General features: G+C 42.7%; 2 protein-coding genes across 4 annotated transcripts; both read left to right on the top strand.

Annotated features, from left to right (window-relative positions):
* The first annotated feature begins 28,154 nt into the window (after positions 1-28,154).
* Positions 28,155-80,662, top strand: LRRC8D (leucine rich repeat containing 8 VRAC subunit D). Of its 2 annotated transcripts, none has more exons than XM_086753858.1 (3): positions 28,155-28,356; positions 39,894-40,033; positions 77,780-80,662. In XM_086753858.1, exon 3 carries the CDS (start codon positions 77,782-77,784, stop codon positions 80,350-80,352), a length of 2,571 nt encoding a protein of 856 aa, XP_086609984.1. In that variant the 5' UTR covers positions 28,155-28,356; positions 39,894-40,033; positions 77,780-77,781; the 3' UTR covers positions 80,353-80,662. The 2 variants fall into 2 exon arrangements, with proteins under 2 accessions (XP_086609984.1, XP_086609985.1); XM_086753859.1 differs by lacking the exon at positions 28,155-28,356 and adding an exon at positions 29,092-29,162.
* A 22,479-nt stretch (positions 80,663-103,141) lies between these two features.
* Positions 103,142-133,049, top strand: ZNF326 (zinc finger protein 326). Of its 2 annotated transcripts, XM_086754125.1 has the most exons (13): positions 103,142-103,282; positions 103,782-103,856; positions 109,264-109,387; positions 111,461-111,866; positions 114,501-114,699; positions 116,448-116,482; positions 117,429-117,516; positions 119,318-119,432; positions 120,474-120,621; positions 120,955-121,054; positions 122,388-122,518; positions 123,711-123,806; positions 129,217-133,049. In XM_086754125.1, exons 1-13 carry the CDS (start codon positions 103,267-103,269, stop codon positions 129,379-129,381), a joined length of 1,698 nt encoding a protein of 565 aa, XP_086610251.1. In that variant the 5' UTR covers positions 103,142-103,266; the 3' UTR covers positions 129,382-133,049. The 2 variants fall into 2 exon arrangements, with proteins under 2 accessions (XP_086610251.1, XP_086610252.1); XM_086754126.1 differs by lacking the exon at positions 103,782-103,856.
* Positions 133,050-141,694: the final 8,645 nt, after the last annotated feature.

Raw genomic sequence — 141,694 nt, 5'->3', positions numbered from 1 at the left:
TTTTAAACAGAGATTACAGGATGAGGAATAATTGTGGACTGAACTAATCAGTAGGCCCCAGGGGTAGGATGTTCAGTGGTACAATCAGGCCCCTCTGCCTTGGATCTCTCGGGTGGCACAGGCTGCTTCCTCCTCCTTCAGCTCCTTTCTAGGTCCTTTGGCTGGAGGTGGAAGGTGAATAGTAACTGTGATGTGATGCTCAACCCCAAGCAGCCAAAACGAGGTGAGAAGAGCCCTAGCCAAATGACTTACAGTCAGACGCCATCGTCCCTGGGTGTTCCAGGGTGCTTGATTCCTGCTGTCAGCTGTAATCCTCTATACAGCAGACCAGCTGAAAAATCGTAGCCAGGATTTTGGTATGGGCTGAGACGCTGTCCAAACAAAAGTGAGTGATGCCCCTCAAGTCAGTCATTAATAATGTGCGTGTGGATGTTTTCCCCTGACAGCAGCACAGTCAAGCCTTAGCCTTATCTAAATCTCATTTAGCCAGCTTTCCAAGAAAGTTTTAAAAAGTGACTGGGAACTGCATTGAAATACATCCATTTGAGCTGTAATTTCATCCAGTGCTTGTTTAGAAGAAATTATGCCCGAGAGATCTGCCTAATGTATGAGTGTGTTTTCCTCACACATTGCCTGCCTTGACATTTTCCCACTGGAGATCACTCAGCTGTTGGGGATCTGTGGTAATGATGACTTAGAAACAAGGCCAGCAAGGAATTCAGACGGAGTACAAACAAATGGCCCAAAGCTGCCTCCACCCCAAGCACACTTCCATTTTTCACACCCTTTTCTCTGCAGTGTAGAAGTCTCATAACACTCTGTAAGTACATGTTTACAGTCGCTTCAGGCCTCCAAGGGCATCCTGCATTAAACCATCTCTCATTATATAAGAAATGTTTCCAGTTTTAGGAGCCTTTAAAGTGAATCCCATTAACATCACTCTTGTACTAGTCCTGCAGCTCTCTCACTGGGTTTTGATCCCATCTTTACATGTGCCTTGGATGCTTTGGTTGCCTTCCAAGATACTGAGACTGATTCCCTGTTTTTTAATAACATGGTGTCCCCAGGCACTTTGTTTTCAGGTCTTTAATGTATTATTTGCCATGGGTACCCAGATAATGCAATAGATGCTGGATTTATTACACCTTATGGAGCATTCTGTGAATTTTTTCCCCATTGCAATCCAGATGAAGAAGTTTGTTTATTCTGCAAAACTTCAAAGCATTCAAACTTAAACATTTTGCTTTCCCTTTTATGGCTGTGGAAAAAAAGAGGTGAGACCTTAGGGTGTGAGCCTCTTCCACAGTGTCACTGATGGGCAGCAGATATTAGGGAGGCCAGGGGAAACTGGGGACACACCAAGCAAAATCTTTGGTATGGGCAAAGGGTATAAGGGTGAAGGGCAGGGCCTGAGGTGAGGAGCACACTGAGCAGGGGTGCCGTCGGAGACAGCAGGAGCCGAGAGGCCTCAGCCCTCACAGAGCAGTGGCTTGTGCGGCAGGGGATGGGTGATGATCCTTCTCCGGATTATGACCCTTTCTGGAGGGAAAAAACCAGAATTCACTAAAGATGCTGCTGGAGGCAGGCCTGGAGAAGCCTCTCTCCTTCCCTTGCTAATTAACTCACTGAGCACACATTGAGCATGATGCTGGCCATTGCCCCAGGAAGGGGGTTGTGTCTGGTCCCACATGTGGGACAGCCCTGTCCAGGGCTCCAGCTATGCATGGAAGTCAGAGCCTAGTACCCAGCATCTCACCCACTGCCCTGCGAGCAGCCACCCTATGACTCTTTGCCACCTCCATCTCCACCTTTTGCATGAGGAGGAGTGCACTTAAAGGAGTTCATCAAGCTGATGAGGGGTGATGTAAAATACACTGAGATCCTCAGGTGAAATCCACTGATAAAATAACCGGCTGTAGCTCTGTGTCTCAGCAGACTTCCCTGAAAATGTCTCTCACAACTCCATGTGCCATAATGCAGGGGTGTGTGCAGCCAGCAGCATTGGTAAGGAGGTCCTTCCACTTTTCCACATGTAACAGATCCTGATTTGATCCAGGTGACAGCTGCGTATACACCACATAGTAATTAACCTGATGTGCCATGGTAGGAAACGTAGTTCCATCCCTGATGTAATGATAATTTCTGCTCCTTCTCTACCACTTTAAACAGTGCCACCAGCACATGTCCCTCAGATGTGTCCATGCCACAGTGGCCTATCTCAGTGATGTGAGGTAGGCTCCCGCAGGTCCCCAGAGTGGTGGGGGCTGGGTTCACCAGCCAAGTCCCTCCAGGTGTTTACAGCTCAGCGAAGCTCCCATGCAGCTGGGCTGCAAAAGGGGCTGGCGGAGGCTGAGTGAAGCCGGTAGGTGACACAGGACCACAGGAGCTCTTGGCAGTGTAGATGCACCCTGTGTCAGCAACACACTGGCTTGTTTTGCTCACTTCTGGGCTCATCTCCTTTTCCCCTAGCTTCTGCTGTTGAAATCCTGGCTGTGCCCGTACCCTGGACTCGCTGTGCCCAGCTCTTCCCTGCCCCACAGAAATGTGAGGTCCCATGGGGTGGGAGGGCAGCAGCTGGTGGAGTCATAGAAAGCAGAGCTGGGCGTCGAATGGGATCCGGGGCGGCAGGGCTGTGTGGTTTTCCAGGGGGAGGGAGCCCGGGCTCCCAGCCCGTGGGGTGTGCTTGGCTGCGGGGCGTACAGCAGCCCCAGCCCCGGGGCGTGTGCCAGGGAGGGCTGCAGGGACCCCGCTGCACATGGCAGCACTGAAGGCTTGCGTGGAAGAGCAAGGAGGTTTTCCTGCTGTTCTTGGTTTCTGTTCTTTCTTCATGACTAAAATCTGATAGGTATCTAAGGGAAGCTCTTATCCTTGATACCGTTCCTCTTAAATCCCTCACTATTTCCCTTCCATTTGCTTTGAAAGGTGTTTTTGTTCCATTGCTTATTTCCCAAAGCTTCTCCTTTTCCTTGTTCCCCTGTCACTGAGGGGAAAAAGAGTCCATAAACCAAGAATAACAACACTGAATTAAATAAATAACCCACACTTACAGGAAAAGCTCGGCTATTTTTGAACTTCCTCTCCCTAAATGTATTTCTGGCTTCCTCGCTACCCAGTGTCTTCTGCCACCCACCTCTGGGCTCGGGCACGTTCAGCAGCAAAGCCGGGGGGTGCAGAGTGGGGGCCCGGGTCCCTCCCGGGGTACACCAGCCTCCCTGCCTCCTTGGCTGGTCAGGGTACCTCCCCCAGGGTGCGGGGAAAGGGAGATTTTTGCTGCTGTTAAAAAGCTAAGGAAGTTCCTCAGCTAGCCAGGAAATTCTCGTACGAACAGAGTATGTAAGCAGTAGCTCAAATGCTCACCAAATCAGAGTACCCGAAAAACTACGCCATAAAAGCAGCCCTATATCCTATCACCTGAATAGCTGCGCTGGATTCTTTTTCCTGCTTTTGGCTGCTTTTTCCTGCAAAACCAGTTTTTTAGGCAGGGTTATCAGGGCTCATCCAGTGAATGCCTCACTCCCATTTGCTTTCTGCAGCTCTTTCGTATTTGGATCCCCTGTTAATAAACAGTCGCTTCCTTTTGCCTCCCTGTGGGACTATGAGAGAGCCTGCGGGCAAAGGGGATTGAAAGCATCATCTTTCCTTCGCCGCTGAGCTGGAAGGAAAAGCCTCCTGCAAAGCTCGCGGCGGACAGTGTTTGTAAGAAACTCAGCTCAGCTGAGGCTGAGGATAGCAGAGGGATGAAACGATGCACAGAGGGACTAAGGACAAAGGTGGCTACCAGGGTTGGCTGAGGGGGATGGCTTCTCCTCCAAAAGATACTGGAGACATCTCATGCAACACTCCCCCTTCGTGCACAGAGAGGAAGAAATGTCTATCAGCTGCCAGAGGTGACTCACATAGAAGGAAGAAGGTGGATCCAAAGAGCAAACTACAAATCAGGACTAAAGGGTTGTACCTTCCTCCTCCTTTACTATGCAGAAAGAACATCAGAATTGAAAGCCAGCTTATTTTTCACGAAACAAATTGCAAATAACTGGAGGGCTTCAAGTGCCTGATCTATTTATAATAAAACCAGTGGGAGGTTTAATTTGCTTATTTTCCTAGCACTCAATAAAATATCTGGCAAACAGAAGTGAGAAAACCACTTATGTTAAAAATTTTGTGTTTTCACTTTTTCAACAAGCCTTTCACTGAAGGCTCTGCTCACCCTGGGAAGCCATCAAGGGAGACTGGAAATTTGGAGAGCTGAAAAATAAACACACAAACAAAAACTCTGTGAACAAATCTTTCATGCCTTACTTTTTGTCAACAAAAGGCAACACCCCCAGTTCTTCCAAGGTAATTTCACATTATTTTAACAAAGATTCAAAGAGAAAATAAAGGGAGAGATCTTTAAAAAGTGCAAATTCCCTTCCACTTCAGTCAGCTGAGCTGGTGCCAGCGGAGCCATTCACTGGGAGAGCTTCTATGGAGAAGTTCTGAAGTATGCTGAAACTCTGCTTGGGGAAGGAGACGTTTTTGAGGGACATCTACATTCACAGAACCCTATGAACTATTTCACAATGTCTTTGAACAAGGCTGGGAAGTGGAGGATTCAGAGAATATGTGGGGGGCAGTATGTTCCTCTTGACATTTATTCTCCAAGGCCTTCTGTAATATTTTAAAAATGCAGTTGAGGATATCTGAGAGGACCAGCCAGGCTGGCGACCTGGAAGTGCAAGACGCAGAGGACAGGGGCTTGCTTCGCAGGCAGTGGGTGGGCAGTGGGAGGGCTGCTACTGCTTGCTTGTCCTTCGGCAGCCCTGGGTCCCGCTCCAGGCAGTGGGTGGGCAGCACTGAGGAAGCTGTGCCCGCCCGATTGCTTGCTGCAGTACACAGCTCAGGGAAAATGGGACTTGAGAGAAAAAGACACGCATTTATTTACTTGCAGATATATATTTGAAATGCATGCAGGGCTTTGAGCCTTAGAAGAAAGAAGGAGGATGAGAAGGATGAGAAGAGCTATGTTTCTACTAGACACATGAGTTGTGCACGCCTTGTCCTTCCCGTATACTATACAATAAGGCTTACAAAAAATGAGGGACTTTGCATCAAAGGTGCTGAGGGCCATGGTGTTGCTTACTCTGCACTAGAGCGAGCTGCAGGACCAGCTGTGTTGATGCAGGTTAAACCAGAAGCCAGAGTGGCAGGTGTAGGGCATTGGCCTAGGATCAGTGCTGTGCTCAAATGGCTTCACTGCAGCTGGGTACCATGCTCTCTGGCATGGCATGGCGCAGTACTTGTGAATGGGAGCCTTTGTGCCTGGTGAGTGGTTTTGTGGAGGAGGTAGCTATGCTCTCAGGGTGAGCTCTGGGTCTCCATTCTGTTTTGGAGTAGGATGTCCCACATCCCTGCTGCTGAACACCCTCTTCCCCTGGCTATGGATCTGACTTCCCACTCGCAGGCTCCTTCCCACAGCCTGGCATTGCTCTCTGCAGATCCGGAGTCCCTGCCACTGGCTGCCTTGAACAGAAGGGCTTTGACCTTTATTTGATTTCCTAAAGGAAGCCAGAGCAGAACATGGAGGGTACGGTTATAAGCTTGTGTTGCTGTTGGTGGGGAGAGTTAATGTCTCCCAGGCATGGATGCTTTGTGTGTGTGTGCTGCAGTGCTGACAGGCGCTAATTAATGAAGGCGCATGTAACTGACAATGAGCAGTCCCAAAGATGGGCAGAGTATCCTACTGAGGAGGTGAGGGGAGGCTGATTGATTTTTGTGGTTTTGGTTGGTTTTTTTGTTGTTGTTGATGTGCTGTTCTCCCTTAGGATGGTATTTTCTGCTGGTCTTCCTTCAACTATTGGTTCCCACACTATTCAATGTTTTTCTAATGCAAATGAGCTCCTTCTCAATGTCTCACTTGAACTGCACAATACTTGGGAAGCTCAGAGAAATGTTAATGCCCTGAGGGCAGGGAATTTTCAAAATCTTTATGTAAGTAGCTGATGATCAAATCCCAGCAAATCGTGTGTCTATGTCCTGGTTTCTCTCATTTACCTGGCACTTACCGACACTCTCTATTGGTGTTGCAGCGGCTGAAAGAGGCATCTGGTCTGTGTCACCTTTTATCTGCCTTTTTTCTTCCTACTGTGCCTCATTACATACGCTCGCTAATTCAATTCAGATTTGAAAGGAAATATATGAGAAATGAACTGGCAAGACAGCAGCAGCTGCAGGAACTCCATGGGAGAAGAAATCCATGAACTAATGGAGTTAGTGGCAATGCAAAACCTAGACATGACTGCAAATTACTTCAGCACATGTGAGTCTGAAAACAGAGATGTTGCAAGAAACTGGAAAGGAGTCAGGAGAAAAATACTTAAGTGTCAAGGAGCTTTTATTTTCCTTGTTCCTCTCAAGGCTGTAGGTAGACTCAGAGCAAGGCATCTTGCAGAGCAGACACCAGCAGGAAGACACAGCAGGTTTCGGTACTGGGTAATGCAATGGCAAAGCGCATGTCACGGTCAGGCTTGTTCACGGTGGCACAGGAGCTGCCACCAAGACCCAGGGCATGGCACCAGCGATGCCCCACTCCCTGGAAGAGCCTGGGGCTGCATCCCAGGTGCCTGCAGCCCCCAGGACCACCTGCCTGTGCTGTGGAGAGGGGATACGGCTGTGAGGAGCTCGCCACAGCCATTCTCCATTTGGCTCCTGTGGGATGGTTGGTCCAAGTAATTACACACTTTGAGCAGCCTTACTACAGATATAGAGACAGCTCCGAAAGAGCACTCTGCCTAATTGCAGATTTGGGTGGCTGGTGACAGGACTAAAACTACAGCTGCTTCCCCAGGAAGATCCATGAGGCGGCTGTGATGCCTCCCATGGTTTGTAAAGCACAGGGGTGTTGGGGGCACTGCACGCGTCCTGTCGTAGCCGAGTGCTCCCACTGCCTTTCTTCATATTTTCTTGGTTTGATTATTTTTGTGTGGGTTTTTTTTTTTCTGTTTTTTGGTTGTTTTGTTTTGGTTTTTTTTTGTTTGTTTGATTGATTTTGAGATGTGACACAAATATTTCCCTAGCACTGGAAACCACATCTGTTTTTAAAACTAGACATCTCTTCCCTAAATGCTTAGAGCAGTTTCTTAAGAGAGCCGTGCTTACACAGAGCTCTCGCCTCTTCCCTGTAGCTGGTGCTACCAGCTGGGACTCCCAGGCTGCCCTCAAGCCAGGGGATGGACTGGGCACGTCCCACAGAGGGGTGCAGGGAGGGGGATGCCAGGGAACAGCTAGCACACAGAAAGCTCATGGCTTTATCAAGCTGCTCAAGGTTACAGCTCCCGTGCTGCAGTGACCCACAGCCCAGAAGCTCTGCAGGGAATGGAGGGAGCCTTTCAGCCAGGAGAAATGCTGTGCCCTTCCACTGGGGTTTGTGATTGGCCTAAATGGACAAAATGGGTACTCACAGGCTATAGGGATACGCTTATGCTGCCCAGAACCATGTACAAAGCACTGGCAGCGGGAGGTAAAGAGAATCTTTAAATTATTTGGCTGAAAAGCAGCCCTAGATCAGCAATTCTTGCAGTAGCTCTGCACTGTAACGCCATTGCAAATTGTTCTTTTTGTCTTGCTGATTATAAAAGCAACTGCAAAGTTTTTTTTTCCTTGGTGTGTTGTGTTTGTTTTTTTCTTTTTTCTTAGAAGAAAAAAAAAGATGGACCAGTGTTCTGCAGGCGCTGTGGAGATAAGTGGATGTCCTTGGCCACGAGATGAAATCTCTTTTGTTTTCTTTCTGGTCCCTTTTCCCAGAGCACTTGCCCAGCTGGCAAGGCTCAGCGCGGTAAGCTCCAGTTTTAACGTGTTAGACTTGCCAGGAGGCACAGCAGTGAGGGCTGAGCATGGGGAAACTTCTTTCCTGAGCAGCTTTTCCTGACTGATGTACCAAAACAGGAGTCCTGACACGGAAGCTATCGTGGCATGAGGACTGGAAACCAGCTGGCCTCCAGAGCTGGGGTGTAAAGCCACCAGCCCCACAGCTCCCAGCATGTACCCATAGTGTAAGTATGGTCCAGGACAGCCTTGCAGTTCTCTCTTCTCCCTGCAGATTTGTGGTGAGTACCTTGGGAGGATGGCAAGCGCAGAGGCAGCCAGGGGTCAATCAGGGGATGTTTTATTGACCCAAGTGTCGTGGGCAATCCCAGACCATACCAGCTGCTCTGTATCATACTGTGAACCAGAACCCAGAGAGCTGCAGAGATTTTTAGACCTCTATTGCCATCCTGACCCTTCCTCTCACCCGATGTACTGGATTCACTCATGGTACAGTGAAGGGTGCCCAAGAACCACCTCACCACAGCCCTGCAATGGCTGGGCCCTGCAGTACCAGGGCTGGCTTAGAGTTGCTCAGGGACAAGGTGCGACTCCAGAGCAACACGCTGGCCACAGGCTCTGGGAAGGAGCCTTTGGAATGAGAAAGTCATGGGAGATCGTGGGCTTTGGGCATCTATTGGGGAAGCCAATGGCTTGGCTCAAGGGGCTGGACTCCTGTTCTGCTTTATGAATGTCAAATGTGGGTTTGGGTTTTTTTTCCTTTGCCCTGTTGCTGTTGGACATTGCCTCTGGGAATTACTTTGTTCAGACCTGTTGAGCTGGCCAGCTGTAAGGAGACCAAGCACAGGAAATTCTTTATAATTAAATTTTCCAGGATACTAAAAGATTAATTTACTTTCGCTTGCAGAAAATGACTAAGCAGAAGCATACTCATCTGTAAGAAGAAAGGAGAGGCTAATAGGAATTGTCTGTAAATGCTAGGGAATAAGGTCTAAGGGGGGGTGGTTTTTTGTTTCAGGCACACTACTGCAAATCTTTAGTAGACAAAGCATAGGAAAAAAGGGTCTGTAGGATTGCCAGCACTGTGCAGTTTTCTACATCTGTTTGGTTTTTTTTTTTTTTTTAAAAAAAAAAGGTCAAATGCCTTTAATGTGATTAAAGAAAAGAAGTTGGACCTGTTTTGCAGTGACTTTGGGCTATCAAGAGAGACAGACAGACTTGGACTCCAGGTATCAATAAGAGGATACCAATAACACAGCAAGATCAGAAAAGAGATGTCCAGCAGTCTTTAAAGAATAGGAAAAAAAAGAATTTAAAACAGAATCCTTGGAATGTAACTTGAAAAACAGGCAAGTAGAAAAAATGAAACAGAAATGCAAATATTTCCAGGTTTCCAGTTCTTTAAAAATGATGATGGTTCAGATGTGTGGTGAGCAGCTACTTTCTCTGAAAAGCAAGCAAAATATTAAATCAAAGAAAAAGGAGAATGTATGTACATATGTATGCACTTTGAAAGCCTCCTGCTGAATTATAAATACCTTTGAATCATAAAATATAGAGCCTGTCAGTGGTTTCTATCGAAGTTTGAACATGCAATTTCACTTGTTCACAGCACAGCCTGTGTGTGCTATCACATTAAAACCAGAGAGAAGTAAGAAAAGACACAGAAATATCCTGTAGGTGAAAAAATAAACCACAAACCTGACTGACAGACTGAGTAATTATTAATGGGGATCTCTGCATGGATAGGTGCGTGGAGCAGACTGCTCTAGGCTCTTCCTTCCCTTGGAAATGTGGGGACATTAAAAATGTGAAGGCTCATCTACAGCAGCCAGCAGCCACCCTGGTGCAGCACAGATGCTGCGGTAGGACGCTGCTGCTGTGCTGACAGAAGCAGTGTCTTGCAAGGCTCTCCCATGGGCACCACTGAAATGAGGACTGCTAGCAATACATGAAGCTGTTATGGCATGAGAGGGACCTGACCCTGAGGAACCACCAAAGCACCCAAAAGTGGCAGGCTTGGGAGCAAGCAGACCTTCCAGTGCTTCCTCCATGCCTGGGCTACTGCTCATAGCTGGAGAAAGGGTGTGCTAGGATGGGCTGTCACAGCTGCAGGATCTCCTGCGTGGAGCCAGAGAGGTCTGTGGGGCTGGAAGATGTGGACCTTGTGAGCAGTCAGGGAGCCACAGGCAGGAAGAGCTGTGGGTGTTGTGATGCTGGCAGGGCTGGTGGCAGCAGCTGGCTCTGCCCTCCCTGTGCAGTTGGTCCTTGCTGCAGGCCAGTGAACCTTGACAAGGGAGGGGACAAACCTGGACATGCACTCATTAGCAGTGGGGTCAGGCCAGGCCTGGGGTCTCCCCAGAATCAAGCTGCTGGGCCATGGTTGAGGGTGCAGATCCTGGGAAAGGTGGTGGGGCAGGAAGGCCTCTAGTTGCACCCAGAAGCATCAGAAGGGAGGATGTAAAATCTTGGTTTGTCACATGCAACGTGTGTGAATGAGTATGTCAGATGGCTTTTCCCATCCATGCATGGAGCTCATTGATGGCTGTTGTTACTTTAGGAACCCAGGAAGGATGTTGAGGCCACTGAAGACTTCTTGCCATTGTGGAGGATGCAGGATGGGGGTCCCACAGGTCTACAAAGCCTACACTTACGGTCACAGTGAGAGCCCACCACATCACCAAGAAGGAGCCTGGTGCCTCCTGGCCTGCCCTGCTCCTTGGCTGGAGTGGTGGGATGGGTCCTGCTTGCTGGGTCCTACCCTGCCACCCCACTGAGCCCCCATGGCTCCCACTCCCCAGCCCCAGTGACATGGAGGGCCACGGAACCATGAGCAAGAGCATCTCATGAACTGCAGGCAGCAAAGAAAAATTTCTGGCAGGAATTGTATGACTGAACCTCAGGTCATGACTGTTGTCTGTCATTCAGGGAGGAAAATTGTGACAGGAGCTGGAGACTGGGTGTACAGAACAGGAGGGAGGTACCACATCTGCAGGTGCAGCCCAAGGAGCAGGGAGGTCTGCCCAGGAAGGAAGAAGAGCCGCGAGCAGCTCAGTGAAGGTGGAGGAGGAAGTAGCTCTGACAGAAATAGTGACCTGGATTCTCAAATCACTGAATTGCAGGAAGACTTGGAGCCAGAGTGAGCAGGCAGCAAAAAAAAAAAAAAAAAAAAAAAAAAAAAGTAACTCAAATTAGAGCCTGATGAGAAACTGGAAGTCCTTTACCCAGCAGCAAAGCTTTCTGAAAGCAGAAAAAGGAGGGCACTGTTTGAGAAAACACTTTGAGGTCAAGCTGGACAACAGCAGAGGCTTTCCGAAGTACTGGGAAAGGAACCTAGTTGAACCAGTAGCAAGTTTCTCAGCTGGACAATACACAGAAACAGATCCAGGATGCAAACCTCAACACATGGCCAAGGTAGGTGGAGACAGTTACACTGCCCGGGCAATGCCAGGGACAAAACTATTGTCCACTAACTCTGTGGACACTCCTACACTGCTAAGGCTGTGCAGCCTCAGTTGGCGGGAACTGGGTCATTCAGTAATTATATAGCATTATTATATGTAACCATATCATATGGGCATCTCTTATTGATTTTCATGCTGCTAAAAAGGAAGTAGGATGAGATGAAGCCATTAATACAGGGAGAGATATGGATTTCTAGCAGCAGCGCAGGCAAATCTGAACAGAGCTCTCCAAAGGAAAAACCTTCTCGCTCTGGAGGGTGAGTGTGTACTTTCGTGATGCCCGGAAGGGCCTTGAGACAAAGCGTTTGAGTGACTGGAAGGTCCACAGGAGAGGCTCATGCTGCAGTGCACCCTCAGGTCTCTGCAGTTTATTGGTGCAAACCCTCATGTAGATGCACTTGCATCGGCTAGACAGACTTGTTTAGCCTGCTTTCATGGATGTAAAGAGCAACCCAGTTAATGTTGTCTGGATTCAAGATGCATCAGGCACAGTCAGCTGGTTTAAAGCTGTACCTTGACACCATATTTCTTGCATCTCCTGCTAGCAGGATGAGCAGAGGCCTTCCACGTGGCTGTGCTGCCACCAGCCCCTGGGCAGGTTAATCTGCAAGCTGCCTTTCTTTGCACTGCCTGTGTTTCTTGCAGTGAGATAACTCGTGTTACCCCATCCTGTGTGCAGGGCAGGCCGTGCACAACCACTGCAGCCTGCCCAGAACCTGCTGTGCGTGGTGGGCACCTTCCTGCTCCATCCCTGCTCAGCACAGTCCCCTTCATATTGTCTTATACGCAGTTGACAAGCCAATTTGGGGGGAATTTGTGGGGATCTGGGGTTAGTTTCCCCAGGCTGAGTGCCTGAGCAGCAAGCAGCAGTGCCGGGGGGAGGTGGAGGGGGCTCCCGGTTATGCATATCCAGTGGAGGCTGCTCATCGTGTTCCCTTGACAGAAATCATGTGGAGATACTGAAGCTGGAGTCTTGTGCAACCCCAAGGAAGGTGTCCAGGAGTATTGAGTGATCCACCCGCTGCCATCAAGAGACAGACGGACATAGCTGAGGTGGGTGAGAGGCACAGAGTAATGCACCTGGGGAGACCTGGGCAGCAGGGGACAGCGCTAGTAACAGAACACCAGAGCAAAAAGCTGTCAGTAGGTAGCACCTCTTCATGGACTGCTCTTGCTAAGCAGGTGAGTGCTGTCTCAGATACCTCACACAGCACCAGAGAGGCTAATGCTGTTCTGTTCAGTCACAGCAAACCTGCCTTTGATAGCATGGAGCACTCAGTTTTCACCTGTCCCTTTGGAAAGCATCAGTATAGAGAGATCCCAAAGAGAGAAAGCAGAGGATCTCAGAGCTGTAGCTCACTAGAAGAGAATCACAGCGCTTGCTTGTGCTTTTTTCCTCTCCTCCCTGCTGGCTCTCTGAATTAACCATCTCTTGTTCTCCACTCCCATCTCTATGACTGCAGGTCTCCAGTACATCCTTAGGTGCTCTCTCTGCTCTCAGCTGCTGCTCCTGCGTGGAGTGGTCTCCTGAGGCCCTAGAGTGAGTAGCCCTGCTTGTCTGCAGCAGTACTGCCAGCCCCTCCTCCATTTCCTGCGGGCCCTTCCTGTCGTTGCCTTTGGCTTCCATCTAGACCTCGGTGGCATACCAAGAAGTTGCAAATGATCTCCAAACTCTCAAGTGTTTCGCTAGAGTTGTGGCTGTCAGCAGCACTCATGTTAAAGCCACAGCTGTCACAGAGAGGGCTGGCGATGCCAGGTCTGAGCACTGCATAGCTCGCTGTGACACTGAGAGCATCTCCTCCCTCTCCTCGGAAGGAAAGAGCTGGAAGGAAAGTTATCAACTAGAAAAGTGTGCTCACAGGAGAAAGAATTTTGTTTGGTTGTGGATTCAGCTGCTCAGCACAAGCGATGTTCGTTAGCACTGGCAGGTAAGGGTACAACATGGTGTCTCTTCCTTGCTTCCGCTGGTTATCCAGGGCAGGGGTCTAAATGGGATGGGTTCAGCGGAGACGAGGGAAGGAATTCCATGGCTGAGAAGTCCTTGCAACTTCCTTCATACCTCATTTTATGATAAATTTTAAGGTAAATCCATTAACTGTGTGCAGGTTTGTGTTTTTTTTCTTGTGCCTTTCCTTTTCCCTTTTCTCCCTGGTATTCTCCCTAAATGTTTAGGGGTGTAATGCTTTCCTGACCACAAAAGTCAATCAGAAAGAAAACAGAAGTTAAAAACCCGATGTCACTCTGAAGTTCATTCATGGTGTAGGTATAAAAGCAGACACAGCTTTAACGACCAAGCACACCTTCTGTGGCTGCCTCTCTTACCGGTAACAAAATGGGAACCCGCATCCTTTCTCCGGAGCGGAGCGGCACCGCGAATCCTTGCAGCAGCGGTGATGGCCCTGCAGCGCAGTGCCAGGGCGACCTTTAACGGTCCTCAGCCTCGCCTGCCCGCCGTGAAAGGGGGCTGGCTGCTGCACCCCGGGCAGGTCACCCTGGGCTGGGTGGGATGGGGGCATTTTCCTGAGTGCCTCTTCGCATCCCCACGCGTGAGCCTCGGCCTGCCCCCGGCCTCCCCGGCTGCAGCAGGGCCCGCTTAGCCCCAAACCCGGCCCGGCTCCCGCTGCCGGTCCCGCAGTGGCACCTGCTGTCGGGGCCGCCCCGCTGCACCGGAACAGCCCTTCCTCCGTACAACTCCGCCTGCCAGCGGCCGGGACAGCTTATTTCCCTCGACCCAGCAAATGTTGGTAGGATTTAGGCTGGATTGCGAAGCTAATTCCTTCGTTTCCGTGGGAGTTCGGCCGGCCTGAGAACCCGACCCGTTAACTGCAGGGTGGGATGGCTGCAGAAATGCCTTCCCACGCGTGCTCAGGGCACGGCTCGGCTACAGCTCGTCAGCGTGGTTTGCGTGGAGCCCTGACCCACATCAGAGAACAGCTGTAGCTTGAGAACAGTTTACCTTCAAAGCCTAATCATCTTTAAAGTATCTTTACGGTAAGAGATAAACACTCTTCCTCGCAATTTTAACTTATTCCAGTTGTGCTACAGGAATGGTCTCATGGAAAAAGAACACTTTCTTAGGGCTAGGATAAAGCAGTCATTTTACTACAATTATTGGAAGATACCCGTCAAAGGCTGCAGTCATCTCTGATTCATTTTGGAGTGCAACAGAAAGGCTGTTGTCTGCAAGAACAAAGGGAACTAGTAAGTCATAAATAACTGAGGCTCCCACCACGCGCAGCAGGTCCTGAGCCCACTTAGGGTCCCTTCTCCCTGCAGGGACTGGCCCCCCTCCTTCCCACCTCCTGCAAGGGAAGACGGGACACTGGGTAGGGATGGGGGGGAAGGTGGAGGGGGGGGGAGAGAACATGTTCGCAGGCATCTTCCAAAGACAGATTTCATTTGCTTTGAAGATCTGTTCTCTCTTTTCTGTTAAGGCATATGGAAACTGACTGCATCCTGTCCTGAAGCCATGTGGGTACCAGTTTTTCTGACGTGACTAAGGATTAATTAGTGTGTAGCTTCCTGTAATGTGGTCTGATAGGACATCTTCAATTTGCCACTGTAGACAAGTGCCTTTGATTACTTTGTGACTAGTGCAATTGGAAACACATTCCAAACACAATGATGGGAAGAGAGAGAGACCTACATTTCCCTTCAGTGCTCCCCATGTGATCTATCGGGGTTGTGTACCCATGCAGTTTTCTGTGGTTCTTTTGCATACAACTACCCGCTGAGTAAAGTAAGGGTCTCCCTGCTTTCTTAACATAAAAGGAGCTATTCTTTCAAAGCATGAGGTTTCCTTGGTTAGTAATAAAAGTGTCCTTGTATTTCTTAAAGGTAGAGCTTCTGCAAGTGCAGTTCGTAAACAACAGCTTCATGGGATGTTTTCAGAGCAACTCAAGGTCTGCTCCACTTCCACAGAGATCGTGAAAGTCTTGCTATTGATTTATGTCTTGCTGTTGACAACATCCTGCTTCACCTCCAGTTGTTATTCCAGCAGAAGAGAGATCCCTCGTGGTCTTGTGTCACATCTGCAGGCCCGTCTGGATATTGACTCATGTCCTTTGTGAAGCTGTGCCAGGCACTGATTTATCAGAGGCACGCGAAATGCTGCGTCTTACCTTAGAATTCCTAAAGACAGAAAACCAATTCATAAATTTTGGTCTGCAGATGTCAACATACAAATCTGCCTGTCCAGGTGGGAGAGCTTAGTCCTCTTCATCAGCTGCATTCAGGGTTTTCAAAGCACTGCACCAGCATTTTTCAAGCCTGTGCACACTTGAATCGGAACAGGAAGAGAACATCCATAAAATTCAAGTTAATTGATGGGGGCGAGGTAGGGTGGGCAGAATCTTGAAAGAGTAAAGCTGAGATCTAGCAAATGTGGGCATCTGATCCATTCTGGCTTTTCCAGGCACTACTGACACCGTCTTGGAGTATTTCTAAAGATGTTTGCACCACATCAAGTGAAGACACAGCTGTGGTGTCCAAACCAGGTGAGATCTGGCAGGTTGGCATCCCAGAGATCCATGTACCACTCCACTGCGACACACACTGCACTTCAGTGACAGATTTTGAATTAGATTTCAGACAAACTGCAAACTATATAATCCAACCATGGACTTGCTCCTGAGAACACAATGAGCTTCTCCATGGGTATGGTGACTTGTAGCTCTTTTCCAAATGATCCAACTCTGGGAAAGGAAAATGTAGAGGTCTCACATTGACATGAGTGCAATGATTTGTGGACTTTGCTGTACTTTATGGCTGTGCTGGTTGAGTTGAGGGGAAAGACCATCTCCCCTCTGCTTCTGCTCCTCCTGTTCTCTGCAAGTCCAAAAGGAGGAGGCAAGGGCACAGCCCACCTCCTGTGTGAAAGCAAGTAAGAAGGGGGGAGAGCATTGTCTCTCTTGCTTATTTCCCACGGCCCTGATACCAGTAGCATGGAGCTCGCCTTATCCTTCCTCCTTCCCAAACCCAGCAAACCAGCCAGTATTTCTGAAACATATTCTGCTCACCCAGACTTAGGAACTCCATATGGGAACAAATAATGTAAAAAGAGTGCAACAGGGCTGAATTTAAGGGATCTTCAGCTCCTCCCTCTTCCCCGTTTCTCAAGGTGGAACTTAATCCCAGATCATTACATGCTTAGCCAGGCACAGCAGAGATCACCTCTTCCTTCCTGTTCATGCACCCTGGGTAAGCTGGTTGTACTTTGTTCAAAAGAATAAACAGCAACCAGCATCACGGTCAGCTTGTTTCTACCATCATCACTGATCTCAATCTGTCAACTGCTTTTGCTGCTTCTTATTTGTTGGCAAAGACACTTAAGCCAAAGGTCCTTTGGGAGACGCGAAGACAATAGAAGGAAACATTTGCCTGATGTCTGATGTTACCGCAAAGGGCTGGCCAGTGCACATAAGAATATTGGACTTGTGATGGAAAATGTCATGGGAAAATTGCAGGGATAAAATCTGTGCTTCTAAGGACCTATCTGCTCACTCATGCGTTCTCCAATTCTGGCTGGAATCAGCCTTTCTTGGTAAACTCCCACCCCTAAAGCTGAAAGGCTTTCGGGCTCAGGCAGGGCAGGGTGCTAGTCACAGCAGCTCTCCAAGTCATTCCCTCTGTTCTATTCCCAACCCTGTCATGTCATCCAGATTTCCAAAAAGGGACAGCTGTTCCCATCTGACTGGTCCTAATGTGGAGTACAATTTAAAACCAAGGCACTGACTATCCAATCCCAGTCCTTTCCAAGCTCTTCCTTTGGTACATTTTGGCTCTCCCCTCTTGATCAGGAACATAACAGATCAGACACAAGCTGCCACTGTTCTGTGCAGCTGCTGCTTGCTATTGTGTCAGATCCTGTTGTACCAAAAGAGATCCTGTCTATGCGTGAAATGAAACCTAGTTATACAAGAAGAGAAAAATGTGGATTCCCCAGGGTTGGGGATGAGGCTGTGGGACTGTCTTAAACCCTGGGACATTAATTTCTGGTTCTGCAAAAAAGCTCTGCGTGGGAAATGTTGCCTGCTGGAGGCAGCTCCTCCCGCTAGAGCTAATGCATTGAGGCTCAGTGTACGTGAAGGTTGCGTCTCTGGGGCGTGTTGTGATGGAACACTGTCAGTGCAGGAAACCTACAAAACATTGCATGGCCAGCGGGCATAAATTGGAAAAGTCAGACTGTCTTCAGTGGATTTAGTGTAGATTCAGAAATGTTTTGTTGTTATTTTATATGTATTCAGATTCACTGATCAGTCTTCCAAGAAAAGGAGCTTGCAATGGAAGCTAATGCAGACCATCAGGTGGACAACGTCTGTGAGTACCAGCAGAGCTCATGTCCCAGCAGCACCAGGGTTACATAATTTGGAAGTGTGGGCACCTTTGTCTCACCCTCTGTTGCACTGACTTGAATTTGTTTTGCAGGGGAACACATACAGGAGAGGTCAGCATGGCTGTTTTTGAAGAGGAAAGACCGAAGAATTTGTTGCTAGCACAAAGGCAAAGGCACAAACACACCAGAAAAGGTGTGCAAGGAGAGTTTAAAGATGGGTTCAACAACAGATAGTCAGATGTGAAGAAGAAATTCTGCAGTAATCACAGGTAAGACAAGCTGGTCTTCATAGGGAAAACCTAAATAAAAATGGGAGTTGAGAGTAACGGCACAGAAAGGTACTGGTGTTGTTTTTTTTTTTTCCAGATATTTGGAACTAAAGGAGATAGATAGATTTGATACAGGGAAAACCAGGAATATAGAGCTGTCAATCTTCTCCAGGCCAGGATCACCACAAAATGGCATTTGGAAACTAGGCAGACACCAGAAGCTTTCTCAAGTACACGGAATCAGGAAAGAGGATCACAAAGCTAATTTCATGTGTATCCAGAATGCTGTTCAGACGGACAGTGAGGGTACAGAGCTGGAAGTCTGGAGTCCAAATATACGGATAACAGGACAACTCAGTGTGGAAAAAGCACCTAAAAAAAAAAAAACCCTAAAAAAACCAGCGCAAACAGGCTTAAACAAGATTTGGTAATGTACTGACCTCGTGTCCAGAGGTGTCACTACGGAATAATGAAGTGCCGTCACACTTTTGCCAACTGAGAACACACATGCAAATGACTCCAGGCTGTATTATCAAGCATGTGTGAACCTGAGACTACAGCAGTGCATAACACATGCCAAGCTAGCAGCCAAACGTGGGCTCAAGAGTCGCAGGGGGTGGGGGAAGACTTGGGAGCACATTAAACTATGAGACCTTCTTGCTGTAAAAAGATGAGCAAAATTGGGAAGCACAAGAAAAGTGTTAGCATTTTGCTGAGTTCTCAGATCTGAGCCTGCTAAATTAATGTTTTAAGTAAAATAACAAGATTTTATAGTATGTTTCCAACTAGTCATTTGACAGCTTTCCACAGATGGTCTGAAGTATGTATGAAAATGTAATACAAGTGGAAAGTTCCTTGTCTGACTTACAGCATCCTTATGTGCTCTCTCACATGCACATGTGCACACCTTCTGCAGCAACAGTCTAAACGTAATGATTTCATGACCACTGGCAGGGTGGGGGTGGTGAGACGAGACTGGAGAAGTGCTAGCAGATGAGATGGTCTCCAGAAAGTGCTGTGGGAGACATTTATGTCCTTCACATGGGAGGAAGAAGAGGGCAGAGATGCCAGAGACTTGCAGGTGGAGAGCGCAGGGCAGAGATTGTGGCAAGGAAGGATGAATGGTGTACCTGGGGTGGGGATGGAGGGAGGACACTGGGGTCCTGGTCCAAGGGGCTGTGTGGAAGGCGAGAAGGTGGCAAAGAGGAAAAGATACTCAGAAAGAAAGGAAGGAATATGACTGCAAAGGGAATTTGTAGTCAATGGCACCAAAAGCAGCAACATAGCCAGGGGATTGGGGCAGAGGAGTGAGAGGCTGTGAAAGATGACGGTGTGAGCACTGGGATAAAGGTACAGACCAGGGCTGATAGGCTGAGGGTGGAGTTGGCGTGGTGCTGGCTGGAATTTCCCATTAAGAGGGCAAGGAAGAGAAAGGTGGGTCAGGGTGGGATTTGGGGACAGTGAGAGATTACAACATACTTACCTGGCAGGGCGTAATGAAGAAGCCTGGAGGAAAGTGAGGATTCAGCAGGGTAAAGGATGGAGTAAGGCTAGAGGTGCAAGCTATTAGGAGGCAGAAGGAGATGCAGTTTCTGGGGTATTGAACAGAAAAGGGCAGCAAAGGAAAAATGCTGTTGAATGTATAAGAGCCAGGGAGAGTGCGAGAGACGAGCAAGCCTGGCTTGGTCCCAGGAGAAGCTGGTAGTGCTCTGCAGAGAAGGATTGTGTGAAAGAGCAGCCTGAGGTGGTGGGAAGGGGATTTAAGGGGAAGGAAACTGGAGAAGGACTGGGAGAGAGGGTGGAGCGAGACGCAGTAGGGAAGAGCAAAGATGTGAGGAGTAGGGAGGCAAAGAGGAAGAGGAGGGAAAGGGTACAGCAGTGCAATAAGGCTTTGTGTGGCTGAGGAGTGCAAGAGAAAAGGGGATGGGAGTCAGAGAGCAGAGCTAGCATGAAAGTGGAAGGGATGGAGAAATGGAAATGTTCCAAGGTGGGAGGGAGAGGGAGAGACAAATGAATAGGCAAATTATAACTAATGCAGTAATTAGCTGCTAGAGCAGTTAATCTGATTGTCACCCAAAAAAAGAGGATGAGGCATGGAGTTTGTGAGCGAGGGGGAGGCATGATGAGGCCGGCAGAGCAGGCAGGCGGAGGAGCAGAGGTGGGCCGAGCCCGCCTGGGCAGAGGCAGCAGCGGGGAGCAGCAGGCAGCAGATGCTGGGGCTGCAGTTCCTATGGCAACATAGGCAGGCACATGCAACAAGTGTGCAAACGTGGCGGCGTTGGCAGGGGACAGCTCAGCGCCTTTCCATGTCACACTCCTTAGGGTGGGAGCAGAGCCATGCGCTGTCCCTGGGTACCAGGGCCACAGGGTACTGCCCCTGCGGAAACCAGCACAGGTTACTGGCCTGTTTTGAGGCCGAGCCCCTCACTGCTGAGAAATTGATTTCTTGTGCTCTTTCTCCTCCATCCTAGGCAGCCCGAAGCCCAGCAAAACAAGAGCTGCTGAGCATCTTGTCAGCAGCGAGGAGCATGTGCCGCATGGCGAGGAGGCAGCTCTGCAGCCCGTGGGCGATGGGAGAGCGAGCATCCCTCCCTCCGGTTCCTCATGCCCATGCACCATGGGGCTGGGGGCTTGAATCTCCAGTGCCTGGCTCAGCATGGCCTGCTGCAGCTAGCACATACCTTCAGGTACCTACAGCGTGTAGGTGCCTTCCAACCAGGCTGTCGTAGAGTGGGGCCAGTCTGCTTCCTGCAGGCAGAAATAGCACATGTTTTTCACAGGCTGGGGCCTTATTCTTCACTCCTCAGTCATCCCAGGCAGAAATTTCCCTTCCTCTCCTGTTGTATCTCCTGTAATTAACCAGTGCTTTAGGTGCACAGCTACTCCGCAGCATCATGCTCATGTCCTACGCTGAACAGCTGGAGACAGAGCACAGAGGCCAATGTTTCTGCCCAACAAAGGGGTGTTCCCTAAAGCACTGGCGCTCCCAATGGAAAGGACATCCCTGCGGGGTGCTGAGCGAGGATGCTGCTCCGTCTGGCTTCAAGCGGCAGAAGCGAGCGCTGGCATGGCCAACCCACGCAGACCGTGCCGTCCCGGCTGCTCCCCCTTCCCCGAGCAGCCTTGCTCCCGCATGAGCTGCATCAGCGCCCCCCGCCCCAAAGCCGCGCTTGGCGATCCGGCCGGGGCCGGGCGGGTTCCGCAGCGCGGCCGCATCCGACAGCAGAGGGAGCGCTGGGAGAGGAAGAGGAGCGGGCGCAGCCGGGGGAGGAGGCGGCTGCGGGCAGCTCTGCAGCACCAGGTACGGAGCTTCTAAACAGCGTAAAGGGGTGAGGAGAAAGGGGCCTTCGAGAGGGAGAAGTGGCTGAAAAGCAACCACCATGGAAACGAAATGCCAGGGGAACTTTAGGTATAAAAAGAGATGAAAGAGGCAAGCAAAGGAAGTGTCTGGGTGCGCTTTCTCTTGTAAGATTTAAGACTTAGGCTAAGGTCAGCGTGTCTGGTGCTAAATAGCTCTAACGGGGAGGAGGGTATCTTGGTTACTCAGGGAGTCTTCTGTGTATTTACATGTTAAAAAGGTCTGGCTACATTTTTTTTTTTCCTGAGGAGAATGCTCCGCGTTGAGCACTGTTCTCAAGTCAAATTCATTTCAGAAAGTTTCAGTGACATTTTGAGAAATTCTAGTGCTATGAATTCACACCAGGATCAAAGGAAAGCGGTGAATATATTTTTGTGGCTGTGTGAATGCATCCGTTGGAAGATGATGGCTGTTTCTGCCACACGTGGGATGACAGCAATACCAGCCAGCCACATCACAGCGCCTGCAAAGCCCCAGCACGGCTATGAATCTAAGGCCACAGAGATCTGAGCAGGAAAATAAATACCTTGCTCTTTCCATCCCTCGTTCCCCGTGGTCCTGGGTGCAGCACAAGAGCAGGCCTGATTCATTCTACAGTCTCTGGGCAACCCAAGGGAAAACCGCCTGCTAATTTCAGTTTCTGATGTCAGAACGTATAATTAACCTGACAAAGCAAAACGTTATTGTGGGTTAAGGCGTGATCAGACCTTCCTTCTCCCACTGCCTTTTTCCATATGGTGATAAAATAAGTTGGAGGTGTTTGAGGCTGGGGTAGGTATATGTTTAGTTGTTTTGTGGTGGCTATACAGTGTTGGCAGTGAGTTCACTGCTGTGTGAATACATAAAAATATTGCCAGCGCTTTCTCCAGTTAATTTACATTCAACGTAAACATGGAGAAGACAGAATGTTTTGGAGATTGCAAAAACCTGCTTCCCTGCCACTGCACATATGTGCAACACTCTTCCCTTGTATATATCTTTGGAGCAGGAGATTAAGCAGGTTTTAAATGAGGAATTGCAGGAATACTTGGGATCTTTAAGGTGTGCCATGTTAGAGTGGATACTGTGATGCTGAACTGACAGTGGATATCTAATTGTAGAAGGTTTAGGGACTGGAATACTTTGGTTTATTGTCATCATATTAGAAAAAGTATTGGGAAGAGGATTTCAGAGGTGGCGTTATATCATGTTGTTTCCCCTTAGGTAAAGTCTCTAGAATGGAGCCATTGATTTTGTTTGATCTATAATATGTACATGTAATTAGCAGAAGCTGGTGCAGTTAAAGTGAAAAGATTAATCTAGGCATTTCAAGAAAAACCAGCTTCTCTTAGTGCTGTGTTGGCAAGCTTGGGTTCTGCAGGCTCCCAGGCACAAACACAGCAGCCCTGTTGCAGTTGTTGAGGTGAGAAAAGAGCTCCAGGTTCCTCTAGGTCTTGGATTAAGGATCCCCATTTTTAAACAAGCTTTCTCTACTCTCGTTTTACAGAATGACTCGTGATTTACTTGCTCCATGGGAAAACAGGAAGACAGAGAGAAGATGCAGCATGTAAGAAACAAATGATATATTGTTCCCTGACCCCTTTTTTTCTGCTGTTTTTGCCTAGTCTTCCTCAACTTTTTTTTTTTTTTTCCTAATGGTCCAGCTGGGCGAGTCCTTAATCTTCAGCCATTTGAATGACTGGAGATCAGTCATTTGCAGGCTCTGAGCATTTTGGTCCCACATATGTTCGTTCTTTTTCTCCTGCTGCTCAGAAAGCTCTGCCCAGCTGTGCACCTCATTATGCCCTCATGGCTAGGCTATTTTAAGAAGACTTCTTCTAAAAGAATAACAAAATCAGCAAGCTCTAACTACTGTAACTGTGGTATTGGGCAATTAAAGGTTAAGTGCTAGCACAGATATAGCTAAGCACTCTGAAGATAACTGGCTTGCCATTTATTTAAAGACCACCATTTTCCTAGACCCAGGTGGGGCACTTAGGTGGTTTTGTGTCATAGCATTTCCACACAGAGCCACAGACATTTCTCTGAGAAAACTAATTGAGGTCTGAAGAGAGAAGAAGTGTTTTCAGGCATGATTTAAAAAAGAAATAATAGACTGAAATGTCCCAGAGAGAGGCAGGGAAATCGTTCCAGCAAGCTGGGCTGGACAAGCTGTGACAGCTGAAAGCTTCTTTTGGTCTTGCCCTGCTAATTCTGGTTATGACAGGTCCTTAGTTTTTATCTCCTATTCAGCCTCCATGCTTAGTGATTAGTATTTGTGGAAACCAGGGTGAGCAGAAGAGGTAGAGATCATAGAAGTAGTAAAGTGCAAAATTAAGAAAATAAGAAGAGCTAAGTAGATTAAATGGACTAATTCATGCGCAGACTAACCCCCGCCTCCCAGCCCTCTGGCTCTAAAGATGTGAAGGTACTCAACATCTCAGCAGTGGTACCCGGTGTGCTGCTGAGTTGGGATCTGAGTATGAAGATGCCCTGTTACCAGTGGCTACATTTGACTGACACAAGCTCTATCTTGGGTTGACCAAGCAACACCTAACCTTATTCCTGCTTCTGCCAAATTAAAGCCCTGCTCAGGTGGAGGAGCCAGGGTGAAGGGCAGGTGATGGTGTTTGCCTGCAGCACAGCTTCCTGCCTTCCTGTCATGCCTTCCTTCCCTCTCAGATGATGCTGTGTGTTTTGTGAATTTATGGTGCTTTATTGGTAAGTACAGAATGGAACAGATTGGCCAACTGTTGGTATATCCACTGGATGAAAGGTGAAAACTAGATCTTCTGTGTAATCAGAAGCAGCCAGCAGAAGTTGTTATATCGTCCCTGCCATCACTTGAAAAACTTTGCTGAGCTGCAGTGTGACAACACACACAGTTTACCATGCACACCATCACGGCTGCTCCTCTTGTTGTTTCAGAGTACAAAGGTACTGCTAGGAATGAGGCCTCATCCCCCAAATCTCCATTCCATTTTTAGACGGCAGTATTGCTCGTGGAGTGACAGACTGTGTGTTGTCGCAAACAACATAGACGAACATTGTGGAGTTCTGGATGTAATGAGAAGGGGGAGGAAACTGCTTTTTATCTAAAACGGTCGTTCTGACGTTGTAAGGTAGACTCCGCCTTTTTTGCAGCACAAAGACAAGGTAAGGAGAGAGGGTGACTTTTTCCAGCCAGGAAGTTCAGAAGCTGGCAGAGTCGCGGTTCTGGAGCTGAACAGGCTGGCTTGCACGGCCTCCAAAGGTCACTGCGCTTTTAATGGAGAGGCTGCTGTGCCAGGTGTTTGAAGATGAGTAATAGCGAAGTGTCTTCAGAAAAACTGGTAACAAAGGTCTGGGTAATTGTTTAACATGGAGTTTTAAATCAGTAAAGAAAGTTGGTTGACAGGAATTTAAAAAAAAAAAAAGATGGAATTATAAATTAACCTAGTGTGGTAGGGATAAAGTTTTGTAATGCTTTTTATAGTGGGAAAACATGCTTCTTTGGTTCCCTTAGATATCTTTGGGATTGTCAATAAAACTGTAGCTAAAGGAGAATTGTCTGACATAATTAGTTAGACTTTCTGGAAGCTTTGTCATTGTGTCCTGGTCACAGGGCACACTGAGCTGCAGCAGCCCCGCAGTGCAGAAGCGCAGCCCTTGTGTGACAGGTTTCCCTCTGCTCTCCAGAAGAGCGGTGCCTCTCAGCCCCTCACCCCTGGGCTGGCTTTCCACGCAGCAGCCTCTCCGCAGCCAGCTGTGGGCACAAGCAAAGCAAGCCCTTGCCAACATCATCTGACTGCAGGGTAATAAAACAGCTGCCAACACATTGGCTAATTTTGCCTGGAAAGTCAGCCTCACCGCCGCTGCTGGAGGGCGCGGGGCACAGAGGTGGCACTAACGGCTGGGTGCGTGGCAAGTGGCAGATTGGGTGCCTGACTGCATCCCTAGCCCTATTTGTCTGCCCACATGTCCTGGATGCGCACCACGGACTGAACTGTTCAGCACTTAGAAACCCTTTTTCTTGGGAACGGTGGCCAGTATCCAAGTGAAGTGACTCACATGCATCATCTTCCTTATTTAAACTGAAGTCTTCCCCTTCAAGCTTTGCCCATTCCATGAAGCCAAATTGCTGTGTTTCTGGAAAAGGGAAAGCCTGCCCATATCTCTCTTCTATCTTGCCATCTGTGCTTCTTCCCAAGTAACTACCTTATCTACTACTCGCCTTCATCTTAAATTTGCCTGGGCGAAAAATTGGTCAGCCCACTCAAAGCCAGGACTGAAATATTCCCCAGTATGGATTTTCCTCACTATTTTCTGAGGAACCCCTGGCACTCACTATTTTTGGCACCATCTCTTCTTCATGTTCACCTTCTGCTGGTGTCCCTCCTGCACCTGGCTCCCTTGGACTGAGCTTGGACACCCACCAGACAATGTCAAGCAGGCACATCTGACATGCACAGGGGGGCTGTCTGAGTGAAAGAAGGAAAGAACTGGAAAAATCTCAGAATAAACTGTCAGCTCTTCAACCTGGCCAAAACCATAACTCTATTGGAGGACTGCTATTTTTCTAAAAATGTTTAATGATATGAGAATGGGGATAATGCTAAGGTGGAAAAATCTGACATCTTTTGGCTAGTCAAGGTTAGGGCATTTGAAAAATTTAAACTAAAATGCAGTTGTAAAAACAAACAGGATGAATTTATCCTGTGATGCATATGGCTGCATTGCTGTTGCTTGTTAATGTAATCACTAATTCAGTCCTCTGAGCCACAGATCAAAATAACAATATTATTTTATTTTAGTTGTAAAGGGCTAACATCAAAATTCTGCAAGTAGAAAGAAGCCATTTTTCCTCCACTGTCTCTGTCCTTCTGGCATCTCTCTTATCACATGGAGTAACTTGGAGCTGGCTCACTTGTACTTCTGCTGAAACAACCCTATAGACCATAGAGGGACAATAGAACCGCTGGGACATACATTTGTCCCCAACCGAGCTCTTTCAGGATTTTAACTCTGTCTTCTATCCGACCTCAGCATGTCCCAGGCGGCCAGAGCCAGAAACAGCAATGTGGGAAGAGCTGCCCAAAAGCACTGCGGCTTGAGCCCAGAGAAGACCAAAGCTGAGACAGTGCGAGAGGGCGCTGCTAGAGAAGCTTGAAAGGAAGGGACGTAAAGAAAATTTGAGTTACCGTTAAATACAAATCACAACAAGGGGAAAAAAACCAAACCAAGCAACGCAGCATACGTTCTGTAGGAGGTAAGTCTTTCACACTTGCGTGTCCCCCGCCAGAAAGGGACTCTAATTGGATCTAGATATATCCAGTTCCAGGTGTCTTCTGCCTCAGGTCCCCAGAGCTATTCGTTTGTTTTGCTGGTGTGCCTCCGCTTGGCAAGGTGTCTTGATTGCCAAGTGAACATGGATTCAGCTAGCTCTAACCAGCTCTGGCATTTGAAAAAAAATCCTTTTTCTTCCGCTTGAATTTCTCTGCCAGCTGCCTGCAAGTCAGGATTTCCCAGCCAGCAGCTCTTGTGATTATCTGTTTTCACTTGCCTTGATGTTTACCAGATTGGACTGCTTTTATCTCTGTTAACCCTCCATCGCTGGGGAGCCCCAGTATTACACAGCCTACGTGGCCTGGGCACTGGGTCAGAGCAAAAATAAATAAACAGAGAATAAATTCACCTTATTGAGGAAACAGTGAGGTCTAAAATACTGGCCAAAAGTAACACAAGTGTTGATGATCTCAGGGAAGAAAATAACTAAAAGGCCAACTGAAGGTATGAAAAATCAAAGCTTAAAATAAATGACAGCTCATTAGACTAAATCTGAACTCCGCTAAAATTCTCCACCAGATGAAAACGCCAGTATGAAAATAGTGCTGAACAGCTGAGAGCAGGATGAGCTGGCCTGATTTTCTCCGGTCCCAGAAGCTGTATTGCTGCTAAGAAGTGCTTTCATTTGTAACCTTAGATACATCTTACAGTTATTTAGATCAGGAGGTCTGATTAAAAATGGATCTAAAAACATAAAGGGGAGATTCTCAGTCATTAAGGGGCCATGAAGCTATTGTGAACAAGCACCTAAGAATCATTTGCCATCTCCTCCAGTTCCTAGAAATCATGGGGATGAAGCAAAATTTGGAAGACGAGCCAGTACTTTTTAAAAATTGCATTCTCGATGAAGTTCAGTATAGTTTCAAAAGTAACAGGTCACACCCAGTTCTAGTTAAAAAACCAAAGTCTCGTCACTTGTCAGGTCAGCCTGGAAGAAAGACTTAGGAATGTTGGTGCCCTTTCAGTTTAAGGAGGAAAGAAAAGTTTCTGATGGATTTTGGGATAAGGACCAGGTTCAGTTTGGCTCCTCCCGCCATCTGCCGTTTCTGGCTCTCTAAAGGGCTCGAGACAGACGCAAGAAAACGAACTTTTTTTTTTTTTTCAGATGATACTTTAATAATTAAAACACGTAATTTGAACTTGTCGCTCTTTTGTTTACCTCCCGTACTACACGTCATTCACCTGCACAACGAGAACAAGCCACGGCCGCTTCTGACAGGCGTTTCGCTCTTACCGGCGCCCCCAGACGCGCGGCGCGGTGCGGTGCGGTGCGCTGCTCGCCGCACACGCCGCTCGGGGTTGGCTCGGGTCCCCCTTACAGCCCCCTCACCCCGCTCCCGGCCGTGCCGCTGCGCCCCACGGGCGGGGCCGAGCCCGGGGGCGGAGGGGGGAGGCCGGGCGGTGCACGGCGCGCAACGGCCCGCAGGCACCTGAGCGCGGCGGCTGCGCGGGGGGCGAGCGGGCGGGCGGGGCCGGCGCGGCCCGCCCCTCACATGCGCGGCGCGGCGGGAGCCATTGGCCGCCGCGGGGGCGCCGGGCGGTGCTCTGTGCCGCGGGGCCGGCTCTCGCCGCCGGCAGCCGGTGCTGTCCGTGCGCCGAGCCATGCGGGTGCGCGCCGCATGCGGAGAGCGCGTTGCAGGGAGCTGCTAGGAGCCGAGCCCGTCCGGCCCGGCCTCCCCCTCCCGCCCAGCGCCGTCGCCCGCATGGCAGCGCCACGGGAGTGACCGTCACGGAGAAGGACTGCGTCCCCACGGCCCGGCTCAGCTCGGTTCGGCGCGGCTGGGCGGCTCTCGGGGTCCCCCAGCCCGTGGGGCCCTCCCTGAGGTGAGGCGAGCGCGGAGCCGGCGGGAGGCGGCGGAGGGGCCGCGGGGGAGGGGGCGGCACCGGCACCCCCGCGTTTCCCTCACTGCGCTTTACCGTCGCGCTTGCCTGTTTGTTCCCCCCTCCCCCCCGCCCCCCTTTTTTCTGCCTTCGGAAGGATCTGGGTTGGTTTCTTTGCGTGGCGGCCCGCGCCGGTGTGCCCCGGGGGCACCTCGCAGCCTTGGCGCGGCTGTGACTGGGCTGCGCATCCACGCGGGACGTGACCGCCTGTGCGGGGGGCGAGCGGGAGCGCGGCTGTAAGAAGCGACCCCCATTCGCGGCCGGCGGTGCCAAAGCTGCGCGGGGCCCGCCCGCCGCCCGTGTCTTTTGTACGGGGTCAGCGGTGCCTGGCGCCGCACCACGCGCAGGTTAAAGCGGTCTAAACCGGTCAATAAAACCCATCTTCGGGACAAAACCAGCTCGTGTCAGAGCATCGTCTGTGTTTGTTCGAGGCACCTCTCCGCCCTTCCCCCTGCTCCCCGAAACGTGGCGATACCGGCTGCTGCTCCTTGAGGATCCCCCAGCCTGGCACAGCGGCTCCTCTGTCTTGCAACCTCCATTCCCCGCCTCCCCCCCCCGTCCCCGTTACGGGTGCTGCCACTGCTGCGAGACAAACGCGAATTCAGGCTCGGAGAGCGTGTGACTGGGCCAGCATCCTTCGGGGAGACTGGTCCGCGGTCGGCGGGGGGATGCGGGCTGGGCGATCGCAGCATGCCCGCACCCCGTGGCAGTTTCTCCTCTGGACGCTCCCAGTGTGTCAGAGCCGTGAGGTAGGTTACTCAGACTTGAAAATGGAGGACGGTAGTGGTAACCAGGCTGTTGTTTGGTAGAAAAAGTCTCGGCAGTACTTCCTGTAATGGTGGTGCTGAAAGTGATGTTGTACTTGGCTTAGCTGCTGGTGCGGAGACCAAAACATCTTCAGTACTAGCTTTGGGGTACCTACTGCTCGTAAGCGTTGTGAGTTACAGCTTTAAAAAAAAAAAATGTAGAGAAGCATTTTGTTTTTTGCAGCATTATGTCTGTCAGCCGGGATAGGAAAGGATCGTCTTTTCTGCCTCTAAAACTGGAGGTGGGGAATGGCTATGCCCCCTTGTTTGGGAAAGAAGGCTTTAGGATGTAAGAATTTTGCAGGAACAGCGTTGAGATTCTGATCCCACAGCTCTGAGCTACCAAAAAAAGCACTCTCATCCCAGATGGGGTAGCTAAGTCTTTTTCTCTGTGTCTTCCCTCTCTTTTGTTTTTTCCTCCCCTCTTCCTGGTGGCAGAGGAAACCCCCTTTCTTCAAACTTTGGGTAAGGATTGGTAGTGTAGAAGGTTAGTGTTATTTGCTCTTGATTGCCATCTTAAAATTAATTCACCAAGCCTTGCTCAGAGGCCAGGATCCTGTTCATTCTTTGTGATTTACAAATCCCCTATAAACCTTTTATTGTGAGCTGAAACTGATTTATGAGGTCCTGACCTAGGAATATGCTACTGTGGCTGTATTTTCTGTGCTGTACACAATTTTCTCCTATGTTTCTGAGCATACAGTGCCTTTATAGTAAACTTACTTGGTGCTTTGTCTGTATCATACTTCATGTGAAGAACACTTGTCTGTTATGTCTACTGTATCTCTTTTCTTGAACATAATAAGTAGGGAATATTTAAATAGATATTGTTATTTGCAATCGAGATTACTTTATTACATGAGGTAACATGGGGAAAGAAGCAGCATTAAGTGGTAATTTATTTTGTAAGATCCAGATATGCAGAGCAGATATCTGTACCAGTCCTGACATCCTGGGGAGGGACAGTAATCTGTCCAGCGTGTTCAGACCTGGAGGAGGAATTCTGAAGCGGCAGCACCAGCAGTGGAGAAAGTCTGCGTGCTGCCGTCACAGGAAGGTAATTATTAATAGGAGCAAACCTGTATAATAACAATGCAAAGAGAGTGAAAGCACTTAAGCGCTTGCTGTGGAAAGGTTAACTGGTGTACGTTGCACTAACACGTAGCTGTGCATGTGGAATATAGTTCTTGTATTCCGGTTCTTTCTTAGCCCTGAGTTCCTGCCGCCTCAGGCAAGCCTCTTCCATAGCACTAGGTAGGTGGTGGGATGGAGATACCACAGCTGCATGTCCTGTTTATGGACAGGTTTCTTCACTACCTGTCTGGAGAGTGAGGAAAAAAGCGAATGCTGCTGGTGATACGCTTGCAATAGGTCCTGCTGGTGACAGGTGGGTAAGAAAATAGTGGAGAAAAGGGTACGTACATCCCTGTGGTCAAAAGCGCTTGCAACCATGTGTGTTATGGCTTGGTGCAGTGTTACAAGAAATTGCTGTAGTGAAATTTCCTACCTTGAAGTTCTTTTAATTTCTCCAGGTCTTCCCGCTCCTGCTGTGTATTGAGGTCCCATTCAAAGTCTGCTGAAGCCAGTGGGAGTAAGTGGATTTTGAATCAGGTCTCGTACCATTGGCTGAGTTTCTTTCCCCCCTTGCATTCTCTGATGGCACTGGCTGCTGTGTCAGTTCCTCCTTTGGCTTTGTACTGGTGGGATGGCTTGGGATGTCTTGCAGGCAGAGTGCTGACACAGCACCTCAGCCCAGAGTCTCCTTTTGCTTTCTCCTGCGCCTCTAAGAGCCAGAGTGGAGTTTTGATACAGGTACATGGACGCTGAGATCACTGAGGATGAATTAGTGTCCTGAGGCTTACAGCGTTTAGTCAGTGTGGGGCTCGTGATGACTGTTTTACTAAGAAGTAGCTTGACACACAAATGACGTCATGAGGGAACCTAGTAAACTAGTTTCTCAACTGAATGCAAACAAAAGGGAGCTCCAGAGTTAGTATTTTGCCAAATAATGCACTCTGAAGGTTTTTCCTTTCCTTTCAAAAAAGCAATCTGTCTTCCAACTAATAAAATTGCTATAGATACCTAAATATTCATAAAACACAATTAACAGTATTTATGTTTATACTCAAACGTTACTATGTAAAGTGGAAAGAACAAAATGTGTTATTTCAGTTCCAGCTGTTTAAATTTCTCCATTTCTTCCTAGTGTTAAAATGAGACCACACAGTTCTCCTTTTGTGTGTGTTTTTCCCTTTCTTTCTGTTTGATTTTATTTATTCATTTATTTATTATATCCTAGTCCCCCCAAAAAGTTATAGATATATTAAGAAAAATGGAAATAGTTTTCTTCAGAAACCTCACGTTTAGATAAAGAGTTGTCTGTGCTTTTGCATAACTGACACTTCAAACATTTTTTTCTTTTTTTTATAAGAAGCAGTGAAAAGTCTGTGGCCTTCACCATGCAAAGACTTGTGCACATGGCTAATTTTGCATGCATGTATAGTCTCTTGAGTACGCACGCGTGTGTAAGGCTCTCTGAGGTCACAGTGAAGGTACTTGATCTTGCAAGTGTTTCTTCCTGGCTGTGATGCTGAGGTGCTGTGGGCCTGCACTTGTAAGTGTTTGGCAGACAAGGGCTGAAATACAGAGAAAGATGTTTGTGAAATACAGTTTTCTAGCAACACAAGCATTGTATTTGTAAAAGTGATTGTAATTAGTGTTTCAGAGCTATTCTGTGCCTCTTACCTTGAGAAGACTTTGAGCTGTGGTTTTTTCAAAGTTTGACTTGCTTGCATTGGGGATGAGTTTGGCTCGAGATCTTTTAGTGTAAGCAAATTGAGTGCATTTGTCTTTTAACCATGTAACAAAGAATAGGTACTGATTGCTTGCCAAACAATTTTTTCCCTCAGAGATTCCAAACAAATTTAGGAAAGAACAAAGCCAGTATTTCTAGTGTTTAACTTCTTGAGAATCATCTTAGGATTTGGCATGTTAAAAAGGAAAGTGCGTCACAAGTCAAGTTGGCACTTTCTAATACCATCAGTAATACTCATTTCCACATCATTAATTTTAGCTGACACTGCTTCAATCTTTCTCTCACCACAAATTTCTTTAATTAAAATAATTGAAGCTCTTTGCACTTATTTCTATATTCTCTTTGGCTGTGTTCTTCCAGTCTTGCAAGAACAGGTTTCTGTCCTCCTTCAGGAAATGGACAGGAGGAGAAGCTCGAAAACCTTCACATAGCAGCTGCCAGAGCATTCAGGGAGATATCCTTGGAAGGAGAAAGCTTGCTTTCTTGGAATCAAGCCAGCAAAATGCCACTTTTGCCCAACACTTAAAGGCAAGCAGTAGTGTGGGAAGAGAGTATGGCTGCACCAAGGACCTGTTTGTTGGCACTGTTTTAAAAGAAATACTGTCCCTTTTCTTCTTCCTCCTCTTTAAGTATAAATCAGGATATCAAAATACGTTGCTCATGTAGTGTCAAAACTGTTGCTACCTATAATTTTCCTTCTTTCCACTTAAGCTCTTTCTTCAAAAGTGATTTGTTCTAGGACTGAAGTAGTTATGGTATTCAAGACACCAGAAAAGAATTGTGGTGTAAAGTACAGCTATCCTTAGGGGAGGAGGAAAGCTATTTGTTGATAAGACTTTTTTCTTTTCAGAGCCCCTTTTCTTGGTGAAGGTAACTCTGACGAAGAAGCAGGAAAAAAAACTAACCAGGCTGAAAGCATGTGGCAGCCAGCAGTGGGTGAGAATAGCAATCACCTTTATTCAAGATGGTCCTGCGTTTTGTATTGTCTGGTCAACAGAAAAAATACATGGTCTGTTTCTTGTGACTTGCCTTGCTCCTTCTTAGTGTTTAAAAACAAACAAAAAACAAAACAAAACAAAAAAAAAAAAACCAAACCCCACAACATCTCTGTATATGGTCTTTTTGTTAAAAGTTAGGCATCTCAGCTCTTCTGTCTTAGGAAGGTCTGCTTTGAAGACCAGGAAAAGGCAATGGAAGATTTCTCGGACCCGAGGGGCGGGCATTAACAGATAATTAAGTGTTGTTGCTACCTTTTCCTATCAAACTTATCAAACTGTTTGCTGTGCATTTAAATTTGAAAAAAAAAGATGCACAATTTTCCAACTGGAGTTTTAAAATGCCTCTCTATTCACTTGCTGAGGATTTTTCCGTCTGAGTCGTGTCTCCTGATGATTTCCCTTGTTTGTCAAGGCTGTGGGTAGGGCTGCTTAAATACAGGTGTCTGTTGCTGTTTTAGATGTCTTACCTGTGACATTCATGTGGAGCTGGTAAATACAATGAGACCTACAGCAAACAGTGTCCTGGAGCATCTTCTGGAGACCAGTGATGCTCTAGATGAGCCCTTTCCCTAGAGTCATCTAAGGAAAGATGTGTGAAGATACAGAAAGGAAAAAACAAACACGAAGGTTCTTTTTTATAGCCTGTGCAGTGAAGCAGCAAGGCAGGCTCCTACTCGCCCTCGTGTAACCTAATGGCTACAAAGCCACAGCCAAGATGCAGAACGGAGGGACTTCATTCTTTGCAAGTCAGCACTGAGGTCAATTTCTCTCTAAAAGGTGTTCCTGGTTGCCTTGGGTGCTGTGAAAGCCAGAGTTGCTGCACCTCTAGTGTTTTCAAGTCTGGCCAATGCCACAGATATCAACATGCCCGCTAAAAGCAGCATTGGTTTTTTGGGTGAATTTTGTTTGAAGCACTTTATTCTTGCCGCAGTGATTTTCCAACTTGAGATTATAGCTCTAAGGAGAAAACAAGTGCATAGGATGTGTGTATGAATATGTGTCTGTTCTTCAGCCATCGCAGGGTAGGAAGGAAAGGAAACTTAAGAGACTTTCAACTGGTGTGAGTAGTTGTATAGAGACCACCCAGGCCTGGAATAACCCTAATGCAGGCGTGCCGAAGTGTGTGTGCTGGAGACGGAGGCAGTTCTATAATCTTGCAGTACCATAAGGTCAAAAGAAAAGGAGGTAACCCCAGGGAGATCTTTCATATACCTTGATGTGCACACTTTCAATGTTGATTTTGTTATATTTTGCCAACAAAAACTATAGTTTGTTGTCTATTTGAAATACACTGATTAAAAAACCGAGCTTATACAACACTGATTTGCTAATCATTGAAAATAACCTTTCAGTTCAAAAGCTTGCCCTGTGAATATTAATATTTTATACAGAAATACTATGTAATAGACATTTTGTCGCCTTTGCAGTCCTGCAAAGAGGAACATATTGCTAAGCTGATGTCATTTGAATTGTTCAGTATAAATTTGTCCACTAAACCAATGCAAGTGTCGGTGAATGATTAAAAAAAAAGCCCATCTTGCATATTTGTACATAGTGCTTTGTGTACAGATTGTGGAAAGGGAGGATAGGAGTTACTTTAGTCTGACAGTCTCTGCGCTAAAACTTGAGTGAGAAGTGTGAAAGGCAGTGCAGTAGCTTGCTTTGTTTTCAGGCACCACTATGGCTACGAACACTTTCCACATGCATTAGCAATTGCCTTCATCAAAGATGCACGGAGGAACCAGACTTCACGCTTAATCTGACTGGTGTTTAAAAATACAAACTGAGAAGTCTATATACAAGGCTCCTCTCCATGGCCGCCATCCAGAAACTTTTATGTACTTGATTTCTGTCTAATTAAATTAAGAAATAAAGCCTAAACTACCTAGCTTAGAAGAAGAACTGACAAAAGGGAAGTGAAACTTCTCAGGCATTTGAGTTTTTTTTTAAGTAATGTTTGCTCTTTTATAACCCGTACTAAATTTCTTCACTGTTTCACCTCCTTGGCGTTGTTAGCATAAAGAAAGGGAAGACTGGCTTCATAGTTTTGCTCCTCTCCTTTCCTCTCCCTCTGACAACAAATCTGTTGGCTCTTGAAACAAGGAAGTGGAGGAATGCAGATACACTTTCTGCAGCACCAGCGAGCATTTGTGTGAGCTCGGTCACTGCTGGTGCTCCGATGGAAAGTGGGTAGGAAAATGTCTAACAGGAGAATTGTGGGAGAAGAGTGGTTCTTGGAAAAAAGAGTGGACTGAGAATGAGACAGAATTGTACTAATAGTGAATCAGGAAAACAAAAAATGCAGTGGTTTGGACAAGACTCTGTTTCCAGTGGTTAAAATTTGTGGTTACACTTTGTTTATTTTTAGCATAATTTGATTTAGGATGTACCTAGATTGAAAGGTGAATTTAAGAGTGTCCTTATTAGCATCAATCAGTTTAACCAAAGCAGATTTTAAAGAAAGAAACTACTGGGGCCAGGGTTGCAGGAGAACAGAAGTAGTAAAGCCAGAAAATTAAAAACATGAGAGGCATGCAGAAATACAAAAGAAAATACTAACAATGTGGCAAAAGAAAGGAGATAACAAAATTGTTGAGATAAGTATGGGTAAATATAAAAGAAAATCTTAAAGCATGAAGCTGTATGTACTGTTCTGCGTGTGGAAAGTGTATCAGTTCTGTTGCTTTGAGGGAGCCTCATCTCCACAAACAGGGCTTTCTCTCAGGTCACAGCTGAATGGCCAAGTTCTCCCAGTTTGCAATCAGCTTCAGAGCGTGATGCAAAGTAATACAGACCCCTGTGTGGACATATGTATTCGTTATGGCAAATTTAACAGGCGCCTATAAACTTACAGATTGAATTGGTACAAGCCTTGTTTTGGCTGAATAGTTTTGCAGCTGCCTGATTTGTGTTGTAAAATCGCGCTCTGTCCATGTGTGCGGTGGCCCAGAGCAGCCTGGTCACAACCAGCATGCAGCTGGCCAGCGCAAGAACTGAGTGCTCCTTGTCTGCTCTTTCTTTTCTGAATGAAAAGAAATTTTCTTATTGCTTGTGGATCAAACAATGGGTTACCTGTTGCACTGGGAAATCCTGCCTGCTTGCCCAGCAAGGTTTGATCTGTTAATGCCTTGGTTATATTCCTGCCTTCTGCAACAGAAGAGAGGAAGCACACAGCCCCTGTCTTGTGGAGAGGGGAACAGGAGGTGGCTGTGAAGAGAAGGGAAGAATTGCAGGGAGCTCCTGAAATAAAGTGGGTGTTGGGTGGCATGTGAAAAGCTGCAGTGAGGCCCTGGCATGGACAATGAACTCCGCAGGGAGCAGCAGCGGGATCCTGTGGGCTCCCATGGAGTAGGAGCAATGCCTAAGGTGCTTTCCGAAGAGAGCGTGGTTTCAAGACCAGCTGGAGCAAATTTGAAGCTCATGCTACTGTTGAAAGGGGAAGTCCTGCCTTCCTGCCCACCCGCCTCTGCCTTGGTGGGGCAGGACGCTGCTCCCAGGCTCACACCAGCGGAGAGGGTGGGCGAGTATCCGGGGGGGCAACCGCTCTCTTCAGCAGCAGGGTGGCCACAAATCAGCTTAGGCTGATGGCGAAACCTCCCTCAGAGATAGTGACAAAATCTGGTGTTTATCTGGTTAGGTTACATTCTGCTTTTGACAATGCTTCTACAGTAGGTTTCTGTGCTAGTTTGAGGTTTTTCTCCTCTCTTGATGGCATGACGTTTTTCCTGTGCGGTGGTTTGTTGTTTTTCTTACGCAGCAACAAGGGAGGAAGATCGTGTTTTAACCAAAGTGATTGTCAAATGTCTGATGTTGGCTGGGTACTTGGAGATAAATGTAGAACTGAGAATTATTTAGTTGTGCTGAAATTAAACCTCTAATATCTGGAACTGCTTCACTTTATTAGTTGTGGGGTTTTTTTTTTTCCCCCACTATCTCTACTTCTTCACCAAAATACTGTAATCTCCTTCCTTCTCCTTTCTTAGCAGAATTCATAATAATTTGCTCTGTATGTGCATCGTCTGTTTGGGTTTTTTTTTCCACTCTGTTAGCAATGATTGTTTCCCTGTTAAATGCAACCCCTGTTAAGTGCAACAGAAATAATGATTTCTTGAGTGGACAAGATGTTTGATCAAGTGACACTACAAATGAAAGCAGCCACATGTAGGCTACAGTGTATAGGATGTGGCATTTGGAGGTTGCACGTATTATGCCTGAAGCGCCTGGCTGTGATTCAGATAAAATTGGCAGAGAGTGATGCCAAGACCCCAGTGTAAATGGAGTATAAGTCTTTCCCTATGCTGAAGTGGCCTGAAAGAAAAGAGAACGATTAAAGGGAATGGGTGCCAGAGGGGACTAGGCTGTAAGAGAAGGGGTACATGTGCTCCTTATTTAATCTCCTTCGTACCCACTGGCCCACATACTGAGTCTATAACAGAGTGGGTGTGTGTTCTTGTATCAGAGCAGATGTTTCTGTAAGTAAGACGTTGCTTTGTTTTAATAAATTGAGATTGTCACTTCAAAAATGGGAGTCGGAGCTGAGGGAAGAAGCACAAAGAGAGAATTCTTCAAATGGGATTTGGAGCAAAATACAGGAGGATTTCTGTGGCAAAAGCTGCAGGGAGGATTCCTTCACTGGTTTTGGCTCTGCCCAAGCATCTACTTCTACTGATATGATTTACGTGAGAATTTCTGCTTTAGTATCTTTTTTTTTTTAAAAAAAAAAACCAAAACCAAAATCTTATGAATGCAGTTTTTCCATTTGTTCCCCTGCACCTCTCTTCTATGTATGTTCCAACTCCTGTGCTCATCTGTCCTGGGAAGGGGAGGGTGGTGGTGATAGACCTTAGCAGCCTTTTAGATTGTGATGGAGCTCTTGAAGACAAGCTGTCCTCCTCTTCCTTACCAAGTGTGGTGGTGGTATTTGGCCTCTGTTGACATCTTTCCATAAAAGCTGATGTATTTTCAAAAAGCACAGCCCTCCTACTTTGGAGATGGGAACTGCCTTTGCCTTCTGTTTTCAAAAACTGTGGCCCTTGGGTTGGCTGCTGAGGAGGGGTTGGAGGGCATGGCGAGCTCTGCCTAGGCCCTTCTTATGTGGGTCTCTGACCTTGTGAAAAAAGGTTACAGAAACAGCCAGGGTGAACGGCCCTGTGGCTATGAGAGTGTTTTCTGTCAGAGCTCAAGCATGATCCAAAGGTCTGTTCTGAACCCGCTTGCAATAGGTCTTCGTCAGAGCTTTTTTCCCTCTGTGTATTTAAAAAAACAACTGTCTCTGAAACCTCTGGCTTCAGGAGGGATTTACTTCTCCTGAGACCACTTGACCACCACAAACTCTTCGAAGGAGCGAAGTCTTTAAGATGTATATTTGGCCATGTGTTCCCTGTCTCCTTATCCTGGATCTCTACCACTAAGAAGAAACCTGGAGCAGCAGGTTCCTGTGACCTTTAAAATGCTCTCAGTGGAAAGCATGACACAGGGCTTGTTCCTGTGGGCTTCTGAGTGCCACCAGGTGCCAACTCTTAAAAGGCCTCGGAAAATAAATTAAGAAGTGTGTGTGTGTGTTGGTTTGGGTTTGTTTTTTTGTGTGGGGTTTTTTTTTTGTTTTTTTTTTTTTGTTTTTGTTTTTTTCCCCCTGCAGTGGCCTGGGAGCAGCTCAGATGGGTGAGTGCCCTGTGCTTGGCACTGGGCACAGACCCTTACGGCAGAGCAGTCTCTGCTGCAGCCACCGCCAATGTGGGAGCAATGGGCTGGCGGCTGACGCAGGGGGTGCAGCCGGTTGTCCTTGCCTTTGAGCCCGGGCTGTGGGGTGTTCCCTGTGCTGGGGGGCTGCCCCCGTTCCTGGTGGGTGCTGCTGCCTGCCGCGCTGGGCCTTGCCACCCTTGCAGTGAGCGTCCTGCTGTGCTGGCGTTTGCGCCCTGGCAGCGGTGGCCGGCAGTGCTGGGAAGGGCTGGGGCGCGCAGCAGCCCTGCTTGGGGCGCAGCCAGGGCAGGAGAGGCAGCGGCGGCGGGCGGCCTGCTGAGCATGCAGAGTCACGCGGAGTCACGGCTGTTGCTGAGGGACTTGTTTGGGTGATGAAGCAGCATCGATCTACATAGCAGCTTTCTCAGTGTTTGTTGATTGGAGGCAATTACTGTAAAATACTTGATTTATAATGAGGAATACTTAATAAACAGCAAACTAAAATAAATACTTAGGAATTACCTGCTGGAGTCTGGCTGTTTGTTTTGCTGAGCCGTTGCTCTCCATCTGTGGGCTCTGCCCTGCCCTGGATCCTGCGAGTTGTTGGCTGCGAAGGCAGCCGTGCTGGGGTCTTGGCTGGTGGCAGTGTTGGGCTAAAGGAGGAGGGGGAGAACCCCATTTCTTCTCCATTTTGCGTGTCCCGGGGATAGAAGTGTTTTCCAGAGGTATTCCAGGCAGCTCATTGACTCCAGGTGGGCTGCTTGCCTGGCATACTGCTGTAATGCGGCAGTTGAAGCACAGTCGATGCTGTGGTGTGGAGCATACGTGGTGTGCAGCTGCCACGTCAGTGGGGTCTCGTCTGGCTCTTATGGTGGCGTGGGGAAGTGGCAGCTTAGAAATAGCAGTGCTCTTGGTTAAGTTTGGATGAGCCGATATGTTTGAGAAAATGGGCAATTGCTAGTTTGAGGGATCTCCACTCTTCAAGGATAGGACAACTTGTTTAGAGTACTTCTGAAATTATTAAAATAGGGGTATGCTCAGCCCTCCCCAGAGATCAGGCACTGGTGGCAAAAGGATGACTCACTTTCTGCTTCTGTGTCACTGAGCAGCGTTTCACTGACACTCCGCTAGTGTCAACACTTCATTGGCCACTTTGATTTACAGCGGTTTGTTTTTATACAGGAAGAGTCTGTGGCGCTTGTCAAAATGAGAAAGTGACCATTAGCACCTGGCTTGGTATTCCCATCACCGGGGCCTCCTTGAGCGAGTGCTCAGCCCAGCTGAAGCCGGAGAAGGAAGGAGGAGAAGCACAGCCTGATCAGGTACTGAGCCGGGAGTGGGGAAAAGTTGTCTGATGCCAAGCTGCGGTGAAGTTGTGAATGACCATTGGTTATAAAAGTAGAGTTCTGTTCCTTAAAATGTCTTCTGAACTTATGTGATACGACAACCACATCATTTGCATCTTTCAAGTTGTCATACTTAAGAAGACTTAGGTTCATCTTGTTGTATGAAGACAGTCAGAGAAGTTCAAGGTTTTGGTTTACTGTATTAGATTTATTATTTTTTTTCTTATGTAACTGTACTTTCCAGTTTATGTGGAACTCCTGCTCCGAGGACCATGTTCTGAAAAGACTGCATATTTTTATGTACCTTTAGAGATTCCTTAAAAACAGGGCTGCTACTTATGTGTGCTTGTACAATGCTTGGGATGGCAGTGGCCTGCAGTTACCTTTTAGAGGGAGGCGTTCTTTGAAGAGGCACAGTGTTGTTCACCTTGAGTGATACTTTCTTTCCAGAAAAAACAAGAGTCTTTCCCTTAAACTGTCTCAATTTTAGTCACATTTTGATGTTATTTTTTAATTTATTGATCCAAGTGGAAACAGTGGGGTTTTGTTTAGATAATCTGTTAAGAAAACTATTCCTAATGTTCTAGGAATAATTTCCAGCTCTATCTGATTATATCTTTCCTTATGCAGTTAAAAAAGGGAAGTCCTTTTCCAGCATGCATTGGGAATCCTTCACTTTTTTGTCTTGGGAAATAAGAATCAGCCTTTATTTGATTTAACAACCAGCTTCCTGCTTCCCAAGGAAGAGACAGTGGCTCATTTGCCCGCAAACATCCCTCCTGTGGAGAGGCTTTGTTGGGGAGTTGGAGGAAAGCTAGCAGCTACTAGTAAAATAGCTGCATAGCAGGATGAAGAGGGATTACTGAAGTATTACTAGGAAATTCATGGCTGTGTGCAAGACCTTATGTACTCTACAGACAAGCTGACCTAAATTCGGCAGCCAGGCTTTACTGGTTTCTGTGTTGATGTGATGTGGCAGGCTGGATAACCTGCAGCAGATCTGGGTTTAAAAAAAAAAAGAGAGACAGAGAAGATGTACATTTGAATAGAAACACAGACAGGACAGTCTTTATAACTGTACTGAATCTGTCTTAAACTTTTTGGTTGTTTTCTAACCTACACTTTATTCTTAGTATTGAATACTTTTCTTGTAGCTAGGATGAGTCTGCATTATAAGGATGCTCATTAGGAAGAGTGGAGAGGTTGTTTACTCCTGGATGGGGAAATACATGGATGGTTTTACCCTTAAGAGGCTTTGACAGGTGGTTTGGAGTTGTGAGATAGGTTTTAGCAAAGAAATAGTGATATGTATCTTATCAGTAGTGAAACAGTTAACCCAACTGACACTTAATCGTCTCTTGTGGGGAATAGGATTAGTATCTACTTGGCATAAATTGAATGGCTTGCACTTAAGTTTTCAGGCAGTCTGTTTCTCAAGATTATACATTACACACAAAACATAACACAAAAATCCAAATAGAAAACAAAATACCATGTCTGTCAAAGTAAAGTTGGTCAGTCTGACCTGTGTGCAGAATTTTACTGCTGTTCCTTCTTGTAGGATTGTGACTTTGCAGTTTAGTTTCTGCTGGCAGAAACCTGGTGTGATGGCAGTTATTGCTTCCTCCTTTTTGCTGTAGACGTAGGCTAGACTGATGCAATGCTCTCCTTTGCCTTCACCCCTCCTGCTTGCATGCTTTCATTACTCAGTCTTGCCACTTCCTCCTGAGGTGCCCCTACGGCTACAAGAGGAGTCTTTACTGGTGCTTCTTAAACCAGGTCCTATGAAAGGAACAGTTTATGCAGGCAGAACTTTGCAGCCATTAGAAGGGTTTCTGCAGTAAGGTTTGTGCTGGTGTAGTTGGGAAACAAGAAAAAAAGTCTTGGCTGATACAGCTAAATCAGCAAAATGTTAAAAGTGTGGCCACGGGCTTTCCTGTGAAAGTGTTTTGCTTACTGTGATGGAGTGTGTATGTATATGTGAAATATACCTGTGTCTGGAAACCTCTTTCATGGGAGCATAAAATTTAAGCTCTTTTGAATTTTTTTTTTTAAGAGGAATTTCTGCAGCTGCAGAATCCTGAAGTGCCAGGGGAAATAGTGATATCCTCAAACATAGCTAGTTTATTTTGGATCGCATTTCACCGATGTACTTTTGATTTGTTTTAAGAACTACTTGTCTGTATAAGCTATTTGTTTACTATATGCACATAAGTGACGATTCCGATCCTCTTCTGGAAGTAGGAATGAAGGGACCCAAGGAAGGGTGGATTTACCTGATTATCTTCTTTCATTTCTTGTATCCTCCTTTACTGGCGTTTTGGCATGTAGCTCCTCTGTGCGGTGTAAGACAGTGTTTGTTCTCCAGAGGTAGGCAAATCTGACGGATTTGCTTGCTATGCATCAGCTCCCTCCATAAGTTAATTACAAAAATGTATTGATACCAGACTTAATGTTAGGAGGTAACCTGTCAGCTTGCTCTGATCCATTCATAGAGTAAGTGCCAGGTGTAGCTTCTGTGGATGGTCCTTTGTATTTCATGTGTTTGAACTGTGTGAGCTTGTGGCAAAGGATGAGACCGGGAGTAGCTTGCTTATGAAAATAAAATCAGTTTTTGACAAGATCAAAATCAATCTTTGACAGTGTCTACCAAAGGGCAGGCAAAAGATGCATGTCCTGAAGAGCTGTGTGTTTCAAAGTGTCCCTCAGCCTCTGGAGGAGGGTGTGCTGGTTCCAGACGTGTTGCAAATGGCAGACTTGCCTGGACGTTTGCCTACGAATCGAGTTCTAACTTAACACCAAGCTATGTTCCCGCCATCTTGTAGGGGCTCCCTGCAGGGCTGCCTGCTCACATAGAGAGTTTTATCGATGCTGGTATCAGCCATGATTGGCACGGTCGCGGCCGGTTCCAGCCAGCTCCCGAGCTGACACAGGGCCCCACTGTGTGCTGGGGGCCAGGAGACCCTGCAGGCACCGTGACCGGTGGAGGAAGCCCCACGTGCCGGCCTCGTTGCCTCCCTGCCGGGGCTAGGTACGGCGAGGGGATTGGAGAGTGAGGGCTGTTTCCCCTGTGTGTGTGTGTGATTGAATACCAGAAGCAGTAATTGGAAGTTTATTAATGGACAAATACATTGATTTAAATTCTCCCCAAACCAATAAACTGATTTTTTGCTTGCCACAATGTTATTGCCAAGGCTGCCTCAAGGCAGAAGTAAATTTTTTTTCTGAGGTGTAGATATAGACGTCATTTTGAATACTTCTTTGCAATGAAAAGGGCTTCTGTCTACCTCGCTCCAGTGTTACAATTTTCATGTCAGCTTATCTTTTCTTTCTTCCTATCCTCCCAGCAGAATTTTCAATCTTAACATTAGATACAGAAACTGGAAAACAGCCCTAGTTTGGTGGCTTTTCCACTGTTTTTGCTCCCATGTTTCTTTCCCTAGGCACGAGATTTGTCCATTACTGATAGCAAAAGCCAGTCCCTGTGGCCACGCATCTGCGAGCTGAGCCGCTTCCAGCCAGTTCGTTCTCCTGCAAGCCTGAGCCCAGCCTGGCCGCGGGCGCTGATACCGACTGTGGCGCAGGGGGAGGAAGGAGACGGTGCTCATGGGTGTTTGTCAGCAAGCTTGCCATAGCAGAGAAACGTCTGAGCAGGGTCAAAAGGCAGCAGTGCCCTCTTTAAACCTTCAGTGGAGTAATGTCACATTGCATGTTGTCATGTGTATAGGCCTGTTTCCTGCTGGATGTGTACCAAATTCAGTAGACTGCAGTAACCTTAGGTATGTGTTTTGACACAATATGATGTTGTTTTGAAATATTTACCTGCTCTCAGTGCTTGACTGGAAGCTCAGGAGGAACATTTTGGATAGATGGCGAGAGATTCTCAACACACAGTCACTCCCTCAAGCTTCGTTCCTTGTCTTCGGTAGATGATGCTCTCTTGAGCAAGGGAGCACCATCACAGTGTGCTTGTTCTCTTGGAGGCTGGCTGTGAACACTGGAGCATGAAATCAGCATAGTGAGGTTCAGCATCAAAGGATAAGGTATGCCCATCCTTGTCTCTATCTGATTAGGTTTGAGAAACCACAGAAGGGACTGGGCTTGGATGGGGAAAAGTTGATCTTTCCACGACCTGGTTTTCCTTGTGTAGACAGGCCTAACGCTGCCTAGTAAGGCTGTATTTGCACCTCTTGATGATGAAGTGGACATACCATGAGAAGCTGGTGACAATATTGCCTGGTGCCTTGGACAGTAAAGATGAGGGGAGGAGAGAGAGGGGAAAAATGAACAAACAGCTCTGCCCATTTATTTTAGTGCTGCTGTGGTTTAGCTGTAGTATTGTGTTACTCTGTCCACAACTTTTTATGGGCCTCTTTATTTAAATATCAATTTTTTTTCTAAAATAATACATTTCTCTAGCCTTTATTTATGATTTCAAGTGCTAGGGTGTGCTTACAATTATAACATTCCACTGCCTCTGGTGATGGAATATATAAAATCCTGGCTGTTGTTGCTGAGCGATAAACTCCCAAACTTTCCTTTTCTCTGACTTGGTATTTCATGAAGTAGCTCTTGCTCAGTGTATTATTGGAAGCTGTGGAAAGTTTTCTATGCAGAATTAGAGTTGATTTGATCAATAAGGTATCAGTCTCTTTCCCATTCCCTTAACTGCAATGTTCTGCAGCAGCTGGGCAAAAAAAAAATGTGATTTTTTTTCTGCTCATAAACTGAATCTGCTACATTTTAAAGTAAAATGTTTTTCCAAGCAGTCTGCAAAACAATTTTTACAGGCAGTTCAAATAATTACGTAAGGAACTTCATGATTGTTAACATTACTTATGTTTGAAGCATTAGGGTTAAAAAAAAAAATACCATGGAAAAAAAATTTGTGAAAAAGGAAAAACCCAGACAGCCAGTGTCCCCTGCCATGTGTTGTTTTGAAGTCCTATGGTAGTTAAGGAGAACACTGCCCAGGTTGTTTTTTTCAGTCTTTTCGACGGAGGAAGCATGGTGGTTTGGGGCTTTAGAGGCAAAGCTCTGCTTGCACCAGAGCTGGTCTGGGGTCTGGCTGTAGTTTGCAACTGGATCTGGCAGTCCCACCGCCTTGCCTCTTTAGCAGGTCATGCCGCATGGTGCCTTGCTGTCTCCCATGACGCTGGGCTGGGATGTTGGTAGGGCTGCCAGAGGTTGGGGATAGGGATCATTCCTGTGGCATGGTGGAGATGTGGAGGGCTGTGGAAATAAGGATGTTGCTTGGGATTGTCTTTAGGCACAAGAAGCATTGGGGTGTGGTAGAGCTAGACAGTCCTGTGTCAAGTTACCACCTTTCAGTTGATGAGTAACGACTGTTCTTTCCCACATCTGTGTACTCCCTGGTCCCTGGGCAGCGGCTGATTGCCTGCAGTCGAGATCCACAGCAATGCCAGTATTTCTTTTTTCAGCTGAGGGAATGTGATGGTGAGCTGTGGGGAAACTGCAGGATGGCGATGAGAGTTTGGGAAGGCAGAGGTGGGTGGTGGTGGAGCAGGGAGGTATCCGAAGGGACAGCAGCATGGGTAATGTATGGGAATGTATTGGTCCACTTCTCCTCTGGATTGTGCTGTTCTGGTATGTTTATTTGGAGTAAGACAATCTGGGGTAACTGGCTGTCAGCTTGGTAGAATAATCAGGTTGCCAAGAACTCCATCATCTTGTTAAGCATCGTTTCAGATTTATGGCATGGTTGTCCATCTTTAATGCAGCTAATTTAAGATATGCTAACGTGTTTTTTTAGCACTCTATTTGTAGTTTCTCTCCCTACAGCTCATGTAATTTTTTTTGTTTGTTTTGGTTTTGCACCCCTGCTCTGTCTCAACCAGAATTCAATCTGAAGGCAACAACTGAGAAACTCACCCTTTCACTAAAAGGGTAGGTCTAGGTTTTAGGGGATGGGAAGATGAGAGTTAGATCTCTTGTCCATAAACATTTACCAAAGCTTATTTCAAAAGCCACTTCTGTCTATGTTACAATAGCTGGAGCTATGCCAACCTAAAAAGATCCAAACCTGCTTTGCTTTGACATTTAGCTAGATCCTCACATCTTATGTGTAATATCCTAACGAGGGATAGAATTACTTCTGTTTTCCTTGTATGTTGGATAGCACTTACCTACATCGTTAGTAGAACTTGGGTGGTTTTTTTGCAGTGTCACTGAGTTTCTTCTGCTTGTGTGGGTTGCTCACATAGCTGTGTAAGTGGGAAGACAAACACTTGAAATAGAAAAATATGATGAGGTGAGGCTGTCAGGTCTTCTGCGTATATTCTATACCTTGCATACTGAGGCACTGACCTACTTCAGGCCTCTAGCTACTTCTGCAATGTAAGTTTTTAGCAATGATAAACTGCAATGTTTGGCAGAGGGATTCAGTGTGCAAGAACAACACCTGAAAAAACAGCCTTTAATCCTTTCCCTGAAATAAGCCAGTTACAAGGTTTTTATTGTTTTGGGAGAGGTTGGACAGGGTGCTTCCATTCAGTGTGTGCTGGCATGATATTCAATGGCCAGCACCTTGTTCTAATACTTATCAACAAAGTAATGTTGATTACTTTGTAATATTTCTTTCTTGTGTGTGTGCTGCAGTGATTCTTTGAGTATTTATATTATTTTTTTTTCCCCAGAAATAGTCAATATACCAGGAAGAGCCCCAGTCACCAATGACATCTGAAAAACAACAAAAAGCAGAAGATCAGAAAACCCTCAGATAGTTCCTAAGCAACAACAAAATGAGCTAAAATGTGGTCAAGGAGAGAGCTGCTCACAGCCAAGGGCACTTGCTAAGGGGGAGTCAGGTTGCGAAAACCTCACAACTGTCTTTGATTTTTGAATGAGGACAAATGTAGTTGTGTTCTCCAGCTAAATGCTCAGAGTAGCTGTGTTAGTGTTCCTTATCATGTTAATTGGCTGAATTTCACAGCTTGTCACAAAAGGCCTTGGAGCTTGTTCTTGGCTTTCTGGATAGCCTGATCACAGATGATGGAACTAGGCAGGCTAAAGGGTCATGGCATCGTAGAAAGAGATTCTCTTAAAAATAAGTGAGTGACCTTTTAGTGTTGGAGGCGTCCCTAAGATAAGCTGTTTCCGATTGATCTGAGGCCGGGAGTATGAGTGTTTCTTGCTTATTAAATGCACTAAATGTGGAGAGATGTGTATAGGGTTAAAAGGCTGTGTGGATCAGCACTGATTGAAAAAGTTTTCTCAAGTTTGAATGGGTTAAACAGTGTTGCTGATGTTTCTTCATACCTTCCTTGGAATATCATCTACCCTATTCAAAGTGTGTTTAGGGGTGGACTTGTTTTCGTTCTGTGCAACCGGAGGGCACATGAGGAATGTGCATCTTGTTTTCAGAGAAGTCATAGCCCAGTCCTCAGGAGCTGACTCACTGCTATTTTGTAAGCAGGCTTTATCTTCCTTTCATGCGGTTCTGCATTTTTCCGTTCCCTAGTCTGTGGTAATTTAGATCTTAAGTGTGCTGGTGTCAGAAAGCCTGCTTGTTAGAGTAGTATCTTATCCCCATGTGCATGGTGTGTACTCAGCCTGATTTGATACTTGTAAATGTAGTTTTTTATTGTCTTTTTTTTTTTTTTCCCTACTTGAGTCTTCATCAAATTGTGGTAGAAAGGCATTTTCCCTGCAGCTAACATGATCGTTAATAAATGATTATTAATCATTTGGGGGGTATTGTGTTTAGTCTGTTATTGTTACACTGTCTCACTTGTATGGGCTTTTTTTCAATTTTTCCTAGACAATATTTGAGACTTTCCCAAGCTTCAGATTAATTGACTTGTTCTACTTGCATTTTAACTGAGCTTCACTATTAGCATGGCATGGTAGGATGCAACTGGGAAAAATGGGCTGCTGGACAGAATTGGAGGGAAGGCCGTGGCTCTGTATAACTTGAGCATTCAAATTACAATTTCTAGTATGTAGCACACGTTGAATTATGACACTGGATTCCACTATTGACTTTCAAAATCACTTAAAGTTACTCTCACATATTAGTACCAGTTTGTTCATGGCAGGTCAGATATTTTCCTGTGATTGATAGTAATTTTTTAATTTTTTATTACTTCCTTTTACTTGGATCAATTCATTTATTGTGGTGGGTTTTTTTTTTTTTTTAACTGGCAGCTTAGGAGGAGATAAGGTGCCAGAAATCTTCAGCACTGTTGTCATTTTTATTTCTCACCTGAAAGCTTTTCTGAAAATGACTGTGTGCTTATGTATAAATCAAACTCTTCCAAGAAGTCTGCTACCTGGGGTTTTTTTTTGTTTTGGTTTGGTTTTTTGTTTTGGTTTTTTTTTTGTTTTTTGTTTGTTTGTTTGTTTGTTTGTTTGTTTTTATGGCTTTGCTAGGTTAAAGTTGTAGGATCTGATTGTTTCAACTGATGCTTTTGCAAAACTTGTGTGGCTGGAAAACTGACAAGTGTTGTACAAATTTCATGTTACTTCTGCATTATTAAAATAAAGAGCATTAATCTGCATGATTAAAATAAAAAAAATGTGGGCTGCCACTAGAAATATTCCCAGAAAAATCATACGGGAGAGAGTAGGGGAGAGATAACCCAGCACAGGCTTCTTTTTCCTATTCCTCCTATCCCACTGTAGCTCCACGGCTGAGGGGAAAAATGGAAACCATTTTCTTGCGTAAAGGGTGGAGTGATACCACTTCTCTTGATAGTAGACAAGAGGCTGTGGAAAGGGGAGAAACAATAGGAAGCTTTTCGATTCCTGGGTGGAGTTTCACATTTGACACTGATAAGTGGGAACGCGATAGGAAGGCATCGGCTGGCGGAAAGCAGCACCTTCCCTGGGAGCCGCTGGACTTCAGTCCGGGTGTTCCTGCGGGAAACCTCGCCCTCGCCCTATCTCTGTCTGGTAGGTTTTCTAAGCTTTGATGTCGTCGTCTTGTTACTGCTGGCAAAAAGTTGCCTGTGTGGGAGATATGCAAATGTGCTGTAATGTTCTGGTATAATTTTAGCGCAGGAAAAGAGCAAGCTCTTTACATAGGTATCGCCAACCGAGCTCCAGTCTTGCAGCTTAGTTTCTTTAGTAGAGCTGTTAACTCTGAAAAGAGGTTTACATGGATATGGGGTATAGGATCAAGTTCTTAATTTTGTCCGCTTAAAAAGCGACTCCTATCAAGCCATACTTCCATAAAATTAAATTCCTTTACAGACAGTAGGAACTACCTGTGTGAGTATGAAGAATTGAATCATTTAATGACATGATTATTGAGGATTTCTGGTGGGAATTCTCTCATTGCCTGCAGTGCATACTGTCCCTGGAAGAATACTGGCTTTGCTATGAATAACTGCAGTGGACTTTATCTTCTCTTGTTTCTCTCAATGTAAAAAAACACTGTTTTGCCTTATGGATTTTTGCGATTTTCTTTTCAGGTTGAATGGAAATAAGATCTTTTTGTGGGAGAGAGGAATGAACCTACTGAAATCCTTTCACGTATGCAGGGTTAAGTGTTGCAGTTAGAAAGGTAATGCTCCAGTGGAATTGCAGTCTTCTCATAACAATTTAGACTTTGGTAAAGAAAGTGGATGAGTCATTGCAGGGGTTTGATGGCTGAAAAGATTGATTAATAATTAATTTAAAAACAAGAAGCTCTTTACTTCATGTCCCAGCTTTCAGCCACTCAAAGATCATCAGGTTCTTGCATGTAGTTTAGCATTTGAGTACTGTGGACATGTTTCTTCTGATGTCTTTACCTAAACTGCAAATGTTGCTTTTTGTTTGCTTTTGCTTATACGTTATTTATAGAGATAAAAATGTCAAATTAGGTTCGAGCATTTTGATGAGGTTACAGTGCTCTGAAAGAGCCAAATGTTTCCATTATTTTGGTGTGAGGGCTAGGGTTAATTATACTTGCTTCATGACCTTGTTGAGTTGCACTGGTATGAGTAAAAGTATTCCAGTTTTCCAGTGTTTGTATGCTCTTGCACGCAGGTTCGTTTGCTTTTCCTCAATAGGCGTTTGTCAGTCAAGGCCGCCTATTTCTCCAGGTTTGTGTTTGAGCTGGATGTCTAATGGGAAGCCCTAGGTCCGTGGTGCCTTTTTGCCTTTATGCTGGAATAGTGGTAAAAGTGGAGAATGCTGCAGGCTGCAGTGTGACCCTGAAGGGGTCCTTTCTGGCCCTTTGAATTCTGTTAAATCAGTATAAATAATCTCTATTTGAGGAGTTTTTCCGCTGCAGTAGACCAAAGACAGGGGTCAATCAAAACCAGTTCATTAAAGACAGGGAAGCTTCATTGACCTTTTGAAATCCTTTAAGATGTAAATTGATACCCTTTGGGTGGGGTCCTGTCTCGGGCAGATCTTTGGTACAAGGTAAGTCTGGTGACTCTGGTCCTAGAAGAGGTAATGAACTGGATTTTGTCTTTTTATTAATTAAAACCATGCTATGTGCTTTCCTGGGCATTTTTGGTACTGATTCTGGAATGTTTTGTGCATGGTGAATATACATCAAGGCATTTGCTGACTGTACAAAAAGCCACTGTCCAACCTTTCTTTCATTTTTTATTTATTTTTAAGTGTGAAAGGTGAATGAAAATGTGTAGTAATTTTAACCTGGACTGTCTCTATTATTAATAATTTAAACCTGAAATGCTTCACACTTTCAGTTCAATGATCCCCTTGGTTATTAAATCCTGAATTACAGCTAGGCTTCTGATCAGCCTCCTCTGAAAGCCATCTCCTTGTTAGATATTTGGCACTGAGATGTAGCTGCAACCTTCTGGTGTTGGTGTTTGTGACATTGCATTTTGTCAGATATGTAGGGTGCAGCAGCTGAACCTTGCACTTCTCAAGGCCTGAGTCTGTGAAGAGTTGTCTAAATTTTACAGCTTGCAGATAGCGATACACTTTGGTCTATTTTAACCATGAACTTTAATTTCCCTTAGTCAGAAGTTAAGATTTAGTTGCACTGCTGTATAAATTCTTTATAACGTTTATCGTGTGGTGCAGAGTTACCATGGGTAGAGTTTTTAGAGTGGAAAAAGACTCTGCAGGACTGCTTTGCAAGGGTAGCATTGGAGTTAGTCTCCAGTTAGTCTGTATAAAGAGACTGTTTGACCTTTGTAATAAAACAACCATTTGCCTTGGCACAAAATATGGATGGGGAAGGTTGTTTTTTTTTCTTTAATTTGTGTTAAAAGGATTGAAAGTGGGAAATGTGAGGACGATGAAGGAATTTTAGCTGCAGGGAAGGTTATACAATTTTACTTATAAAAGCAGACCTCCTTGAATGCTTGTTTTACTCCAGTACAATGTCCCTGGGTAAATGTCATGCAGGACTGAGTGGGTGTTCACCTGCTGGGTTGTAGAAAGAGAATAACAGGAAAGTAGTTTGTTCTTGAGGGGTGCTGGGAAGAAGTGGATGACTTCTTGGCTTCAGGTATATAAAACTTGCTCTGGTGGCAGTATGGGCAGTGGAATTTGACAAGAAGTGGGAAGGGAGAAGGATATGTGTGAACAGGGTACTTCTTTGCGTTGTGGAAGGAAGAAGTAGGGTCTGGAATTCGTAGTCTGACATTTTTGCATGTGTGAAGTAAGCCAAAGGAAGTTAGTGGGTGTTGGGACAGGACTGATTTGCTCCAGTTTGTAGAGTAGGTGTGGACAGAAGGACAGCAAAAAAATCACTGGGCTCTGTTTTAGCCTAAGGCAAAAAATTGTGGAGCTGCACTAGTCAGGAAGAAATGTCCCTCGGCACCCTGTGTCCTGGTGTTTGAGCCTGGCAGTGCAGCTGTATTCAGTTTGTGACTCCAGAGCAGCTTTGCTCTGGATTCCTGCCATTGGAAACCTCCTAATGCAGAGAAGGCACTAAACAGAAGTAGTTGCAGTTACATTTGCTTTTCCTGTGGGATTACTGCAGAACCCCTGTACGGATGAGATAGGGGTCAGAGATCATTGTGTTTCCTCCAGATCTTAGTTTTTCTTACTCACAGACTTGCCTGCGGAGAGCGATGTGTGGGTTGAGCAGCGGTGCTGTGAGGGATTCCGTGGCTGTGTGGGTGGATCTGGCTGTTGAAACCTGCCCCAAGGAGCAGGGCTCACTTCGTTCGCGCTATCCAGAGCCTGTAAATCAAGAGTTAATACACACAGAACATGCGGCTAGGCAATGCTTTTGAATTAAACTTTGGTAACTTTTGAAACAGTGTATCTCCTGCTAATTACTTCAGTGCTGAATAGGTGAGAAGTGAGATTGATTGTTTTTCTTTTTTTCTTTTTTTTTTTTTTTTTAAGCTGAACTGGAAATATCCCCTAAGGTTTTCCATTTTGGCCACAAGAACATTACTTGTCGTGTGGTGTCATATCGACTGAGAAATCCTCAGACATTAAGCTTGCTTGAATTTTCTAACACTTGCCTTTCTCCTAGTCTTGTCACAATTCTTCTATCATTCAAACTGATTTCTCTTGTGTGGTTGGGTTACAGGGGTAACAAAGCCTGTGAAACATGACTATCCATGAAAAATAATACTCTGTAATATTCTTTCAGCTTTTCTAATGGGGTCATTTTTCACGTGTACATTTGCATTAATAGCAATTGGCTTCTAGTTAGTAAATACAGTGCCCTGTGAAAATACTGGCTTATTAGGATTGGATGGGTTCCTATGGTGCCCGTGGTGCTGCGGCTTTCACTAGCAAGCTGTGCCTTTGCTTGTGTGCGCAGCAGAGTTGTTTACATGTTAGGAATATGCTAGAGGCAAGGAGAAAGGAACAGCTTTAATGTGATGCAGCTTCGATGCTCTGTGGGGGAGGCCCCAGAATTGTTCATAAGAGGATCAAATGTCAATCAATGTTTCAGGAAGAATAAAATTACTGTTTATGAAAAAAAATGAAGAATAGTATATTATATGCTTTCCAGCCATCTTAAAGCCATCTATTTTAGACCCTGTCTAGGAAAATGTCCCCCTCCTCTGGTTCTTTGGAACCCTGTGGAGTATCAGTGGTGCCTAGTAGAAGCATCTATCTGGACCACTCCTGTTTGGATCCAGCTGCCTCTCTGGGCTGCCTTGGGTAAGGAAAGAAGTAAGATGCAGTCTTCTTTCAGCTCTTCCATGAAAAGCCTAGTGATCGTGGTGTTGAGGTTGCTGCTGGAACACTGTGGCTACTATTAAATTTGTTTAAAAGGCAGATCTGGGGATTTACGGGCTCCATAGAGTAAGAAAAGTTACTCTGACATCAAGCCATGAACATGACAAAATGGCTTTTCCCTTATTGCAAGATATAAAAGCTGGAATGAGATGACAAAGACAGAGGAAACAGCTAGAGAGAACCGGAGAAGAAAACAGCTGAAAACCTCCTCCTCTCCCTCCAGAGCTATTTTTTGTCTGTGACAGAACTGTGGGATGAGCAAAGCTGATCTGTATCTGCAGCAGGCCGCGGCTCCAATCTGAAAATGTATCCCCAGGAAAAAACAGTGAGAGCCTAGCTGTGGGGGAGGGAGCATCCGAAGGGGAGGCAACTCTCTGCTGGATCTGAACCTGCAATTCCTGTTCCAGGCTGCTTTGCCTTTTATTCAGGTGATGCTTGAAATCTTACAACAAGGGACTGTCAGTTATGTGTTGGACTGTGCCCCGTGTGCCTGCTGTCAGGGCGGCAGGCTGGGGTTTGGGAAAGAACAGCTGGGGGATGCAGCTTGTGGAGAAAGGCTAGGGATGGGGAAGGGGGGAATGGAGAGGAGTCTTGGAAAATTGTGTCAGAATAAGAGGCTTTTCAAACTAAGGCTAGGTGCCTGTTGGAAATGCTTCTCTAAAACAAAACGGGCAAGTACACAGTCATGAATTTATTTACCAGAATTCAAGCTGTTCTGGTTGTGGTTGCTTGCATTCTTCTTAGAATGGTTTGGTGTTGAACTAGCATCCTGATGTGTTGTGTTGTCTGGGCCTGTCCCCCGAGGGATATGTTTTGGGCAGTTACTCCAGAGTAAATCCTGTGTGGTTCTGGAGTTAAGGGCTTGTCTTCATATGCGATTAAGAAATTATTTGAGTCAGCTGAAGGTGTGAATTTAAAGTGAATTGCTTCAACTATCCTACATCTCTGAGGCAGAATAATTTAGAGTCACTCTGATTCTGGAAGAGAGCATCTGAAGAGGGTTTCAAGCAGTTTAATCAATCAATTTTTTTTAATTTGTAAGGTTTTTGTCTGTTGAGAAGTAATCCAAAGTGCCTTATGCAGACAAAGCCTCGAAGTGGATTATGTTGTAGAGGAAGGCTCTTCTTAGGGATTTGGGAGGGTTTATGTGGACACAGATGTATTGCTAGTCAGGAATAGCACTTGTATTTTAAAGTCACTCTGTACTTTCATCTGAATTTAATATTCAAGCAACTCCTTCAGACTCTGCTAACCTTAAGCAGAAATTATGAGAGGAGTGTGAACTGACTTTAGTCTTTACAATAGACCTTTGAAACACTGTTATCACATCTTAAAGCTGTCATTAATTGTCTGATGACCTAGAGTTTGAGTAGAAGCTTCTAGTTCACATGTTTGAACTTTTATAATGAATGGAATGCACTTCTTAGGTGGGTAAAGCTGCTGGTTTCTTGTGAGATTTTCTAAGCTGATGGGGAGGAAGATGAAGGAAGTTATAGGACTATGACCCCTCCCAGCAAATCTTGGACTTCCAGCCCAAACAGAGATTCTTCCCATCCTGTACAAAGCTTTTTTAGGTAAGTGCGTGAAGCAGAGAACTTCAGCAAAATCTGGGTAGTAGAAAAAGGCTGAGTATTTTGGTAGCTGAGGCTTTTGGCAGCCTGCATAGTAACATTTACCACAAACCTGAGAGGAGGGGACAGAGGAATCCAGCACAGAGAGTGTATGCTTCAGACTGAACTGTCTATGCAGACTGGTGGTTTTGAATATTTGCTGCCTAATTTAGGGGGAATTTGTAGCAGAAGGTATGGGTAGGGCTCTCCATTTTGCTTTTGAAAGTGCTGCTACAGTTTCCCCCCCCCTTCAGTTTCCTTTTTTTTTTTATTTTACTATTTTAATAAGAGGAGGAATGACTGAACTACTGTATATATTTTTCCTTATTTGTTTTCGATCATGCAAAATAAGTTGCAGTGGCTGATGTACAGCAAGAACCCAGGTTATTTCATTTTCAGCTACTGAATTTAGACTCTTGCTAAACATCATAAGGAGTTTCCACTCTAACTAAATGCATGCAAGTATGTGCTTCAGGACCCACATGGGACTCCTGATGACATGGAAAAGTCCATAACGTGTGTTGAACTGCAGAATTACATCTGTAGACTGCTACCACCATGCTTATAGGATACTTAACAGATCACTGTATGTGAATAGTTAGCATATTTGTTTAAAGTTGTGAAACTGAAAGGTTCTGAATATTTTTCTACTATTGTGGCAATTACAAAACCAAATGTTGTGGTTTTCTTGCTGAATACATTGTTTTATTGCCCTGTGAAAGATTTGATCCTAGAGGCTAAGAATTGAATCTGTACTGAAGTTTAATCAACTGCATGTGCAAATCTGGGTAAAGTGAAGATGCTTCCACCTTTGGCAGATAAGGAGAGTTGTATCTCCACTCAGAGCGCGTGTGCTTTGCACTGCCTTTCTTCTCTGCTGAGATGGCTGCGTAGCACTGCAGTTTCTGTGGTAGTGCCACTGGAATAGGACTGAGGTTAGTTCATTTTGCTTTGCTCATCAAACAAGCAGCAGATGGCTGGTAGCATGCAAAGCTCTTAACCTGGGTGAGGGTCAGACTGAGGAGGAGGAGAGGAGCCTGAATGTGTTCATTGTCCAGTCTGGTTGACTCATGAAATTGGTGACTTGGTAAATGCCTTACCTTTACAGTCAAAGCATGGGAGAAAAATTAATACAGATCCTTTTTTAAAATGCTTTTTGGAGATATCTGAAATGGCTACTCAGCAAACATACAGGTTTGTTTCCCTTTATGCATTCTGTTTTGTTTAGTTGCTTCTGAGGTGCTGATCATCCTGTTAGCATCGTGGGAGGAAGGTGTTCAGTGCCTTGGAAATTCAGCCCATTGCAGATCATTGCTGAAACAGTTGTATCAGCTCTTCAGCTGAGATAGCTACTGTGGACTTCGGTATCGCACAACTGAAAGCTGGTGGTTGCCATGGGACCATGGAGTGTGATCCAGTTACATACAGAGAGCAGCCCTGAAGAAATTATACTTAATGCTTCAAAAGAGCATATTTGTTATTATGGAGAACTTGGTGTTATGGCAGGAAGAAAAATGTGAATCGAAACCAGAGATCTCTACAAGAAGATATTAAATAGCCCAAAAACTGAAATTCTGGTTTGAAGAAAAAAGACAACTACAGTATCAGCCCTCTGGCTTCAGGACACAGCTAGAAATTTCAAAGCAAAATACTGTAATTAAGGAGACAGATAGATAGATAGATGAGAATTAGCACACATTAGAAGTTAGGAAGTAAGTCAGAGAATGAACTCTGCATATTTTCTGTAGCTGAAGTATGTAGGAAACAATTTTGGTTACTAGATTGAGATAATAAAGTAGCTCATGCAAGAAAAGTAGAAATATTTGTTAATACTATTCTGTATTTGGGAAGGTGCAGAATGTGATACCATTAATGCCATTCCAACGCAGAACTAAATTCCTCCTAATGAATAAAGATTTATTACCTTTCAGGGATAGACATATGTAAATCAGCAGTGCTATGACTTGATTGTTTTAAAGAGCTTGCTGAAAAGTCTACAGGCCTGCAGACAATTTTTAATAACTATTGATATTGAGGATCTTAAAAGTAATTGTGTCAGAGTAGACATGGGAAGAGTCAGTGACCGATTTAACCATATTCCAGCTGACTTGGCATTAATCCTCATCAAAATATTGGAAAAGTTGATGCAATATTCAGTTGATACAACATTAAATAGACTAATATCAATCTATAGCACTTCAAGGGAAATATCTTAGCAAATGTGGTGACGTGCTGGGACTAAGTTTTACTTGAGAGAGGGACCTGCATGAGATGTAGTAAAGCTATGTCCTCAAAAGGCATCTGATGCAGGGGCAGGGAGACAGTCCAACCCTTGTGGTCTCCTACCATGCCTTCGTTCCTTCCAAGTACTATCTGTAGCTCCTTTTCTGAGCCACAGAAGAGGTAGTCAGTTAGGACTCTGACATACCCCTTTGGGACTCCTGTCTCGACGCGTTAGTGCTATGTGATATTGCAAAAGTAAACTAATTAAGAACTGACTAACTGATGTTTAAAAGGTAGTCATTGGTGGTGAATCATTATCAAATGGGAATGCTTCTGGAAATTTGCTTTAATGATTGAGGTGAGGCCAGTTTCCATTGGACCTTTTCATCAAGTACCTGGAGACAAGGGCAGGATCTGTACTGATACGGCTGGCAGGCCGTGTCATGCTAGGCAGCATGGTGAGCAAGGACAAGGCAGCTTGCACAGAGTAATCTGTGTATCCTGGTGAGCTGTATCAATCAAAGGTGTATTTTAATACCGTCTGATGCAAGATTGTGGGGCCTGCAGGTGTTGTACTTCTACGTAGTAACAGGATAGGAGCTTGGGGAGAAGACCACTGCAGGGTACAGGGAATAAACAACTGGACACGACTGCCCTCTCACAGGACAGCAAAGGTGTAGAAGTTTGAGTGAGTAAGTACAAGGGCCAATGGGCAAAAGAAGGTGAATTGTGTATGATTCTGGGGTCGTGAGCAGCCTGTTGAAAACAGGAGTGAGTTCAGAAAAGGAGATATTTGAGGGCTCGGTGGTGTTCAGGTACCACAAGGAGAGACTGAAAAGCTCATTCTGTCGCTGGATCTGTTGTTTCTTGATAGATAAATGAGATGACTTGATAATTGTCAGGAAGCACCTTCTGAGAGAGAGTGCGCTGGAGGCGAAAAGGCTAACAGAAACAGGCGTGAGACAGAGCTGGCCATCAGCTGGGAGCTGAAATCAGTCAATGGGAAATAAGCCGTGCATTTTTAATGGTGAGAGAGCCTAAGCACTGGAACAAATAAATGGCAAAGGAAAGTGGTGGATTCCACGCAAAATGTTCCCAGGGCTGAAAGCTTTTCTGGAAGTGTTGTGTTAGGCAAACAAATATTTGGCTTACAGTTACACGTAGTCCTCTGGGTGAAATACAGGAATAATTGAGTATAGTGGTCTGTGGTGTCCCTCTGGCTTCAGTAATTCATATACGGGACTACACAAAGCTGCAAAACAAAATGTTCCTCATATGCTGAATAATTGAGCACAGGCTGGCCTCTCTGATAGAAATCATATAGATTGTGTGTGTACGTATGTGTACGTACATACATGTGGGGCATGTACATGGATAGTGCCTCTTGGCCTGAGATACATCGTTCCTCTGTTACATATTTTGAGAGCAACAGAAGAAATTGGAGTCCACGAGTGGTTGCCAAGAGTTTCCTAACCGTGCATTTGATTCCTCATGACTCAAACTGGGAAAATGGGTGCATTTCCACTCTGCTTATGCTGGGAAGTAATTCCTCTCTGCAGAGTGGGTAGCTTGCGTGTAGCACTCTCTGAATTCTGCTGTCCTCTCTCTGGAACTGATCTTTCTTGCATATAACCAATTTTGGAATCTTTGTGAAGCTCTTCTCTTGCAAAGTAGTAACTCAGATCTTTCTTTTCCTGTTCTTGAAGATGCTTCTAAAGAAGTGACAAGGAAAAGATAGAATGGAATGGAGTAAGTGCAGCAGGAGGCTCACAAACATGAGTTTATACGCAGTAATTTTGAGGGTTTTTTGGTGGTGGTCTTTCTTTTTTTTTTTTCATTGGACAATTAACCTCTGGAACTCATTGCTGCGTGATACCATTATGAGTAAGAATTAATATGATTCTAGGAAGGATTGAGTGTCTCAAAGGATGAAATTATTTCATTTTGTATAAATCTATAAAACCTCTTGTTATAAAACCTCTTGTTCAAGGGTTTAAAAACATTTTGTAACAATGGGGTCCAACATAGTCGGCAGATAATTCTAAAATTGTTTACTAGGAAACTTCTTTTGCTGTAACATCTGTTTCTAGCTACTTTCAACAACAGGAACTGGTGATTCAGAGGTCTGTTTCTAAATTTAATATGAGAAGGAGTGCAGTGCTGGCTGAAGGAACGCTGAGGGTGTGTGTACGAAGGAGAGGGTGATAAAGGGAGAACTCACCCTGCATGCTAAAATGTGTCATTGTGCAGGGCATGCATGCTGATCTACAAACAGAATATACATGGATCCAAGAACAAACTGGTGTGAGCATTCAGGTTTTCAGTGATCAGACTTGTACAGTGTCCCTCCATTGTATTGAAAGTAATTGATCTGCAGAGAAAATGCACAGTCTTTATTTTAGGACTGATGTCTTCAGAAGAAGACAGAGGAATGGAATGCAGCAAGGTGACTTAAGATGTGGAAGAAGGAAGGCCTAGCTGTGTGTTTGTTCAAGCAAAAGTCTCAAATTTCCTTTATTAACTACCTCCTGACACTTGTTTTGGAGAAAGTTTCTCTCTGTTCTTAAATTGAGTTACAAACATTTCAATCTTTGTTACTTTTTTTTTCCCCCTTTTCCTTTTTTTCCTCCCAAGATTACATGCAGGCGCACACATGCACACCCACAACTTTATTTGCTGTGTGGAGTTTTGGTGGCAGGAGGAGTACAGGGCTGGCCTCTGTGAGAAGCTGCTAGAAGCTTCTCCTTTGTAGAGTGGAGACCTGCCACTAGCCAAGGCCAAGCCAACGTAGTGTCTCAGCATAACGTATTTAAGAAGGGGAAAACAAAGCCGCAGCGCAGGGAGAGATGGCGGAGGTGTGGGCCTTGCCCCTGGCCTCCTGCCGGGTGGCTGTCTGTGGCACGCCAGGCCCAGCGTGGCAGTGGGGACAGAGGAGTGAGGATATGTCCGAGGAACAACTCTGCAGACACCAAGGTCAGTGAAGAAGGAGGGGGAGGAGGTGGTCCAGGTGCTGGAGCAGAGATTCTCCTACAGCCCGTGGTGCAGCCCATGGTGAAGCAGGTTGTCCCCCTGCAGCCCATGGAGGTCCACAGAGGAGCAGAGGTCCACCTGCAACCCATGCAGGACCCCATTCCAGGGCAGGTGAATGCCTGACGGAGGCTGTGGCCCTGTGGGAAGCCCACACTGGACCAGGCTCCTGGCAGGACCTGTGGAGAACTCACACTGGAGCAGTCTGTTCCTGAGAGACTGCACCTCATGTAAGAGACCCAGAGTGGAGCAGATAGTGAAGAACTGCAGCCTGTGGGAAGGACTTATGTTGGAGCAGTTCATGGAGGACTGTCGTCCATGGGAGGGGACCCCACGCTGGAGCAGGGGAAGAGTGTGAGGAGTCCTCTCCATGAGGAGGAAGGAGCAGCAGAAATAACATGTGATGAATTGACCTGTGCTGCTGGAGAGGAGGAGGTAGGGAATTCAGGAATAAAATTAAGAGGGGAGGAGTGGGAGGAGATGGTGTTAAGATCTGGTAATATTTCTCGTTGTCCTGCTCTGGTTTGATTGTTAATAAATTAAGTTAATTTTCCCCAAGTCAAGTCTGTTTTGCCTCTGGTGGTAATTGCTGAATGATCTCCCCCTGTCCTTATCTTGACTCACGAGCCTTTTGTTATATTTTTCTCTCTCCCATACCCCTGGGGAGGGGGAGCGGGCGGCCATGTGGTGCTTAGCTGCCAGCTGGGGCTAAACCACAACATTTGTGTATGACGGTAGCATCTGGTAGATACTAATAGACAGAAATCATTGGTGGGGAGGTATAGGTACAAGCGTAATAACTGTGAGGGTTGTTTCACTGCTTCTTCCCTTTCATGGTCTCCAAGCACTGGGAGTAGCTGCTCAGCCTTCTTGGTAATGTCTACCTCGATATGCTCCTGAGATGTCCCTTGAAGAGTAAAGAGCTCTTCTGTGTTTGTCACTGTGTCCGCACAGAAACACATGCGCATGGTCAAAGAAAACTAGTCTGCTCCTGGACGTGTCTTGTGACACATGTCTTTGCACTGTCCAAGAGGAAAGGTATCTGCAGAATTGCAAAAAGGGGGAAGTCTTAAAACAAGACCATCAAAAGAATGGCAATGCAATAAAACTTTTAAAACTTGAGCAAATGCAAAAGATCAAGCATTTTAGCCTCCTTGTCTTTGTAGGTGGGACTGGTTATTTTGTGGTGCCATTTGTGGCCCAAAGATGGGACCAGTGAATGGGCTTCCTTTGATTCTCTGTGCAAGGATAAAAGTAAGCTCAGTCCTACCTCCCTGGGCTGCCTGTCTAGTTTAATATAGCACTAATCTGGCAAAGCATCAAGTAGGGGTACTGGACCTTTGAACAGAGGAAAGCACAATGTTAAAGTCGTAGATACCATGAATTAGCTCTTAAGAGCTGCATCAAGAAGCACAGTTGGTAAGTGGTATTCTGTGGCTTTTGTTTGAATGCTGTGTTTTCCCTGCGTGCAAGTAATTCCAACACAAGTTAAATTCTTTGTGTTGGAAAAGGCTGAATATTTTGGAATGCTGAGTCTGAAACACAGATGATACATTGCGGTGAAAGACTCCCATGGGATTTTTTTATGAGATGGATTTTATTTGTTAAATGAGTTTTCAGTAGTTCTTCAGTACATGCTATTGTATTGCTTGTGTGATGTCTTAGAGTGTCACTGGTCTGATCTGGACTGTGATGACTGAATAAATTGCATCATTTGCTAACTGTGGAAAGATGGCTTGATCCATAAGACACATTTGTGTATATGTGCATTTTGTAATGTAATTGTAAATCATAAATTAAAGACGTTCAGTTAATGCCAAATACGAGCTGTATACGTAGCTCTTGGCGTTCTTGCCTGCCCACGGGAGTTCCAAGGGTCAGAGGGGATCACAGAGGAAACTGAAGCTGCTTTTGTACTTTGTGGGGTGGGGAGGGGGAAGTAATAAGTTATATACTCTTAAGACATCTTGAAAATGGAGACTTTTATGTGGTCTTTGGGCTTCTACCAAGGAACATGCTGCTAGCATTTTGGTTTTATGCATTAGAGGAAAGAAAACACTGGAAATCCCTTGACTTTCATCTATACAGAAATAACTGCGCTTTGCTGCTATGTTTTGGCCGTATTGGTTTTTGGCATGGTTGTAGTAATTTATAGTTTTATATCCTGTGGGTTTTCAATGACTTAAATGACTAAGAAGAAATAGTTTGTCCTGGGGTGATTGATGAGATGGTGTTACAGTTGGCAGGGGGACCTTGTCTAGGAGTTCGCAGATCAGACCTGTGGTCTGTTGCGGCTTTGACCGTGACAGCTGTCTGAGGCGGATTGGAGAAGGCTGTAGTAGCTGGCTGTGGTAATGTAATCTGGTTGATGGTTCCTTACTGACATTTGCCTTGGACTATAGAGGTGTAGGGCTCCTAATTGAAAAGCTTAAATGCAATTCAAACTTTCCAGGTTAGACTATTTCATATTAATCTGCTTATGGTTTTTCTCATTGCTAATAAACTTTCCTTTTGAGTCTGTGAGGAGGTAGAAGGACCTTTACTCAAATCTCTGTCCAAATTGCAGCTATTCACAAACAGCAACTCAGAAGCACTAAATTGTTTTATGTAACTGGATAATTTCAAGCATGCTATCATCACACTTTGATGTTGTTGTTGTTAGCTGAAGGCAATAAAGATTCCCTCATAAATAGTCACAATAGCATTATTGCTTTTATTTATATAATTTGAGATCTTGTAGTCGAAGTCTCTTGACCTTCACCTTCATGAGTGTTTTAATTTTTGGTAAGGGTTTTGTTTTTGTTTTAAAGCTACTTACTAGTTGCTCATCTTGTTTGTTTCTTAGAATCGTAGAATTGTTTAGGTTGGAAAAGACCTTTGAGGTCATGGAGTCTTGTACGTATATAGCCAGCTGTATCTTCTCCCGTTAGGGGTGGAAGTAAAGCTTTATTATAACTTGCTTCTCTTGATTTGACAAAGCAAGTGTCAGGGAATACAGCCAGCTTCAGCAAGTAAGTCTGTGCAGGGCACTAAGAAGTGTTATCCCCAGGGTTAACTGTATGTGGAAACCTCAGCTACAGTCCCTGAGGAAGAGTTCCAGTAACTGAAGGGAAATACTTTTATCTGTGGATTGTACGCCCACATGGAACTAGCAAAATTTCCTGCTAACTTATGTCCTTTAGCGATATCTTTGTTAAATTACTTTTCAGAATGGAGTGACATATTAAGGAATAATTCCAACACGCTGCTAATACTTGCAAACTTTTTTAGGATGTCTTTACTTTGTGACTTTTCCTGTGGTCAAAGTGTTGCTAAAGTAGAAGATAAAAGGAGTTTTATTCCCATATCTAGCCCATGGCATAGACTTAAAGGTTCTTGCTTTTGTAACTGGTCAAGCTCAAAACTCTACCTTCTTCAAACACTCTGCTGTATTACACAGTATGAAATCTGATGCAATTCAACAGACTTTTTGGGCTGTAATCTTTTTGAGACAGGATCACACAATGTGTAATGCAGTAAGGCTTTGATACAGAGAGGAAATTGAACCTTTTGTGCAATATAAATATCAAGTGCTAGCAGAGTATAGCTCTTTGTCCAGAAATAATCTTTGTTTTGTTTTTTTTTGTTTTTTGTTTAAATACAAAGGAGCTCTGACCAAGACCCAGGAGCTGAGCGCTACACAAGGAGCATAGAGCATACGATGCAAGTGTTGTGAAAGGCAGTGGCATCTGATGCATGGCATGATGAGATCGAGGGGATGCCCCTAGTGAGTCAGGAGCAGGGTTACTGTAATGGTCTGCCATATTAAGAATGCTTTAACCTAACAGTAGCTCTGCTACTTGTAGCAGAGCAAGCGATACAAGAAGCCATTAGCCCCACCCACTTTGGGACAAGGCTGCAACTTTCCATCAAGCCTAAAGAATTATGTCTGTCTGACTGACAGCCAGCTCTTGTACTGGCTCTTCCCTTTCTTGGCTTCAAACCCAATATGACAGCCATCTCATGCCTGCTTATGTGTGGTAAGCAAGGATCCAACTTCAATATTTCTGCAAAAATCTTGTGTTCCAAGGCTGCTTCACTGTGAATATGGAAGTGGCAGTGTCCATGTGCAGGAACTTACAGCTTTCAGCAGTAGCACATCACCTGCTTCCTTCAAGATACCATTTCAGGTCTGTCCTGCAAGATCAATTGGTGCTGTGTGTGGATGTCTCGAGCTTTGGGATGGGGGTAGAGAGCAGTCCTTCACTTTGGCTTCCTAAAGCAAGTCTGTTCTTGGGAAACTGAATCCAGTGAAGGCTTGAAGGCATAATTTAAATTTTGTTAATCCAAAGTCAGTTGGCGGTTTTATATCTAAGAGAAAGGAATTTTTATTGTTAGCCTTTGAGAAACTTGAAACAGAGATTAGAATTGCTGATTAGCCTAAAAGAGAACAAAAACTATCATAGAGTCCTGGGCCTTGATAACATTTTTCTTACTTAAAAAAAAAAAAACTGTACTTGAGGCGTAATTTGGCACGCATAGTTCTTGGTCAAAGACAGACTGTTACAAAACCTTATAATAAATTAAATGGATGGTTTCATTCATGTTTTAGTCTGGCCATGACAAATCCTAAACTCTTAACTGATGGTTTATGGGAATGTAGTCATATGTATATTACTGCTGTACACCCACATGCGCAGGCAGTAGTCCAAGTGTGCAGATGAGATAACAGGACCATATAAATAAAGCGGTTGGCTAGTTGTCCTAACATTCTTGAGTAGATCCTTGTTAAAATAGTGCCAGTCAAACTTATGAATAGATCTGGTGTATCAAAGATTACTCACATTCAGCCATGACACGATACAGGTCACTGTGTGGGCAATTTGTGGCCATTTTGTGTTTTTGTTTTGTGTTGAGTCAACAATTTAAAATGCAAACTGAGAGCTCAAGTAATCCCTGCTGCCTCCTGATAGTTGCAGGTTGGCTCCAGGCTACCCTGTTCCAAGTGAGGAGTGTTTGCAAGCCCATAGGGGCCATGCCACTTGATCACTTGCGAGTCTGAGCAGGTCTCTATGCCTGTGGGAGGGGAACACTGGATGTCCTGTCTCCTACCACCGTTGCTACTGCACTGGAACTGGTGTTTTCTGGTGCTTTACAAGATAGGAGCAACACTTGCTCCATTGTTCCTGCTTCATGTGTGTGAGTAGGTGATGCTCTGTCTGTCACACATGCCTATAGAAATAGTGCTAGAAACGATGTTAAAGAACAATTTACCGTAGGCAAGTCCTGAGTCTCCATCTTGTTCTACACGGGACACCAGGGCAGCAAGGAGCTGCGTTGTGCGTGGTGGAAGGCACAAGGAGAGCCAGGACTCTAAAATCAGTTGTGATGTACTTGGACAAGCTCAGACTTTCAATTTCCCCTGTTTTTTGAAGCCTTAGTGTGCTTGTGGAGGGGCTAGAAGATGGTTGAGAAGGAAAGGACCTTTATTCTCTCAGGCTGTTATGACGGTAGTGCTGCATCTTGAGCTTGCCTTGCTGGTAACCCACACTTGCACAGACCCTCCTGGGGACCTGACTGGGGCCTGCTGGAGGATGTGAAAATTACGTAGTTTGGCTGTGTATTGAAACAATTGCAACACCAAAACCTGACAGTTTTGTTTTTCTCCACTTAGAAGGCAACTCTTTTCTTTCTGTAGCAGCTGGGGAGTGGCTATTGTGCTGCTTTAAATGATGAGTAGCTTGCTAAAACAAATTCAAATGGTGAGCACCTGGGGTAAGGGGAAGCTGCCTGCAGAATGAGAAAAGCTGCCTCTGGACGGATTTCCCCATTTGCCATCCAGGCAGGTAGCACGTTGGCTGTAAAAGTCAGACAGACGATGACATGGTACATGACTGCGTGTCTGTGAATGCAGCTGCCAAAAACAGTATTGCGAGTGCATAGGGAAGGCTGTAGTAATCATGGCAAGGTGCTAAGTGCTGGAGCAGGAGTGGCATCTGTCTGTAGATGAGATTTGAAAAAAAAATATATAGAAAGGAGATATTTAAGGAGATATTTTATTCAATTTGAGTTGAAGTGAAGTATGTACTCGGAAAGCTTCATTGTCTGTCTTAAAACAGATTTGACTGGAAAGGAAAGCTTCACTGTCTGTTTTACTGGAAAGGTAGGTTTCAAGAGCTGTTATGTTTAGTGCTTATTTTTGAGACAGCATCATCCTCAAACCAGTGGGGTGGAGTGTGGTTAAGTATATAGGAATGCCGTAACTGTAAACGGATTTATCTGGACATAATGTTAAGCTTCTTTTAAGATAGCAGTGCATTACAATGTTAAGTTTGATTATACTTTCAATCATACTGCTATCCTACTTCTTCTGTCTTTTTCTGGAAGCCTGTTTTAGTTTTTTGCTTTGAATTTTATGGCCACAAACATGCTTGTCATTGCCTAACAAATAATCACTTTTAGATTTCAAGCCTTCGGGGACAAGAGTTGTCTGCCTGCTCCCCGCTGGAGAGCCCTCAGTGCAGAGGTTACAATTCCAGCTGGAGTGTTTGGGTCAAACAATACAAATTTAGCAATAGTAAATATTTAAATTAGAGGCTGTATGGATCTGTTGGGGCTGGTGAATGGCAGCAAGCAGCCAATTGATCCTTACTGAACCTTTTTGCAGAGCTGGAAGCTTGCTTGTTAGAGCAGGAATGCTGCAATCTCAGAGAAGACAGCAAGTCTTTTGGAACACTTCTTTCTATTCTTAAGGCAATGTTTTGAATGGAATTTTGAGAAAATACAGCATAAAAAGGAAGGTGGTGATCTGAACTCATCAGCAAAACTTCAAAACAGCCTCCAAAATGTGTTGCAGTGTAATTCCTTTTTATGCTTAAGTACTGAGGTTGAAGTACACACCCTGAACCAAACAATTATGGGACTAGATGGACTAAGTAAATACCTTACCTCTTACAAAAAGCAGCTTAAGTTTTGAAGAGGAAAAAGAAATATAGTAAACTTAAATAAATCCCTTTGAGAATAAATGCTTCAGCTGCAGGCATTTTTCCTGGTATGAAACCACTGGAGATTCGGCTACTGGAAGCTTGGCAGGAATGCGGTAACATTAATAAGTTATCCTTCATCTGTTAATCAGTTTTATATGAGAAATCATCATTGTTACCCATCTGGCAGGACATCCAAAGCACAGAGGATCTCTTTGCCTGATAAAGAGCAGGTAGTGTTAGGAGGAGGCTGTCTGTTGTCCGATGCCTGCCCATGGTTGGGGGGACAGGGTGGTGGGAGGGAGTCGGAGACTGCTTAGCAGTTATCTCGAGTGGTTTCTGTGACATGGCTTTACAGCTAGTCCTTGCCTGGAGTAAGGAAGTCTCCCCGGGGAGAGAAGAAGCTGTGTGACATTTAAGTAGGAACATAGTTTGACTTGTCCGGTAAAAAGCTGGAGAGACTGTGTTTGAAAACTGAGGATGCAGTCTATTTAATGAGCTGCAAACTTGCCTCCTTTTTTCATTGTTTTTAAATCAAGGCAGCTCTATGTTGTCATAGTGGGTAAAAGGAAAGGTGGACCTAAAGCATGCTTTTCATATCTTGATTCTTAGCTGTACTTGATGCTCCTTCCTACTGCTCTTGCCAGGGAAAAGATCTTGGCAGAAATAGATGAACTGTGATACGTGAGCAGGAGGCAGGTGATTATGTGTAGCTTCTTGTGCACTGAGAGGCTTTTGGTGGTGTTTTTGTGTGTGTGTGTGTGTTTTAATTTGTTTTTGTTGTTTTAATTTAAGTGGGACCTTTTCTAGATTGCGTTTAGCTAGTGGATGCAGTGGCAGTGTTGCTGTGGGTGCTTGAAATACAGTAGTTCATATGTGTGCAAATCTTCTGTATGAAAACTTGTGTTTAATGTGTAACCCAGTGAGAGTCGCTGTGTTTGCTGTTCTATCTGAAGAGATGAACCAGCTCGGGGTGGAGGGGAACAATGGAGCCTGTTCTTTAGTTAAAGGAACTTATTGTCTACTCTTGGCTCTAGATCTCTGTAAGGATGCTGTAAATGTTCCAGTGCAAGGTCGCTGGCATGTCCATTAAAAATAAAAAAGAATAAAAGTATTAATTGAAAATAATTTTCTTTAGTTAGTCAGTAAACTTGCTTCCATTCTGATGGGAATACAGTTTAGAAATTAAGTAAACCTAGACTTTAGTACCATGAGTTAGGGTGGAGGGGTCATTTTGCCCTTAAAGAGAGACTATTAAAACCTACAGCAACGCAAACTTCAGCAACATGTTTCTTTTTCTTTGGTAAGCTGTCTCTCCTATTCTTTAGGTATGTTTAGGGTGTGTACTTAAAGGTACTAATATATCCTGTAATAAGATTTGTATCTTTACACTCTGTGGCTTACAATCACCAAACTAGTAGCTCCATGCCAAGTTCAATTTCTTACTGCTTTTGAAGTTGCCCCAGTTCTAAGTGAATCCAGAACAAGATGAAACAGAGACTGGCGGCGTGTATGGCTGTGGATCAGTCAGGACTATTTTTCAGAGGAATTGCATGAGCTGCTGAGTGCCAGCTCTACCTGAGATCAAGCTATGTCATATAACAAACTTTGTAGCCATGTCGACTTATTTATCTAAAACCAAATTCAAATAACATCTCAGGGTCTAAGCTATTTTTAACTGTTCTGGTTTTCAGATTTCTAAATTAGAAAGGAAATATAATTTAGGGATTTTTTTTTTCCTTTTTCTCTTCCAATCCTTTTAATTACTTTTTAAAAAAATAGTATCACTGGGGTTTTTTAGTGATAAAAAGCAGCCTCTAGGGACTAGAGTTACCAGATGTGCTTTTATTTTGGTGCAGCTTGCTTTTGCATCTTGATAAATTCCCAAAGTGCTCTGGTCAGTAGAAGCACCAGATGTTTACTGTGTGTTCCTGTACTTCTGATAGCAGTTGTGAAAACACTGCAGAAACACCACTGGCTAAAAGATAGGGGAACAGCAGATTTTGAAATGGCAATGGGATTACACGTTTAACACTTGAGCACGAGCAGATGTGAGAGTTTATTGGATGGTGTAACTTTTAATTGTTTTTTATGTCCATGTCAGCACAGGTTAAATCAACTGCAGTAACTTTCGGTTGTGTCTGTACTTGAGTAAAAATGCTTCGTGTTAGGCTGTCTTTTGAAGATGACTGGTTTGGGTATATTTTAGGAATTCTGTGAAATGAAATACAAAGTGTCCACTCACTATTTTTGCTCTAGTCTGGCTAGGTAAAACAAAAAATGCTATTGGAAATGTGATCACTCAGCATTAGAGTCGGTCCTTCAATCACTGGTGATGCACTGCCTCGGATAAGAGAAGGGTGAATCGGTATTTCATAAATAACAGCGGTTGTCACAGCAATGTAAGGTTTGGAACACGTGTGCCGAGGTGCCCTGAAGCATGTTCTTTGCCTTTATCTGCAAGGTCCCTGTTGCTCTGCTGTCGGATTTCTGTTCAGGCAGTTGTGCTATGTGAGGTTCATGTTCTTCCCAAGAGAAATTGCCTGTCCAGTGCCTGTGTGTTTGTGGACTGTTGCAGATATGAAAAGCATAGGTTCAGTATTTACCCCTGTTGGGTTCTAGCTTCATTAGTCATTTCTCCTGGTTTCTTGCATATTGCCTTGTGAAGTGGTTTGTTTTATAACTGTAAAATCACATGTGGGTAATTGACTTGAATTGTAACACAGACAGTTGTGATACTGAGCTCTGTACCAGCTGCAGACTCACCCAGAGGGATGCTCAAGGACCGCTTTCCTCTCTGCTCTTGTTTCCTTCTCCCATCTCTTCTCACATGCCCTTTATGGTCTTTGCTACAAACCTGTGTAAAGTGAGAATGGAGCAGTGTTGCTAAACGTTCAGCTTAGGATCTCTGAGCTTTTCAGGATCAAAAACTGACAAGCCATATTCTGAAAGATACTGATAAATGTGAATAAAAACTGAAGCTCATACTTTCTGTCAAAGCAGTCCTCTTGTAAGAGCATTGCTCAGGAGGACTGCAGTAGGCAAAGTGGGAAGTTGCTCGTTTTCTGTGCATGTGGCAAACGCAGAGTTAATTGTGTTAATAATCTTTGGGTGCTTTGGGGAGCTGGTCAGAAGTACAGCACTAGGCTCCTGTTTTGAAACTCATCCTTACGCAGATCTCTCCAGTCATTTACAGCAAGGCAAGAATTGAGTTTATTGTTAGGGAAATTATGGCTGCTATTACTGCTTTTTAAATATCACATTGATTACAAAACCGTCTGTGTAGGAGTGGTGTATAGCACTAGACCTTCAAAGAGCTGGTAAACAAGGAAGATTCCGTGTAAACACTTAAATAGCAGGATCCAAAAGTAGGTTAGAGTGTTACACAACCTGAAAAAGCCCAGCTTTGAAGGGCAGAATTTTTAAAGATTTTTTTAAAAAGAAAAAAGGTTTTTTATAGATTTAGTTTTTGTAAATGGGTACTAATTTGACATTGATTATATAAAGCAAGACTCTTATTTTTGTCTCCAACTTACTGAAGCCTAATATTTCTGTATGCAGTCTGAGAGAAATTAGATTTTGATAATTTTTTGTTTACCAGATCACTGTCAGTCAGCTTAATGTTGTTTGTGAAAATGATGATTCCTTAGTTGGGGAAATGATTTACAGTCTGTATCAGAGAATATATATTCTCTTTAAGGGAAAGTCCAAAATTATAGCTGTGCAATTTGGGCAGTGGGATGTGGGAATTGAGGAGATGGATTTGTTGTGAGGGGTTTTGTTTGGGTTTTGTGTGTTTCTCGAATAATGTGTATGAGTGGTGCTAATAATCCTCCTTAATCATGTAAGTATGTTAACCGATAGCAGCATCATATTTTTCCATATATATTTATATCATGAGATTTAGTTATAATTAAAAGCTATTGTGGAACTCTTGTCCCTTAGTTGGAATGTTTTTCTCTGTAGGAAATCTCCTGTGAGCTTTGTGTTCATTGTTTTTCCCTTATTCAGTTATCATCCATTACACCCACGAGCGTCTTGTGGTACACCATCTCTAAAATACTACCTTCAGGGTGCCATGCAATTAATTTCAAGAAAGTCAAATCATACAGATGAATATCCCATCCCATAGAAATTTGCTTAGCCTGGAATATCAAATAGGCCAAACAAGTAATAATTTGCTCAGTCAAGGGGTAGCCAAACAAAAATAAACCAACCCAGACCTTGCAGATTTGATTTGGTAAATTTGTCATTGTCACATGTTCAGGAAAGAAATAGTGAGTGGGAATTCTTGTCATTCTAATTTGGTGGGGAAAAAAAAAACATGGATGTCTCTTTCCATGCAGGTTCTTATGTTAGGTCTGTTTCTCATCTCCCTGAGCAGTAATTGGGAAGAATCTGGTACGGTGAGCCGCGCTGTAATCCTTGCGTTCCGGTGGTACTTGAAGGTTCTGTAATACCTTCCATTGCTGAGGGGAGTAGCAAAACATTTCATATAGTAGCGAAACACTATAAAAATACTTATGTTGTATTTTATTGTGGAATGTTTCTTGAGCTTTTTCAGGCAATAGGGGCGCTCAATGTGCAAAACCATGCTTAGCTGAATTTGGGGGTTTGATTTGCAGGATGCTTGAGAAGAGAAGCTGTAGTCAGAGTTGTACCTAAAGCTGGTTTTGTAACTTGAGGCGGATCAGGTAGAGCAAAGCACAATAATCACCACGGAATAAAGCAGCAGAGTTAACTCCTCTTTTCCAAATGGGCTGCTGCTTCTCTACAGCCTTCCAGAGGCAGTGCCTCAGCCGGCATACTGGGAGCTGCAAATCCAGCTAGCAATAGTTTTACTATTCCCAGCTACAGTAGCAGGGACAACTTTCCTCTGTTACTAGATCCCAAAGCCTACTGATGTTTTGGTTAAACGCCCTTCAGTTTGTTTTAAACTTCTCTTAATCTTAGAAACTGAATAACTAGTGCAGGCAATGAATGTGTCTGTATGTTCAGACTGCATACATTCCTTCAGAGGCACTTTTCTGAATTGTCTTTATGCATTATTTTACAAGAGTTCTGGGGCTCCTTACAACTGGTTCTGTGGGGAAGAAGAAAAAAAAAGGATGGTGTCGTATTTTTGATCTTTGCAGATTGTCTGTGGAACAATTGATATTTGCAGCATCTTGGCTAAGAGGAATCTTCGTAATCCATTCTTATCGCATTAAGGTCTAATTGCCTGCCTTAATAGGATATTGCAGACATAGAAAAACAAAGGAAGTAGAAATGGTTGGTGGAAAGAGGGAGTAAAATATGCAGTGCAAATAAATTTAAGCCTATGGTCACTTGATCAAAAGCAAGCTAGCAAAGCCTTTTAGTTATGGGAAAACTTTTATTCTCCTAAATTTCCTGTGGGAAGGGAGAAAACAATTTTGTTCGTGGTAGCACTCTTTTTCTTTTCAACTGGAAATGTGGTGCGGTTTGTTTTCTTGGGTGTTTTTTTTTGTTGTTGTTGTTGTTGGTTTTTTGTTGTTTTTTTTTGTTGTTGTTGCTGTTGTTGTTGCTGTTGTTTTTTAGTAAATTTTTGACCAGTTGCGGTGACAAGGCTAATTCAAGAATCTTTTTGTTTCCCTAAACAAAGTGGGCTTGTGCAGAGTCTTGGGAACCTGAAAGTAAAATGAGAGGTTCATGTGCTACAATTCTGTTTTTATTTGTTTGTTCTAACTTTGAATTTGCTTTAACTTTAAATAGGCTTTTAAAACAGGAGGACCAGTGAATTAGAGGGGCAGACAGATGACAGTTATCAGTAAGTACAGGAAGAAGTAGGATGTAAATAAACATTAGTGACATACCAATCTGCTGCTTCCTTTTCCTCTGACTTCTGTATTTAAGCTAGAACACTTTCTTAAGAAATAATCACAATATGTCCACTTTGTATTTGAGCATTTATAGTCTGAAATATATCAGAAAAATTCACCAGCTTAATCACTTTCTGAGCTCTTTCTATTATAGCTCTTCTTAAAGATTAATGAAAGGATTATAATTGGGTAAGTGTGATTTATGAAATTAGTTGTTACCCTTGCTGATTTAATGTGGGCCTGTAACTTAGAACAATTGTATTGTCACTGTCTACTTTTTTCCTTTTATAATTTGTTTTCATTGTAACTTATGTAACAACAAAATAAACAAAGTGGTTTTAGTTCTAGAGCTCCATATCATATTAGCAATAAAAAGGGGAGATAGTACTACGCTACTTTCAGAACTTTAAGTTTTTCCACATAAAATCTTAGAAGGTAGCAAAAAACAGTTGTGCTTAGAACAGTTGCAGTTGTTTAGGTTAAGAATTTAGGTTTTGTTTTGTTTTTTTTTTTCCCGGGAGAGAGAATGCACCCTATAGACAGCTGGAGGTAATGGATGGAGCTGGGAGAGGTTAATGTTATCCTAGAGCATCATCCAGGTTACAGAACTGGACACAAAGGGTTTCAGAGGAAAAAGGATTATTTAGTAAAAGCAAAGGTCTTCCTTATTTTGTGTAGCTGTGCAGCCCTAAAGATCATACTGCAATAGGCTTGAATTAAAATCTGTGCTTATTAAAACTAGACTAAAATATAGTATTTTCAAAAGGAGCCTGTGTCCTGAAATTTGATATTGGGAATTCAAAAAATATTTCTCTTCAAGAACCGCAATTTTCTAGTTGGGTCTACATCTCAGTCTGTCAAAACCCCATGTTCTGCTAAGCCTCAAGGTCCGTTCAGTGTCTTGCAAGCCCTGAAAAGGGCTGAAGGAAATATGTTTTCACCACGAGAAATCAGACATTTTGGCTTTTCAGCTGCACAGTACTTTGTACTTCAGTTTGAGCTACCTGCTTACAGAATTTTTTGCACTGAAAGTTGTGAATGAAGCCTGCCCTTGTCTTGAGGGGAGACCACCTGTGGCAGGGAGTTGCAGGCTCTGCCTGCCAGACACAGACTGGCATTTATGTCTTTTGTTTGGTTTTTTCCTTACTTTTTTTTTTCCCCTTTTTCTTTTTTTTTCCCCTTATGCCATGCAGCTTACTGTGAAACTCCAACCCTGATCTGGCACCCTTAAAAGGAGGTGAAAATTAGTGATGAAAATACTATCTACCTACTCCAAGGAATATTCTGGACAGTAAGCTTTAAAAGCAATTTTTAAAAGCTTTAAGTAGTTTAAATTTAACTGTGGAATAAAGAAAACCCCAAAACATTACATTACTGTAGAGACCTGTTGTTCTGAATACCCAATAGTTTGATTTCTAAGCATCTGCAAAAAATAAAATAAAAGTCAACTTCTATGGTTATTAGTTTAGTGAAATCTAACACAAATGCATGTAATGACAGATTTGAGAGAAAATATAAAATTTATTTGCACCCTGTCAGTCAGAATGTGTCTTATACTGTGTGTAGGTTTATAGTTTTTTCTTTTGGTTTTTAAGACTCAGAGCATTTAAATATTTTAGACATGTGGGGACAGAAACCTGTTTTCTGCTCCTGGAATTGATTTTTGCTAGCTAGAAAAAGGTCTGCCTGTCTTTTATGAGACACAGTGTCAGACAGTAATGCCACACAGGGGTTTTTGTGTTTTATAGCTGCTAATCTCTGCCAAAACAGCAGCTCTTCTGTGAGTATCAGTAACTTGAAAGAAAAGATGTGTTGGGAGCATTGAATGTGGTCCTTCTCAATGTAAAGCTCCTGTTACACCATGCTGCCTGCAGCCTCACAAAGAGGATTACATGGGCTGTGTTGTATTTCCTAACCTTTTTTTGAAATAATTTTATATATGTGTAAGACAGAAGTCTGGTAGAGGTGATTTTTAGCTGTAGCTTTATTTATTGTTCTTTCTCAGTCTTTGGCTAGAACCACTTTGTGCTCTCTTTTTTCCATTATTTCAGTTGCTTAGAGCAGCCATGTCTGCAGTGCTTGGGTTTCAGTGCTTTATCCGTGTACTCTCATGGCAGAAGCAAAAAAAAAAAATCACCTTCATTCTGTGAGAGGAATTCTGCAGGTTGTGGCCCAAACTGCAATCACGTAACTTCCCACATAATTAGCTAGTGCAAAGTTGAGGGAAAGGCTAGCCCCAGAGGAACAAGAAGTGGCAGCTACCCATGTTTGTTACAGAGCTCATCTCATTCCTCCTTCCCATCCTGCTTGCCTCTTCCCTGCACATTGCACAGCTCTATATGCAGAGGCATGGCTGTAGTAAGCACGCATGACTTGTCCTTGCTCAGCATTGGGCTCTCTGCTGTCCTGTTGAACTGTTGCAGTAGTAACTTCGTGGACGAGAAGTTCTTGTGGTTGCCAAGGTGGGTGAGACCACAGTGAAAACAGCCTGGAGATCTGTAAGAGCATCCTTTCCAAACAGCTTCCAAGAAAGAAAAAAAAATCCATGTAGGGGAGGGGAAAAAAAACCGAAACAAACAAAAAAAACCCCACCCCACCAAAACAAAACTCTCTGCTGTTTTGTCGTTCTCCTGTCCTGGGCAGGTGGCAGTTGTGCCTTAAGAGTAAGGAAGAGTCCTTTTTATCTATTTGTTCACATTAGTACAAATGACTAATGCTGTTCTTTTTGCACAGGGCTGTTATTTAAATGTCAAAGGTAGCAATTCTTGGGCAAGCAGTCATGCTGTGACTCAGTCTAGGTAAGCTCTGGGAGATGTTAAAGAAAATGGGAGTTTGTAGCTAACCTCAAGTAAAGCACCGTGAGGTACTGTGGGGTGTGTTACTGGTCTGTGTTCCTCAGCACTTCCTATAGCAACCACAGCCCTGGGGTGGTGTGTGGAGAAAGGCTCAGGAGCCATGCTGCCTGGAGGAGGCTCCTGTGGAGCTGGGAGAACTGTAAGACACCAACAGCTTGTGTTATTGATGAGGGAGGAGTATTTGACATTAATTTGTTCACTGGAAAATAGAGAGCTAGAAGTTCCTTCTGACCATTCCTTGAGGAACTGACCCCTAACTCTTATGTTTTGGCAACTGTGCCAATGGCACCGACTGAGATGAGTACTGCAGTGAGATAAAAACCCTCTCCCCCCTGGCTGCCTTCACCAAATCGCAGGCTAGGTATGCAAAACCAGCAAAAGCTCGTGGCAGGAGCGTGTGGGAGGCCAGGGGCTGGATCCCTCCCTGTGGTGGAGGAGATGCTTTCATCATGAGCTCCATGCTGGGGTCCCTCATGGCAACTGTTGGCCTTTCCCGCAGACTGAGATCGTGGGAGCTGCTTGCGCTGGTCTGGGGAAGGACTGAGGTTAATGCATGCCTTTGACTGTATAGACAGTAGCTGATGTTTGAGTTCTGCCTACAGAAATGTCTTGTCTTTTCCTCAGAGGAACGTAGACCAGAAATAATCAAGCTGCTGTGTTGTATATTCATTGCCTGTGACACTGTCATTTAAGGTTTTTAAGGTGTGGGTCTGTATGAATTGCTATGCTACAAGTTAAAAATAATAAATCTGGTGCATCTTTATACTGCCTGCTTTGATCTCCTTGAGCTCTGCTGAGCTGCTGTTTTCCCAATCAAAGGGAGCCAGACTGTGTGATAATGTACATCCTGTCTCCTTTCCCACTCCATGTGCACTCCAAGCTGCGTATTTTACTTTAGAAATGACAAATTTATGTCACAAGTTCAGCAGTTAAAATGATGATTTTACCACATCCTGCTTGCACAGGAAGCTTAATTTTTAAAAAGCTGATCATTTGAGTCCTCTAGACTTTGTCAAAACAAAAAGCAAAGCAAGCTGTTTAGAGCTACAAAGAGGTTTGGATTCTCACATGATCAGTTTGCCACTTTGTCTGACAGTGCATACATTTCATTTAAAGTCAAAGCCTTGCTGCCTGCTCCTGTGCTACCTGGACTAACCAGCTTCCTCTATAATCACCAGGTTGTGATGATGATCTGAAAAAAATATTTTCCCTATTATGTCAAGAAGGAGTTGTGGGGTATTTTCCTTGGTTAGCTGGGTTGGATTTTTCTGAGGAAGGATTATTTCTTCATTAATTGGGGAAACAAGTTTATACAGTACCGCTTGGTCCAATGAATGGGTGATAACTGGTTTTCACTGTACAACATCCAAACACATTTAAAAATTTTGCCAAATATTAATGTAATAACTGCAAGACTTTTCCTTGTGCAGTGGTACTTAAGGGAAAGGGGCCAATCAATCTGGTAAGCAATGTGGATGCTCAATAGCAAGGAGTGGGAGACATTGACTGTTATTGTGTTAGATGGAAAAGAAATGAGAGACCTTGCTTGTAATCTAAGAGACCTAAAATCTGCTGTGCAAGTCATAAGGAAGGTGCAAAGCATTTAACAAATGTGATTTTGTTTGAATGCAAGGTACTACAAAATAATGTTTGTGCTGGATTTCACATGTTCAGACTCAAGCAGTAATTTTTTTAGAATCAGATGTGCAGTATAATCAATTGTTGCTATTCATGTTATTAATATGTATCAGCTACAGCACCTTACCTTTCAGATATTTTGGCTGCACAGAGGCAGGCCTAGGTGCTTGTACTGTGAAGTGGCAAAGATAGGTAAATATCACCTGGCCTGAAGTCAGACGACGTCTATTTTGATGCTGAAGTAATACATCTTTACATATCCTTTGAGAAAAGTGTTGAGTGGAATGCTGGACAGTGTGTGACAGGCAACAAAACAATGAAAACTGGAACCTTCTGAGGATCTGTATGTCATGGTGTGACTGTTATTAAATGTTAAAATATCCTGCTCACTAGTCAACAATACTGACTTTGTCTTTTTCTCTTGTAGGAATGTTTACCCTTGCAGAAGTTGCATCGCTCAATGACATCCAGCCAACTTACCGTATCTTGAAACCATGGTGGGATGTATTTATGGATTATCTGGCTGTTGTTATGTTAATGGTTGCCATTTTTGCTGGAACCATGCAGCTGACCAAAGACCAGGTGGTCTGCTTGCCAGTGTTGCAGTCTACTGTAAATTCAAAAGCACAACCCAGCGCGTCAGGAAAGGCTGACTTTACCACTGTTGAAACAACCACTGGTCAAGGAGAAGAAGCATCAACGAGAACGGTTTCCTGCGGAAGTGCCCCTACTGTAACACCTGACGTACCTCTGAGCAGAGCTACCTCTTCTCAGTATCAACCCCCTGAATCAGGGCAGGAGCTGAAGAAGGAGCAGAGAGATTCTTTAGGCCGTAAAACAAATTTGGATTTTCAGCAGTACGTATTTATTAACCAGATGTGCTATCATTTGGCTCTTCCTTGGTATTCAAAGTATTTTCCCTATCTTGTTCTCATCCATACTATCATTTTAATAGTCAGTAGCAATTTTTGGTTCAAGTATCCCAAGACTTGCTCAAAAATTGAGCATTTTGTGTCTATATTAGGGAAGTGCTTTGAGTCCCCTTGGACTACAAAAGCGTTGTCTGAAACCGCATGTGAGGACTCTGAGGAGAACAAACAGAGGCTAACTGGTGCGCAGTCCCTGCCCAAGTATGTTTCCACTAGCAGTGACGAAGGAAGCCCAAGTGCCAGCACTCCCATGATAACAAAGTCTGGCTTCAAATTTTCAGCTGACAAGCCGATGATCGAGGTTCCCAGTGTCACTATTTTAGATAAGAAAGACGGAGAACAAGCCAAAGCGCTGTTTGAGAAAGTCCGTAAATTCCGGGCTCATGTGGAGGACAGTGATCTGATTTACAAGCTCTATGTTGGCCAAACTGTCATCAAGACTGTCAAGTTCATATTTATTCTCTGCTATACTGCAAATTTTGTCAACACCATTAGTTTTGAACACATCTGCAACCCAAAAGTGGAGCATCTGATTGGCTACACACAGTTTGAATGTACACACAACATGGCTTACATGTTGAAGAAGCTGCTTATCAGCTATATTTCCCTTATTTGTGTCTATGGCTTTATCTGCCTCTACACGCTTTTCTGGCTGTTCCGAATACCTTTAAAAGAATATTCCTTTGAAAAGGTCAGAGAAGAGAGTAGCTTCAGTGATATCCCTGATGTCAAAAACGATTTTGCATTTCTCTTGCATATGGTAGATCAGTATGACCAGCTGTATTCTAAGCGATTTGGTGTCTTTTTGTCAGAGGTAAGTGAGAACAAACTACGGGAAATTAGTTTAAACCATGAATGGACATTTGAAAAGCTGCGGCAACATGTTTCCCGCAACGCCCAGGACAAGCAAGAGTTGCATCTCTTCATGCTGTCGGGGGTCCCCGATGCAGTGTTTGATCTGACAGATCTGGATGTGTTGAAACTGGAGCTGATTCCTGAAGCGAAAATCCCAGCAAAAATTTCCCAGATGACAAATCTTCAGGAGCTTCATCTGTGCCACTGCCCTGCGAAGGTCGAGCAGACTGCCTTCAGCTTCCTGCGGGACCACTTGAGATGCCTTCATGTGAAATTCACAGATGTTGCAGAAATTCCTGCGTGGGTGTATTTGCTCAAAAACCTCCGTGAATTGTACTTGATAGGCAACTTGAACTCTGAAAACAATAAAATGATAGGGCTTGAATCTCTCAGAGAGTTGAGACACCTTAAAATTCTCCACGTGAAGAGCAATTTGACCAAAATTCCCCCCAATATCACAGATGTGGCACCACATCTGACAAAACTAGTCATTCATAATGACGGCACTAAGCTTGTGGTACTCAATAGCCTTAAGAAAATGACTAACGTTGCGGAGTTGGAACTGCAGAACTGTGAACTGGAGAGAATTCCCCATGCCATCTTTAGCCTCTCTAACTTACAGGAACTGGATTTAAAGTCAAATAGCATACGCACAATTGAAGAAATCATCAGTTTCCAGCACTTAAAAAGATTGACTTGTTTAAAGCTGTGGCACAATAAAATAGTCAACATTCCTTCCTCCATCACCCACATAAAGAATTTGGAGTCTCTTTACCTCTCCAATAACAAACTCGAATCCTTACCAGCCGCAGTGTTCAGTTTACAGAAACTTAGGTGTTTAGATGTAAGCTACAACTCAATTGCATTGATTCCAGTGGAAATAGGTTTGCTTCAAAATCTGCAGCATTTTCACATCACAGGAAACAAAGTCGACATTTTGCCAAAACAGTTGTTTAAATGTGTTAAATTGAGGACTTTGAGTCTGGGACAAAACTGTATTACCTCAATCCCAGATAAAGTTAGCCAACTGTTGCAGCTGACTCATCTGGAACTGAAGGGAAACTGCTTGGACCGTCTGCCGGCCACGCTGGGGCAGTGTCAGCTTCTCAGGAAAAGCGGGCTCGTGGTGGAAGATCACCTCTTTGACGCTTTGCCCTCGGAAGTTAAAGAGGTGTTGAATCAAGACACAAGCATTCCCTTTGCTAATGGGATTTAGGCTGAGGTGAAATGCTCTGGTAGCTGACTTCCAAAAGGGCAAATGCTAAAAAGTATGGCAGTTGTGAGACCATGCGTTTTAGAAAGCAGAATTCCTTGGAAGGCAGGACTACTAGCAGGATTAGAAGAGATGTAACCGAGTGTTCAATGTTTGCAGTGTTTTAAAAGAGATTATTTCCAAAATTTTTGAGAGGATAAAGAACCTTTAATAATTTCAATTCTTTTTTCCTTAAATTGTTTGTAACTTGGATGCTGCCGCTTTTGAATGTTTACAAATTTGCTTGCCTGCTTAAAGTAAATGATTAAATTGATGACCTTTTCTTACTATGCAAGTTATTCCTTAAGGTCTGGATTTACTTTAGTGCGTTGCGGGGGGGAAAAGCAAGGATAAAAGTTGTATACGATATGGTTCTGACAGCACTTGAAACACATGTTGATGTGTGTTGTTAGTGTTCAGCCATCCTCAGCAAAAGAAACCCGTTTGGCTGTGCTTTGAACTGCACCAGAACCACAGTTTTCCTGCATTAAGGTATGTGGTTTGCATCAGGCCAAGTGTGTTTCCCTTCATTCTTCATCCTCAAGGCCTCATGTTGTTGGGTGAGATTTCTTCTGTGGTCCCATGTGCTGCTACTCCACACCGACAAAGACTGGTCATGTTCCTGCAGCTGGTCTTCCCCTCAGCTTCCATAACGCTCCTCAGTCCCACACAGCAAGTGGGTGGAAAAAGGGAGAACACTGCCACTTGGCTTTCAAGTTGGGGATAGTTTTGATATTCGAACTGTTTTGCAAGGTGACTTCGAAAGCCATTAAACACCGAGTGATTCTGCTGCTCATGTTTTGCTCCTCTTCTGAGTTTTAATCTGGGAAACTCAAGGCATTTTGTGAGTTGCTGACTGTCTTGTTTCATAGCCCTTGCTTAGGAACTGGGTTGCCTGCTCCATTTACTATTCTAACGACAGAGACATAAGTGTTAAAGATTTACCCAAGGTGAGTTAGCTTTATTGCCTGTTGTGGTGTGTCTTCCACATCTGGACTTCAACCATAGGACCACCCTTCTCCCCCACCCCAGCCCAAGTAATTTGATGTTTTTAAACACTTACACACTGTTAGAAAACCCTGTGTGCCAGAGCAGTCATCAAATAAAGAAAAAAGCAGACAGTAGTGAGCATGGGATTTTTTTGTTTTTTTTTGTTTTTGTTTTTTTTAACTGAGTTTGCATTGCCAGAACCATTAAAGAAATATAATCCATTAAATCTGCAAAATCATCAGTTGTAAATCTTGCCCATTTACATTCCATGTGTGCAGAAAAGAAGTACTATGCTGGGAGATGATTACATGATTACTCACGGTTTAAACACAATTCCCTATTATAGTGCAGTCAGGACTGAACTAGTCTGTAGTTCAAGGGACTGTTCTTCTCATACAGAAATCCTCATGCACAGCGATTTCTACTGTAACTTCACCAGAGCTGCCCTGACTTACACCCCTGTTCATGAGGGGATAGTTTAGGCCTAAGGGCATTGAGCAGTCAGGAACATTTCAAGCACTGCTCTTATGAATCTTGCACATTTCATTGTTAATCATTTACTGTTAGTCATGCTGGGAGGACTGTTCTCAGCTGTAGGTAGCAGTCTCTGAATACATACCTGCACTGCGTGTCTATGTATACCAGAAGAGCTATGACTCTATGAATAGTGGTTCTCCCACTTCTTTTGGGGATACAGTCTGTTTTCCACTTGCCAGCAGGTAGAAAACTTAGAATGTTGACAGTTCTGCAACACGAAGTCACAGGTTTGGCAGAATACTTGCAGTTACTGATCTGTCCTCCACTGGGAAATTTAGTGCTGATCCTCAGAATTCTTTTAAGTAGAAGTTAAGGCTGCAGTGGATGTTTTGTTTTGTTTTTTAAGAAACTCTTTCATGTGTTTATTTTTTGCACATAGATCACTTTAAAATTGCTGGACTATGGACTCTTTAGAAAAACTGTAGAATATACTATTGGTGTATGCTCTGTATTTGCTGTTGAGTGTCATTTCAGCTTCCAAGAAATTTTGTGAGTGAGGAAGATTTGGAGGATGACAACGTAACTCAAATATTTTAGAAAAATAATTCTATTTTTCATCTTTTTTTTTTCCTTATTTTAATAGCAGAGTTGCACAGAATGCAGCCATGGATTGATCCAGCTTTTAAAAGCTTTTTTTGATGTTTCCAATTCTCCTACTGTCCCTACTGATGTTCAAGAAAATAAACTTGTGTCCACTTCATATGAGTATCGTATACATAATTTAGACCACTGTTTTGACTAGTTATTAGCCAGTTGTACTTCTTTAGACAACTTCTTCCAAAGTTCATTTCAGGCTTGTGACGCTTGCTCAGCATAAACTCTGTTCTTGTTTGTAGGAGAACTTTCTCATAGTGGGGAGGAACTGCTCATCACACTCATGTGCCTCCCCCTAGTCCTTCCTCCTCTTTGTGACTGTTTAATGTTCCTGTTTCCTGTGTGTCAGCTGACACAGTCTTGCTTTAAAGTCTTGGAAGTTCATCTCTTTTCCATGTAAGGCATGTGAAATATATTTTGCATTTCTATTTGATTTAATAAATAAGATGTTTATATCTTCTTCTAATCTATTTTTTTTTAATGGGGGGGAAAGTGTGCTTGCATAGTAACAGTTCTGTGTATTTTATGCTGAACTTGTTCTGTGGTATGTATAATCCAAGAAGGAAGAGGAATGAATTGCTGCTCCTAGTAAATCTTGTATGGTTTCTAAATACAATACAGTACTTCAGGACAGATTTTTTCATATACATAATCTGAATTACCTACCTGTTCTTATTTGGCTAATGGAGTCTTGCAGAATATATGTAGGGCCCCGGAAGAAAAATTATGGTGTTCATTCAAATGAGAGGAAGTAGGAAATTGCCCATTTGCTTTGCTTCTGCCACTGTAATGCGTTTTCTGTGAAGATCTATTAGTTTTCCAATAAATTGTCATTTTAGAAGATGCCTCCTGTGATGCAAACAAAGCTATGGCTGTCCTGAGCGCGTCAGGCCTCTTGGTGTAAGGGAGGATACTGACACTCATGAAAGGCTCCCTGCGGCTAAATAAATGGCTTTGCAGTCCTGAGCCGCCCTCTGCTACCAAAGGGGGAAGCCCAGGCACTGTAAGTCATGGCTGTTTAGGGGGTATCTGCTTTGTGGACTGTATTTTTAACAAAAATCCTGCAGAAATAGCTGTTCTGTATATTGTGTTTCCATGGATGTGCACAGACATTAGTGGTGTACAGTTATGGGAAGGCAATGTGTTAGACCATGGTTCCTTTACTTAAGTCAAACAAACGAGGTGCTCCTACAGCTGTGGTGTCGACCGTCATTCTGATTTTTTGCGGGATCAGATTTTGTCTTTCAGACTTCTCTCTTCTCAAGTCAGGGAGTTGTGCATGAACCTGACAGTCCCAAGCGTAACTCTTCTGCAGCTCGTTGTGAACATGAATCGTGAGGCTTCTGTTGGGTCTGTGGGATGTGAACCCATGAGGATGCTAAAGATGAGAACAAGAGCCTTGAATTTGCTGAGGTATCCCAGTGTTGATGGCAGAGCCATAGGGCGCAGTGGTGATGGGCTGAGGGTAGCTTGTCTGGGCTGCTGTCGCCCAGTGTGATGGGATTATTGTCTGTGCAACTATTGGCCTTGAAGATAACATGGACCATGGCGCTGCTCTTCAGTCCAAAGCAAGGAGGGAGGCTAAACCTGTGACCTAAGACCTACTTTTGGTTTTGGCACAACCTTCTCACTTGGGGAAAAACAGCCATTAAAAAGATTTAAATTTCCTGTCTATAAGCTGGGGAGGTAATTCTTTAATGGAGGTAAAATGCATGAATGATTGTGAAAAACCCAAATCCTGTGGAAATGAGATCATGTAGAAAGATTAAAGAGGCGCAGGCAGTCTCATCATTAGCTGCATGGCAGAGCCCTATCAATGCGTTTCTAATGTGTCGTCCCAGAACAACTTGATGTAGACAGCAAACTATCATAGGCAGGACTAGATGGTATCTCAAGATGTTTTTAAGCCTGCCACCCTGCCTCATGCAGACATAAGGTTCTCTAACTCATTCCTGTCTGATGTCTGGCAAGATGTAGGAATGGGTTAGATAGTGATGGAGATTCCAGCCTCTCAAGGCAAGCTGTTTCCTTAACCATCATCCCCCTGAAAGAAACACAGCTAGAACCTTAGCCAGACAGCAATTGCTGATGCTCTCTTTAGGCCAAACCAAATTATTAGAAATTTGTTAACCTATTTGTTTGCAGAAGCACAGACTGAGACAGACTTCTGAGTGGATGCATTGCGTTCGAAGCAGCTTGGAAGGAGTGAAGTTTGAGATTCCTTTGAAAAGAGCTCTGAGGGACAGTGAGCATCAGTTTGGTTACAGATACAGTGCAAAAAAAGTGTCATTCTCCAATGACGGCAATGCCATCCGCAACCATGGTGCAGTGCATTTGTGGCTGCTCTGCCTCATTGTGGGCTGGTGGCTGACATCCTTGCCCTTGCAAAGCCTGGGCGGTCTCTTTGTTCAGAAAGACTTTTTGAAATGGCACTTAAATGTAATGTTTCTCAAGCAAGTTTGCTGTAGGAACATGCAAGGTGATCCTTAGGACTACCAGAATTGAAAGAATTGAGACAAATTCTGTAGTGTTTTTAACCGTGGCAATTAACCCCTTGCCTCCCACTGTGAATTGATAAAATTGCTGCACGAACTGCTGATGAGCTTACACAATTGGCAATTTTAGCACTGCAGAAGAGTTCCCAGTTCAGGCTGTCCACTTGTGCTTGTACAGTGTGTTCAGCACTTAAACCAAAGGCATCAGACACTGATGTTGCAAAACCCTGCGGGTTTATGCTGTGACCAATTTCCCAGGACAGCAAATAATTTCCCATGCTGCTCAAGGGAGGGAAAGCTGTGTTACTGAGTACAGTTGTTTCTGCAGCAAAGATGAGGCTTTAGAACTAAGCTCAGAAACAGATTTTCCAAGCTGATTATAAACATGAACCCATTCCACGATAAAAGTCATGAGAGATGTTGTTTCTGCTAGAGAGCTGCTGAAAATAGTTCCTGCAACGCAGCCAGCCATGGGTGCAGAAGTGGCAGCTCTTTAGCACTGCACATCAACACAATACAACTCAAGTGAGGAGCTTTAAAACCACAGGCACTGGAGTCTGGCCAGGCTGCATCTCTCTCCCTTCCCTGAAGAGAACAGCCCCTAAGCCCTTTTGCAATTACTACAGCCAGGACCTTTGTTCTGTCTTGCCTCCAACAGCACGTTGCCCCTTGATGCTGGAGGTAACATAGGGTTATTGGTTTAATAATAATGACTGTTTGGGAAGAATGCCATCTGAATTAACACCACAGTTGCTTGCAGGAAGTCTTCCAGCACAGAGCAGGTCTGTTTCCATAAAATGAACGTGTTGTGCCCATAAACAACAAAATCTTGAGTTGGAACTGGGTTGTGTAAACCATTAGGAATAAATGCATGGACATGTTGCTGTTCTGCTGACCAGTTCCAGGTAGTTTTGCTGCTTCAGGTGGTTTGTAAAAGTGGATTTTATGACCCTTTTCCCTAACACCATCCTGCAGTGTGTCTGGAGCCCACGTTGCTGGCCTGGGCCAGGCTGGCTTGCCCAGAGGGTGTTGCTGGAGAGCTGGGGTGGGAGAAGGCCTGGGTGTGGTGGCTGCTGCCAGCACCCTGTGGGGGCTCCCCTCTGCGGGGGCAGCCGGATTTATCTCGCTTCTCCTGAGTCATCATCGGTTGCAGATGCCAAATGAGATTGTGTCCTTAGCTACAAAATAAAGGGAATGCTGTTGAATGAGACCTATTGCCAAGCAACATGTCTGAAAGATGGGTATCATGATAATAGGAGGAAATGCAGAATAAGGAAAAAGAAAAGAGAATAAATACTCCTGAGAGGAGGTAGAGTCCTCACCCCCAGCTTGAAATTTCAGAAGTTTTAGAAGGAAGGTGTAAAATCTGGAGTGCAAGTTACAGCTGCTCCTGCCTACAGCTATGCTCAAACCCTTGGCACTTTGTGACTCTTTGCATTTTTTTTTTTTTTTTTTTTTTTCCTTCCTCCTGTTCCCCCTGACTCTCAGACAGGGCCTAGGATGCCTGTGCGGTGGCTGCTGCTTTTGTGCTCTCCTTCCTCTCCTGCTCCCGTGCAAGTTTCTATGATAAGCTCACCCCTGCAGAACTGTTATCGCTTATGCCAGTGCAGCCGTACCCAGGGCTGACCCCTGGCTGCGTGCTTGACAGTGCTCCGCAGGGAAAGCCTGGGCCACATCGAGGGCCAGGGTCTAATCTTGGAGATGCAGCTTCCCCTTATAAAGAGATTCTGTCCTCTGGCTGGCAGGTGATACCTCAGTGGGGCAGAGCCCTGCCAGCACAGGGACGCTGAAGCTCCCTCCCAGCTTCCTGCGCCAGGGCTGCTGCATAGGAGTGCTGCAGAACAGGCGATGCTGAGGCTGGTGGGGTCCTGTCCACCTCCAGATCTCACGCACCCCAGGGGACCCGAGCTCTTCCTACAGCCCTCTGAGGAAAGGGTTTCCATGACGTCCTTAAGATGGAATGTCCATAGGCATCCCCACAGCTCCTGCTGTTGAAGGTTCTGAACCAGAACATTATAGGTTCATCCCTGGAAACATTCAAGGCCAGGTTTGATGGGGCTCTGAGCAAGCTGATCTGGTTGGAGATGTCCCTGCTTCTTGCAGGGGGGTTGGACTAGATGACCCTTAAAGGTCCCTTCCAACCGAAACTATGCTGTGATTCTATTGTTCGAGTGTGCAAAGCAGTTTTGCCAACGGGCGATTGTATTACAAAGAACTGAGAATGGAAGTTGTGTGTTCTAACAGCCTCCCCTGTCTTTGTTGGAAATGGGGTCACATGTTTCTCACCCTGTTTGTAAAGGATGCACCTGATGATTGTCACAGCCCCCTCTGCAATGAGTGGTTCTTCATCACCACTTTGGTTTTTTTATCTCTGCCCTAGGTTAAACCTCTTCCATCAGTCTTTCTTCCTGTGTTGTTTGGGTGTGTTTGTTTTGTTACTCCTGTTGCTTTCTCCTTAATCCTCTCAGTTTATTGAGTTCGGTAAAATTAGCGGTGTCTGTAATGGGGTGTGGGACCTGGGCTGAGGCCTCCCAGCATAGACCTGCTGACCCCAGGGACACACAGCCAGAACAAAGCTCCCCAGGAGCGAGAGTGTTGCACTGCGTGTCTGGGTTGCCCAGCCCTCCTGCTTACCCCTCCTGAGCAGGTGGCTCCACTGAAAGCCTGGCCACACCGACTTCCCAATGTCCTCTGCAGAAATGGAATTCAGAGGCAGTTTTGCAAGGTGGCTTTGGTCTGATGGCCGCGTAGGGGAGAGTGGCAGAGTGTCGCAGAGTCTGAGAGGGCCTCTGCTTAGGGGCGGGTGACTCAGCTTCGCTCGTTTGCTGCTTGGCTTCACCAAGGTCCAGGGGCTATATCTGAAGGTGGTAGTTTGTCTCCAAGCCCTCTGGGTTCTTGTCTATCATGAGAGTTTTATTGTGGACTCCTTCCCACAGTGGGAAGGAGTGCAAGCGTGTCCGATGGATGTAAAATGGTGGGCAAGTGGAGACTCTAGGTATATACCGAGGTCTGAAGGGCTGTAACGCACAGTAGAGCTGGAAAACAGATGCCTCTCAGAACCTCAAGTTTTAACTTATTAAAATTGGGAAACGTGTTTAACAAAAGGTAAAGGCCAGCTGGGTTGCCAATTGATTGCTGTCAGTATCAATGTTTATGGGTATTTTAGACCTAAGAAAATGCCAGCATGATCTGGCCCAGGAGAATGGGCTATGTTTCTAGCTGTCTTTGTACTAAAATCTAGTTAAGTGAATTGGCTTTAAAATTGAGTGTGTTGAACAGGCATGAGGTGGCGCTGTCCCTGCGAGCCAGCACTAGTCTGGATGAATAATTCACACACTTGGGAAAGTTCCTCAAACCTTCAAAGCTATTTATGGCTGAGTGCGGGTCCCTCTCACTGTAAATTTCAGCCTTCACACAGAGCATGAGTGTTTTCCCCAGGCGCTGGTGGTCTGAAACCGCAGTGATCCAGTGCCATCTCCGCTAGACAGAGACGCTCCAGGAGTCCACACAGGCATTGCGTAAGGAGCCTTAGCACATCCTCTCTGAGCGACCGTTCTTCTCTCAGTTTAGGACCAGTAAAGCTGACAGGCTGCATTTTTAAACTAGAACTGTACAGAAGAGGCCTTAATTAAATCATTTTTTTCTGAAGTAATTAAAAGACTGCAGAATGATAATGTAGACAGCAGTGCTGGACCAAGGTTTGAAAGCTGCCTTCCTCCTCCCTGCCAGGCAGTCAAGCTAAGCTTGGCCGCGTCTTCCCCAGCGGAGCAGGTACGCTCCCAGATGGAGTGTCTCTGCAAGAGTTACCCCACAGAAGAATTACACCGAGTGAAAGGTACGTGCATCTTCAGAGGAAGACATTCCATGTTACTGTCCCAGGTAGACAAGGTCCTTTTGCCTGTGGTACTTTGTGTCAGCCTTAGCAACATCTTTAACTCTGAATATTTTTGTTTAATTAAATGCTTTTAACATTCATTACAGGGTTGCTAATTGCTGACTTCCCTAGAGGAGCTTGGCAGCAGACAGCATGGTGTGTGAAACGCCCATGAACAGCCTGTGTGGGACTCAGAGGGTCCCAAAATGAGCGTTTTAGCTTTAGAATCTGCTGCTCTCTCCTCACCGAACTGAGAAAGGGCTGGCTTGGAGGAGACCTCAGAGATCGAGCATTGCTGCAGTTTTGTTAGGCTGCAGTAAGTGCTCCTGAAAGCCTAAAGGGCTGCTGCTATCGTTAGCAAAATGTTGGCAGTGTGATTAGCTCTGTGCAATACTTAAGTGTGCAAAGAAGCTTAAAGGACAAGCAGACAGATGCAGACTGAACTTAGGTGCTGCGTGTTATAAAACTATGGCAGTCCTATGCGATGTGGAAAAAAGTGTGTAGACACTGGTTCTCCACTTGTTATCCTGCTGGCCACGGTATTTTAGACCTAAGAAAATGCCAGCATGATCTTCCAGTGCTCAGCAGCTAACAGGCCTCGGTGTGAGCTTCCAGTGCTCAGCAGCTAACAGGCCTCGGTGTGAGCTACTGCTTCTTGGTATACGAGTGGAGTGGGCCAGGGCAGCCGGGATGGATTCCCTGTGCTAGGATGTGCAGCAGGGCTGGGCAGGTTTACGAGGACTTGGGGTAAAAATGCCCTGAGCCCCAAGGCCGTTGACCCTCAGCAGCCCCAGTGCCTGCAGGGCTGGCTCTGTTCCTGTCAGTAGCTGTGAATTACACATCTTGGGAAAGAAAAACAACCCTAAACACTCGTTTAGTACAAAAGTATTTTGGTGTGGTCTTGTTTTGGAGGTTTGCAGCTGTGAAACTCCTTGCTGTGGCATAGTGGGGATGCTCTGAGAGTTCATCATCAAGAGGATGCAAAGGAAATTCATGGGAGAGAACTCCAGGGAGAATTAGCGAACACATGGAAACCACCTCTGCCATGGCATGGCCCTGGCTTTGGCCCTGATTTTCTTATTGTCTGCAGCACCTCCTTTGGCTGCTGTCAGGACAGGAGGCTCTCTGACAAAATGCCCTGGTGCAGAGCCAACAGCCACTGTGTGCTGTGGAAGCCTCCTTCCTCCCCTCGGGATGCACTGCAACCACAGCATCTGCTCACGGCCCAGAGCGCGGCAGCGCAGCTGCTAGCCACAAGCACGGCTTCCATTCCTCCATCGTGACAGCTTTATTACAGGCAGCTTGGGATAGCTTTCTGTGATAGAAAACCTAATTTCTGTGTTTCTCTGCCTTGCTTTTGTCCATCCTCTGCAGCACATACCCTTTTTGCTTTTTCCAGACCAGCCTGCAGTGTTGTCCAGGCACAGAGGCACCATCTGCTTGAAGGGAAGACTCCTTGGTGTAAGCTACAGCCTTTGATAGATACTTTTTTGGTTGCGTCACACAAACAGGCCCAGACCATGGTACATGCCCCAGCTGCTGGCTTTTGCCCTGTTTGAGGGGCTCCTTGCTTGCTGCAGCCCCTCTCCTTCCTGCCCCAAGCAAGATGTCCTATCGTTTGCTACTGCCTGAGCGGTCTGAGCTTGCACAGCCTTCAGAGGCTGGCCACGCCATGGGCTCCGGTACAGGAGAAGGGAAGGAGCTTCAGGCACTGCTGGCAGAGGATCCCTGAGTCCTGCCCGTGCTCACACTGGGGCGTGAGGGACTGGCAGATACCCCCATCCTCCCTGATTTGTGCCACTGACACCCAGAGGAGAGGAAGGGACAAAAGGTTGGTGCTTGGCTTTTGCTGATTTTTTGTGTCTCCAGAGAGAACACTGTGCTCAAAAGGATGCAGATGGGGCTCCTCCACCTTGCCTGCATGCTGGTGGCTGCTGGGGGTGTGCTGCATTTCGGGGCAAAGCGAGCTGAGCATTTGGAGCTGACTTTTAAATACGAAGGTGTTCCCAGCCTGAGAGAGTGGAGTGGCTCACTCTCTCCCAGAGCAGTCGCCACGCTGGGAGGTGCAGCTCTTGTTTCCTTTATGAGTTCTCACACAAAGGCAGCAGCTAAGTGGCTGTCAAAGGCTGGGCTGGTGGACATCTCCTGTTTCTAACATTGCAGAGTTGAAGTCAGGCACAGCTTGTGAGATTAATACGACTATTATGAGGAGTTTGGAAGTGGTCCTAACACATCACAAAAAGCAAAGAGATCCTGCAGTTCAATGTGCTGATTGTTCGCAGGGCTGTTTTGCCTCTCCACCCCTCAGCATCCAAAGCTTTGTCATATAAAGGGAAGGGTTAAATGAGCTGCAGTGAAATCATCCTCCAAAAAACCTGGGATGCTTCTCAGAGCTTGATCACTAGCTGGGGTAGAGGTGAACTGTTTCTGCCCTGACTCCTCTTAATGTAATTTTTCTGTTCCCAAAATGTTTATTCTCAATTCTTTTGGCTTCACGTTGAAAACAATTCAAAGCTTGTTTTTTCCAGATGCCCCTTTTGAGAACGGCACACTTGAGCCATTGTGCACAGCAGCTCTGATTTCAACCTGCTAAAAGTTTGACAACAATCTCTGCAGTCTTTATTTTCTCTTCCCTGTAGCTTGGGTTTTGTTTGGTTTTTGAGGGTTTTTTTTTCTGGCAGAAATTTCTTTGGCACAGTCAGGCTGACAGTGGCCTACAACATTATTGTTGGATTAAAAGACATATGGCATTTGGAGTGGTCTTTTATATGTTCCTGAATCCCAATTATTTCCCTGTAAGAAACTACAGGCTGTCCTGGAGCTGCTGAAATGAATCACTCGGGTGAACGCTTTTTCTTCTTTTTTGCTGCCAATTTAAAACAGTAAAAAGTCTGGCTAAATCCCTCCTCCCTAATAAAATCTGATGCAAAACTTCCATTCTTTTGGAGGAATCATTCTACCACAGCACCCTGTCATTATGTGGGGACCATTTTCTTCCTGAAAGGATTTTACTGAACATTTATGCTAACTTTATCAGAGAAAGGCATTGTCTAAAATTCAGGGCTGAGAACTTGGCCATTTTGGAGATGCTGCCGTCTCTGATTAACTAATTTGCTGGTTTATTGAAACCACAGACTTGTGGGGAACATTTCTGTGCCAGACCTTCACAATGGGCTGGTTGTGCAGGTAAGCGCTCAGTGCTGCAAGGGTTGCACAATACAGCCCTTCAACTGCTGTAAGAATATCCTTGTACAAGCTCTAAGATCTAGAGAAGTACCGGCGATATTTTCACTTTGATGCAGTTCTCTTTAGCAATGAAAGTCTGTGTGTACGTGATGTTTACTGGGCAAACACCACGGCTTCAAACTCCTGCAAGTGAAACTGCTCTATTTTCACTGTCCGAGGAATGCCAAGGGCAAATACAAATACAGTACAGAATGTGGATCTTCAAATGCCATTTGGGATAAATGTTTACAAGGACATGAGTAACAGGCACAGAAATTCATGGCTGAAAAATTTTCAAGCCTCATGTTGTCCCTATTTTTGCTGATCTGGTTCAGCCTGGGAAACAGCAGTGAGGGCCTGGCCAGTCAGCCCTGCCCCGGTGCCTGGATCCAGAACCGGGCAGGGAGCAGGCGTAAGGCTGAGAAGGCAGCTGGCTCCTTGTATCTGCTCTGTGCATTTTGCTGAAGCCTCAAGAGGAGAGCCAGCCAGTGATGTTCGTTCTCGTGGTGTTGAGAAGTGGACATTAGCCTGCTGGGAAAAGATCCAAGACCATCAATTCATTTTCATTTCCTATGCATCAGTTAGATGGTCAGAGTATCGATTTAATCTGAGAGCTAGTATTGACAAAGCCGTATCCATGGTTGCTGATATATAGCTTTGCTTTTCTTGTGAGGTGGAGCATCTGGGAAGTGGCTTTAAATGGACAGCTTGTGGGTCATCTTTAGGAGGGAAATGGGGAAGGTCTGTGGAGAGATAGTTGCTCTGGCACAGCCTTTGCTAGGCTGGATGGATCCTGGGCAGCTGGGACATTACCTTGGTGGTTGTGGTCAGTTTACAAACTTCTTTAATTCAGAAAATTAAAGAATCAGGCCTGACAGGGCTATAGGACTTTGTAAACAACTTTAATTTTCTTTTTCCTTATCCTCACCCAGATCCTTGGGTGAACATAATCTGAGAAGACACAAAGCTCTGACTGAAAACCCCACATCCTACAGCTGACACCCTGGCGACCCTGTCCCACATCTAACAGCAGTCTGGTTTCTGTGTTTTAAATAAATATGTGAGGATCTCTGACCTTTTCACTTGAGGTAAATGTATATGCGAAGGGAGGGTGTGATCACAGTGCAGGGTGATGTTCCAGTGCTGCCTCTCATTCAGCTGGTCTGACTAGCAGTGGCACAGATGTCAGCAAAGGGTGTAGAGACTCTCTTCTTCAAGTGTCTGTAAAAAATACCTTTCCTAATGTTGCTGGCATGGCCCTGACCATGCACACAGGAACTCCACCTTCACTCGCTAGTAGGTGGCTCTGATTCCCCATGCTTCTGGTGCCAAGGTATTTTGCAATTTCATTGTGTAACTTGGATGGAAAGTGGAAAGTGGTATTTTGTTGTTGGGGTTTTTTTTGTTGGTTTTGTTTGTTTGTTTGTTTGTTTTTTCCTCTGCTGCTTTTGCTCTCCTTCCCTTGGTATATATCTTGGACAGTTTACACATCTTAATGAAATTATGCAAAGGGGAGGTGTTGCCCAGAGGAAAGGAGAAAGTGGGAAAAAATGATACAAGCTTCCAGAAATAACATGGAAACCATTTTTTTTTTCCTGTAGTACTGAAAGCCTGTTCTAGAAAAGTAAATTAAAATTGTTTGCAGTCATACACTGGAAAGACAATGTAAGTGTATGAGGGTCTGCTAGGAAAGCCCACCTGAGTGGGACCCCCACCTGTACAAGCACTGTCACCAGAGAGTTTCGCTGGCGTAACTGGGGGTTTTTCAGGTGACAGGCACTGGGATGGCCCCTTGCAAATGCCATCTGATGAATCACGCTTTTCTGAGGCAGTTGTGGAGCAATCTTTGACTCCACATCCGAATTCCACTGAACAAGCAAAGCACACGACAAATTCCTTATACATAATACGAAGAGAAAGCTAGAGCCGGTATAGCCTGTGTCTGTTCCTGAGGCAGCCATCTCACACAGGGTCTCTGAACCACATGGAGCTGGAGCTGGCCTTCGTACGTGGCTGTGAGCTGGGCAGCGCTGAGGGCCATTTTCAGGCTTTACCCACCATGTATCCATTTCCAAACCCTGGTATTTTGTGTGCAGGAGTGCAGCAGGAGGCAAGGCAGGCCAATTGCTTTGGGGAGCACTAATTCTGGCGCTCTGAAGCTGGCCATGGGTGTCTGGGCCTAACGTTATGCTAGACGTATATGTTTGCATTTGAGTTTTGCATCTCATGGGAAAATATGTAAGCACATATCTGTCACACTGTAGCTCTCTGCTAGCTCACCTGTAGTTGCTGGAAACATCACTGGGAAAGGAGAGAGAAAAAGGAAGAGAGACATAGCCACAGGGAAGAGCTGGGTCAGAGCCCATAACAAAGCCAGTTCATCAGTGCCCACGGCTGGAGGTGACTGGGCGGGGTGGTAAATGTGGACAGGAAGAGGGAATGTATGCATATCTTTTTTTTCTTTGAATCCTGATTTGACCTTTCTGTCCCAGAATGCTTAACATAAGCCACTTAGAAGGGAAAAATACAAATCTTCATGGTTTCCTCCCACAGCTGTCTAATACACTTGTGAGCTTTGTGTGGGTGAGTCTTAGCGGTTAAGGGGGTGAATCCCTTAACCTGGTGGGAATTGAGATTATATGTCCCTTCGTAGCAAAAAATAGGTAAGAAGAACTTCCTTTGAAGCCCTCATCACCCTCCAGTGCTCACATCTGCCCTTCCTCAGGAGGTCTTTTCAGGAGAGCTGATTCAGCTGTTTCTGTGGCTGCACATAAACTGGATGAAAGGATGAGATTTTTAAAAGCCTTCAAAAAGGGGAGGTTGTGCACCTGTGCAGAAAGCCCATATTGTGCAGCTATATTAAAATTTATAATTGTGGTTAGATGAGGTTATCTGCACTTAAGGTGCTCCTGGGTTGGGACCACTGACAATGAGGCTTCCTGGAACCAGGTGCGCAGGAGGTGCATGACCCCAGAGCACAGAGCTGAGTGAAGTACACATTTCACTGGGATTTTTGAGAGGCAGCCAGCACTGGTTTCAAAGTGCTCTCAAGTATTGTGGAGGAAATATTGACAGGCGCTGCAATCCTCACACTGATGAATGTGCTCAAGCTGCGGAGGACATCTCTACATTTGTGCCAGGACTTGAGACCCAGAGTAACAAGAGCGATGTAGGAAAAGGAGGAGGATGAGGAAGCAAAAGCTGATACTGAGCAGATGCTTTCTATCGTTTTCTGGATGAGCTGCTTTGGGCTCAGCAGAAGCAGCTGTGTCCTGGTAAGGCACAGCTGCACTGTGGAGCAGAGAAGGCAGAGTTACCAGGGCAGAAGTCATTTTTCAGACCTTGGAGTGAAGCTTCCCAGGGCAGAGCTGGGGGAATGTGAGACCTCCGTCAGTGCCAAGCTGCTCGTCTCCCTGACACCCTGGGAGCTGCTGCCCTGGCTGCTGAGATGTGTGGGAGCGTGGCAGTGGGTGGCACAGCACCCACCTTTTGCAGTGAATAACCTACCCTCTGTCTCCAGATCAAGGCTCCAAAGCAGGTTTAACAGCACAATTACTGAACTAACAGAGTGTGTAATCATCAGATGTTTCATAGAAACCAGAATGCTTGGATGCGAGGCTGCTCAGTGCAGGTTCATTCGAAGCACAACAAATGGAAGGCACAGAGAAGCATTATTTTCAGCATTAAATTTTCAGATTGTACTAAACACACACTGCATGCACAAATCTGATCCAGAAATGTGCACAGCATATGCAGGGTTTATGAGCCTTGAATGGTAAAGTGTGTGCTGAAATTTCTGACATCCTTGAAGCGCGTGGGTAGTAGCACACACACAGTGTGAGAAAGGGGCTGTAGCTATTTTCTTCTCTTACACATTTTAAAGGATTCTGCATATATTTGTTGTTTTCACAAAACTATGTAGTGATTCAATAAATCAGATAAAATGTCAATAAATTCAATAAATCAGATAAAATGTCAATAACTTGGAAATACACTGTTACATGAAAGTTTGACTGTGTGCCACGGTGTACACACTATAGCATAAATCGAGCAAAATCAGATGGCAATTTTCCCTTCTGCAGACCAGCTCCTTCAGTAATACTCACCAACATAACACAATTTAAGGAAAAAAGTGCTGAGAACTCTCATGGCAGGATGTATTGGCCACATGGAAATTGCTCCTGGAATGAACTACTTTGGAAACACAGGAAAAAATATCTGAAATGTTAGGTTATGTTGACATTTTGGTGATTCTGTTACAAATCTGGTAACAGTTAGTGTTTGCTGTACACCTCTGCAGTCTGACTCAAGACAGCATGGAAACTTGAGCTTTAAATAACAATAAAAGCAATAAATTAAAAATGAAAAAAAATGTTGCTCAGAGTCACACTGAAAAGTTCAGTAAAGCCCAAGAGCAAAGGCTCAGAAAGTGGCCTGCAAGTGGAACTAAATATACCCTCAACCTTTTCTTTTTCCCCTCTTCTTTTTCTTACTTTTAAATTCACAGTAGTTTTGAGGATGGAGACACAGGAGCAGGGGCAGCCTCCTACCTCTGTGATCAGTTCCTGTGTAGGAAGCCCACATCCTAAAGTCTTCTAAGCTTACTGCAGCATGGAAGAAAAGGAGGCATGCCCTGTTCTACCCATTTCCCTACAAAAGCAGTAACTAATATCCCACTACTGTACCATGTCCCACTAACCGTACAGAGAGAGGCCAGACATCAGAGTGGACGCAGCAGCCTGCTGTGCATTTTCTTCTGCTCCTGTGGCAAGGATGTGTTTCTGTTTCTGAAGAGTGCCCTTCAAGGGGATGCCTGGAGTAGGTCCCTTCCCATCTGGGGCTCTCCTCTCCAGGCTTCTCTTTTTCTTTGTGTAGCAAGCTGATAAATTCATCTATACAAACCATAGTCACAAGGGGTACGAGAGACCAAGATCTGTGGCCTTACAAGTCCTCAGCCACTTGAGCTGTATGAAAAAAAAAATCACTCATTTATTTTTTCCCTAGAAGATGACATGCTTTTTCACATCTCTCTTGTTCAGCATTCTTGTCTTCAGTCGTAGTATCCTACATAGTGTGCGGTGAGTTAATGGTGACTTTTCTTTTAAAGGGGCATGTGTATAAACACGCCTTTAGACTCTGAGATAAGTTGTCTGACTGCTGCTGTGTGCTGCAAGTGTTATTTATCTTCACGTATTTAATCTTGGAACCTCACAGCTTCTCACACATGCTGCTTCTTTCTAAAAAGTGTTTCAAATGTATATGCACTGGCCAAACTTTCTAGGAAAACAGTGTGAATAAACCCTTGCTGTGAATGGCACATTGCTATTTCAGCTACTCTCTGTGTGTAAGAGGGGGCCTGTGCATAAAATCTGCTGAAATGCAAAGTTTATTGTGAGAGAACTGGGTTTGTGGCCTTTCTGATACATAAGTATCTATACAGAAGGGTTGAAAAATATTGGCAATGAATATGTATGTTTGTGTTGTTAGTTATATGTCTTGTCTGGCTCTTTTTTTTTTTTTTTTGGAAGGCCATGGGAGCAAATGGGCACATGTACAAATGGACACCGGTGGGCTGCTGACTGACAGTGAAAGGACAATGAGCAATGACAAGCAATGACAAGCCCAGTTCTGTCTTTGTTTAGGGCGCCTACGCAGCCCTGACTCGCCCAGTGTGGGGGCCACAGGGCAAACAGCCCAGCCAGAGTCCCGCACACCTCCAGTGGCACTTTCCTGCGAGATTAGATAATAGCTAGAGCTGGCCTCCAAGGAGTGCAAATTAAAAGTAAGTTGTAAATCTAAAAAGCAGTAAGTATACTTGCTCATAAATATTTGCATACAAGAAAATAAAGCATTTCATTGATAATTTGGCAATTACTAATAAGTTGCTCTGCAAAGATTCTTTTTCCTCTAGGGCCGTGTGATAGTGAAGCTGATACCCTCTCTCTATTCCCAACCAATTCCAGTGAGCAGTTGGAAATAATGCCAAAACCAAACCAAAGCCTGAAATGAGTTCTGCTACCCTCACTTCTGTGTTCCACTGTGACCCAAGTTATAGTAATTGCTATTTCTGGCGTGTGCCTGCTGCTGCTTGTGGGATGCTGATGGGGTTCTAGCAGGTCTGTGATATGGCGCATGTGAAAGCTTCCAGTCTTTCCTGTAAAGGAGCTCTATGAAGAAGTTTGTTAAGTTTGGTTGACTTTTAATCTATATTCTAAGTGTTTTTTTTTTTCCTGTAGGAAAAGATAAGATGATTAGGATGTTTCTGCATTAGGATGTTTCTACATTAGGATGTTTCCACTCCCTTCTGCTGAATTTGGGGGCATTTTTGATGCTTGTGTTGTACAATATATACATACAGAGGCCATAATACTTCAGCTTTGGAAATACCATATTATGGCTCTGATTTATGCTGCGATGTCAGACATAAGAGGCCACTGAAATCAGCATGGCTCTGGATGGTTGCCATGGTTCTTCTGTGAGGCTCAGATGGAAGATCTACTTATATGTTAATATCTCAAAAGAAACAAAGGGAATTAGATTTCATGTTCTAGAAAGAATCAATGCGCTTTTCATGTTCTTGCCCCACTCCCCATCATCCTAAAATGCAAAGAAAGCCACTTTCTGAAAATGTCAAGTGTCAGTGGAGATGTATGGTAAAAATTTAAATTTTTATATATCTATTCCACTGCTGTGAATGCTGTTTTAGCAGCTATGGAGAGATGTGCTGTTGGAGATATATGCTTCTGTAGATTTAGACATTATATCAATCACACCTGCTCTAAACAGAGTTAAGAGACAGAGAGCTTTCATCAAAAGCCAGAAGAAAATCCCCTCTTACCATCAATGAGATTTAGATCAACCCCACTGCAATGAAATGGAGAGGATTTGTTAGGCCTCCACAATTGCTAGTACCTGGTTGCTAGCTACTGTTAGCAGCAATTGATAGTAATTTTACAGAATTTCTTCAAGTTTTAGACAATGCTTTAAATGAAAGGGTAAAAGAAAACGCAGCACTTGGAAAGAGGAGGAGAGGGTGTGGGTAGTTACGGTACTGAACTACAGAAGAGCTGTATTTCACAATAACCATGCTGCTGTTTGTGCTTGGAGAAATCACTGATTGGTCTCTTATCCCTGTACTACACTGAAGAATTTACAAAAAAAAAAAAAACAAACCCCGAAGAAAACAAACCCAAGGAAGCAGCAGAACATGAATTCAAGAGCAGAACAGGATTGCACAGGGAGATTCTACACTGAACTGAAACATTCATGTTTTGGATCATCAAAAACTAATGAAGTACAATACTGGTCTGTTCCCTTTCTCTTCTTACGTCTCCATTTGAGAGACGTCTGAGCTTTGCTTAGCTCAGATTTTGTCCTTTGTGGAGTCCTGCAGGGAGGAAAGAAGGAGTCTTTGTTTTAAAAAGCCTGAAACCAACAGTGGCCCATTGATCACAATTAAGTCTAAAATAATACTCTTTTGATGACCTGTTTGTATTGAATCAAAAAAATTTGTATGTTATACCTGCTGGAGCCTTGGTCTGCCCCCAGATCCAGTTTCTTCTCCCTGAGCTTCTGGTTCTGGGACAATGACTTTAAAAGCCCAAATATACCTGTGTGTTTGCAGGGTTGCATGTGAAAATACCTCCTCTTCTGTCTGGTGCCTGAAGTGCTTGTTGGTATGAGAGCAAATTTTTCATAATTGAATGTTCTCTTTGTCACATACTCTCTTTTCTTTGCAAGACTGCTGTCCCCATAACAACCACCTCTGTTGTCAATAACTTCCTCAGATGGTGAAATGACACACAGGATAGCAGTAATTCTGCTAATAACACTGGGGGGTTGCATACAAATTATAAGTATCCTTGCCACGATGTGCATGGACCCAATTCAGAGCTTCCTGAAGTCTGCATGAATCTCCCTGCTGATTTCAGTGATCATTGGTTTCTTTGGGGGCTGCTTCTAACCATCTGAAGGCAGATTTTTAATAAAATGAAATATAGAGTTTTAACTCTGTGACTCTTGGTAGTCTAGTACACTCTAATGAGTTAATATGCTGATGGATTAGTCACAGAACAAAAGTGCTTTAGGAGAAAAGTGGAGAGTTTCATTAAAAAGATGCCTTTTTTTTTTTTCTTTTTTTTTTTTTTTTTTTTTTGTCATTGAGGCCTTTATCCTACAAACGGGGAGTGTTAAGTGCCTTTGTCCTGCTTCTGCCCATTCTCAGTGTGGGTCTTTACACAGACCCACATCGCACAGGCAGGCAGTGTGCGCAGCCCAATCCTGGTTCTAAGGATGCGTGGTCAGGGAAACCTCCCTTCATGTGTCTCCCCAGTACCTGTCTCCCTGATGCTCACTCGGCTCATCAGCTGGTCTGGCTTGGTGCTCACGAGCACATCACATGCACAGACACAGAACAGAGAGCAAAATCACGTGGAAAATAGTTAAAAACAGATTTAAAAAGAAGATAGGACAGGCAGTGACAATCAGTCACTGGGCTCAGCCACACAAACATACCGACCAGCAGCCTGCTCACATGCAAATGGTCCTTTTTATTTGCATTCTTCTGTCCACCTCAATCTTTTTTATTCTTCCCTGATCTACCCTTGTTTGTCCCTTCCTTGCCTTTGGCCTTTTCCTTAAACATCTCATGATAATCCTGTATCATCTTACAGTCTCCTGTTCAATCCCAGTGTTTCCCTCTCAGACATCTCATTATAAAATCTGTTCTCCTTCATGCAATAGTCTCCTTAGGTTGCACAGCCTACCAGAGAGTTTTGTTGAATCCCTCAGTAGGTTTTGCACCAGGGAAATCACCAAATCGTTCCCCTTTGATAGTCCTAGGAGAAGCTGATTCAGAAGTTTTGCACAAGGGCAACAGATAAAACATTCACCTTCGATCGTCTTAGGGGCAGCTGATTCAGATGAATCAGGTTTTCTGGATCTTTGGGTTTATTTTGAATAACCATTAGCCAAATATTCTTACAGTGATCACAAATCTATCTATTCTGCATGATTTCCTCCCTTCAGAGCTGCTTATTCAATAGCATTTTCATTAGGCATCTCATTTGGTGCAGTCAGATGCATTGGAAAGGGGTGAGAATCCACTTAATGCATTCCTCAGCAACTCATCCTGCAGCAGGCGTTGAAGTCCTCAGGCAGAGACAACCCTTGACAATTTTGACTGCTGCATGTTTCTGGCCACCTGGGAGAATCAGATTATTCCCACTACATTTGTATTGAATTGTTTTCTAGGATAGCCTTTGGATTGTCTGCATGTATATGCTATTTTTTTTTAATTCCTCACATTTGTTATTCTGCATACAGCAAAATGCACAGAGCTGTGCCCGTGCATTTTCTTGCACAGGAAAAATCTTTGTACCCCCCTGGGCTGCTCCCCCTCTGCGGGGTGCCTGCCTGGTGCTGCTCCTTCATACCGGCACAAGCAGAGGAGCACAGACGGGGCTGAGCAGCAAAAAAAAGGCTGCAGAAGAGAGGCTGCTGTGTTGCAAACATGAGCCATACAGCCCTGGACGTACAGGGAAATGCCTGTTGTACACATCTCATGTTCATGGCAAGAAACTTGTCTGGTCTGCGCGTGTAAAGGGATCAGTGCACAAACTAGTCTGCGTGAGGGCTCTTTGGACCTTGAAATCACCGCTCTGGCCAGGCATAGCGTGTCAGTGGCTGAGAAGTCAGCGGTGATACCGAAGGGATGCTTCCCTTCGGCGAGGGACGAGCATTTTCGCCGCAGGTGTTTGTGCGGCGATGCTGGGAGGGAAGGCAGCTCCGGGGGCAGAGCCGCCGGCCGCAGCCGGGTCTGCGGGCCGGGTACATTCGCGTCTGCTGCCATCCAGAGCTCGGGAAGGAAACTGTCCGGCTGCGCGGCCAGGCTGGGGTTTTACTGTCATACCAAACTTGGACTCGACCTGGGTGAGTCAAGTCTTCTTTTCCTGCAATGGGGCTTTTATTACTTTTCAGAAGGGGAGAAATTGGAAGTTTTTGATGCCATCCTGTCAGCCACCCAAGACTGAAAGAAGCCCTATTTCCTCGACAAAATGAAACCCCAGGAGATAGTGGCTTTGCCTGCCCTTACAACCTGAAAGTTCACCCACACCTCCTCCTCAGAGACATATTCCCAGACTTTCTGTAACAGATCTGCTCATCGCCATCTCCCTCATGTGGTTTATTTTTCTCTTTTTCTTTTTCTTTCTTTTTTTTTTTCTTTTAGGGTTGTATAAAACATTAAGAGACTACAAGGAATTAAATACTTCGCACATAATCTTCACACAGGACTCTGGGTTTTATTTTGCATGACGTTGTGTTCAGGGCAAAGTGTTTCTTCCTCAAGTCTTTGGCTGCATACAGGAACACGGTGGTATCTTACAATTGACTTAAAATGGAAGTCCATGTTTATCCTGTTTCAGTGTTTCAATGCAGTCTGTTATAGACACTTTGTTTTAGGATTGACAGATAAGCCAGTGTTAATGCTAGATTCATCAAAGGGGGGCATTAGACGGGTGGCATTGCTTAAACAGGCATTTTATTTCACAAAATCATTTAGTTTGCACAACGCAGGAGCAGCCCCCGGCAGAGCCACGGGACAAGGCTCCTCATACCCCGGGTTGTGGAGCTGCAGGGAAGCCACCCAGGCCTCACTCCTGTCAGGCACTGCCTGGCTTCTAGTTCAGCACAAGGGCACATTTTGGTACTTGTGCACCGAGGGGAGTGTTTTCTGCACTGGCCACCTCACCAGGGCCCAGGGGTGTGTGGCGGGGGGATGCTAACGGTGTGGATGTTTCGCCATTGCTAATCCTGGAGTGCCTCCCAGCATAACAGGGCCCGCCGCCAGAACACAAAATGGCGGCTGCCAGGGCCCAACATGGCCGCCGCGCAGCCTCTCTCCTGACGCAGCCCATCCGGGCACTCTGCGCCAGCGCTTCACGCGGCGTCGCCGCCGGTCGCGGGCCCCTTCTCCTTGCAGGCCGGCCTGCTCACGTGACCCGGCGCCCGGGCCAATCGCCGCACGCCGTGGCCGCGCTGCCGCGCACAGGTCCCGCCTCGCCTCGTTGTGGCGGAAGGCGCCATCGAGAGAAGCGGGAGCCGCTGCCGCGCTGTTGCGGCCGCCAGCCGTTCAGGGGAGCAGGGCCCGCCGCCGCCTTCGCCATGGACTACGGGGAAGGTGAGGGCGCACCCCCAGAGCAAGGGTAGGGCCGTGCGGCCGCCACTGCTGCCGCCGCAGGGCCCAGCCGCGTCTCAAAATGGCAGCGGCCGCTTTGTTCCGCGCAGGACGGAGTCCCCCTCATCCACCTCCTCGTTCTCTTTCTCGCCGCCCCTCCCGGCTCGAGGGAGCTGCGGCGGCGGCGGCCGGCGGCGGGAGGGCTGCGCGGGAGGAGGGCCCTCCCGGGGAGCGGCGCGGCGGGCGGGCGGCGCGGGCGGGGGCGGCCCTCGGCGGGGCGAGGCGCCCTGGGGCGCGGGGCGAGCGGGGGGCGAAGGGGAGGCGGCGGGTGGGGGCGGCGCGGGTAGAAACGGGGGGAGCTCGGGGCGAGCTCCGTGAGGGGGTCGTGTCAGGAGACTGGAGATCCGACAGGAGAGAGAGCCGCTTCTTGTTGCGGCTTCCTGTCTCTCCCCTCCGGCTCTTGCTAAGCACTAAGTCATTCTCACTGACCCATCCTCTCCAGCTGAAGACAGAGATTGGAGATTCCCAGATACCCCCATGCATTGTGGTGTGAACATGCCCAGTGGGTCAGTCTCAGGTATGAGCTATAAATACGTCTAACCTGTAAAAAGCGTTGGGGCTGAAAAATCAGTGTTGACAAAACGAAAAAGCAAACGGGTTATTAAAAGTACATAACATGGTTTGACTGCACATGTTGTTTTCTGGAGGAGTTATAACTGGCTGGGAATGAGACTTGATTTTCATCTTGGGCATGTCAACATGAACTCCTGTACGTTCCAAATCAAAATTGTGAGATCAGGGAGTGGGGATGGGGGAGGAATACAGACTTTTCTTATGGTGATGATGCTTTTTGCATAAATTGGTATTTTGTTTTCTCATGGACTACTGTATTTGATTCTTACTACTGCTGTTGAAAAGAAAGAGGATATTTCCCCCTTTTATGCAGACATGGGAAAAACAAGCTGGAACTGCTTGTTTTTTTTTTTTTTAAGTTTACTTTAACTAAGAGTTTGGGAGGGAATATAGAAAGCATGTAAAGTAAATGCGATACGGCAAAAGCTAGCTCTTTTTACACTATACAAATACTGCATAGGTACAGTAAAAAGGAATGCACATACTTTTGTAAGATTATTAAGGTTATGAGTTTAGTAAGCCTCAAGAAATGATTTCATGTCTTTTGCTAGCATTGCAAGCAAGTACTACAAGGATGTTAATATAAAAACTTTATCGTAAACTATACCCAAGCTTCATTTACAAATGTCATTAAATAAGTGTTTGCTGTTGGATCTCTTGATACTCCTGCTTGCTGTTATACAGAAATAACACATTTGATTACAGACGCATCTTTAATTGCAGTATGATCATTTTTATGGTACATTCCTTGAGTCTGAGCTTTTTTGATGATAGTATTATTTTGCATTTATCTTTCTTCATAGTAAAATAAATAAATTAAAGCTATTGCCCTATTTTTTTAATCTTCTGTATTGATTCCTAGTTAAATGTCCTTTAGATTTTTAGTAGAAAAGCTTCTTAAGTGACAGTTTAAGTATCTTATTGGAATATGTACTGTATCTATTACCAAGAACCTGCTTTTCTGAGATCTGATGATAGTAGTATTAAAGTGAATCCAGGCTCATCCTATGGGAAGTAACCAATCAAATGTATGTTCTACAACTAGATTGTCCCTTTCATATACCTTTGTAATAATAGTTTTCATTGTGATAATTAAACTTTCTATTAATCATAATTATTAAACATTAGTTATGATGTATGCAGTTTGAAACATTTAACAGTAATGTTTATGCATTGTATGTACATTAGTAAGGCATGCATAAAGCTTTGTCTTGCTCTGACTCTGTATGATGGGGTAAAGGCTATTTTGTAGGGGTCCAGTAGATGGCAATAGAGGATGGATATTGGAAGTTTTCATCTTTGCCTGGTTTTCACTCGAGTTCTTGGCAAGGTTCTTCCTGTTGGAAACTTTTAGCCAGTGTGGAGCGCTCTTCATTGGATGGCTGATGACTTGGTTTGAGACAGAGATGACATGGCCTGTAGAATAAATTATGTTAACAATATTTATGTTAATAATATTAACTATTCATTTTAATATTTTGACTACTGTAACTATTGTCCTTTTAATCTAGCAGGGGAATTGACTTTTGCTGCTATTCCAAAAATTGATCTGTATCGTTGGATTGTTTCCGTGTTTTTCATGGGACTCAATGATGTGTTAAAACTTCTGTATCTAATGACAAGCTTGTGATCTTAAAGCAAGTGTCGTGTTATGAAAAATGTAATGTGCTTGGAAAAAAAATGTTGTTCACTATTTTTTGTGATTTAACCCCAGCTAGTTAACTAAGTACCACGCAGCTGCTCACTCACTCTTCTCATTTCTGGGTGGGGTGGGGAAGAGAACCAGAAAGAAAGGGGAACTCGTGGGTTGAGATAAAGACAGTTAATTAGTACAGCAAAGGAAGAGGACTACTATCTGTCTGTAATGACGATTATAAATTGCAAAATGAGCATGCACAGTATCTCACGACCTGATGACTGGTACAACTCCTTCCAAGTCACGGAACAGAACCGAGAGACATCTTGGAATAATCCTGACAGAGCAAGAGAACTGTCCACTGGCCAACCTTGCTTATGTACCGAGCATGATGTCTACGGTATGGAATACTTCCTTTGGCCAATTTGGGTCAGCTGTACTGGCTGTACCACTCCCAGCTTCTTGCACCTCTACACATTAGTAAAACCTGGCCAGCTGAGAAAAGTCCTCAATCTCTTAGCAACAGCTAACAACATCAGTGTATTATCAACGTTCTTCATGTACTAAATCCAAAATACAGCAGCTACTGGAGAGAAAATTAGCTCCATTCCAGCTACAATCAGGACACTGTTGCACAATGGATCCTTAAGTTTGTTGTCATCACTGTGGATTATTAATTTAAAGTACAGGGAAATTTAGCTTGTTTCAAGCCAGTGCTTCTGGTTTGTTATTGTGTAAAGATTATTTTTATTTTACTGAAGTACTGAAATTTTTTTTTTTTTCATTCATTATTTATTACTGTTTGCTTGGAGATTTGGAAGGAATAGTACAAGTACTCCTTTGATATACTTATATGCCTTCATTGGTTTGCAGCTTGGGGATTTTATGAACCAGAGGCACAGTCTTTGTGTTCGACATCCTTTTAATTTCTTCTCAGTGGATTTGTCCAGTTTATTTTTTAAATCCATATAAGTTTTTAGCAACTTCTTGTAACAGAGCAGTTCTAGGACTGAAGTATCTGTTTTTTGAGAAAAGAATCCAACTAATTTTTTAGCTGGTTATTTTTAAGCTTCATTTGCTACCTTCAGTTTCTTGTCATAGAAAATAGTGTAAGTGATCATCCTTCTTCACCTCTGTGTACCTTTTGTATCCGCTGTTAAACCTTTTCAAACATGAATATATTATAATATAGATAAGTGCAGTGCAGTGAGGCTGGAAAGGGTGAGTAAGTTGTTCACTGTTAGGGAGGAGGTCCTAAAGGCATTTGAGGATTTAGGGACTGGCATAGCTCTACCGCACGACTGCTGATGTTAGATAACATGAACCACGGATGAGTAAGGAGAGTGTTGAGCTGAAGTGGATGTCAGAAGTTATCCTGTGATTGTAAAACGTATTTTAGTATTTGCTTTCATGCTAAAAATTTTAATCTAAAAGTTGATTTCAAAACTATGCTTTTGTTTTTCCACTAGCAAACTTCTGGCATATGGACAACGCTGGTTACTACTTAGTACACAGTAATAGAATTGGATTGCAGTGGCAGGGGTCTTGACAGTATGTTGTATTCTCCCTTGTTAAATGATTTGATTCAACTCTTAGTGTAATTACTTATGTTCTATCTTGTGGTCTGTAGATAATAGAGAGCGGGTGAAACTAAGGTAAATTACTGGGTGCTTTCAAGTCAGATATTTCAGCTATCAGAATGTCAGTGTCTTTTGATTAGATATACTGTATTTAAAATAAAAAAAAAAAACAACAAAACCGTAGATCAGAGATTGACCATGGTTTAATCTAACCTTAATTTCTGTGAAACTGAGTTTGTTTTATTGACTATCTTACTCTTTTTACTGGCCTGCATCTTTACGTAGGCAGTCTTGAGGGTATTCTAGTCACTGAAATTAGGTGGTAGATAATTCAGTCACACCAGAGAGGAATATTAGATACTTCAACTAAAAGGCTCAGCCATTTATTTAGAGTAACTTTTTGCAGTTTAAGTTGATGCTGTGTGGTGCTATAGGATTAGTATTTTGAAAAGGTTTTTTTTTTTTTTTTTTTTTGTACCTTGCTGCAGAATCTTTATTGTATGTTGGGAATATGGAAATGTGCAGTGTTGCGTCCATGTTCAAAGGTTTTTTGTTTCAGAAGTATCATCTTTAATTTTTTTGAAAGTACCTATGATCGTTAGAAGAAAAAAACTAGCAGGAGATCTTCATTTGGAGTCTATTCAGACATGCTAAGAACATCTGTGAAACAGTCAGTTCAATATAATTTGCAGAATTCTTGTTGTTTATAATGGCTGCCTGGTGCTAGCAAGAGGCAGATACAAACAGGAAATAGCGTGTATGTACTTATTTTCATCACTGCAGTTATTTTGATGAAATAATATGCACAGAGAATTACTGTGTTTCTTTAAACAGGAAAATTTCTTATGACTTCAAGTGAATTTATTGTCCTGTTGTCTTCTGGAAAAGTCAGTGGTTTAAACTTGGTGATTTTAAAATGTATAAAACATTCTCTTGTTAGAGTGGACAAGTCTTTGGTTATATTTTTATCCTTCCTATGATCACTGTGTTTTCCTTTTCTGCGTTACCTTTTCTGTGAGGCTTGACTTGCCAGCCTTTCTTTGTATTATCCAAAAGTTAGTGTTGGTTTGCACCAGGAAGCAGTTTTGGTCACTACAATGCCGGTGAAGTGCAAATTCTGTATGCTACAGGAAGTCAGTGGATCATGCTAATTATGCAGATCTAGGACACTGTATTAGTGCTTTGAATTTGAGTGGTTATTTAACCAGAACTTTTACATAGGACTTCCAATGTTGAGGAAGAAGTCGGTTCTTTTGCTAGACTTCATTACAAGATTACAACCTCAAGTTGTGGCAGGGGATGTTTAAATTGGATATTAGGAAAAATTTCTTCACCGAAAGAGTTGTCAAGCACTGGAACGGGCTGCCCGGGGAAGTGGCTGAGTCCTCATCCCTGGAGCTATTTAAAAGATGTGTAGATGTGGTGCTTGGCGACGTGGTTTAATGGTGGACTTCATGATCTTAAAAGTCTTTTCCAACCTAAACGATTTTATGATTCTGTGATTCTATATAAAGATGTAGTGAAATTACATTAGTTCAGCTATGCAATTTCAACGTCTTAGTGCAGTTAGTGAGCTGCAACTTGGTACTGATTTGGGTGGAGTTTTGTTTGTGCTAGATGGGAGAAAATTCTTTTGTTTGACTGTAGCCTATATACAGAGTCTGTACTGCAGCATGACTGCTTGTAACCTTGACCTAAGGTCTCTGTCAGTGTGAGTGGAGGTGGCTTCTGGCAGTGAATAGAGAAAGCAGATGCCTGTGAGCTGTGTGTATTGTTAAAGGGTGGGAAGTGGTCTTAATTCTGCACTACCTTCTGACATATTCTACATTGGACTTTTCCTTTTAATTCTCTTAATTTAACTTGCGTCCTAATTCCAACTGATGGAACAATAATCCTGAGTTACCCACTACTGGTGAAAAAGTATAAACTTTATTTCAGTGAAGAGGTGCTCAGATGATGACAAAGACACATGACTTCCCTAAGCATAGTGTCGAAGTCGGTTTGCAGCTGACAGTTTTGTGTTTTGTTTGTAAGCACTGTGGCAAAGAAACTTTTAACTTAAGAATTTAAGCTAGATTGCTTAATAAGACTACTTGCTTGCTTTCTTTATTAACATTTTTCTGCTCTTTTTTTAGACATGGACCGTGATTATGGGCATGGAGGCTATGGTGGCCCACGATCCATGGACTCTTACCTTAACCAATCCTATGGGATGGAGAGTCATGGAGGTGGAGGCGGAGGAGGTGGTGGTGGTAGCAGGTAAAATAATCCTTCAGTTGTCCCAAGAATTGATCAAATGCAATTTAAGTTTAAATCATTCTGTCTTCTAACTTAAGTGTTCCTGAGGCATGTTGTTATGATTTTATATGAACACTTTTGTTCTGAGTCTCCATGTTCGATAAATACTGGCAAATACTAAACTCTAAGAGCTAGATTCTTGTAATAATCAGTATTTTTGTGGAAAAGTTTGACAGTGAAACAATGTATCGTTGAATGAAATGGGAAAAGTTTTATTTTTTTGTAATAACTAGCAAATTTTAGCTAATTGGCCTGACGTACCATTTCTGACATAACAGACTAGACCTAACTGGTTTAGTGCCTTAGACTGAATCTATCAACATTCCATTCTCAAGGAACATTTAGGGTATATGTTCTTTGGTTTGAATGTGCGGTGCTCAAATTATCTTGGTATTGAATCTGAAAGTCATGTCCAGATTATTTCATTGGCAGGTACTGATTACACTCAAAACTGTGTGCATGTTCTGGGTTCTGGGCTGCTTTGTAAGATGGATTGGTCTAAAAGTAAAAATTCTGATGCAGTGGTCTTAAAGTTGTGTATTTAATGCTAGGATACTATTACTGTTAACCTTTCAGATAAAAACAGTAGGGACTAGCTGATTTGATTTAGGTCTTAATATTGTATTCAAAGAAGCATACTTTTCAGAGTAGTGATTCTATCTTGGAGGAAATAAAACATGAAGAAAACTTAGATAATCTGATGGTTTTCTTATGTGCGCCCTTGAATTCTTGTCTGGCTGTAGCCAGACTACTGTATGATGTCTATAGTCACTGTGGTGCCACTGGGCAAGAACAGTACTAAGGAGGGAGGCTGGAAAAGTGTTCTGTTTTGCTGTATGGTTCTGTTAAACATTTTAGTTAAGTATAATTTGTTTAATGTTGAACATTAAGATTAACTTAAAAGTCTGAGCAGAGATTCAGGAATGAGCTGTACCTACCATATAGTAATCTGCATATGATTAAGGTTGAATGACTACTTGAACACTGAAATGTCTCTTGCTGTGTAACGTTAATACTGTGCATGGGCTTTTTTTGTAGATAGTGTCATTTTCTGTGTAGCTTTGGATCTTCTGAGACTAATATATTTTAAAATGAAGGCATTCAGTTTACTATAGATATAGTTAGTAATTTGAATCTGTTCTACTTGATATGTTATCAGTCAAGGGGTTGTCTTTCCCAGCTCCTGCTGAATCCTATTATTATAACCCTGCAGGGACACTAACGTGTTTCCTTTCCAAGTGGTTAAAAATATTGATGATTTTTAGCCTGACCTGTACCCCCCTGCCAAGCCAAAGCAAACTTTTGGTAAATAACTAAAGATTTCAGCTCCTTGTTACTCTACCCTGAAATTCCAAGGACTGTTTTTTGTCTGCTGTGCATGCATTGGACTAGACTTTCAAAATCCTGAGTTGCTAGACTTAATGGTCTGCAAGTGAAAGACGGATGCGTTGAAGGTCATTAACTCTAATTGGGAGACTGAGTTTTACAGGGAAGAAAATTTCCAAAAGTACAAATATGAATGGAAGAGCATGTGTATTTTTCCTTTAAAATTAGAATTGTGGGATGTTTAAGACTCTCAACTGTACTACTAAAAAAAAATATTTTTTTTTTCTTCAGTTCAGAACTAAGCCGCCTTTTAACTGCTGTTTAACTGTTAGAATGTGAGGGCATGATTTTGAATAAAGGAGAGCTTGACTAGCCTGAGAATGTCTGCAGGTGACTATTTTAATGAGACTAGGGCTGGGCTCTAATAATGTTTTAGTAAATAAATGTTGCTGAAAATTTTAAGTAAAGAAAGTTCAGACATACTGAACTTTAGAATTGTTTGTAGCAAAAATGACTCGGATAGCTTTCTATCTGGTCATCGTGTGGTTTGCCCAGCCCTAATCAATATTAAACAATAACACAACTGTACGGACCAGTATAGTATTAAATTGATTTTAGTTGATAAATGTCAACTGATAACTTGTCTTTTGAAATGTATAACACTAGTAAGCTTACTTTTTTTTTCTCCTCACTGTGCAACTTTTCCAGGTTTGGACCTTATGAGTCTTACGACTCCGGGTCTTCTCTGGGTGGGCGAGATCTGTACAGATCTGGCTATGGTTATAACGAACCCGAACAAAGCCGCTTCGGAGGTAGTTATGGTGGTCGATTTGACAACTCCTACCGGAATAGCCTTGACTCTTTCGGAGGTAGAAACCAGGGCGGGTCTAGCTGGGAAGCACCTTACTCCCGTTCAAAATTGAGGCCTGGGTTTATGGAGGACAGAGGAAGAGAGAGTTACTCTTCCTACAGCAGTTTTTCTTCACCCCATATGAAGCCTGCACCTGTAGGCTCTCGGGGGAGAGGAACGCCTGCTTATCCTGAAAGTGGATTTGGAAGCAGAAACTATGATGCTTTTGGAGGACCATCAACAGGCAGAGGCCGAGGCCGAGGAGTAAGTACAGAATCTTTTCAGATTCTTTTCACTAGACACTCTTTTAAACCCTTTCAAGACCACTGCTTTAAAATGAATGCACTGTTCAGTACAGTGTGGGTTTTTTGTCCAAGCAATCTATCATGGTTGACAATGTTGTGTACCCCCTTGAAGCTGTCTTCAAGTAGAACCCAGTCCTTTCTCTTGAAAGTAATGAGTAATAGACTAGTTGATAAGGTTTGTTAAATCTCTCCTTTGTTTGAAAGATGGAGATAAAAGTAATAGGTTTGGTCTAAAAGGGATTAAAAGGACTTGCATTTTTCCTTGTAAACACTAGCGTCTTCGCTGGTGGGGAAGTTCTTGGATATTGTAAAAGTTTAATTGAAAACTTTGAGTAGGTTAAAGGTGCAATGTATAAGCAAAAAATAAAACCCAGGTTGTGAATGCTAGAGTAGTTTTTGTTTCCTGTAAAGCTAAATGTTTAGCTAATTCTTTAATAGGTTGAGCACACGCTTTGTCAAACATCAAGTCTTCTTTTAAACTTCTTACTCTGACTTGTGTGTTGGAAGGGTGATGGGGAGGAAATGGCAAGGGTGAGCGGTTAGCAGTTACAGCGATTCTTTTTCAAAATTAAAGCAGAGTTAAAGGGATGTCATCAACTTGAAATCAGGTCCTTTCACAGAATTGAGATCAATTTCCACATAATGTACCTAGTCCTGTTACTTGTATGTGTTTTGTTTTGAAGACTTATGTTCTTACTCCTTTTCAGTAGATTCCTTTCCAGTGTAGGATGTAGAAACTGTATGTCCAAGAAACACCAAGATTAGCTATACACAAAATAGTGGATCACAGTTTGAAGAAATAAAGCTTGATGTTAAATGAGCTAGCAGAAAAAAAAAATCCTGACAGAAGGTCTAACTTCAAGTTGATGGTGTCCCTTTATCTTGGTTTTAAAATCTCTATTCTGATTATGGGTTTTAAGCACGAAGAGTTCAGTGAACGCTTTTCTGCCTGTGCCTATAGGTGTAACTTATCTTTTAAAACTTCTAAATATGCTATATTGATTTGGAAGTGATTCTTTAATATTAAACCGTACAACTTGTTTGTAGCTTGAAGTGTAGAGGAAGATTATTTATTATTTATTATTATTTACTGGATCTTTTAAATGCTTAATTGTGTGGTGGTTTTGTTTCAGAAAGTCTACTTTGCAGCATTCTTGAGTACTCTAGTTGTCATATTCAAATTTTAGCTCAGATTCGCACATGGCTGCTAGCTAGCATGTAGCATGGTGTGAGAAATATGTTCTAATCTTTTATGTTTCTCTGCTTGTGAAGCTGGAAGGGTTAGGTTGCTGAGCTTGGATGCCATGCTTTCAGAACTCATTTAGATCTGAAAGTTTTGTGCAGAGTTACAACCAAATAGCCTTATTTATTTTTTTGTTTTGCTTTTGAAATTTATCTTTTTAGTCTTTTATGTAATAAAGGGGAGTGTAAAGGCTAAACTACTTAACATATGTAAAATGCATTGCACCTTTAATAGATAGACTGTTTAAAAAAAAAAGAAATTATCCAAGTGCATACTTCATGTCTAATATACATGAGTACAGCATAAACTTACATACTAGGTAGTTCTGTAACTATCTCAACTAAATAAATTAACATGGAGATCTTGTGCATGGACTTCTGGTTAAGAAAAATGCCTGTTTTAGTGCATTCTGTCTGTCATTTAAAATTTGCTTTAAAAAATGTTATACCTTTAACAAAGTATGTTGAAGTTATTTTTATGTTCTTTTAACTTTGATAGTGTAATACTAATTCTCTTCTCATGGCAATACAAATATTTCTGCTTATCCAAGTCACCTATCCAGTCAGTGGGCTCTCTTCTGCCCTTTATAAATCAAATAATTGAGTTCATATTAAGTGTGTTAGCACTCTTGAAAGTGTTGCAGCTACCTAAATTCTCCCTCTTCAAATTGCTCATTTGTTCCATGCCTTCAGAGAGGTAATATTTACAAATGAGTGTCCACAAATGACTGTACCACATTTTAGAAATAATAAAGGTTTAGTCTTTCAACTGAGTTTGTATCGCTCCCTGCAGGCCCGACTGTTAAATTCTGAATTTATTGAATTCTGTGGAAGGATAAGTAAGAGAATGAGTAACCTTGCTTCAGTTAATCACTGTTCCACACTGGACAGCTGCCTTTACTCCGTTTTCAAATTGCTGCTAATCATTTGGCCTAAAGAAGCTTTAGATTTTTTTTTTAATTTTTTTTTTCTGAATGACTGCTGACTAAGGTGTTGAAAACTGGGTTGGTTAGCTCTGTTTTTTCCCAGAGGGAGAAGTCATTCATCTAGAGAATCTGAAGAGAGGTGCCAAGGTGTTAGGCTGAGATGAACTCTGATAGACATGTTGGTTGTCTGGACAATGGTTCTGAATAAGCAGAAACACAGTTTATACATACATACTCATTCTACTGGACAAACACCCACAAAGCCATTGCACAACACAAGGTCAAGCCAGGAGCTTAAATTTCCTGTGCATTTTACTCTAGAATGCAGATTTTACTTAGTTCCCAGTTTTATTGTACCAAGTAATTGTTTTATTTCTACTGATTTCCTATACTAATACCTTTCTCTTGGTTTCACAAATTTTCAGCATATGGGAGACTTTGGAGGAATGCACAGACCTGGAATTGTTGTTGACTATCATAACAAACCCGGTCCTGCAGCAGTTGCTGCAAGAGGAATAAAAAGAAAAATGATACCACAGCCATATAACAAACCTGGTGGGACGTTTATCAAGAAACCCAAAATGACAAAACCTATTTTGAAGCTAAGCCAGAAAAAATCACCTAGTAAGTAGCAAGTGCCAAAATTCTGAAGTTAAAATTACTATTTTTTGAAATTCATTATTAAGTATTTACTTTTAATTTTGAGAAGGAGGGCTGTATGAGCTGTTTTGTAACACTTTATTTTCTACCTTTGAAGTACTCTCCAACAGATTTTATGAATTTACTCTTGTAGCTTTTCTACTGCAAAGATAATTTGCTGAATGAATTTGAATGTTTTGATATGTTTAAATATGTACTGCTGATACTGTATAATGATACTTTCCAGAGGCAAATTTTCATCACTGAAAATAATTTCAGACCTCAGGTTGCCTTAGGTGACAATGCCTGACGAATATTAAAATGTTCCCTTGCATAAGCCTGGGCCCCGCTGTCCAAATACTTAGACAGATGTAAAAAGTAGTGCATCAACTGCAATGCAGCTGAAATAAAGACATGAGATGTGAGTGGAGAGGTAAAGGGAGGCAAACCAAGAAAACAGTGCAAATTGTTACAGAACAATTTGTGAAAGGCATTTTATTCCTGTAAATGAAATTCCGTAAGGAAGAGAAGAACTGGAAATATAAATTGCGAAGTGTTAGTAGCAATTGCTTTGTTTAGCTTCCCTGAAGATGTCCTGTGACTTTAATAGTTTTGGTATTGCAGACAAAGCTGGAGAAAAAAATCACTAATGAGTTTTGAATAAATTACTTGCTTTGAGGGAATATAAATGAGTATTAAATATTATGAATGGCATGTACAACAGTCAAATTTTAGTTTTTTGTGCTTGTCAATTACTGAAGAAATTACATCTACAGTGTTCTATATAGTTCGATTTCAAATCACACCTGAAAAATGTTTAAAATTATTTTAACTCAAGGCTTGCAAGGTAAATACACAGACTTGTAGAAACTTCCACGATAAATTTATTTTTTATTTTGCAATTTTAGTTACACTGCTATGTATTACAAAACTGTTCCCTTAACTTTAACTTCAAGTACTGTAAATATTTCAGGCACTGAATGTATAGAACACATTCCTCTACCTTTTGTGTAGGGAACGTTGTTGCTGGACTTGCCAGCTTTGTTGTGATGAAATGGGTCTGTAAAACACACATCCAGGTATATCAGACTTGCATCTCAAAGGTCTCCTTCTTAGCTTTTCTTCTTTCAGTACTTTTGTAGGTTCTTCTTTTCTAAACTGCCTTCAGGCAGAGCACTTCTAGTTTGTTATCTGTTCCCCCTCAGTGATTTCCACAATCCAAGGACCAGTGTGCTATATAATATTGAAGTTACTTTAAGAAGTGGAGTGGGTAGAGCCTACTAGAATGCACTTCTAATCAACCTGTCCTGTGGCTCTGAGACTGCGAGGAAGAAACTGTTGGGTGGCTTAATACAATTTTCTGAAACTTGAACTGAAATATGGTTTAAGTATTATTGTGTAGTTGAAAACTAAAAAGTTTGTAACAACTAACATGCAGTTGGTTTAGAATACATGTATGAAAATATATAGCAAAATTATATTGTCCTTTCAATCTTGACTTTCTGGTTTTGTGGAGTTAGATATAGGTGGTTGCTTCTAGAAGACTAGTTTATATTCCTAAGGATAACTGATTTTACATTTAGTGTTATTACTAAAATATGGTAAATTGTAGATATACACTGTCCTAGCTGCTTAACAAGCTGAGTTTTTTTCCTAAATATCTTATTGCCTTAAAATGAATTGACAGTGACAGTACTTTTGCACTATTTATTTCTTTCATTTTATTTTTACAGATATGAAGACATCTTTCCAGGATTCTACTATAGAGGTAAAGATTCCCAGAACTGGAAAATGTTTGTGGTTCTTTCAGAAGTTTGCACAGTGTACCTTAAATAATTATTAAGCTAGAGTTATAAAAATCAACTTAGTTTTTCTAAAGTATTTTTTTTCTTCACTTTATCTAAGACTGTCTTATTTTGGTTGCAGTCCAAAGTCCTTACCTTTTTCAGATGAAAGGTATAGTTTGTGCAAGTAGCCTGGAAAATGGATTTTAAAAGTGTGTTTGTAGACCCTACCTATTCTTGTAATGCACAGAGAGCTGTCTTATGACAGCCGTAGGTGTTGCCGTAGGTAGTCAGCTTGAATTCATACACCTAGGACGTGCTTGCCTGCTTGGATGGGTTGAGAAATTAAGTACAAAATGACAGGGAGGTTACTAAACAATGATGAGGAAGAATGGATAAGATATAAGATGCATCAAGGAGAGAGGGTAAATAAAAAAAAAGGACTAGTGTTAACAGGTGTTCTCTGATAGGGCACAAAGATTGATTCCCACTTAAAGAAAGACCAGTGGCAACAATATGTAAGAATGTGATTGGTAGCCTAAGCACATGTGTATATATCCTGGTTCCACGTTGAAAGACTGGAATGTTGTTTTCCTTGGTTTTGAGTGGAGATATTAACAGTTTTTCGACTAAGTATTTAAAAATCTGAATTGGAAGTTGGAATATTTATGTAGAAGACAGTGAGAATTTTGATTGTGAAACTAATTCACAAAGACTTCAAGGCATTAAGGAGAAATGGTAGCTTGAAGTGTTTGTTCACTGAATCTAACCAGATAGTCAATTCACTTTATTCTACTGTCATATTTGATAAAAGCAAGTAACAGGTTTTTGGAAATAAAGTAATTTCCACTGTCTTTTTCTAGATTTAGAATGGCATTGTTTTGTTTGGGTTTTTTTTTCTTACAAAATTTACGAATTTGACTTTATTAGGAAATTGAAGTGGATACAAGTGGTGCAGTTGTTATATATGAAGACTTTACAAGAGATGCTTATGATCTTGGATATCAGACTTTTGGAGGTAAGTCAGTTTGCTTTGTAAGGTATTGTATGTGTGTGCCTTTGAGTGAATAGATTTAGTAAGCATATATGACCTCTAATAGCTATTGAGTAGCATGACATTTATTTTAAAAGAGTTTATAAATTTAGGCCATGGAGAAGCTGATTATTTGTAACATCCATCTCTCACTCTTTTTGTTCTTTACATACTTATTGTCTGTCTGCTTTCTGATAATCTCTGTGTTGTTGTTGTTTGACTTTTTAAAATTTTTGTGAAATTCATGTAAATAATCTTCTAATACTTACTACCATTCCATTGCTTAAACGTTATTTATCCCACAAGTTCCTCACCCTTATCTTATTATTTTTCCCACTAGCTGATCAACCTCACCCTTAAATCCTAGGTGAGTCAGTTGATAAAAGTGGATTTAGTTAACTCGGAGACCTGCTCTCAAGAACACAGGGTCTATTACCTGTGCAGTCTGAATGAAACAAATTAATTATTAGTTTACATAAAATCAGAGTGTATATTAACTGTAGTGATTTCAAACACCTACACAAAAGAAATCCAGAGTTAAGGCTGAAACTATTTTTAGTCACCTTTCTCTTGTGTGCTGCCCTGTTGCATATGTAGTCTAATCTGATGGTAAGGAGTGTGGTAAATTTGCAGCCAAGTGATTAGTTTCTTTTCTTGAAGTAGTATTTTTTTTTAATTGTGTGGAGTTTTTTTCCATTTTTAAAAATTTGCATAAATGCACTGAAGGAAAGTGGGAACCCCACTGGGAAGTCCTAGTTTATATGTAGATTCAGGCTTCCATTCCCCAACTTGTAACAGGATGGGCACTTGAATTTGTGACTTGAGGGCTAAGATACAGGCCATTCCATTCCACAGAATGTCACATGAGATGATTTTTACAGCAGTAAAACAAGTGATCCTTTGAACGTTTCCAGAGTTGGTGGTAAGGCACTGAGTGAAATGTAAATCTTGAGATCAGTAATGGGAATTCCCTCTGTGGGTGGGTGGCTGTTTTTTGTTTCCAAATTGAATTTTAAAAAAAATAATATTTTGGATAGGGGTTTTTCTCCTTTCTGGATCAGAGTAATTTTTGAAACTCTTTGCTGCAAAATTAAAATCCTTGGGGTAATCAGGAATGAAGTGTAAGCTGTTGGTTGGTGGAAATGTTTTCAGTACTCTGTGACACTTCTGAAGCCACAGAACTTTTTGCAAGTCTTTCTTGTTTTGCATTATGCTACTGTACTGTTCCTTTCTGTTGCTGTTTGGATGGAGACAGATTTCATGGAGGCTGACCTCTCTCCTAAGGTTGAACTGCAGAGGAAAACTTAAGTGAACCTCTTTTTCCTCTGTTGGAAAATATGGGATTGTAGCAGTGGTGCTCTAAAACCATGGTGAGATTTAAATAATATGTTTCTCCTCATGCACCCCGAGTCCTCTTTCCTGGTCACTTACTTGAAGAGGCCTTTAATAACTAGGCACAACAGTGTAGAGTTTGCTTTATCTCTGAATTTCCTTACTTTTATGATTGTGATCTAGAGTGTAACCCCTTAACTACTAAGTTTTGCATTGTTGGAAGAAAATGTTTAAATTGGTTGTCTTTAGTGGAGAAAAACAGTAAAACTTCTATGGCACTTAAATAAGTCATTGAATCACTTTGGTATAGGGTCTGTCTTTGCATTTTGAGGTGTTTGTGGCAGAGACAGGGAAGATGGATACTTTTACTGGGCTGTTTTTTTTCTTGTGTTTTCTTCTTGTTGTTATTATTTTTTGTTTGAAACATAATTTTAAAATCCTTCTACGTGTTAAGATGGCAAAGGAGAAGTTAAAAGTGAGGAAGAAGAAAAGCGGCGAATTGAGGCCAGAAGAGAGAAGCAAAGGCGTAGAAGGGAAAAAAACAGTGAAAAATATGGTGATGGATACAGGTTTGTGCTATAACTTCTGTCTTGTGTACAGTGTTTTTGGTCCCCTTTATCCTTCTCTAGGAATATATCTTCTTTCCTGAAAGCTCCTTTGGAGTGATTTTAGGAAAATAAAATGCAGTGAAGAAACAAGCAAAAAAAACCCACCCTCAAAGAAAACCCCAATCCATGCAAACGAAAAAGCTCAAATTAAAACTCAGCTCCCAAATCTTGTGGCTTAGAAGACTGGATATTTCATTAGACCTCTGCTGTATCAGAAAATACACCTTTTCCTAACCCCTTCTCCCCGATAAATGCATCAGAGCACACTTAAGAAGCGGCTTAGAACAGTACTGCTTTTGAAGTATATGTTTAAGTTAAATATATATTCATGCTGATTTAATAAGCTATTAGAAATTGACTTTATTCTGGTTTTATATGTATGGTGAGCTATTTTGTAGCAAAAATAAGTAGGTAGTTCTGTAAATTGGTCTTGCCGCAACCAAGTGGGCTAATGGCCAACACTGTCCAAAACTGTTCTATGTCAGTGCAGTACATGATCATAGCATTAGTGCCTTTTCCTCAGTGTACTGAGGAAGCCATATTTCCTTGTAAAGATTATATAGTTTTTGTACGGAAAATGAACTTTAAATGAGCTCCTTTGACTATTTGTAGTTAGGAAATGATGGACTGGCTTGGCTATGAGAAGTACTGCAAAAGGTAACACAGAGAAAGAACTGTGATAGATGTACTCACAGTATAATGTGGCTTTTAAATGGATAGCTTCCAATTTCAGCAGTTTTCATCTTTACATGGATAATTCCTTAATCTGAGACTGGCCTGGTTTATTTTTGGTTCTTGTAGCAGTTACCCTTTATAATGGTATAATATTGATTTAAAAAAAAAAAAAAAATTAAATTTTTTTTTGTTTTTCACTTAAGCTTCTTTAAAGAATGCTTTTCCCATTCCTTTTATGGTTAGGTTAGTCAAGTCCTCATAGTTTTGAGGACAGAGGGAAGAATGTTTCTTTAATAGTAATGTTATTTAATGCATTTCTCTTGATAGAATGGCATTTACTTGCTCATTTTGCAAATTTCGAACATTTGAAGAAAAAGAAATTGAGTCACATCTGGAGAGTGCAGCTCACCAGGAAACATTGGATCATATCCAGAAGCAAACCAAATTTGACAAAGTAGTGATGGAATTTCTTCATGTAAGACAACTGGTTTTTGATCTTTATAATACTTTTATGTTAGGGTGTAGTAACAATTTACCATTTATCTTCAAAATATGCTTAATTTATCATCGTTATTCCTTTTGCAGATGACTTTTGACACGTCACATATTACTGAAAGTTGAAGCAAATTCAGAGTCTGTAAAATAGCATTAGTTTTACGATTAAGAGTAGTGTCTTAAGAAGTAACAGCAATTAATTGCTATTTATTAAAGGGCTATTCTTTGTAATATTTTAAGTATAGGTTCCTGTTGGAATATAAAAAAATCATGTGTCCAAAGTGTTACACCTTTTTTCCCTGATTCTCTCTAGGAGTGTATGGTGAATAAATTCAAGAAGACAGCTATGCGTAAGCAACAGACAAGTAACCAAACGGAAAATGCTCAAGCTGCTGAAAAAGATATAATGGAAGGTAAGTAATGTTTTTTATGTCAAACTGCATATTGTGGAGCTCTACTTGTCCTTTTCTCCTTTCATTCTTCTTTGAATTTGATAAAATGTTTGGGTTAAAATTACTAGTTTTCACACCTTTTCTGTACCTGGTTGGGATTCTTTGCATCATTTCTGATATGATGTGAAATGTAAGCACAAAGAGATAGCAAACCTTATTTATGTTTGCTATCCAGGTAGCCTTGTCAGAAAGTAAGACAACATTGTGGTAGGTACTTGATAAACAGAATTATGTGGGCTTTGCCACAGTCTTATTCAGTGGCACAGGTGGATGCAGATAGATTGAAAGAGCATGTGTAATAATGCACATCATTAAATACAATGGCAAGGACCTGGATAATCTAAGTGGGATAGTTGCTGTGGTTTGGAGGGACACTAACAAAAGGAGTCTGACCACTTTCTTGCCTACTCAACGTGCATCTTGGCCTGAATTTTTTTCCCTTGGCTGCCCTGCAGGCAGTTTTCCAGAGCATTTTGTGTGTCCCTGCCTTGTTATGCTGTATCCCTCCACTTTATCCTTTGCTTGAGGGCTTTCAAAAGATATGCTAGAGCCAGAGGGGACAGCTTTTGAGTACCTTTACTTTAGGCAATAACTGTATTTGAATATTACCTTAACTAGAATTTAAAGGCTAAAGGCTACTTAAAAATGGATATAACCAACATATTAATAATCTCCCAAGTTCTTTTTGTTTACTTTCCTTAAGTACTGGAGAGCCTGTTTGCATTTATGATCAAAGTATTCTGTTGGCAACGCAATATTGAAAACTGAAAGAGGAATTGAATTCATGTGCTTCTTCCTGGTGGTGTGGGGAGGCAAGGAAATAAATCCATTTTCTTATGAGGGGTAAAGCAAATCCAACTGCTTTGGTGAAGCTTTGTTTCTTGTATCAAAAGGTGTGTTATTAAGGATATTACTTATTGTTGATTTTAAATAGATGGCGTTTTTGTACATTAAATAGTTCAATTCCATTGTTGTATCATTTTTATTTCCTTCTGTTTAGGCAGGTAGGTGTTCATATATCATAACCTCTGACAGCAAACGTAATTGCCTGGGTCTCATATGTAGTCTGTGGAGACAAGGAATTGGAGTAGCCAAGTGAAAAAACTTCCTTCAACATTGCCTTCAGAGAGCCTAATTTTGGTGCTTGGTTCTGGGTGAATATACCCCTGTGGTTCAGTTGACATGTTGAACAACCGAGAGCTCTGATTTTCTGGTATAAAACAGCCAATCCCATTTTCCACTTCCCTGGAATAACGCATTTTGTGTTAATGACCTGTTACATCTTCTTTGGCAGGGGTTACTGCTGATGACCATATGATGAAAGTTGAGACTGTTCACTGCAGTGCTTGCAGTGTGTATGTTCCTGCACTACACAGTTCTGTTCAGCAGCACTTAAAATCTCCTGATCACACAAAAGGAAAACAAGTAAGATATGACATATTATTTAAAAAAAAAAAAAGGCAAGCAAAATCTAATAGTAGGCGAGAAGTGTTATGGTACTCAGTACAAGTAATTTCTAAGTTCTTGTTGATATTACTTGCTCTCTAGAAAGCTAGAATGTCCTTGTTACACTCTGCAAACATAATGTCTCATGAAGTAACCAGCACTTAAAAACTCCCAATTAGTGAAATGTTAATGTGCTTAATAGTTGACAGTAGTAAGTCCTGAGAAGGTTACTAGGAATGACTTTTTTGTTTTATGGGAATTTTTTTACTACTATTAAGTATTGGAAAGATTTTGTTTATTCAAATTGCAAAATATAATATGTATGTTCCCAGCAAGATCACAAACCTGGTGTCTTTTTTTTTTTTTTTTTTTTTTTTTTTTTTTGCTTAGTTGTTATCTTTTTAATTTGAAGAAAAGTGAGAGCAGTTTAGAATTAGCAGCAGTATGGAATTGGTCCCTGTTGAAGAGGGAGAGAGTAGTTGAAAGAGAGGAAGAGTAGAAGAGTTGAAAGAGTAGTGTGTGTAGGACAAAAAACAGTTGTCGTAGTAGGCAAGCTTGACAAAGTAATGTTTTGTTTATATATGAGCTTCTGCGATTATGGAATATCATAGAATCATGGAATAGTTTTGGTTGGAAGGGACCTTTTAAAAGTCATCTCGTCCAACCCACATACAATGAGCAGGGACATCTTATGTTAGGCTGTGATGGGAAAGCATGCATGTTACCTGTAGATGAGAACAGGTAACTGTGGTTGTAGACTGGCATGTGGTTGTACTTCATTATGTAAGGTGTGAATATATCTTTTGATGAAGCTAAATCAACAAGCTGTAAACACTACCAAACTTAATCTTAATTATGTGGTTTGGACTTAAATGCTAAGAATGAGCATTTCACACTGCCAGATGTTCATTATCTTCCTCACGGAAACTGACCATGGATTCGAATTGTGTGACAATTGTAATAGGTGTATGATAATTATTCACTGTTAAATTTGTTTCCAACACTACCAAACTTAATCTTAATTATGTGGTTTGGACTTAAATGCTAAGAATGAGCATTTCACACTGCCAGATGTTCATTATCTTCCTCACGGAAACTGACCATGGATTCGAATTGTGTGACAATTGTAATAGGTGTATGATAATTATTCACTGTTAAATTTGTTTCCTAGGCCTACAGAGAACAAATAAAAAGGGAGAGTGTTCTTACTGCCACCAGTATCTTGAATAATCCTATAGTCAAGGCACGGTATGAGCTGTATGTGAAGGTAAGATGCAAATGAAAAAAAAGGCAGTCTTTACCATACCACTATTTCCTCCATGCTGATGGAGTTTAACCTTAGTGCTCTGTCTTCTGTTTCTGCCTTCTAGGTAGCTCACAGATTGAAAACACTTCTAATGTAATTTGCCAGTGTCAAATTGTTGTCTCAATAAGTTTGCAGAAAAAATTCCCACCTTCAGGTTTAACATTTATGTGTATTAATTAGATGCTCTTATTAAAAAAAAAATAAATTAAAAAGATCAAGCTTCAGGAAAGCATCAGCAGTGTCTTTATATGTAATCCTAACTGTAGGGCACCAAACGCTTTACAAATGAGTCTGTCTGTGTTTAGAAGCAAAGACTCAAGCATGTAGCTGTGTACTAAAGTACTGTGCACATGCTACTTAGCTACTTTTTATTCCATAAAATGTCTGATTCATGGCAGCATACCAGAAATGAAAGCCCACAACAGTAGTTGTTGTGATCAGAGAATTTAAAAAGCATGACGGCCTATGTTGCAGATACATGACTTGAGAAACATACGTGTTCATTTTAGCAAGATGTGGTGTGTTTTTTTTTTTTTCTTCTGGGCTGGTGGAGTGACCTTTTCTGTAGTACCATTATTAGTTGTTTACAGTAGTTGCTTTTAATTGGTTTATAACTTTACCTGTTGCCAAACAATAGACTCTTTCACACAAAGCTATATTGTATTACGGAAATATGACGAGATATAAGCCAATGCAGAAGTTAATTGTGACTTAAAATGTCAAATTAGTCACGCCCTGCAAAATTATGTATGATTGAGTGCATGAATCGGTTTCAGACAACTGTTCTCTATCTGTTAAGAAAAGGTAACAAATCCCAGGTACCACAGCCTGGAATATCTGCTGGTACTTCCAGCCGTCTCTTGTGGTGTTCCTTATGGCCTCGATTGTGCTTGCATTGTCCCGTGCAGCCCCCTAGTGGGGGACTGGTAAAAGAGGGGCTGGAAATTTGCCATTCATCAGTTGGAAATTTGAGGAAGATAAAACTTGCAAGATTGTCTTCACAAGGAGGCCACTGACATTCTCGGAATCGCTGCACTGGGTTTTCCTGGGGTGGATTGAACTTAATACATTTTCAGCAGCACCTGCTCAGTGAGATGTATCTGGCTTCTGGTTATGCAAATTGTTCTCATTCTTATCAAAATGTGTAATCAACTGCAGACTGAAGGAGTCCAGTTTTATTATACAGCATGTGATGAATCAGAGCATGTACTGCATGCATTTTGTGCCTGCAGTCTTCAGGAGAGTAGAAAATCCTTGTTAGAGCCAAAAAGAACTTTCTTTGAGATGAAGGGCAGACTGGCTTGGGGAAACACCCCTCCCCACCCCTCAACTGAAAAAATCCAAAACCCCAAACAAAAAAAAAAAACCCACAAAACAAAAAAAGCCTGAACCCCCTTTTTTTTTTTTTTTTTTTTTTTTCCCCGAAAATGTTGTCTATCCTGCATATGCAGCATGGAAGGAGGAAGTTCACAGCAGGAAAGATCTGGTAGGCTGTTGCATAGATTTGTACCAAGTCACAAAGGTCATCAGCATCACAAATGCATTTGACAAAAAGAGAACAAAATTGCCAGTCAGCAACTCCTGATTTTTATGCATCCTTTTTGATACAGTTTGACATGAGCAAAAAAGAGAGAATTTTTTTCTTTCTTTCTGTTACACTGCTGGATTTCTCTGTGCATATTAGGAAGTTTGTTCTTTTAATGTGTGGCCTAGAAGAGGTGCATATCCCAAATAAAGTTGAATTAGGGAAAGTTAATTTTCTGTTGAGGCCAGTACTGCCCTCTAGAACCATATCCTGCCAAGAGTGGTAGTCATCCATCTCTTTACCACAACCAGTATTTAGGACCCACCTTTCCCCCATTGTGGTTTTGTGTGAAACATTCTGCTGAAGCCATTTTGATTGCCCTGGGGAGCTACTGAGTAACTGCTTGGAAGATGACAACTTAATATAATTTTGGTTGATTGACTGACTGACACCTGACAGCAGGTGATCAGTTTTGAGGATATTTGATGCATGTTGCACATTTTTCAAGGTTGAAGGCTCTGGCTAATGTTTGACTGAAAATGAGGGAGTGGTTGATGACTTCTGGGCTGGAGTAAGCTAATTTACAAGCAATAACAACTGCTGTCTTACTTGGAACACCTTGGCCACTTCTTTTGACTAAAATGCCATTCTACGTCTTATTCATCTACCTAAATGCTTAATGGAAAATCTCCTTTACCCTTTGATTTGATTTTCTCTGCAACTAAAGATTGTTCCACAGGTTGTTTGCTGTATGTACAAAAGGAAAGAAAGCAAATAGATGCATCAATTTTAAACAAACTTGCTCAGGCAAAAAGTTACTGCTTGATGAAGTCATGACTATCTCTAATTTTGGACCATTTAGAACTTCCTGGATAAAATGATGTCTGTGATCAAAAGCTGCTTGGTTGTTGCTTGAGAGAAGCATCATAGAGGTTAACATTTTCTGTCACTGTATCCCAGGACTTTTTGATCATGTGTATTAGTGAAGGCATTCTAAAGTTTACAGGTTAGGTAGGCAGACTTTGGTATTTTTTTGGGTCAGGTTTGTGAGACCTGTTGTAGATAGATACAGAGAGTGGTTTCTGGGGACATATGAATCTCAAAATTTTGGTTGTAAATACCAGTTCACAGTCTTAGGCTTTCTTTGCTATTGAAATATTCTAGAGACAGGGATCCCAAAGAATGCATCTCTTGGGAATAAACAACTTATCTGTTTGTTTTTTTATGCTCTGTAGGCATCGTAAAGTGTTTCTGCAGCAGTTCCATGGTGTGCCTGTGTTCTTGTTTTCTGGGTTTTTTTTAATTTTGTTTTTTAAAGCCATCTGGGAAGATGGGACCAGTGTGGCTGTCAAAATCAACTAGCATCAAAATTGGCTCTGCATGCTGTGCTGGATGCGTCTGATGCTACATCACTGGAAAAGAGTGCAGTCATTAGGATCTTCCCCTTGAGGGCAGTAACTTTTTCCTTAGTTTGAGAACTTGAAAAGTGCATTTTTCCTCTGAAAAAACAGTTGTGGAAAGCAACTTAAATTTTTTTTTGTTATTATTGTATAGAGATCTGTTCAGCCAGAAATAGTGTGCTGAATCCAATTCTGCTAGGTTAGCCAGAAGCGACATACTGACTCCACAGGAATGAAGTGTAACAATTTTCTGTAGCTTGTCCCCAAGAGTCAGGGACAGTCAGAAGCTGGCTGCAGGATTGTGGAAGTAGTTGTTTTAGAAGTACATTCTTTAGCTGTAATTCATCATTATACCTAGCCTAGACATGAGAGGATTTTAATCTTTCTTTTTGTAACAGGTTTCATAAAAGGGCTTCTGATATCCTTGTGAATCGTTTACAGAGAAAGGCCACCTTTTGTTTTCTTTTAGTAGCAAACAATGCTCTCTGTTAGGCAGTATGAAATTCTTAATATACCTGTCTTCCCTCTATAACGTCTACTGATGAGCATGTATTTGAAGCTAAGGAGGTGTAGTATTCTTTACTTGGTAAATAGCTTATTTCTGTCTGTCCTTGGAATCCTTGTTCCTGTACCCAAATGCGATTGAAAATATTTGGCTGAATCCAAGGTAAATGGCACTAGCATCTTTGCAGTCAGGAGGTCTTTCACGCTTCTATCCAGAAAGGAAAGTAGATGAATGAATACAATTTGGAGGAGTTATGTCAGTCCTTGTTGAATTAAGGTTTGGATGCTCAGTCTCTTTATTTCACTGTGTTTTCCATTGATGTTGGAAATGAATTGGTTTGGGCACTCGCTTTTCCGTATGTGGCGGTTTTTTTGGTGTGGTGTTTTTCTTTTTTTTTTTTTTTTTTTTTTTTTTTTTCCTTCATGAAACTGTTTGAGTGAATACATATTTTTTTTCGGTATTTCAGTGTTGGATGCTGTTACTTATTCAGTGAAATACTCCTTGGTGTTCTGTAGCTCCATGGTGTGTGATGCTAATAGTGGATCATCTAAAGTAGTATGAGTTTTAACTGAGATGTGAGGTTTTCTTCTTTTCGTAGGGCTCAGATAAGTTATCATACCAGGTTTCTGTGTACTTGACTGTTATCTATGAGAATCTACTTCTAAAAGAGCCAAACTTAGTATCTTAGAGAAGTTTAAATACTACCTTAATCATGGAGTTTCTATGGCAGCTGTGTCTTTGATTAGGCTATGAGTTGATTGGGCTCAACAGACACTGCCAGCTAAGTGCTGTAGGTCAGCCATTACAAAATGCGTGTATAACATTAGCCTGGCATTTGGAATAACATGGTCTCAAATAATTCTGCTTTTTTTGGGTTACTCTTTCAATCTGAATTTATGATTTTTTTTTTTCAGTGATTTTAGAGTAACCATGGAGCCAAGTTTTTGTTTAGTGGCATTTGCTAAAGATTTTTATAGCTTTAAAATTTTTCAGTGATTTGGAGACCACCTGAAAAATGTAACTCAAGTAAAAATACTGATGTTCATTTAGATGTAAGCAAAAAAAGACAAGAGGCCTAATACTCAATTTTTCTTTTTGGATCATCTTTTAAATAATACTCTTGAAATCCCAATTCTAGTGTAGTTAGTGATTGGTGTCATGTTCAGATCAGACTTGCTCTGTCAGATGTTTGAACATGAAAGGAGCTTTAGCAAAGAAACTCTTAATACTTCATGTTGTTATTGTTTATTGGTTATTCATAGTTCTGAAGTATCTGAAACAAGGTATATCTGAGGTGTATCTTATACTGAATTATTGCATGAAACAGAGAAAATGTGTAACTTGGATGCTGATGTATTTGAAATAATATCTGAGAAATCTGCTTGATAATTTTTCTGCCTCGTCAATGAAATGAATTTCAGGCTAGGCAATGTAATTAATTCTATATTTCTTTCATTTACTGAAGAGTTTGCTGTTTTGATAGAATTATTCAGAGTAAATAAAGACTAAATAAGGAAAAACAGAAGGAAACTCTTCTGATCTGATTGTGTTTTAATTGAAGAGAAAATAGAAGCAGCTGTAGTTTTTATTATAAACATGTTGAAACTTAGCCATGTGATTTTTAATTTACTAAATGTTAAAGTTAAACTGAAGTTTGTGTGTAGCATACTTTGGCTTTTTCTCAATGCCATTTCTGCTTTCGTTTAAAACAGTTTCTTGGGATCCCAATTTCCAGTGTGCATTAAAATGTGTGGCTAATTTGAAATAAAATCTGTTTTGATTTTCTTGGGGGGGAGGGGAACCCAACCTATTAAAAAGCTGTATAAAATACCATCGCATTTTTTAGTGGCTGCCCTTTTCAATCACTGAAATGATGACTATTATTTTATTTTTATGTTTGAAATAAGTATCAAAGTGCTTGTTTTCAATCTTCTGCTTCAGGGTGAAAATCCTTTTGAAATTAATGATCAGACTCAGGAGCAGCAGGCAGAAGAAGAGGACAAGGCTGATGAGCCAGTTGAGGGTGAGGAAGAGGAGGAGGAAGAAGAGGAAGAAGAAACTGAAGAACAAACTGACTTCACTTTAGACCACACTGAAGATAACTAAGTGCAAGAAAATGAAAATATATTGGGGAGGGGGGCAAAACAGCTTTTTATTTCTGCTCTGAATTGGCTAAGACTTTTTAATAGTCTCAAATGAAGTTGTTGAAGATTCCCCACCGTATGCATGCATTCCATTCCATGGAGAACTTGTTTATATAATTCCTTTGTGTTCCTGATCTTGTTTAAAATGAAATTAAGACTATTTTAGTTGAGCTTTTTATAGCAAATTGACTGTTAAAGCTGATTAAAACATTGTGTTGTATATTTTTTTAAGCATCCTATTTTTTTGATGTGTGTATTGAAAGTTGGATATAATAATTTTTGGTCTAATCAATTGAAAATAAAGGCGGGTTTGTGGGGTAAATATATGAAATGCTGTATGGCATTAGATTATCATATTTACCTCTAAGTACAGAATGAGTAACTTCAAAAATTGTGCTGTTGAGTGTGGCTGTTTCGGGGACTGCATTGCACTCTGTATAATAGAGTATGTGTTATAATATGCCTTGTAGCTTTTTGTGATAAGATGTACCAGTTTGTAGCAATAAACCACTTAAGAAATGTTACTGTTTAAAGTGTCTATAGTGACATGTTTCAAGTATTTCCTCATACTGACTACCAAGTTGGTTTCAAATCAAATCTTGATTGATATGATTGAAAGTATTTAATGCTTGTAGTTGCATCTTAGTAACTTATGTTATTTATTGCTGGTTTTTTGATGTATTCAGACTCCACCTACCAGGACAGATAAGCACTTCAGCGGTCGTAATGTGCCTGGGGGAAGCATGCTTTCAGTATATGTACATGCTGTGTGCACTGTTTCTGTCTTAGAAATTATATATCAGTACACTCGCATTTTTTTCTTTCTAATCTAGCTTTTGACTAATGAGAACAGGAAATGGCTAATTTAACTGTTTCTAAGTACAACTAAGTAATTTGCATAATTTTAAATGTGGTAAGTTAACAGAAATAACTTCACAGTTGTGGTACATCTTGTGGTCATTATGGGGAATTTTTTTCAAAATCTCGTATATGTAATTTGTGCCCCGTTCTATTGGAGAACCTTTGTGTTACTTCTTAGCCATCGCTGTATACAGGTGGTGTAAGCAGAGTGTGGACAGAGGTTAGACAGAATTAAAATACTTCTAACCTCACATGACTAATTTGCTTTTTTAGTGATCTGTTGTAGAATTGGGGAAAGTGTGCAAGTATTATGGGGGAATACTTGATTTAGATATTGGGCCACCAGAAAGTTTAGTAACAGTCAACTCCAAAGAATTCTATGTTTTGTAGTCATTTAGCTGTGGCCTTTTAGTGTAGCTTGGAGAACAGAAAACAACATTATGAGGAAAGAGAGGAAACAGAGTTTGATGCCTTGACCTCTTGTTTTCTGTATGGCTTATACTTTTCCATTTAAAAAAAATCAGCGTGATGTAGACTTGATTGTTTTACTTTTAAGTGGGTTAGCTTGGAATTAAAAGTTTAGCATGGGTTGATTGAAAGATGTGTTAAGCCTGCAGTTGGTTGAACAGCACCTGTCTTGGATATGTAAGCTTAAAATAACAAAGTACTCTAGATCTCTAAACGCTCATTCTCCGGTTCTCCATCTTAAGTCTAGGATTAAGCTTCATATTTGCATTACTTTTAAGGTGTAATTTCCCCTTCTCCCTTACAAGCTGTTCACTCAACTATTTGTGTTCTGTTTTTAGATCTCTTGCCCTATAAGAGGAAGAAACTGATCTCTTCCCAGGCAGCAGGAACTGTGTCTGTCCTAGGAACTGGCTAGAGCTTTAGCATGAGAGCTTGTTTACAGTAGTTAAGAGAACTAAGGTGCTGCTGAAATTTTTGCAAGTGGTGGGTTTTTGTCTGTGGTTCCTTTACTAGTTGAAGAGAATTAAGTTGCTTCTAAGCAGCTAAGATAAGCCCATCTACCTAAGATCTCAGTACTCTGTTTTCTTTGCTGTAGTCATTTTATCAACTATGACCTCAAGATCTTTGAATTTTAAGCATTCTTGACTTCCCTGGTAATCTAAAATACATCCCTGATTTCTTCTCTATGCTGGCAGTTCTTGCCTATAAAGTGTGTTAAGTGATAGCTTAAGTTTACACGGCAGATTTTGGTGGAGGGCAACTGCTGATTATAGTGGACAAAATTAGCCTTTTCTGTAGCCTTAGAAGGAACTTCTAAGGGAGTTCTTGGATCTGGCTAATATTTAATCTAATTTAATTTAATTTCCTACATGAATGACAAAGTATGGAAATAATTTCAGAGGGAGTGATGATTGGTCATTCCGGTTGACAGATTCCTGTTAAGCTGTGCACCCTGCCCTGGTTATTCCAAACTGAGTGGAGATTACGTTTGTTTGTTTCAGAATCTCAGAAATAAGGTCCATAGTTCTAGGCAGTTCTGGATGAAGGTGCCTTCTGGAATATACAGGTATATTTATTTACACATCCCTGTAAGAGACCTTTCCAGTTTCTTTTGCATTCACCAAAGGCTAGTTATGTGCTGTCAGCTTCCTGACTGATAAGTGTTGGTGGCAGTAACATAAGCCTTTCCCTTGATCGTTTTCTAAAGACCTTCTTGCAATGTTGATTACCCCAAGCTTATAAAATCACAGACAATTTGGGAGCATAGTTGTACCCCCCATCCCTAAAGACCAGTTTAACTAAATGAAAGATCAGCGGAAATCTGGACTTAGAAATGTAGTTGTTGATGATTCACACTCCAGATGATGATTGGTTCCTAATAGTGTTTCTTGGAGAGTTAACTGATGAGGGAAAAGCAACTGGATACAGTTAGGCAGCTGATGGGTATAGGTCCTCTCCTGGAACCAATATTGAGAGATTTGATAAGGAATTTTGTGGTTGGTAAAAAGTGGTATCAGGTGATGTTAAGTATTTCAGGATGTTTAAAAGCATCTGTTGGGAAATAAAAAAGGCTATCCTAGATCACAGGCAAGATCTTTCTCGAATCTTGTTCTCATGCATGAGCTGTAGAACTTTTTAGTGTCTTTGAGTAGAATCAACAGAGAAGGTGTGGTACCTCTAGTCTGAGGAGCCAAAACTACATGTTTCAGGTGAGGGTTTACTTTGAAAAAGAATTGCAAGGATTTAACTTGCGCAGTGATAGTAATGCTATCTTATTCTGTTGGAAACACCTTGCTGCATTTTTAATCTTTTACAGGACACTGCTTAATGGTATCTTGATTCATAGTTGACATGCTGAAGAAATAACATGCAAGTCACGTCATGTTCTAACTGCCTCTTTTTGGAGCTAGAACGTGAATCTTTCTGCTCTGGAAAATGTTGAAAAAGATAGTCTAGGATTTTTTTTGTTTGTTTGTTTAGGGTTGAACTTGCAAGGTGGCTAATACAGTACAGTAGAAAGACATATCCTTGCAACTTATACATACTGAATAACTACCATATGCATGTGTTCTTATGTGTATTGCAGCCCAAATGCACTAGGCTTTTTGTATGCAATTATTTTTTGCTACACAGTGTAACTGTAGGACAGTTAGCACACCCATGTAATATTTGGCTTGTTTTCATGCTACACAAAGGATTTAAGTCTTCAAATGAGCCTGTAGATTCTTTTGACTTTTCCTGTATTGCTTACAGTTATGAATAAATTAAATGAGTTTTCAGCTTGCTGAATTACTAACTATACATTTTTCTTACCATCTTCTGCCAATGGTCTTTACAAAAAAATATCAAGCATTTTCTTTAAATGCCAATCCAATCTTCCAATATTTTTCAGATGCTGGAATGCCTTCTGCGCTTCTTAAGCAGCACTAAAATAGAGAATCCAGAGCTTTTCTTCAATTGTTTATCCATCCACTAAATGAAGTCTTCACGCACTCAGCTTTTAGGACTGTAGGGAGAAACTTTATTGTAAGCAGTGCTTATAACAGTCAGAGTTTAGTCTCTCCTAGATGCTTCCTCCCAACTTAAAGCAAGGAAAAGCTTGGTAAGTCCAACATACTCTTGAGTCTAAAGCCTGTGATGAGGAAATTTTACATCAGGTTTGTTAGCAGTGAAGGTTTGTTCTGTGTTAAGTATATGAATGAATAACATATAATCTGTTCAATTTGCTTTTAAGTTAATTTCTAAAATTGTCCTAAGTGCTTGGGCTTATAGTGTTGTACTTGTTAAAAGTAATTAACTGTATGAAGTTCTGCAGCTCGATTCAGCTGTCCTTAAATAGATTTGACTGGTTTTAAATACAGCTAGCCAATGAATAAGCCTTTCTTTATAAGTAAAAATATCTATAAACTGAAGTCCAACATCTAAAACAAAAGAGCTTCTGATGTTTTTCTACAAATCTGAGCTTTCCTCATCCTATCCTTTGGTACTTCAAAGCTGATGCCCACAGGAAAAGGAATAAATACCTAGAGGGTGAACTGGAGCATCAAAATCTGCTGAGGCAAAAACATAAAAGGGAAAGCTGCTTAACAAGACCCTCAGACCTCCTACTGTCCTGTGAGTCTTTTTGGTTTAAAACAAAGTTCTGCCTGTATGCAGAAGTGTGGTGATTTTTATTTTTTTTTTTCAGGATTGAAGAATACCAGGTGTTATGGGAGAACAAGGAATAAATAATAGGCTTGCCTTTGTGGTCCCCTGCAGGTCAAACGTTTGAATCTTCACACTAAATGTGCCTGTTCTTTTATGGAGACTTGCCATTCTCATTCTTTTTTTATCCCATACATCTTTATGGACTTTAGAACATGCATATTCCAAACTCCTTCTGTGCTTGTAGGGTTCTCTGTATGTCCAAAGCTGTGAAGGTAAGTCAATGTTGGGAGCTTTTGTGGGATATCAAAAAAGCTAAGAATGGATAATATGGTGGCAGGAGGAGTGCTTATATTGTGAATAAGCACAACCTGCTCCATTTTTAAATGGATATTTGTCAAAGATTGTTAGAACAGAACAGCTATATGGACTTAGGAAAAGGGCTGCAAGTGTCTAGATGCTCAATTTTAAAAAGAGCATCTTGCTCAATGTACAATGCTTTTCGATCTTCTCACTTCAGAAGGGTCATAAGATACATGTCCCTCATCACCAGCTAATAACATTGTGGTCCAGATCCTTTTATTTTTTTTATCTGTCTGTAAGGTTGCTGTACCATTGAACCATCGATCAGTAAGGTTCTTCTAAGAGTTCCTGTAAATCAGTCTTCCTCTTTTCACACTGAGATGACTGAAACATGTTGGAGGCTGTTTGGATTTCCCAGAACATAGAGCTAAGATAACCATGTAGCTACTGCACATGCGGCAGTGAAGAATTTACAGTTGCCTTAAGATCTGAATGTGCTTTATATTGTCTGAATATTTTATTCTGTTGCAGGCATCCATCTGGAAGCTAATTACTCTGAGGGAGGGGACTGTGGTGGCAGATCAGTGACTTGTTTAGCATGCAGTCACTGTTTACCTGGAGTACAGTGGCATGTGCTGTTTAAGGCCATAGATGTAAAAAGGCTCGAGAGGACCACTGTTGTGTAGCTCTCCTAGCTAATGTCAACTGTGTTTTGCTTGCTGATCAAGTATGTTTTCATTGGGCTAGAATATGTATTTTAGAAAGCTAACTTACTTTAACTGTTCTTATTCAGACAAGGGTGAATCTTACACTATCTCTGACACATTTTATTTTAAAGGCCTAAAACTGATTTCATTGGTATAGTGTGGGGCCCTATATGCTATTACCCTGTTTTTCAATCTTTGTCTATTGCTGTAACTTTTTGTTTCTGTTTGTGATAATTAATGCACTTGTTAAATGCCACAGTAAACAATTGTAAAAAGGTGCGGGGGGAGGGGGGGGGGAGGAACAGTCCTGTTGACTACTAAGTAATCTGTGGTGCTACGTGGTGGTCATCTCCCTCAAAAGACTGGTGAAACTATAAACAGTTTGAGAGCTGAGTTCTCTACCAGACTCTTAATGTAGACTTTCCACTGCATCTCTTAAGTGTTTTCCTTTGGAAAAAGTGAATATAGAGTGCAGGTTTTGTGAAGCCAAGACAATATTCAAGAAAAGCAATTGAGCTTTCCAACTTAATTAATGGTAGTATTGATTACAGTAGAGTTCAACATTGGACAGATGAAGTTGCCTTCCCTTGCTGTGAAAGTTTGCCTAGTAATGAGTATGGTACCCTTCCCAGAAGGAAGGGATGCTTTGTCTTGTCTTGTGCTAGTTCTCTATCTGGAAGTGCAGAGAGAGTGAGGTGGGGTCAAGCAGGCCTGAAGGTCTTACTCTGTTACTCCTTAGAGCTTCTTTTCCTGTCGTACTCTCCACAGGTATCTTGGGGACTACTAGAGCCATTGGAATGGAGTAGTTTCTGTGGCATCATCCCTCTTCTTGCCCAGGAGACATCTGAGTGTCTCAAGCATTTAGGCAGATTTTGTATTTCTCCCTGGGTTTCCTTAGGTCTAAGTATAGGAGTTAGGGTCAGGTCAGGTTGCAGGCCAAGGTGTTCCAGTTCCTAGTGAAAAGATTACACAGGTTCTCTCTGGAGTGTCCCAGTTCTGACTGACTGAATACCCTCTTGATAAAACCCAGTTGTCATGGGAAATGGATATATATAAAGGATGTTAGCCTTCTTACTTGTGTGCCCAGTCCTTAAATACTAAGTTATAAATGTTTTTCAGTGAAGGGTTTATTTTTCCTGCTGAAATTCTGCTGCACCTTTTGAAGACTGTCAACAGCATGATGTTAAATAATGTCGTGTTTATGTAGAGCAATTATAATTTTAAAAATATACCTCATTGCATCTACTGCTTGTCTGAAGGTAAAACCTGTCGGCTGTACTGTTACAGTGTGCAGCAGTCGTAATGCTGGAGTTCTCAACCCACCATGTACCAAGGGGTTAATTTGTTTCCATCACTGGGGATTTGAATTGCTCATGAGGTCACTGTCACTGCTAAATGACAGATGTCTTTCTGAAAATCTCTTGCATCTTTCCTTGTGATGTAAAGTTCAGTGACTGCAATAACAGGGTGTTGTTCTTTAATAACTGTTAAATTTATTCTTTAGAGAATTTACAAAGATGTCCTATTGCTCTGGGAGAGCTCCCTTGACGCCAAAGTGTGCATTTTCTTTTTGCATAATGCCTACAGATTTAGAGGCACTGTACTCCCAGTTGTATAGCTTCTGTATCCCTGGTTCAGTGCTGCTGAAATACTCGTAAATCTCCTTTCTTCTAGTGGCTTTGTGCAGCAGCTGGGGTATGACAATAAGGTCCCTGATCTATAATTCCAGACAGCCCCTGAGGGTGAACAGATCGACCAATCCTCATCCCCAGCGTAAGCCCAGGGAACTCGCTGTCCCTGGGAGGTAGTCGTCTAATGCTTTCTATTTGTATTCTGCATGAAACTGTTCTTGATGCTGGACTGTTGTTCACTTAGAGAATTATCCAGTGCACAGTATATAAACTCCCACTAGAGACTGAATGCATGTAAATAAAGCATGCCTTAAGTCTAGCATAATGTAACTTTAAGTGAGAAGAAATAGACTCAATCTAAGCACCTTGTAAGGCTGCACTTACTCCTCAGATCTGCACAGTGCAGTCACAATCTGCATTTCTATGTCACATGGATAAGAGGTAAGGAGGGCAGCTGCACAGATTTTCTAATTCCAGGGATTTCCTGGCTTTTTATTGAATTTGATGAGAATACAACACTGACTTTTTGAAATAACAGCTGTTTTTGAAATACTCTTGTGAAATAGCAACATTCTTGTTGTAACACAAAGAGACATAGTTTGAAAAATGTGATTGATTGATTGACCTTTATGCTACACATGCCTCAGGAAAATGTTACTTTATACTCAGTGTTTTCACACCACCCAAAAGCCTGGCAGGCATTTCAGAGCACAGACGGAAGATGATCCCTGCTCTACAGACTTTGCAATCTCCTTGTAATCTCTAGCTATATTCACTTCAGCTGTATTATTTTTGCAACTTTCATGTCTGTATAACAGCATTGACATGTATTTTAACTATAAATTATTTAGAAAGGATCTACTTGAAAGCTAGTACTCATTTTCTCCTAAATCTCCATTATCTATTTTAAACCTTGAGATTAATTAAGTGTGAAGGGCTGTTTTTAAATGCAAGGTGTTATACATATGCTAACAGCCTTTGATTACAAGTGGCTTATCCAAGCAGTTTTAATGCTGACACAATTGTCAGGCTAATTTTATTTTCTACATCAGCTTTAATGGAGATTAAACTGCTTCAGTTTAGTGATTTGCTCTTTGCCACAAAAATATATTGAGTATATGGAAAACAACGCTCCCAGGTTTGATAAAAGTAGTATGCTCTGTGCGAAGTCCTAAGTACACCAAGACCGCTGACAGCAGCGCAGCCAAGATCGTGTCAGATGTTTCATCTCTTACAAAACTGATAGTTCTCATAATAGAGAAATACAATTTCATAATGCTCTATGAAAGCTAATCCATAAAGATGGAACCTGAATGTAACAAAACTGTTTTACTTTTCATCTATAATTTCATATTAGTTTCTTGTGCAAATTTTTAAGACCTGATAGTCTTCTGTCCAGCTCCTCCAGAAAGGTAACAGGACACTGATCTGTCAGAAGAAACAAGAATAGCTTACTTGCAGAGGACAGGCCAATGGAAATTCAAAGTCATATTTGACTTGTATTTCAGTCTCCTTTGTAAAGATAGCTCTACATTTATGGCCTGTAGTCTATCCTTCCTCTGATGGGAATTCAGGAAGGCAGAGAGAAAATCCTGTTTAAAGCTTAAGTGTCTGTGTCCATAGAGACTCTCTCTTTTTTTAAATTTTATTTTAAAGAAAGGATTCAGTTGCCCAAATTGAATATGGAAGCCTATAAATTCATCCCTAATAAACTTGGATTTGTACTGAAAGAGTTAAAGATTATTAAACTGGTAGGCTGTTTGAATTAAGGTGAGTTTTGTAATCAGACAATGTAAATAAGGAATATTTCAAGCTCTGAAAGTAAATGTAAAATAATCATTGTCTCTTTAGTCTTGCTTAATTGCAGCAAAACTCGGTAAGTGCAAAGTCCTAGAGATTGTAAGAATGTGTACATAAAATAACATACAGAACATGCAAAGTTTTTGTGCCAAAACACTGTGGTTTGCTAATTATTTTTACATGAGAGCCAACCGCTGTGTCTGTTGAGAAGATGGACATTAGTAGGCTTACAATGTTAATGTAAGTGTATGATGCAGTTAATGTAGTCTTGGGTAGCTAAAATGAAATTTGCGTCAGCATTAATTTGTATTAGTTTTACTGCTCTCGAGAGATTCCTCTTAGATGGAGATTCACAACAATATGACTTTTGTGATGTTAAATATGGCCAGACCTTCAGCAAACAGAAGTAGGTTGCTTTCACTTATGGTCTCTGATTTCTCATCAAAGTGGTAAGAATATTTTATACAGGACTGATTTCTTCTTCTCCCCCTATCCCTGATTGTTCATTCACTATTTTTTTCCAACCTTTGAATCATGATAAATGTTGCTGGAAGCATAAGTATGGACAGAGAGGCAAGTATTAATCTTTGAAAGAAAATACAAAAAGAGTTAGCCGTTCTTCAGGTCCTCAAACTTTTTTCCTAGTATTTTTAAATGTAGAACCTATTTTTTTAATCCAGGTGCAATTATAGTACTGAACACTTAAGTCCAGACAGATCCAACTTCAGTATACCTTTCATATTCCAGAAATTAAAGTACCTGAGATTTTAAGTGATTAAAATAAACACACTCCAAATGCAAAACAAGAATGCCAATACACACTTTCAGACCTCTACTTGCTTCCTGTAAGAGACTTTTTTTTTTTTCCCCCACTGTTTAGTTCCTGGGACCCATATTGTGTTTCCAAATGGAGCTTGGCCATATTTCTTTTTTTTTTTTCCAAGATTATTGTGGAGTTCTTTTCCCTAACTTAAGAAAAATAATCTTAATTATAAGGGAGTTGTTTTTTATTTTTTCTGAAGTTTAAGTCGGTGTCTATCTTTTGTAAAGTTCTTTTGGACGTTATTGTCAGACTATCATAAAAGTAAGCTGATTGGTTTTCTTTAACATTTACAGTTATGTTATGTTTGTAGTTATGCAGAATGCAGAATGTTTGTAAGATGTTTCTCTAGTGGTATTCCCTAGCAATATTGTATTTCTACTTTTAGTTTTGCTGAACTTAGCATGGTGGCATGCAGTTGGGGGGATACTGCTATAAAACCCTTAGCTGTGCTCATAAAACTGCTTGTATTTGTTCCTTTCCTCTGAGTTGATTAGAAAAACGCCATAAGACTTTCACAGGAGAACAGAGTTCAGGTTACTCCGGTTCTATCAGCAGAAATTAAAATACTTTCTTAGAAACATAGGAGTTAGGTCCTTTACACTGATCTCTCAGTTTGGATAGTTTCTATGGGTTGGGAAAGGATTGCTTTGAAAAGTTTCTGTTGTGGTACTTCTAGTTTCTTATTTGTTTGACCACTATTTGGGAGCACTGGTAGTTAATAAAACAAAACCAACCAAAAAAACCACCAAACCCACGAAACTCTGTGAATATATGGTGGTATGAGAGCGAAGTATTGCTTTAGAAGTAACTGAATAGGGGTTGAAGGTTCTCTGCTTATATTTAGCTCTTCCAAAGACTTCTAATGTCTTGCAGAAATTAATTTAGTAATGGTTGAATTTCTCACTTGGACAAGGGAATTATAAAAGTTCATAAAGCAGCTGTAAGTATTTTGATATTCTAGGACAGAGCCTACCACAAAATCACACATTTTGTTGCTACTATGACTTAATAACCCCAGGACTTATGTTTAAATAAAATGCCTAGTTTGTACTTGTGTTCTCTTGTTGAACATACTGTTTTCATTTAACTCCTTTTCTGTGTGCAAAAGAGGTGCTTCTTGAGTGTTTCAGTCCTTGTATTTCCAAAGTGGCTCTCCATGGTTTCTGTTTAAAAAAAAAAAAAGAAAAAAGTTATTGTGTCATGTGAAACCATCTGGTTTTCAGGTTCTCTTGAAAGCCTTGCTTTTTTTTTTTTTTTTTCTTTCTGGGAAGTTCACAAAAAAAAAAAAAGGAATTGTTCTTTAAAACAAACTCGAGATTAAAACCAAAAATCCAACAAAGTCCAAATTGCCGAGTCTGTCTGGCTGTCTGTCTTAAGGCTTTATAATGGAGCACACTGGTGTAGTTTCTGTGTGGCAGTGTGGTTAATAAAATGAGATCCCAAGTGAACTTACTGGAGGCTTTTTATCCTCTGCAGTTGTAGGCAGCAGAGCCTGGTGTAATCCTGAGATGATCAGTGTTGATTTGTTAGCTTTGCCGGAGAGTAGAACCTAAACCGTGACTGAGAGAAGGCCTCCTCGCTCCCTCTCGCTCTCCAGATAGTGTGTGCTCCTCTTGCATCTTTATAAGCTGTCCAGAGCAGGAGCCCTCTCTCTTCCTGCCAAGCTTCTCAGAAGTTCCGTTATTAATCCTAGTGAAAGGTAACTTTTTCTCTCTGTGCACATTCCTTTATTTCAGCAACAGCTGGATCTGAAGGGTTGTTAATGTTACTGGAATAAAACATGTTGGAACAAACATCGATGGGGTCTCCTTCTGTGTGAAGGAGGGCTTCTCTTAGAAGAGAGGAGTAAATCAAGGGTATGTCTAAGAAGGTATACGCTCCTTGTTTTCCTTCATACTGGCTTTCAAAGTCAGAGTGGAGTTAACAAAGTGGATCTTGCTTCTGTGTTTTTATTCCCTAGATGCAAACACTTCATAATGTTTTAAAGTTAATCACACGCTCTGTGTGCTGTTGTGTGCGGTACAAGTACCCCAAGTCATCTGTCTTACTTGAGGACTTCATTAAAATGTAGCGGACTTGCAGTATGTTCTGTGTACGCCTACTTTTGGCTGATGGCTTCAGTTACCAAAAGGTGAGGTGGCAGGGGGTGGAAAGTGTCTCCTTAACTTTTAATTTCATATGAGCAAAAGTTGGTTTATGCTGTTTGCTTTAAACCGTCATGATATTAAGAGCATTGTCTGTCTCCCTGTTTTGTAGAACTAACTGGGGACACGGGAGGTGTTCACTAGAAGCTCTTATCACTGTTCAATGACAGTGTAAGATGGATAGGCTGCTGGGGATTCAAAGAGGAGTCTTTTCCCCTCTGGTGTTTCAGTTAAGCAGGCATTAAGAGCAACCAGTGAACAAAGTACAGGTGTAAAAAGGTGGGGTAAAACTCTGTTGCCATCTAAATAAGTGTTTGACCTGAGCACTGTAATGATTGTGCTGATCCTGTAGTCACCACAAGTGTTTAGCACAAATGCAACTTGACTTTCTGAT

Source organism: Chlamydotis macqueenii, chromosome 8, assembly GCF_036417535.1.
Source record: "Chlamydotis macqueenii isolate bChlMac1 chromosome 8, bChlMac1.mat, whole genome shotgun sequence".
In the NCBI taxonomy this organism is placed as follows: Eukaryota; Metazoa; Chordata; class Aves; order Otidiformes; family Otididae; genus Chlamydotis; species Chlamydotis macqueenii.
The sequence above is the reverse complement of the archived record's forward strand: the minus strand, read 5'-3'. Positions and strand labels throughout refer to the sequence as shown.

Excerpts from the sequence above, each read along its gene's own strand:
- LRRC8D (XM_086753858.1), top strand. The coding sequence starts at position 77,782 with ATGTTTACCCTTGCAGAAGTTGCATCGCTCAATGACATCCAGCCAACT.
- ZNF326 (XM_086754125.1), top strand. Across the intron at positions 103,857-109,263 it reads GCCCAGTGGGTCAGTCTCAG|ACATGGACCGTGATTATGGG; the intron begins GTATGAGCTATA and ends CTCTTTTTTTAG. Across the intron at positions 123,807-129,216 it reads GGTATGAGCTGTATGTGAAG|GGTGAAAATCCTTTTGAAAT; the intron begins GTAAGATGCAAA and ends CTTCTGCTTCAG.